The sequence below is a fragment of the Vidua chalybeata genome, chromosome 8, assembly GCF_026979565.1.
Source record: "Vidua chalybeata isolate OUT-0048 chromosome 8, bVidCha1 merged haplotype, whole genome shotgun sequence".
NCBI classification, from domain to species: domain Eukaryota; kingdom Metazoa; phylum Chordata; class Aves; order Passeriformes; family Viduidae; genus Vidua; species Vidua chalybeata.
Genome location: NC_071537.1, coordinates 6,863,963 through 7,001,431, shown reverse-complemented (window position 1 = coordinate 7,001,431; position 137,469 = coordinate 6,863,963). Strand labels below are relative to the sequence as shown.

General features: G+C 40.7%; 2 protein-coding genes across 4 annotated transcripts; one reads left to right on the top strand and one right to left on the bottom strand.

Annotated features, from left to right (window-relative positions):
* The first annotated feature begins 41,399 nt into the window (after positions 1-41,399).
* On the top strand, positions 41,400-60,252 carry ENO4 (enolase 4). The gene is given in 16 exon segments (XM_053949369.1): positions 41,400-41,993; positions 43,210-43,338; positions 44,543-44,733; positions 45,597-45,659; positions 45,661-45,752; positions 47,341-47,510; positions 47,722-47,853; positions 49,238-49,303; positions 50,144-50,191; positions 52,027-52,194; positions 53,458-53,583; positions 55,832-56,027; positions 56,958-57,025; positions 57,582-57,699; positions 59,644-59,724; positions 59,727-60,252. Coding segments are annotated over 16 exon segments (1,857 nt in total). The 5' UTR covers positions 41,400-41,858; the 3' UTR covers positions 59,801-60,252.
* A 99-nt stretch (positions 60,253-60,351) lies between these two features.
* Positions 60,352-115,377, bottom strand: SHTN1 (shootin 1). 3 transcript variants are annotated; one of them, XM_053949366.1, is made up of 17 exons: positions 115,246-115,377; positions 108,435-108,487; positions 101,898-101,958; positions 97,912-98,006; positions 95,670-95,838; positions 93,070-93,167; positions 92,032-92,113; positions 90,303-90,397; positions 81,407-81,553; positions 79,947-80,100; positions 78,793-78,898; positions 76,955-77,037; positions 73,924-74,036; positions 73,238-73,291; positions 70,395-70,515; positions 69,345-69,528; positions 60,352-62,277 (listed from the first exon to the last, which is right to left on the bottom strand). In XM_053949366.1, the coding sequence occupies exons 1-17, from the start codon at positions 115,301-115,303 to the stop codon at positions 62,067-62,069; spliced, it is 1,884 nt and encodes a 627-aa protein (XP_053805341.1). In that variant the 5' UTR covers positions 115,304-115,377; the 3' UTR covers positions 60,352-62,066. The 3 variants fall into 3 exon arrangements, with proteins under 3 accessions (XP_053805341.1, XP_053805342.1, XP_053805343.1); XM_053949367.1 differs by having other exon boundaries at positions 73,924-74,033; XM_053949368.1 differs by lacking the exons at positions 101,898-101,958; positions 115,246-115,377 and having other exon boundaries at positions 108,435-108,470.
* Between the last annotated feature and the right edge of the window lie 22,092 nt (positions 115,378-137,469).

Sequence of the window (137,469 nt, the reverse complement as noted above, 5' to 3'; positions counted from 1 at the left end):
GGTCCCCCCGCGGTGCGGCACCGGCTCCCCGGGGACCGCACGTGGAGGAGCGGCGGCGCTGCCCGGCGGGCGGGGGATCCGCACCGAGCCGCCGCCTCCCGCCGCCGCGGCCGGCCCTGCCCGCGGGGCATCCCCCGAGCCGGGCTCCGCGGGGCCGGCGGCCCGGCCCTGCCCTGCCCCGCCCCGCCTGCGCGGCCACAGCCGGGACATTGTCTGCAGCCTCCCGCCTCCCCCTGCTCCGGACGGGGCTCCCTCCGGCTCCAGACCGTTCTCCCCCACGAGCCGTGGCCGCCCCGCCGGGCCGCGCCGCGCCCGCCGCCGGCAGCGCTCCTGCATTGCGGCGGGGCCCCCTCACCTGCGGCACCGCTCTCCGCCTCCGACATGGCCCGGTCCCGCGCCGCGCTCGCCGGGGCACGGGCCGGCGGCGGAGCTGCGCTGCCCACCCCGGGGGAGGCTCCGCTGCTCGCTCCAGTCCCCGCCCCGCTGCGCCTTCCTGCGGCCGGTGCGGAGCCGAGGGGAAGAGGCTGCGCGCCCGGCCCGGCGCTGACGGGCTTCCCGCGCCGGCTGCGGGGCTGCGCCGCCCCTCCCCGCCCGCTCCGCAGCCGCACAAGGAAGGCACCGGCGGGGGCGGGGGGGGCGCCTGCGAGGGCCGGCCCGGCCCGGCCCCAGATGCGGATTTCACGGCCACTGAAGCGGAAACCCCTCCGCGGTGACAGCCATAGAAAGAGACCCCTGTCTGTGGCCGGAGGTGACACCCCGGCTCAGCCCCGTGCGCCGGGAAAGGGTGCTGGAGTCCTGCAGAGACGGAGCGTGAGAAGGCTGCGAAGGTTACCCCAGCTGTTCCCCGCTTATCGGGGGAGCGTAGGTACAGCTTACCCGGACAGGCAGAAATCATGGACGGGTCCCCTGGCATCACGTATTACAGGGCAGCTTGTACGGCGTGGGATTCTTTATATTTGTCTTCGGAGTGAACTCTCACACATGGTTCTGCAGTGCTGTCAGGCCAAGAACTTCTTGTTTCATGTGATTTGTCTCCAGGACCTGGGAGAGAGACACCCCTACTGTCACTTGATCCATGGTGAAGTTTAAGAGTTTTACAAACTAAGTAAGAAGCCATTACTAACACAAGAGGGCAAAAATAAGGCTGGTATCCTCCCATGAACAATCTTGAAGCCAGAAAAGGTTTTTCCTCTTGTCCTTCCGTGCTTCTTGGTGTAATTCTCCTTTACTTTCCAGCCTCAGCAGCCATTCATCTTTTGAAAGCAGTGCTGATATTTCATGTGAAATAAGGAGGGCATTCACTGCAAGCACAGCCTCAGTTCCTTGCTGACTCCTGTGCTCAGGAGGTCACTGATATTCAGGACAGTGTAAAATCCACCCAAAGTTCTCCCAAGACCCCTCACCAAAGCTGTTGCTCACACAAGATGGGATCCCTGTGAAACCCCTGGGGACCAGGGAATTTTGAAGCAAAGCCCCCAGCACTGCAGGTGCTTACTCAGCACCTCCATTTGTTCCCTGGTTTCTTGCTCTCATGGCATTTGCTCTGTTCCCTGTGAGCTTTATTGCCTCTGAGGACTGAAGATGTGGCACAAAAATTAAAGCAATAAACATCTTCACATCTACACACCTGACTCATCTCAAAAGCCCTCACCTACCCTGCACACACTTAAAAGACTGTCTCATCCTGAAATCCATTGTCTCATCCAGGGAAAATGCAGAACTCATTTCTCCCACCTCCCAAAATCAGCTGCACAAAGGGATTTTCTAAACAGTTGTGGAGGAGAAAGGGCAGAAGCACACTGGGATGGGGACAGCAGCTCATTCCTGGGTAACCTTCTGCTCTTGGGGACACTCAGTAACGTGGGGATCCCTCACACAATTTCCAAAGCCAAGGACAGCGTGCAGTGGGACAGCGGGCACTGGAATTGCGGCTTCCTGCTCTTCCCTCAGCTCCACACCAGGCAACAAAGGGGAACATCTGGCCAAGAGTCGGCTTTAATTACCTATTCAGAGTCAGGCTGAATATTTATGCTGTCATTAAACAGCCTCGGAAATAAGAAACCAAACAACTCTAATACTTTGTTTCCTGACAAGAGACTTAAATAGCAGAAACTTTTGCTTCAGATTAAATGCACTACAATAGCAATTAATGGTAGGCTTTAAACTTGTATTGAGGTAATTAACAAGGGCAGAGAAAAGAAAAGAAGCAACCAAGAAACTCGTAAACACATATCCAAATCATATACTTTCTGGGGGAAAAAAAATGTAGTACTCAGGCTAGTGTTTTGTGATCCCTCAAGCAACAAGACAACACACAAAAATAGCATTTACTGGGTACAGACATCTTCCCGAATGTCATGGCAGTGACTACATTAGTCAATATCAAGCCAGGTTGCCTAAGTTACACACTCAGCTGTAGGTGTTTTGAATAATGCAGAAGGAGAATATTTGAAGGCATGTGACTGACTGCTAGTTTCAGAAATTAGACCCTTTTCCAGAGAGCTTAGTATGTCCTTTTAAAACCTAATGAGAGGAACTACATTAAAAAAGAAAAAAGCATTTGAAGTAAAATTAGATTCTCAATCTTAAATATAAAATTAAGCACTAAACCCCATTACATTTAATTTTGTTTTATAAAGGCAAAAAAATAGTTGAAAAATAAATTATAGAACAATAAAATACATTTTTTTTTCTCTTGTCATGTCTCTCTCCCTTGGAAATGAAAAAAAGGCACATTTCATGTGAAAGAAAAACACATTTTGAAAAGGTCACTGTCTCAAGTGAGTCTGCCCTGGGGCTGATGAGGTTTTATTTTTGTTACTTACTCCATAGGAAGTTTGTCATTCTTATGGTCATTTTGCAAGGTTGTTTGGAATCTGTGGTTTTTAAGGTTATCTTACAAGCATAACAGAAAATTAGTCAAAATACAGTGATCAAAATGTAAAAATGGATGGTCAAATTTTGAAAAGGATGCCACGAGTAGTCATCTTCATCCTCTGAACACCTGTTCTTACAAACACCTTAGCTTGTCCCTTGCACAAGAGTCAATTTTAGTGTGGGTCTGGAAAGAGTTTCTTTCCTTCTCAGGGAACTGACATCAGCTGGCTTAGTACACTTCAGAGGAGTAGCAGCAGAAAGGAAGAACCTTTTTTTGACCCTGAAACATCAAAGTGGTTTTTTGTCAGACAACCAAGGCACCCATCAGTGTTCAACTCAAGCACCAACTCAATTGTTACGGTGTTACTCTGACCATGGAGAAAAGCAAGGTTTCTGCAGAAGCTTGGGGCAGTTAATTCCCCCTTGTATCTGCTTGGGAATGAACACCTCTCAGGAGCAATCAAGTGATTTCATACACTGTACTCTTTGTCTGCACCCTAGGAGATCCCCAGAAAGCTGCAGCCTCAATCCATTCCATTCATCTCACAAAGGGTTCAGACACACTGGCATAAACTGACAGTACAAGACAAATAGCTGCTTAACCTAGCCCTGATTTCAGCAGAGCTACCACATGATGTTATCCATTAGCATCAATAAAAATTTCATGAGAGAATTGGAGATCAGCACAGTGTCCTCTCAGGGCCATTCCCACACATGGTAAGAGCTGCACAAGACCGTGTCTGGTCAGTGAAAAGAGCTACGTGCTTCTCACTCCTGAGTACAAGAGTCTAAATGAGGCACTGATGGGGCAGCACTGAAAATCAGTGAGCTGGAAACACCAGGCACAGAGATCTGGAAGAAATACAGTTATTTGAATATTGTTTTCAATGCACCTGGCAACAAGATGTCCAGACATCACAGGCACAGAAAGCAGTGAGCCACTGAAGCCAACACCCAGTTCAGTACTGGCCCCAGGGAGAGCTGAATCTTTAAATAAACTACACCACATTTAAAACAAATGAATAGAAGGCAGGTAAGCATGCCTTGCATCTTGGCAGCTCAGGAACCCCTCATCAAGCCCTGTGTTCATCTGCTCAATTAAAATTCCTAGAGTAACGGTTTCTGGCTTCAAAATTTCCTCCTATGTAGTTTCTGGAGTATCACTAAACATACAATACCTGGGTTTTGTTTGTCACCTGTATAACTGTTATTGCAGTCTCCTCCTTCATTCCAGCTGTTCAATTTTTCACTTTTACAGCACTTTAACCTCTCCAGTTCTGCTTATTCCTGGGATAAAAACTTAGAAATTATTTTTGTTACAGAACCAACTGGCAATCTGTTTCCCTAGATGCAATTTTATCTTCCCCCTCCCTAAAACCAGCCTTTTATTTTAATACTCAAGAAATCTCTATAAAGATAAGAAGAACGAAAAACTGTTCATCACTGCCACAGCCTTTCAATAAAGAAGCTTATTGTGCACTGAGGAACATGAAGGGTTTCTTCAAAAGGAACAGCTTATATAATTTTCACCTGTCTTTTATACATTTTTCATTCCCAGTATCCCAACATCTGTTGGAAGTGTATCACTCTGGAAACACTGCCTGCAAAGAATTCTCCTGCATTTCTCAGCAGGATGGTTTTTCAGGAAAACTACTGGGCTGGAGACACTGAAAGTGTGTCGTGCTCACAGATCTCTGGCTCACTTACTTATCTCAAGAGTACTTTCAAGTGTGACAGTTCTCACACTCTCTGGGTGTGACCAGCACTCCCAAAATATAAATGTTTTATAGTCTTCTCCTGGACCCAGTGGTCTGTGGTAGCTGCTGTGTGCACAGAACTAAAATATTAATTCAGTCCCAAAAATCTCCACTCATACTGAGTGTCCTGAACACCATTTTTTCCTTAAATTCATTGCCATTCCCTCTGTGTTGGCTGTATTAAAGCCAAAAAAAAAAAAAAAAAAGTCAAAAAAACAACAACAAAAAAACCCAAACCCACACAAATCTCAAACAAACAAACAAAATACCAGATGAAACAGATTTATTATATAACAACGTTGTCACCCCATCATTACTCTCCAAACATGCTCCCATCCATATACAGTAAAAAATGCTGTTCTGTCAAGGCATTTTTAAAATATCAGCCAGATTGTGCATCCATATTGGCTTGTTTCACTACTCATTTCTCATCACTCTAAAAGAAGCAAAGCTCTAAATGCATCAAACAATTAATTTAGTTTTGTGACATGGCTCTTTTGAACGTGTACATTGCTCAAGTAAGTGATGAGCATGTTGGCTCCCACTGAAGTCAGTAAAGGTGGCAGATGGCTCAGCCACCTCTAAAACCAAGGAACTACAGTTGAGTAGGACAAAATTCTGCAACATCATCTGCTTACTTCATGTCTTATTTCTCTGTTTCAGAGAAAGCTGTACCCCTCAGGAGGCAAGTTTAGGTATTGTTCACACCCTTGCTTTGCAGACTGCTTCACTGAATTATACAGCATTAGTAAAATTGCAGGGTTATTTTGCAGTGTAGGGAAGGGTTCTGTCCCTTAAAAATATCCTGCAGCAAGCAGCTCAAGGATACAAAATTTACTAATGTAAAGGGGAAAGGACTCAGAAAATTATCAGACTCATGAGGTGACATGGGAGTCCATTCTCTCACTGTGCACCTGTGACAGATAAAAATGTCATCACAGAAATACACAGAACATATGAGAGCTACCAGGCTCCTTCCTGAAGCTGCTGAAAGAAAAGGCAGCATGCTGAAAAACAAGCAACACATGATTGACATGATACCCAAAACAAATTGAATCCAAGGGGAAAATCTGAATCTAGAATTATATGTAGTCTCCACAGATTGTTTGCTCATAAACAGACATTTAGGTTTTATGTAGGGAAATACCAGCTTAATGGTTTTGGGGATTTTTCCCTAAGGTGTTTGAGAAACTGTGTGGAGAATATCCAAACCTAATAAAAATGTCACCCAGATCCTCCAGATTAGAACAGAATAAACTGGAAAAGTGGGAACTGGGATGCACATCATATTTCACCCATCTCACCCTCTGTCTAGGGAGTAGAAGAGATTCCTCTGAGACACATGGACAGAGGAATGAAAGAACTTTAAAGGCCAACTGCAGAAATAGAGGTGAGCAAGTCATGGAGTAAATGAGAAATAACACCAGAAACTACTTGCACTATGCACAGGAATCTGTAGCTCTACCTAAGGCTGGACAAACTGATTACTTACTGGAGTAAATCCTAAGGAATTCCATTGACCTCCAGCTTCCATCTGACATTTAAATGCAGCAGGGACATTTTAGATTTTGCAGGGAAATTAAAAATAAGCAAGAAACCTCTGACACTCTTAAGAAGTGCCTGGTAAATAATGATTATTTTCCCCTAATCATTAAAAATACATTTTGATAGGTTTTGCAATCTATAACATTTCATATATATAAACATAATCTATATGAGTATTATATGGTTTGAATTTTACTTCTAAGAATATTATTCAAAAATAAAAGGCTAAGTTCTTGCGACAGATGTTTTACAAAATATGTCTTAGGAATGCTCATGAAATATAAATCAGCAGATATAAGTGATGTTGGATATTTTCAGAGCATAACTTATTTTAAAAAAATATTTGCTAGAAAAATAAATTTAGAACATCAAATGGTACTATTTATTCAGTCATGGGCAGAAATAGCACAGTAAATCACACACAGGAAGGAAAAATAGAAATGCTTCTAGACATAGTAGAGATAGATATTTTAACATGAATCTACTGGTTGAAGTATGGTTTTACAGAACATTTGAGAAAGTTCTGGTAACTAACACCTCTGTAGAAATTAAAAGGCTAAATCATCAGTCAGTCACCACTGTGAGCCATTTATTTACTCTTGGTAAGAAGGTCTGAAATGAATGATGTCATGAGTATCACCGACATTTTCTCAAAATCTTGATGTGCTGCTCCTCTCTGCACATTCTCTTTTCATGCCACATAGTTCTATTTTTGGAATCTTTAATGAGGGCACACAGATATAAATGGAATATATCCCAAATCTCCCAAATGAACCCAGTGAGGTTTTCCACTCAATGTCTAATTTATCTCACCACAGGTTGCACAGACCTATGATAATTTCATTCCTCCCTAATCACTAAAGGCAAGGAAATTCTGTAAGATTATACCATTCTATCACTTGTTTTAAAATCTTCCTGGGGAAAGACATCAGTACCATTTTTTTTACAATTTCTAAGCATGGAGTCTAGTATGCTAAAATAAAGTCTATGAATCAATAAGTTGTGTTATTCCTGAAAAGATGAGGGAATGCCATGAGTAGTAGCAAGTGAGTAAAAAGTCAAATTATATAATAAGTAACAATCCAACAGTCATCTAACAAAGACATGACTATTTTTAAGAAAAGTAATTCATCTTACAAGATTAGCATCACTGAAATAGCCAATGTATCTAGCTTCTATAAATGAATACTGAATTAATTACAACAGCTATATAAAAAATGGAAGTAAAAATAAGCCATTGCCTGTATTTACACAAATGTAACGGAGAATACAATTTGTCTATGACTTCAGAATTCAGTAATTAAAAAAAAAAAAAAGATAGCAGAGCTCTACTGCCTTAAAATGGCCTTGTAATCAGAAACCATGATTCAAATCTTGCTTTGGTGAAGCATAAATCTGTGAGTTGGAGAATTCCTTTATTTTTTTATTCTCATTTAGTTACAACAAACTGCACCAAAATCTTTAAACTGGCACATACAATGCAAGAAACATCCTTCCTCTTTTAATCTGTTGGATTTGCTTGAGGTATTTTCAATAATGATTTATTATTTTAGTCTTCTTTTCCAGCAGAAAAAAATGTTGTTGACATTCCTCTAAGTGTTTAACCTAAATTATTACTAAACTGCTCAGGTCTGGTAATTCAATAAACCAAGAATTTGTTCAGGAGAAACACCAATACTTGTTTAAATGTTGTCACTTTCTTAAACTTAACTACCAGAAAAATTATGCTTTAATTCCTTGAAGAAACATAATGAAATCCTATTAATTTGCTTTTTCATTGATGGAAGAAAAAACCCATAACATTAACCCCATTAGTTGCAATAAAAGATCTGTTTTTTATTTCTTGGTGAAGATTACCATTTAGAAAAAGACACAGGTTATTATTTTACTACTCTGTGTATGCATGTGTGCCATATAAAGCCAGGATTTTCACTGAGCACAGGAATACTGCAGGCCTTTTTGTACTTGAGACATGAGGGCAAAACTTGGTTACAGCTTCTTCCTCTGGATCCGAAGTCTTTTTAAGTCAATGGAAAATCTCCCAGTGATTTTTTTTTTTTTTTTTTGACATTAATAATTTCAAATCAGGTTAGGTGATAGCTGCCTTGGTGCTGGGAACTCTATAATAGAGGGTGTAATATATGCTGATGTTTTGAATGCAGATATTCTATAGCCAGCACATCCCTCACCTGTGCTGTTACACAGGAACTGAGTGTACATGTCACAGAATTTGGATTCAGGCTTTTTAAGAAGGCTCTTACATGTCAGGAATTTGGATTTTAAAACACAGGGACAGGTCATGCTGAAAAGGAGACTGGATTGCTTTCAGAATCCTGCAACACCAGCAGATCTCAGGAAGAACCTTTGGAAACCCAGACAGAGGAAATGCACCGAGATCAATGCATTCACACCTCAGGTCATCTTTGTCCATCCAAGATCTCCTGGCTTTGAAACAAAGGGCAATGAAAGTAAATGTAGGGGCTTCTTTAAATCAGTTCTGAAAAAAGTATCTGTCATATGGGCAGAGTGCAGGCAAAATAAAAATCCATCACCACAGGAACCTGCACTTGACTGGTTTAGAATGGCAGCATAACATTTCTTATAAAAAGAAATGCTTGACAGTGTTTATAAATAGTGAAATATGTGTAAAAATACTCTTCAAATCTATTTGACATCTCTCTTCCAAAGGACTGTATTTTTGGCTGAGTTGTATATTCAATCTTTTGCCTTAAGCTTGCATATGACTGCTCTGTTATTTAGAAAGTAATGACCTTCTTTTATTAATACAAAGAATGGGCAATTTTAAATTGAAATGTACAAAACTACTGCCATTAAATTATAATTTAGTGCAGTGCTCAATGCAGAAGCAGTCCTCCTCCTGGAATAGCCTTTCCAAAGAAACAGGCAGAGATGACAAGTTTAAATCATATCAAGTGGTTCACTGACATAATTCTGGTGCTAGCATAAAAGTAGGCCTTCAGATTGCATGACTTAAACAAAAATGGGTAGTAAACAAAAAATAACTATGAAAGTACTGCTGAAGAAACAGAAGGAGCACATGGTGAGGAATTTACAGCGTGGAGTCATGGCCTGGAGAAGAAAAAGCATGAGGAGATAAGAATAGTATTTTTGAAAACAAGGTCATTGCAGAAAAGGTTTCAGATTCCAGACTATGTTTATAGCCTTTGGTGTCAAGCTGCCTAAAAACAGATTCAGAAGGACTGACTTTGTAAAAGTAAATTTTCTCTGTCATCCTTTTTCTCACCCGAGGTGCTATCTGTCAAGGCCTATAAACCTCGCTGTAGATAGATTATGTTAATAAGACATGAAATAATGTATATGGCTACAGGGAAAAATAGGGTGCTTGTATCAAATACATTTTCCTGTTCACTGATGCAAGATCTGAGGGGGGCCCTTTCTGCAGATAAATAGGCCTGGAATTATGTTAATTTAAAACTGTGTTCCCAGTTATAAACAGATCATGCAGACAATAGACGTGTAAGCAATCTGAACATGGCCATAAATAACTTTATAGTTCCCTTTCCTTCTTGGAGCTATTCAATACTGGATATCTAATCTATACAAGAGCAGTACACTGATCTCTCATCTCGGTTTTGTACTTGAGGTAACTTAAACAAGGGCTTATAAAGTCAGTTTTTCACAGGAATCTCTAACTCATTTTCAATAGCACTGCATGGGAGCTGCGAGGGTTCTGTATCCCCCAAGACTTAAGGCTGGGGCAACAATAGTTCAGAAGTGCTCACTACTTCTGAATGGTTACTTTTGGGTTTTCAAAGAGTCAAACTTACTGCTGCTTCCTCTGAGCTGCAGCTGCTGAACATCAGAAAGAGCATTTAGAGTCCTTGGATATAGCTAGATGCCTGTCTTGATGCCTGTCAGAGGCACCTAATCCTTTGTGAAAATCACAGGAGATAATTGTAAAATTGCTTTTCAAAGCCAGCTGAAAAGTCATCTCCATTTCCAGGTCCTTTGACAACTTTACTGGCTCAAGTGTCTTTCCCTGTAATAGATATTTCTGTGTACTCATGTGTTTGCAAGATTTTAGAGTCTGTTAGCAATTACAAGGATTTTTGCTGGAAAGAAAATTAAGTTTGCCTTGAGGTAGCACTCTTAAATGTGTGACTTCCTACAGGCATTTGCAATTTTAAGGACCTTGAATAGCTGGATACAAGCAGTTATCCCAGGCAAAGAACGGAAGCAGTTGTACTTACATATGAAATCTTGTGTTTTATGTGGACACATACCATAATTTCCTGTCAATGTGGTAAAGTTTATAGGAAAAAATACAATTTCAGATGAGTAATTACAATCATTATTCCCTTCAATCCACTGCTAAGTCTCCTCTTTAGTTTGTAATATTTCTTTATGTGTGGCTGGCCTTTCTCAACCTGTACAGCTGAGCAGGAGCACCAGATAAGAGTGATGGACTGGCCTCTTTCTGGGTCCCTTTGTTCACCAGTCAGGGACCACTGCTCTCACCAAGTGCTACTGCAGCATATTTCTGAGTCTGTAGGTACCTGAATTACTGCCAGCTGGCAGCTGCTGATACTCCTGCACAGCTAATAAGCTGCCTGCAGCTTCAGCTCCAGCTGAGGCCTCAGAACAGGAGCAGGATTTTGAAAGTGTGACTTTCTGTGTTTTCATTGCCTGTGCTTTCTGATCCTTTTAGATGCTCTCAGCACACCTAAGCCAAAAGCTGTCCAGATGTACGTGGTGGGAGAGAGAGGTGCCTGTCACGCAGGTGTTCTAACACTGAGACTTGAACTTGCTCTTGCTATCAAGATATGCAGGTTCAGGACCTTTCCAATCATGCTGAGGAAATACCAGCATTCTGCAGGCATTTCTGCCACTTCCCCAAGGGCTCCTGTTCATACACTCACGGTGTGTTCACACAATATGATTCTATGATTCAGACGTAGCCCTGATCCTAGAAAATCCCCACATGTTGAGGAATCCAAATGGAAGTGTCTGCTTGCTCCAAGACCATCTCAGTTCTCATCTCAGTTCCTGATGTTCCTGTTTTGTTCAGTCAGATTTTCTCTGCATGCAGCTGACGTATGTGGGGCTACTCTGGGTTACCCAGCCCTTCCCTGTAAAGTGCTTGAGGGAATTCTGGAGCTGAGGGCTTGGTTTAGCTACAAGGCTCACTGGAGACATGGAGAAAGGCAGTGCCAGAGACTGAAGTATTCAAATACCTTTAAAGGGAAGCCAGCTGGATTTCTTTTTATCCCAGCAAGAGGTCTTTTAAATACCTTCATGTAAGTAATGTCACTTGTCACAACAAAAAAATCACAACAATAAGCCTGGAAAGCATTTTAAATTTTAAATCTTTAAGGGAAAGATCACCTAAACTCTCTCTAAAATAAAAAAATCTAATGAGAACTCAGAAGAGTTTGTTAGTGTCGATGTGAGACACCCACCCTGAACATGAAAAGAGATGCAATACTCTGAATCCATTGAGGGATGAATTTCTGCTCAGTATCTTTGTTTGCAGGTAACCAACAGGTAGACTCCAGCTTCAGACTCTTTTGCCTGACAGCCATCCCCACAAACCAGCAGGCATTCCACCTCCATTGAACTAAAAGCCTACAAAACTCAGCTAAAAAGGCCCAAATTAAATTCTTTGCAGAGTTTCCCCAGTAGAGGTTCCTTGTTCCTTCCTACTGAAAACAATCATTTCTGCAGGAAAATCCATGAGAACAGAAAAATATTATGCTCAATATCAAAAGCTGCACATCATGCAAGTTAAACACATTCCCATTGGCTCAAAGTTCCCTAAATCCTTGTATCCAACTTCCTCAAGGTTTAAAGTAGGGAAAGGATGCACATGAGCCTCTAAGCCTGTACTCTTACTATAACATCAGCTTCTGCAGCTCAAAGTCATCCAGACAGATGACTTCAAAATCATGCTGGATCCAAATCCTTCAGCAGTTTGAACACTTGAATCATTCTCCTTAAATAAGGCAGCAACCACTTTCCACAGCAGCCAAAGTTCCCAATGACTGCAGTGTGTTACTCCAGATACCATGTACTCCCCATATCTCCTCAGGAGGTGGTGGAGGCACAGAAAACCCTTTAAGGCCAACCTCTGAAAGGAAAGGTTGCAGACTCTTGGGCAAACAGGGATGATAAAAGCATTCCTGGCAGCTGTTGCTATCTAAGCATTCTGGAACAGTCAAGGACATCTTCAGAATGGCACAATATCATCTTCAGAAACCACTCCCATTATCTGTTTTGATTGTGCAGCGCTTGTTTTGCCCCTCAGCACCCTTGAATGACCCTCTTTAAAGCTAATGGATGTTAAACATACTCAGGCAAGAACAAAATGGAAATCAACTCCTTGCAAAACATACATACATAATCTTTGGGTTGACAGGCAAACCTGAATCCAGTAACATTTCTGGATAAACATCACTTTGATTTGCCCCTCCAGAGAATCAAAACCACAATTGCTAACATATTGGCAATGAACTGAACATATGCTAAAAACAGAAACAAAACCACACACAAAATCCAAATTCAAGATCAACAAAAATCTGAACAAATCTGAGAGGGCATAAGTTTGAGACCATGTCCTGACATTTCACAAAAGCCACAATGCTCAGACCAAACCCTCTTTGTCCCAAAGCCTGAATTTTACAATAAATTTGTATCCTTAGGTTACCTTTTCTTCTCAGGCCTAAATGAAGCAGCCTGGAGGTTTCCTTCAGTTCTCTCTACAAAGCCTGTAAGTACTCAACCACTGACAAAAATACTCATGCCTTTTCAGTGTTATTTTCACTGTATCTGCTTTTGGGCATCCCCATGCATGGCATTAAACATGCCCAAAAAAGTGTTATGACAGGAGCTCCAGAAACACAGAGCCAGGGCTTTCTTAATAGCCAGTGACACTGCTCCAGCTGTGCCCTAAAAAGTGATCTTTTTCTTTCAGCCAAGTCGATATGCAAGCTTAACTTCGTGGAGGAAATCAGTCAAGTTCTGCTTACAGTTCCAGCAGTGTAAGCCTGAAGCCAGTTCACTGTTCCATTCCCAGTGTTACATTTTAGACCTTCAGCACTGTGAAAGGTGGTGCATATCTAGAATCAGGCACTGGTTATGCAGAAAGATTACATTTCAGATAAGCAACAACGTCCCAGTGGTGCACAAGGAAAATAATGCAAGGAAGATTCAGGAGAAATAATTTGAATATCCTGTACATAGAGTAAATTCCAAATGAAAGGTGTTGAAGTCTTCTACCACCTGCAAACTCTGAGCAGTCAATGAGCAAGTTGTTCTCAAACAATGTAGTGAACAGCTTCCAGCTGCGCATCACTGGGACAAGTCTGACCTTTCCTTTCCCAAACTGACCCAAAAGATCTCATGTATCTAATACATAAATATGTGCATAAACACATGTATCTAATATATAAATATGTGCATAAACACACACCATTTAAGAACTGCATTGATTGCTCCTTGTTGTCTTTTCACATAGAAAAGATTTTCAGAAGCAAAAGGACAGAGGAGCCTCAAATTCTCACCTTCTTTTGGAAAATCTCTGCTGAAATATCATCACTGGAAAGTCCATACTTTTATCACTTATTTGTTTTGCATATCTTGTTAACTATCCCATAGATTTAGCTTGTTGAAAATTCTCAATGTCATTTTGGTGCTATGAAACACATTAGCACTAGTGTTTTCTCTGGATGGCTCCTTTAATCCTTTCCTAGTGGCCCTTCAGTTTTATTTTTCTAAAGAAGTTACAGCTTATTCAGAATCATGCTGCTCTTTTAATCTCTTGCTGAACTTGCTGTTCTCTTTGTGATAACTATGTTATGTCTTGAGCTACATTAAGATGACTTGGAAATTGAGAAACAGGATTAAATCTTTGTTGTTAATCTTTATGACTGTAACAAAGCCTAATGGGAAATTGGAAGGGATTCAGAGAAGAGTGAAAATTATGAAGGTGCTTGGGTAGTACATATTTAATTACCTTCAGAAGGCAGCAGCTCACTAATGTGGGTGTAACCAGTGTTACCCAACCTTCAACATGAATCCAAGGAATATGGGGTCAGACTTGCAGTAATGGGAGATCATTTTTTACTGTTTAAAAAAAAAATAAAACTGTAATGGGATAAAAGGATGAAAATTGTTTATACTAAATCCCAGAAAGTATTTTAAAACTTTAAATCAGATGTTATGAACAGATGATGTCACCTAGGAAATAGTTTGAAGATAGAAGTGGGTGGCTGCTGTCAACTGCCCACCCAGGCTGCAGCCTGTCCCCAAGGCACTCTCAAAAAAGGCACAGCCCAAGCAGCTCCTGGACTTTGTGACCTGCTCTGCTGCACAGCTGGTATCCCACTGCCTGGAAATCAGCCCTCTGCTCGCTGTAAGGTGCTGCACATACTGGCTGCACCTGTGCAAGCTCTTCTTAATGGCTGTGTTTGCATAATTGCCTGTAAACCCACAGAGCTGGAATTTTTCTACAGCTCCTAAAAAAGCTGGGCTACACAACCCAGCAGAGTTTAAAGCCCAAACATTTTGCCCACCTTTGAAAACCTGAGCCAAAATGACCAGTTTGGTTTCCTCAGATAACAGCCCCTCTCAGCACTCTGTGTAACAGTGAGGATTCATCAGGCCTCAAGCTGCAACACTTCTCCATTCAGAACTGTCTAGGGGAAGGGAAGGAGTCTTAATTCTGGAGTTTGTTTTGCCTCTAATCTAGCAGAACTCAACTATCAAACCACACTGTGACACTCCTTCATTACACATTGGAAGAAAGTTAAATTTCAACAAATGTGAGAGGAGGGAAGGATGGGTTGTTCCCCACTGAAAACCCTGCCACACTTTTTTCATACTCTATTTTGCAATTGTTTTAAAACTATGCTGAGGATTATGGATAAGAGTTTTTTAGGCCAAATAAATAAATGGGACAGAGCAATTTTGCAGTGTCATTCTCCCCACTCTCCTTTTTCTGTGCTTTGAACAGCTCAGCCCATTGCAGAGAGTATTTGACTTGGCAGTTAATCACCAAGGCAAAAGGTCATGTACAAAATCTTAGCTTCCAAGAAACACTCAGTTTAGCAGTTGCCACTAATTGACACCAAGAAAAGATCAGACTCCAAGCACTCAGACACTCCATTTCTCCCCATCAGTAAGTTAATTGCTGCCTCTTTCTCCACCTCAGGAGTGGCACTGGCCTCTGAAACCAGAGTGCCCAGCTTTTGGAAGGAGTCACACACATTGACCCAGACTTTTGCAAATGGCCCTTCAAAAGCCATTCTCTGGTGCTTCTTACAAAACACATTAAAATTGTGATCTTTCTTTGCTGTCCCTAATTATAAGGCTAATCTAATGCTCAGTAACTGTTACAAAAGTTTTAATATTGGCCCCAGCAGGAGCGGAAACACGGAGTTATATTTAGCATCCAAAGATGATCTAGTGTTCACAAGGTCACAGAGTCTGGAACCGAGAAGAAGCTGCCACTTCTTGAAGTTTCTCTCATGCTTTAGGGTTTATTGGGAAGAAGTTTCTGCTGTTCTTCAAAGAGCTTCTGTGTGGATATATTTAACCAGATCCCTGGGAAAGTCTTCCTAGTGCTAAAATTAGGATTCGATAAGCCTTAAAGACAAAAGTTTCAGTAACCCTAGGTATAAGTGCATTCAGCAAAGTTGGTGTTGAGCCCAGTTTAGCAGTCCTCGTCTTTAGCCAACAGCACAGTGCCATCGTGTGGTTCAGGCTGTCACCGGCAACTGGTGGAATATCGGGATGTTTTCACCAGAGCTTTCCTAGTTTTAATTTCTATTATGTTAATAACGTACCAACTTTATACTTTCAGGGAATTTACTGAAAGATTTTTTTGAATTAAGCAATTAATGTGATTCCCTCTTCAGGCTAGAAGAATGTTCAGTAACATTATTCAAAGTGAACTGTATTTTGTTTGCTTTACTTTAATAGTGGGCTATTTCTAATGTCTTCTAATGGAAGACCACTGCCATCCTTCCTTTTCCTTTAATTGATCCAAAATTTGCGGGTATTTAAATAATTACATTACTTTTTATATATGTGTCTTCATGCACATAACGTTACTGATCTCTTCAGCTGCTCCTCTAAACTGAGAATGAACTTTCTAATCATTCCCTTAATCTATTTGGATCAGTCTTCTAATAACAACTTGCCACTCCTCTCCCAATTTATATTCGTGCCTGGTTTTACTCCATCCTGGGAGTCCTGGGATTGTTAAATTTCATCCCATTCATTATTGCCCAATGCTCCAATCTATCAGGATCCCTCTGCAGGGTGTCTGGTCCCTCAGGAGACTCAATGGCACTTCCCAGTTTGGTATCAGCAAATCTGCTCATGGTGCATTCCACTCTTACATCCAGATCACTGGTGAGTATATTGAACAGAAATGGCCCTAAAAATGAGCTCTGAGGAACACTGATAATATTCTGGTGTGGTATTTTTTAGGAATTTGACTTTGAGAGGGAGGGCTGTCAGCAGTTGTCACTCATAGCTGTCACTGCACAGGGAACAAGCAACTGCTCACTCTAAAAAGCTGGCTTTATTTTTATTCACAAAGATTGCAGCAGCACCTCCAAGGGACACTCAGTTGTTACTATCAAATAAAAAAGTTGCTTGAAATAGATAGCATTCAAAGCCCATACCAGGTATTTGTTATTGCATGTCCATGGAAAAAGGTCTTCCTGACTGAGTCCCTACCACGTTTACATGACATCCTGGATATTTTTTTGAGCTGAAGTGAATAAAAAGTCAAATTTGCTTTCCTCCTGGCACTTCTATATTCAAATATTTAAATTTTGGTTATGTGAATACAGTTATGTATATATAAATATACACATTTATATTACCTTTATATATTAAGTTTCCTTTTTTTTATTGTGTAGCCCTTAGCTGTTGTACTGGGAGGACAGATACACTGGAATATCCCACAGGTTGTTCAGTATGTTATGCCATACATTGTATGACATCATTTTCCATTATGTTCCAGAAAAGAGAGTTTATAAAGAAATCTTTCACAGACCCTTGTCGGTTTCTTGTCTTATTTCTATTCAAACTCCACACCCATAATCCCAGTTCTGTCATTCAATTTTGGAAGCCTTCTCCACGGCCTCAGGTCAAATGTAGTGCTCTCCTCAGGGTCTGCGCCTTTGAGCACAGAAAGCCCAAAGCTCTCAGTGTCCAGGGCTCCAACAGAGCCTCGCCCTTCCCGCGCCGCTGCGATGTCTCCGCTGCCGGTGTGTGCCCGACGCGCCGCTGGACACGGCGATCCAGAGGAGGGCGTCCTGTGGCTTTGGAAAGTGACCGTGTCCTGGAGGCCAGCCCGGCCCGGCACACTGCAGGGCAAACAGCCCGGAGCCAGCAGCGGGAGGCAGGACAGTGCATTCCCCGCTCCCGGGCACACCGAGTGCTCTCTGTTCCCCGGCTCTGCGGGATGCTGCCCTCCCGCATCCCTGCGCTCCCCGGCGCCTGGCAGCTCTCCCGCCGCCCGCACGCCCAGCCTTTCCCTTGCTCTTCCTCGGATTTCTCCAAGCGAATCATCACACAACGACCCTCAGATTTCAAGTTTTGTAGCGTGGGAGGTCTGGAGTGAAAGGTGAAGTTTTAAAACCTGATTAGTTGTCTGAGATGCTAAACACCAACGGCTTCTCAGAATTTTAGGCTGACCTCGCTGAAAACACATATTTAATATTGAACCTGAGCTCTTTTCCTACCAGAAAAGAGCTGCCATATTCCTTTATGAGAAAGACTGTTCAAGACTGGACACTTAGCATGTGATACAATCATTAAAAATATCTCATTTGTAAACAGATAGCAGAAGGGACACCCCAAAGACGAGCTCATGTGGTCAGAGCAGGGTGCTGATAACACCAAGGTTGTGGTTCAATCCCTGTAGGGGCCATTCACTTAAGAGTTGGACTTGATGATCCTTGTTTTACTTGATGATCCTTGGGTTACTTCCAACTCTGAATATTTTCTGTAAAATATTATGAAATTTTGGGACAGGAACCAACATAAAAAGCTTATCAGAGGATTTGGATCTCTGAATTCCAAAGGAAATACCTGCACACTCTGCCCTCCCCAACAATTTATGAGATTTACTTTATCAATCCTATGGCTTTGGAAACCCTTAAGAATCATGAAAGAAAGAAATCCTGCCTTTGAATAAAAGTTCTCTTTTAAGTTTAACATCTTTCCTATAGTAAAAGAATATTTTTAAATGGGAGAAGTTTAGACTTGTTAAAAAAGCTTCACTAACAGCTGGCAGAAGCCTTTTTGCTTAAAACAGCAAATATATTTCAAACCATTCAGTAATGAAAATAAAAGAAAACATAGGAATGTATATTCAAAGAAAATTATAGTGTAGATGAATGCTGCATTTTTTTAAAGTATGAAGTATTTTTAACTTCCATATAACTCTATTATGCAGAAATAACTATTATAGGCATTTTTAACATTAAAATTCTATTGCTTTTCAATTATTTGATTTGGTAAGGATTTCTATTAAGTAAAAGCTAGGATAGCTTTCATGTGTTCGAATGCATTCTGTTGTTGTATTACTGAAGTCAAGGGCAGCTTTTCCATGGACTTGAGTAAGAATTGAACTTTACAGTTCCAGTCAGAGGGAGGGATCTTAGTTCATCTTGATGAAAGGTGGATATTTTGAATTGCTAAACATAGTTTTTTATAAGTTTTGGACAAATGAATATTTTGAGGCAAGACTCAAAAGACTAGACTTATTAAGACTAGACAATGTCATACTCTGCTGCCCTGAAAATAGGCACTTTTAATTTTTCAAGGTCTTTTAAACCTGAATTTCCTGTCTTGACCTGTGAACTCTTATGATACACAGTTAAACAGTTACAACAGTTTATTTCTGTGATGTTTTGTTCCACAAGACCTGCATTTCAACACCTCACATGCTGGTGCTGTGTCAGCAGGACAGTTTGCAAAATGCTCTGAGGTCCTTTCAAATGAAATACAGTGTGGATTTAAGATGGTCAAGCTGACCCCTGTAACACACCACAGAGCTGGCACAGTCCCTGGTATCCTCATTCTTTCCACAATATTCAGCAGATCCTACAATTTTTCTCTCAACAGGAGACAAAATGTTAGGTTACAGAACCCTTAAAATTCCCTGCTGGATCTCACAGAATCTGCAAGTCCCACCCCGCGGAGAATGCCACTTTGTGGCAGTCTCTGCACATTCCCTGAAAGAGTTCAAATTCTTTACACCAATTGAACGCATTTCTGTCTCGTTTGAATGGCAGAGTGAATGGAGACACTTGAGAGTTCTTGGTCGCAGACATTCTAATTGATCTCTTGGCTGCAGTATACTGTAATTTGTATGGAAATATGCATTTCTCTCTGGAGCCTGTCCTGCAGTGGACTAAGCATAGCCATGTCACCTAACAAGAGCACTTTATGAACCATAATTTTCTCTGTTCAAATTATATCTCTCAACTTAGGACGTGCATGAAGAACCTTTCCATATACACACACACACACAGGAGAGAACCTGTCAAAACACGTAGCTTTGATAACATTGACTCAAAACCTGAATGCTTAACAAGAGCCCTCTATGAAATAAATGGAGAAGAGGCTAAAAATCATGTTCTCTTAGGCTAAACTGCTTTCCACACTATCCACAGGAGAGCCTCAGCTGTGGTGTCCATGGGGCAAATCTCATTAGATAGGCTGGTACGTTTTGCATGCAGAAACAGACTTCTGAGGATTGCTCTGCCAAGAGGGGGAATCGGCAGCACACAGAGCACTTCCCTTCCCACTCCCTGTGCTGTGGGATCTGGTGAATCCCCAGCTGTTCTCTAAGGCAGACCTGTCAGGTCCCATGCACTGACTCACTCTTTGTATCACACTCTGTCACCTCCAGCATTGCACATTTCTGCACGGCCGTACCGCGGCTTCGCTCCCACTTTTGGATCCCACACATCACATGCAGGTGGTCAGTGTGCTCGGTGATTATCTGACCAGCTGCATCTGCTGGCAGGGTCAAGGAGCAGAAGAAAGGTCACAGTCCTGGCGCTGCAGCTGGGGAATGTGCTCTTTAGCAGGACCCAGTGCTGACAGGAGCCCTGCTAGAAGGCGTGCTCCCCTCTCAGGGCTGTGTGCTGCAGGATTTGGCTCCTTAATGACTGGGCAGATGCTTACCACCTAACCTTGCACTGGAATCTGTGCCCCAGCACATGGAATCTCAAGCCTGAAGACCAGAGACTTAAGAGGTTTGTTTCATGAAATTTCTGCAAGAGACACAAAGAGACCTCAGAGATCTGGCTGGTATTTCCACAAGAAACCTTTTGTTGACCTTACCCTTGTGCTATCTGATCAGCTATTGGAGACACAGAAACAACAACATGAATTCTGATTTTTAAATTTTTTCTTTTTATTTACAGAATAAAAAGGCAATAAAGAAGTACTTACTGTGAAGGTAACTGTTGTGGACTGATTTATGCTTACTTCTGAGTCTCTCTTGGTGGCAATCAAAAATTACATTTCATAAATACATGTTTGTTATACAGTTACTTAAAATGAAAAAGGCAAGTTTTTCATTCCTGAGATTTTAAATGTCATCCACCCAAAAAAAGAACTGTTAACATTTTAGCTGCCCTCAGTAGAGGAGGCCAGTGACTGACATATTAAAAGCCTCAAGGCTATAGTTATTTACAAATTTTGATTTTCCAGATTCTTCCACATGTTTAATTCTGCTCCTCACCATAAACCTTCCCACTGTATTTCATCGATGGGCATTTTAACAATAATTTAATTTATTCCTAACATTTCTTTTTCTGGCCTGACTTTTCATCTCCTTAAATACTATGCCAAAAAAGAACAAGAACTGGGAAACACCTTTATGCATAAAACTTCCATTTGGTCTTGTGTACCATTTCTTCCACACTGATGGATGCAGAAGGTTTTCACTGCTGCACATGCCCCTCTGTGGTATTTCCATAAAAACAGGAGTAACACTGCCTAAACAGAGTCATAATAAATTAGCAAAATTTAACAATTTTCCTCACAAATGTAGCCCCAAAACCCAGTAAAATAAGACTGAGGGAAAAAATTACATAAGCTGTGCTTTACATTAATTAGAATATTATGGTTTGTCAGAGGAACTTCCTGTGGCACCGACTCCACTGACAACCACATTTGTTTAAGGTATCATATATGTTGGAACATAGATATCTGTTCTTTAAGGCATTAAATCTTTCATTATAGATAAAAACCACAATCCTCACATGTAAGGAGAACTTCTGATCTTAAAGATTTATAATTTCTATTACATTTCCTGAATCTCAATTAGTAGTGTGCAACTGCATTTATTTTTATGCACTGAGCCCTAAACATCTGCAAGGCTGGAAAATCTTAGTGCATTCTAAAAATTTCATTTCATCTAGAGGTACAAACACCAAAAAACCCTATAAGAAACAATAAACAGGCCACCCTATCCAAATAATCAAATCCAATTAAAATAATAATATTATTTGGTATGGGACCGTGGATAAATCGCAAACAGACAATCTGTTTAAAACTTAAAAATGGTAATTCATGGTAAAAGAAACTTTTAAATAGAACATGAAAGTTTGCTATCCATCTTATAAGGTAATAAACAGTGGCAAAGCAACATAGAAAAATATAAAAACTAAGTGTCAAAGACTTCAAGAATTTAGAGTAAATTTGAAAGGCAGGTGTATTAATAATCCCTCAGTGTGTAAGAAATCTGTATCTGTATTCAGAAGAGTCATTAATTAAGCTTAGCCTTCAATAGCAGTCTGTCCACAATACTATTGTGCAGAACTTAACGTGTATCTGCTTTCTCTAAGCATTTTCCTCCTAGTTGTAGCATTTTCAGCTACCACTGTTGACTGCTATATCTGATCACAGTGAAATAAATATTAGGCCCTGCAGATATCGTTCACCCTCCTTTTTCCTATGGTCAAGTGAATCCAGATATTCAGGAGGAAAACCAGCAGTCAGAATTCCACACAAGATCTAAACCCTCAGTTGTTGGGTTCCACCCAAGAACTTCAACCTTCCTGTTCCCATACCTTTATTTGCCATATTTTAGATTATTATATTAGATTCCACTTGCTGTCTTTCCATGTGCTACCACCAGCTACAAGTGGGTTTGCTATTGTCATTTCACTAACCTGGAAAAAATTAATTCTGTCTTCAAAGTCATTGTACGGGTGGAGTCTGAGGCACCTCCCACAGTGTGGCTTCAGTAAAACAAAGCAGAAGCAGATGGGAAATTGCTGGGCATTTTTTCTGTGGCTAAAGTTGTAACCTGCATGCAAGAAGATCTCAAGAAACTTTAAATTCTTCAGAGCCAAGCACCCCTTCTAAAAACATTCCTACCAGTTCACTTCTTCCTCAGTTTTGCTCACAGTTCTAACAAATCTTACACATCTACGTTAACACCAGTGGAAGAAAGAATGGGACCTACATTTCCTGGGCACTATTCAGCTTTTTGTAATGCATCCCCATGCCTCCACTTAGAAAGAAAAATGTTACTGGAAAGGTTTGGCAGATGAGCCACCTTGTGCAAAAGTCAAAGTTTTAAATATCTGGTTGCCTTTTAAATATCTGTTTGTGCCTTTAAATATCTGGTTTTGCCTTTAAATATCTGGTTCCCTGCACTTCCTAGTGAGTTAATCAGTTTTGCCACACCTGCACAAAGGGCAGCTTTAAAAAAAATGTCATTATTACACCATGCAGTACATTACAATGGTGATAAAACGGGCGTCTCTATTTAGCCTTACTTGGCTTCTAGATTTCTGTCAAAAAAGGCTTAATTATAAGGATGACTTTTGCTACCTTCTCATTATTACATAAGATTCAGATATTACATTTCTGTCTTTATTAACTGATAATCTATGTTGCTCTGCATGTCCAGTACTTTACTTATTTAGTTTCCTGAAGAGAGAATAAACAATTTAACTCCTGAAAGCTTTCTGATTTTTCCCTCCCCAGTTTTTTTTTGTTTGTTTGTTTGTTTTTGTTTTTGTTTCATTCTGCTATTGAAAGTAAAACAGATGAACAAGAAAATACAAGAATGGAAAGAGTGTTCTAATGGACAGGATTAACTAATCAAAGAAAGATGAGAACAATGTTTCCTACTGGCAGGTTTGCAACTCTGTATTTTGCTTCAGTGAATCCTTAGCAAAATCTAGACTTAAACACAGGACAAGGAAATGCAAAGAATGCAGAAGCTGCTCTGTGTTTGGGATTGATTCTACTTCCTCCAAGTCATTTCCTCCACTCTTTGAAAATAAAGAAAGAAAAGATACACACCCCATGACTTTATATTTATTTCCAGTTAAAAGACAATTCGGGTTTTTTTTTTAGATACTGTAAAGGCTGAACACTCAGCTAACCCCCGTGTTTAGGTTTCCCTGAGTGCTTCACAGGGATTTGTTAAAGATATAAAATAGCACACCAAACAGTGAAAGAGCTTGTTTCCCCAAGCATTTCTGTTGAAAGCTACTTTGTATTTGTTCCTATGCAACAAAAATTAACTTTATGTGTAGGTGTTCCATGTTTTTACAAACTCTACACTCCTTAGTTGTTATAAGATTAAAACAATTTTCTCCCTCAGTAAATGCTTCCCTTGAAAACCACTGGAAGCACATAATTCATCTGTCCATTTATAGCTTCTATTTTCTTCTAGGCACTGAGAAACTGCTGATTGTGATTGTTGTTTTCCTTTTTAAGAAGGTGATGTTGAACAAGGACAGATAAGACAATTTAATGTTTTGGTGACCATACAGATCGATTTTTCATTTATTCTGAAGTTTAAAAGACAAAAAAGACAAGCAACTAAGGTATGATTGCAGAGATTTTGTTTAGCAAATTACTCTTCTATACCCAGAAAATTTAACAAGGCACTCTCATTAAACCTGCAGGGAGTTTTAAGGTAGCTTTAGTACCAATATTTTTCTCCTGAACCATTTTCTTCTCTATGGAATCTATCAGAACAGTTTGGAGATACAGTACGAGTCTTTAGGTGTGAATAATAGAAAAAGAAGAAGAAAAAAAAAAAAAGAAATTTATTACCACAGGCTGCAGAAGGTCTCAATAAAAAGATAAGTGAAAAGGGAACATTGTGGGGTTTCTGAATTGGACAGAGAAATGGAAAAACCATACTAATTTGGGGAAAGTGTTTGTATGGAAAAGGTAAGGATTGGATCACACTTTGCATGAAGACACTAAACACTGCTGAAATCTGCTGTTCTGCATGAAGAAATCCTTCTGGGGAGAGCAGGGGCCCTTGGGTATCTGATCTGGCTGTCCTCAAGAAGTTTAAGGATGAAGAACACCTAAGTCAAAATCTTCTTCTTTCCATTTGTTCTTCAGGAGTCTAAACTTGGATGCCAGAACTGTTTATCTGTACCCAGTCCTGATGTCAGGTAAGGTGGCACTTACAGAAATTTTTGCAGTTTTCATGATATTACACAAAAATAAAAACTAAGATGACTAATCAACTCTGAGTAGTCAACAGAGACATTTAAATTGCTTTCAGTAATATCCTAAATAGCTTTCAGTCATATTTCAGTAATATCCACTGTTTTCAGCTTACTGGATATTTGCGAGAAATTTAAAAATTATGTCAAGGATTTGACAGTGATATCCCAAGCAATCCTAGAAATGTTCTGGAGATACTGTGTTGTTTTATCGTCACAATTCTTATTGCCCTCGCAGTGTTAAACATCACAGAATCACTATAAAAACCCCATAATTTTAGATTCAGAAACCTCATAAGTAATCCTAGAGATAAGCCTGCTTCCATCTATCTATAGATAGAGAGATATAAAAAGCATGAAGTTCCTAAAAATAGCAGAAAATTCCCATCTTTGTTCTTATGAAGCAATTTTTTCCTGCCTGTTCATTTTACTGGTGGGAAGTAGAATTTTACACTCCAGGGATATCTGTGAGAATAATTTAGAACATGTGTCTATAGATCGTAACTTTGCACAAGTATACACTATGAGATTTTTCCATGGGCTTAACCGTTACTCTCAGTGTTAAAAATACTGCAAATCTTAAGCCATATTAATGAACAGGTTTTCTATGCAAGTCTTGCAGTACAATAGAATTACATCACTATCAGTATCCTAAAAATAACCACTGGCTCTACTAAATGCTAGAAGCAGATTTTATTGCCTCATATACTACTCTTGACCACTTAATTAACTACCACAAAAGCTAATTAATTAGACATCACAGTCTCTAATCATTCTGGAATTTGCTCTATTATGTTCAGCTGGAATATCCTCTTTCCTCAACAGACCCCCTAAAGTTTAGATGAACACAATAAAGCACTATGGGGTTTTTATTTTCATCTTTCCAGATACTCGAGATCAGGATTGAATATTTAGACTGATTCTTTTTTTTTAAGATTTTCCCTATTTAACTCTTTCTTTATTACAGTGGATGTTTTTGCGTGCTTGAAAGCTTCAGCCCGTTTTGATGTTAGTGTTCTAGCATTTTAACCTAACATTGCCAAAAAATCATTCTTGAGAAGGCAAGAATTTCATCAGCTTAACTCAATGACTGCCTACTGCTGCTCTATCACAACATGCATGTCACATGCACAGGTATTTTAACAAGTGACTTATCAATTAAACTCAAAAGCTGCACCTCCACTACTGTAAACTGTTTTGTCAACAAGATGCAGCCGCTCTGTAAAGTCAGCCAGTGTATCGTGGTGGAATGAAAGTACCAATGAGAAACAAGCTGATAAATTGGTTTGACTAATCATTAAAACCCATCCAGTATAATCGTTTTAGCTGATCTTGTTTAAGTCATTCCGTGGAGCTGCCAAGAGAGTTCAGGGACAGGTCGATCTTCTATTCGCATCATGCCAGGATCAGGCAGATAAAATCCGATCAGTTACCTGACCATTCTTGCATTTATATGTAATTATTCCCTGTTGTTTTAAAGCTTCCATCTGGAGGAAAGAAATCTGCTCTGCTCCTGACCTTTTCAGACCTCATGTCACTGTATTTAGCTTTAACAGATGGATTCTACTGATCTGATATGAAAATAGAAATAAAAGATTGAAAACATGAAAAGAGCGGGAAAATATAGAATCATTAAAGCCCTGATTCACTGCTAAATGCAGGTCAGTGGGTGAATCTTCACTGGATTCATGGGTCATTGGTCAGGCCTCACAGCTTGTTCCTGCCCTAAACTGCAAAAGAATTAAAGAGACTCTATTAAGAAGGTGACTGGCACTACCTTCCTCTGAGTGGGAGAGAGCAGGAAGGACTGCTAGCACACACTGTATCCCCAAGGTCATGACTACTCCTAACACACAGCTCCAGTCTAAAGTGCCAGCTCTGAACAACACTCAGATCTACCTTGTGGCAGCGAGAAAATTGCCCTGAGCACAGCAGATTTCTGCTCAAGAGTAAATTCTTCCTGCCTGTGCATGTCTTTTTGTCAATGTCTTCAATTTCTTATTCAATTTTGCTGAATGCAACAGAAGAGTATTTGTTGTCTCCAGAGTGGAATGTTTTTTGAGTTGTCTCTTGGATCAGAGATAAGGGCAAACAAAATAAATAAGTTAAAAAAAAAAAAAAAAAAAAAAAAAAAAAAAAAAAAAAAGAAAAGGAAGCATTTAGCATCATTAATAAGAAGGGATGCAACTGTTTCCTATTTTAGTCTTCCTGGTGTTCCATTCTATCATTACAATATGGTTACAACTATCAAGTGATATAATTTCCTTTATTGTTTCCTGCCCTTAATATTATTGAGTATTATTAACCAGTTGTCTGTTATTCTCCAGCTGCTGCCTTTTACTGCAGCAGTGGTTTCATTCCATAGAGGCCAGAGCAATTCCTGCACGTAGTGACTTTATGTAAATGGAGAATGGTTAAATTCATCAGCCTAAATTTAGGAGTAACAAGTCTTGGTTGTAAATTCTATAAACCAGACATTTTTCAGGAAATTATATTCACCTTACGTTAAAGAAATCCAGTAAATTATTTCACCCTTCATCAGGCTAATGCTTCGTGCCATTTCTGGGTAAACAAGTTTGAAAATCCTGACTTACTTTTACAATGGTCAGCGATGTGTTTATGTTTTAAGGGCTATTTTCTCAGTTAAAAACAGTTATAAACTAGCTAACTCAGCTGAAGTCAACGTGCTATTGACTAACTGAGTGAAGATTTATGTTTTAAAAAGCCAGTTCTCCAATAAGTTTGTGATCCAATTTTCAAGACTCCTAAAAGTGGCCAACTGTTCCAAAGCATGTGGCCACATATGAAGACAGTCAGTATGCCACTAAGAAACAGGTTTCTTAGTATGCCACTAAGAAACAGGTGAGGTCAAAGGAAAACTTTATTTATTCTATTTTTCTTGCTATTTTCAAGAAACTATTTTTTACAGTAGTGATGAAATAAAATTTTAAACATGTTCTAGGCTTTTGATTGTGACTGCAGAAGCATTTTATGTTTTTAAGTGTTACTCAGAGTGTTTATTTAATATACATTAATAATAAGGAATAGGTTTGCAACAAAGAAGTAGGAGGGATAATATTTATGCAAGAATCTACATTTACTCCTTTTCCTTTCCATATCTGGACTGCCCAGTGCCTGGCTTCTGGAACCTGTGCTGTTTCTGCACCAGTGCCTAAGGTTTATTTGGGGAGGGGAGGGAAAAGGGCAGCTAATGATCTCCCAGAGATAAATGAAATTGCTGATTTAGTCAAGCTCATTCTTGACCTTGACACAAGATGGGACAGGCAAAGGGAAGAGCTCAAAATAGAGCAAGTGTAAGAAAGGAAGATCAAACGAATGCTCAGGTCTGGCCAAGACCCCCCCCTACATTCAGCTAACACCTGGCTGAGTTAGAAAACATGACCAGCCCAACCTTCCTGTAGGAGCCGATTGAAGCTGTCAGCTCCCGGCTTGTCACCCACTGCATCAGGAGGCCCCTGGGCTGCCACAAGAGCCCTAATTAGGCAGAAATGGCACTTCGGCAACTGACCCGCCAGGACCTTTGGCAAAGCATTTAACATCATTAGTTAACATTTTTATTAAAAAAAGTGTGAATGTAAATGAACAGCCAATGCATTTCAATAGGGTTTGTCGGTGGCATTGCACGCCCCCCCACTCTCCCAACCACACACACACTTTTTTGCATGAATAGTTCACTTGTTTTCTCTAAAGGGGGATGGGGAAGTAGAGACTGTTTTTCAAAGGGAACAAGACATGTTCAAAGCAGAAACAAGGTCTTAAACAATCAGACACAAACTCTTGCCTTTTGGGAAGCGTGTTGGGGAGTGAACAAACAGCCAAATGCAATCCTACCTGCAACATGCCTAAGGGGATGTCTGAAAGGGAAGGCAGGCATAAGCCACACCTGAGCACAGACATACAAAATCACATGTTCATCTGATTGTTCCAAGGGTATTCATTGTGCTCTTGTTCTTTTCTGTTACATCCAAGAATAGGTGCCTAATCCAGTAAGCCTGCAACCCTTTGCCACAGCTATCAAATACTACAGCAGTAGAAAAGAATGAACATCTAAGAATATACTGTCCTCCTCTTTCTTTGTAATTCCTTTATTCATAGCACATTACCTTTGACAGAAGATTACCAAAAAATACCACTCAAGCAAATTAGCAACCTACCTTAATTAAGTCCCCACTGGCAGCAGTTTATCTGTGGAAAGTTATTTATTCATACAGAAGAGCATGCAGCCTTGAAGCTGTTTATTAGTACTCCATTTTTTCTGCAGGTTATTTAACTGAAGAGTTTCCATAATTTATCAATACCTGCCCAAAATCCTGGGACAGATTTTGGAAATAAGAGACAGATGAATATTAAATTTTACAAATATACATCCTAATAAAGAACAGGACAGCACTTAGAAACGTGTACTGCCCTGTGATATTTTATGTCTGCTTCCTATGAACATCCCCCAGTCCAGGTAACTTTTATTTTCTTTGAACCCATTATCTCCTTCTTCCTCCAATGAAAGCTACAGAATTCAGCACTAGGGCTGATTCCTTAAGCCAGATAAAGTCCATATTACCCCAGATTTTGGAATTTCCTCCCTCAGTCTATAACAGCCATATGGTACCAGCAACACTTTTTGCCCACCAAAGATTTTTTCATTCCATTACATTCTACGTACATTCCATTACATTCTATCTACATGGCCTATCACTTATGCTTTCTAAATAAAGTACAAATGTAAGAAGAAATTAAAATAGATCTCCCACAATTTGGGACTCAGGTAATGAGATATTAGTTCAAAACCCAACTCATCAGTCTTGCTCTGAAGCCCATGGAAGTTTATCCTTTTTCTTAGAACCACGTTTTAAAAAATAAAACAAATAAGTGCTTGTATTCTCTTTTTAAACAAGTGTGTGTAGCCTTTGAAACAACGTGGAATTCCAGATATACATTTTTAAAGCATGACACTAAGTTTAGAAATCCATCTAAGAAGCCTGGCTTGATCTTTTGACACAGCTGTTGACAGCAAGCGAGCAGGTAATTTTGGCAGCACTGAAATAATTTTTACCAGTGAAGTAACAAAAACAAAATCCACGTCTTTCTTTCTAGAGCAGAAATAAGATGAGATAGATATTTTAAAAATTTATTTGCTAATGATACTCATCTGGTGACTTGTCTATCCCCATGATGCAGGTTTTGGCTTGAAAGCAGTATTAGAAAAAAAAAAAAAAAAAATCCTTGGGAATTGCCCAAAAAGCAGAATCATACAAGGCTCAGAAAGTTAGTAACTGTAAAGAGTCTATATGTGACCCCTTTTCCCATCACATGACTATTTTCCAGTCTAGTTCTTCAGTATGGCTGCTCCTCTCCCGCTGGGAACTCGAGGGGTGGGTGAAGGGAGAGAGAGGTGACAGCTCATTGAAAAGCCAGTGCTCCCTGCCTAGTTTTGGCACATTTTCTGCAGGTGCCTCGCACTATAGCCACAATAGACTCTGGAAGAGAGGATTCAGACCTGTCAACAGCTACAGGAGGCAACTGCACAGCTTTGTTTTACAGGCTAACTTCATTGTCTGCTGCTCTGAACCCTGCAGCACAGGCACCCGTTAATGAGATGAGCCCCTTTTCCCTCCATTTGTTCCTCCCTCTGTTTCTCTTGCCTTTCTGTAATGATTTCACTTGATCGCATTGGTTGCTTTCTAGTGGGGATTGCTCCAACAATCAGATAAGATAATTGCCTGTAGAATACTGCTCAGCAACAACTATTACTTCCTTCGCTGAAAATGTCAGAGCAATTGAAAGCTCTTAGTGAAGTTCAAGAACAAGGAGGCAAAGAAGAGGCAGCTCCTCTATAGGTACCTATCTGTGTATATTTAGCAAGCTTGCAGTGGCCAGCTCTCCTGGGTGAGAGCTTTATAAGCAACATTTCGGGCATACTTTATATTTTCATTACTTTTAAAACAACTTAAACAATGTAAACATACACACCAAGTATTTCTCACATTACTTCAGTTTTGGAAGACAATATTATAGAATTGCCTGGTTTGCATTTCTTCGAATTCCTATTCCATTTCTAGAGACCAAAGTAACGCAATTTCTTTTAAATCTTAAAATGTAATCTTAAAATATTGTCTTCATACAAAAGTTTCTGAGGTGAAACGACAGCTGATAGAAAAGTGACATACCAAGAGAAGGTAATTTAAATATTGGACTCCAAATGTAAGTACAATTAAAATACCAGAAATAGTTTGGGCCAGTCTTAAATTCACTTCTTCACCTGAAACACACATTGCCACTTCCAAAACCCACGTGACGTTACGCCCTGTTGAACAATTCAAGAGCAAACCCACAGACATAATGCTTTTTATCACTAAAGTATACAGGCTCTAGAGATTTTGTATGACATCAAGATCTCCATTTATTTGACTGACAGGACAAATAAGCAAGAAAAAAACCACACATGCAAAAATTTACTCAGAGCACAATTGGAAAAACTGCACAAAACCTCATCCTTTATCCTTTTCCATTTCCCATTTTCCTATACTGTATATGCACTGTCAACAATAATACACCACCACATAGCCATAGCCATCAATTCTTTTTACTGTGAATTTCATAAAGAATAAATAGCTTTTGAAAAAAAGCTTCTTCGAGTTCTGTGAAAAGAGCAGAGAGCTGAATCAGCAGCTGGATCATTACAGGCTATTCATATGCTGAGTTACTGAGGAACCAACATAGGGAAATTCCTTATTCTTTGGAGAGGAACTCCAACATAGGCAACTATATGACAGATGATTTCTGTAGCATCATGGGATTACAGCACCCAAATCAGTGATGGATATCTGGAGAGATACAGGCCCCTGTCTTGCAATATTATTATTCAACCAAACTTAAACTAGTTTAACTATGTAGAGAACCAGATGTACAACTTGTTTATACACTGGATGTTTCAGAAACGGAACACTATTTTAGAGTTAATTTCATGGTTATGTTTTGCTATATAAAGCTACATGCAGTAGGACTTGCTCCTCAAAAACCTGCATTAATTATAGTGTGGGTATCCAATTAAACCAAGCACTGATTTCTGAAGTCCATTGTATAACTTATTCTGAACTATTACTTAGAGGCTTTTGCTGGATGACAAGTTCTGCAGCACTGAAGTAAAAGGATTTTGTAGACATACGAAATATAATTTCCACTTATTCTTTTCATGAGTATAGTTTGAAAACTTGATCATTGCAAGAGGCATATTTTTTTAAAAATATTGCCATAACTTGTTTGTCAAAATTCTGCCTAAAACTTCAACATGAGGAACTGGCATACAGGAAACTGAGAGTAAATGATCTTTCTTTGTGTCTGAAGCTCAGGCTAGCAGTGCGACTCTGGAGCCCTTGACAAAAACTCACACTTCTGGAGAAAAGCTGGAAGTGGTAATTGCTACTGATGCTTGTCCTGAAACAACTTGGCCTTTGAATGAACTCCCATTACAGGGCAACTGGTGCAGGAGCTTCGCAAACACTTCATGACAGTCCTGAAAAAATGACCCTTTAGAAGCAGGAAACACAAAAGAAAAGCTCTGCTATCCTCTGACAAGAAGCCAGGGAATTTAAGATGTTCCTGTGCTCTTTTTCTTGATTCTTATCCTCACAGAATGTGGGTAGAATTAAAACAAAATTGAGAGCCATGCTGTTTATGAAGATGTTTTGCTGCAAGCAGGCAGTAATCCATCTCAGATTTAAGCCTAAAAGCCTTTCAACTTGTAGCTCATATTCTTGATACACACATGAGGTGAGGAAGAGATGATCCAACAGCCCTTTGTGGATTTCAGCTTGTAAGTGCCAGGATACCATTTAACTTTTAAAATAGAGCAATAGAAAGTACTTCTCAAAATAATTTCATTGTGTCACCTACTTATACACAGAATGTTCTAGTCTGTGTGTGATGCCCTGCTTCTCTCCTCATGCACGAAGCAGGTAACTGAGAATTAAAAAACTGGCACAGTCAAAAAACCTGAAGGTTTTACATTCTGACAAAGTCAACTGTGTACATTTGGTGCTACTCTTGGCTTAATCACTAAACATCAACAAGTGACAAAAAATATATCCTCTTTCTTTGCTGAGGAACATGATGAATTTTATGATGGATATTTGGGCACATTAGCTGTAGTGATTGCTTTCTGGTTGAAGCCTGCTGAGTTTTACACAGAGTCCTTCTCATGCTTTAGGTGCATTTCACAAAACATACAAATGCAAATTTACTATCTTCTTCCTGTTCTACAGAGTCTTCTGTCAAAAACCTCTTTTTCTCACTCCTCCCCTCATGTTGTTACATTAGCTATTTGTAAGAAATAGAGATTAGAATAAAGTTAAAGGTACATTCCTATCAGTGCAACAGACAGCAAGTAGACAATATTTTCAGTGGATAACAAGCATATTTTCTAATAAATAAATAATAAATCTAATAAATAAATCTAAATAATAAATCTAATAAATCCTGACAGAAATCTGACACTGAATTCTATTCTTCAGCACAATTCCAGTCATGCTCCATTGAACCATAACTTTTCTTACACTAACATAATGAAATACACCATATCAATACACCATAATCAAACAGGGTTGTGCAATTCCATCAGTGCAATTAATGCAAGAAAGAGAAGGACTTACTGGAGTGAGTCCTGTGCAGGGCACAAGGAGGATTAAAGGGCTGCAGTGTCTTTCATAATGGGAGGCAGCTGGAACTCAAGTCAGGTAAAAAGAAGGCTCAGGGGCTCTCATCAGTGTGTATAAATATTTGATGGGAGGGAATGAAGAGGACTCCTCTCAGCAGATCCCACTGGCAAAATGAGAAGCAATAGGCACAAATTTAAAAATAGCAAATTCAGTGTAAGACAAGAATATAATTTTTGCCATGAGTGCAGTCAAACACTGGAGCAGGTGGCCCAGAGAGGTTATGGAATCTCCCTCTGGGGACATTCCAAACCTGACTGCACATGGTCCTGGGCAACCTGCTTGAGTGGACCCTGCCTGAGCAGGTGGGATGGATGAGATGATTTCAGAAGGACTCTTCCAACCTAAATTATTGTGAGTCTGTAATTTACATCATAGGATAGCTTCAGGAAAGAAAGATCAAATTTTGTAAAAATTCATTTGAAAGCTGTACCCTTGTGCTCTAGGAATCTGAAATGCTGTGTTAATATTAAACAGAATTTTCTTCTAAAAGTCATCGTATTAATTACCCTATTTATTTAATAAAATTTTCAATTGTTCAGTTGAGCCAAAAATATTTTCCCAAACCAAGCCACATTCAGAAGTAGAATATTTCTACATTGGTACATATGTGTTTGAATTTTGAAGCATTTTTATCAGTGTCTGAAGATAATGAATGCAGGTTTTGTATTAGAAACAGTCACTATCTCTATGTTTATAACAGCCACTGCTTAATTTTAGAAAACAGATATTTGAAATCTGAACTAATCCCTTCTGTGCAAATGCACCATGCCTGGTTATTGCTCCAAAAGTCACATCTCTTCCAAAACACTACAAACCCAGCAGACTGACCTCATGGTCATGGAACTCTTTAATTTCCAGCCCTTCTGTCAGAAATGCTATGCATTTACAAGTGTCATCGATTTTCAGTGGAAGTCAAAGGTGCACAGGCTCACTCAAAATCTTCTGCTTTGAGACAAGCCACACAACAAGCTTCTAATGGGATTCTCTCAGTACAAAAAATTTATAAAAATAGTATTTCATGGATGAGTACACCCCCAAGCACTAATGCCAGTCAAAGGATTCTTTTCCTACAAAATAAGGTATATTTCATTCCATAAGCTGGATGTCATTCAAACATGTCTGAGTGTCTTATATGGAGCTGTTAATATTATGTATCCTTCAAAAGTCAGACTTTGAGAAGCTTTTCAGTTTACAATCACAACTCACTTCAAAAATGTGCATAGAGTATGCAAGATCATTATTTCCTCTTCTTTCTTTTTTTCATTAACTAAATGAGTCTTGAAGTGAAGAAAACAATTAAAGATAACAATAGAACATCGGGAATTTTGCCTCCACACCTCACACAGCATTTCCCTAGCCCCAGGGGAACTATTTAAAACTTGTTTGTAGCAAAAAATGGATCAAAATGTCACGACTTTCATAAAAGATCTGAAAATTTTGCAGAGTTGTGTAAAAATACTACAACAGGAAGCAAGTTTTCTGAAAAAAAAAACAGACCATATTTTTGAATTAAAGAAACCTAAATTAGTGAAATGGAAGAAATGAAGTCAGTTATAAATTCATATGATCTTATGGGCTTATCACTAAATGATAGTCAAGCTTTTGCTCCAGATGGTGCAATAGTGCTTGTGACATCCACTTTGAACTGCAATCTAGTTATGTGTCAGGCAGGAGAGTCCATTATTCACTGCATCAGTGCTGGGGAACGAAGGTTAAAAGTTCAAGACATGCCCCAAGTGATTAAGGTTGTAAAAATCAGGAGATATACCATGGGGAAAAAAATGCCACTCTTCCTTTTCTTCCATACTCAGTTTGTTCCCCCAAAAAAATGTGTTTAAGAAAAAAAAAAATCCAAACAAAACGCCAAAACCCTGAAACAACAACAACAACAAAAACAAACAAACAAACAAAACAGGATGCAGGAATACCACAATTCCCTACAGTAATGTACAAATTATCTTTTCATTTGAACTCCTTAGACCCTTCTGCTACCAGCTTCATTTTACCTAGAAAGAAACACAAAAGCTTCTCTTAAAATCTGTCCACAAGTTACAGGACTTTAGAACTCAGTTAACACTTTCTCACTCATTGTGATATTCTTCTCAGCTATTACAGACTTGTAACTAACTCAGATTTCAAACTTTATTTTTCATGTTCCCCACAGATCACCAGTTCATCTGCACTAGTCAGGCTTCACTTCTCAGCCACGTAAACCTTTGCTCTGCTGATCAGTAACATAACCTACAAATTGCTTCCCACCACCCCAAAAGTTTCTACATTTGGAACTGCAAGTGCCTCTTCTCCAATACTTAAGCAAATTTACATTTCTAATTCAATATAAAAAGAAGAAGATGCAAAACCTGAAAGGTGAAGCTAAAAACATTTCAATCAAAAAATATCTTCTGCAAAATTCTTCATAGTGAGAGTAATGAATGGAAAGTATTAGGAAAAAAAAAAGGGCTTTAGTGCTCAGAACCTTTGAAAAGGTATGAAGTAATTATTTTCAGGAAGGTCTCTTCTTTCAACAAACAGGTAGAAAAGAGTAATTCCATTGTAATAAATTTTCTGTCTGCCATTTTCTAACTCTCTGTTTATCTCTGAGCTTGATTGCACATTTGTATAATTGTATTATGAATTATGTACTATAAGTGTATTATGGCCATGCTGCCACATCCTCTTTGAAATCCTTATATGCAGTAACTGATGTATTAGCTCACATTTCATGCAAAGCAAAATACTGAATATGAATTTCACAAAGCCTGATGATAACATTCAGACTCTGTATATATTTGTAAGTGTGGTAACATTTCAGAGTAGCATATTGACAATGCAGACAAAAATCCTTGTAATCCATCACATCAGGGTCCTTGAGCTACATAGGATTTATGCCCTAAAGTTCACAACAGTTATTTCAAAATGCACACACAAAGAAATCCTGTAGCTAACTCCTGATATCCAAGACTAAATCTAGCACTCATGTGTATTACATGAAAAAACCTACACACTACAAAACCATACCTAAATTTGAGGACAACCCTCTGTAAACTCAAAACTCAGCTCAAAAACTTGTCTTTAAATACTGTGTGTTCCAAATCACCTCTGGAGTTAGGATGATAAATCAAAGCCTGTGAGCTCTCAGCCTGCAGTTCAGCAGGCTCCTGTGGACAAGGCCAGGCTCACCCTCGCACAGCAGGAGCTGAGCAGACCCACAGGAAGGATCCTCAAAGTTTAGAAAGAAATTAGTACTAAAGCCCACTCAACTTGAAGTAACCACTGGAGCGGAGAATGATTACTCAAGGCAAATGAACTCACATAGGAGTACTGGGGAAATTAAAATAATAGTGCTGGGGGAGTTGGGGGAAGTCTTAAATAATTATTTGAAATTTCCAAACATGCCATATATATATTCTTTAAGTCCTTGCAAGTTTTTATCTAGACTAAAAGTCTAATCTAAATGTTGTGTTCAGCCATGTCCAAGGACAGAATCAATTGTTTAATCTTATACATAAAGTTATATTTAGCTTTGTTACTGGAGTTTTTTTCTTTAGAGGATATAGAATATTAAGAATAAAAAGAAACACTACAAAAGCATTTTAGATATAAAAAGAAAAATCATTAAAAACATTTTTTAAAAAATAATTAAAATGCTTCAAAAGCAGTTAATACATCTGTAGAAGAGAATTGTATCACCAAGCTAAAATGACAATCCTGATTTTATTGGAAATGCATTTTTTATGTACTGAGAGCTGACTTTAAAAAAGCCCTTGTAGGTGGAATGAGCACATACTACTCTGTGAAATCCTACAAGAACACAGATGGCAGTGAGACCATGATCTTAATTGATTTAAGGGTCAAGTTTATATCTTTAAAGAGGCATTTTAAAACAGCAAAAAGCAAATCCTTCATGCAACCCTTAAGCGTGTGTTATTATACCTGGGTTTAGAGCATTAGCACCACGTATTTATACCCAAAGGAGATGCACGTGACAAAGGGAACACACACAACACAGTATCATAAATGAGGAAAAGCTGATTGTCATTTCTTTCCTGGCACAAGAGTTATAATAAAGGCTTGAGGTGAGATAAAACTCTGTACGGTTGCTCTCAAAAGAAACTCGACCCATTTCTCTCTGAAACCAAAATAAGAGGCAATCTATAGAAGATTTGGGGCAAAATCTACTGAGAAGACATCAAAATATGATGTTACCCCTAGGAATGTCATGATTGAAATTATACAGATGGGGTTTTAATGGACATGTTGATATAAGTGAAGTATCTTCCCTGTTTAAAAACAAAACAAAAAAAAAAAAAAAAACTACTACAGGGTGTCGTTTGTACCCAGTCATTTTTCAAAGGCCAGAGTTACACCAAGCACAGGCTTTTCCTCACTGGGTTTGTTCCTTGGCTCTTGTTACATATACTTTGATTAGAGAGTTTTTAATTATACTTTAGCCTGTTAGCACCATGGGGCCAATAAAACTAAGAGAAATAGAACTAAATTCTTTTCATTCAACACAACTGGTAACTAAACACCAATTAATTACACCCACACAAGCCTAATGAAGATAATGGGGTTGCAGAGAGTTCACGGATGGTATGAAGTGGCTTGTGGTATCCTAACCTTAATCAGTTAACTACTTTGTAATAGGGAGGATCACAGGATAAGCCACCCTCTTTCTATATGCTTACAATTACTATTACTGTTAATGGAAATTACATGGCCATACAGATAATTCATGTAACATTCACTTGATCAGGAAAATAAAATGATAAATACTTGAGGGACTCCCTACTAGTATTTCCAAAAGTTTATTGAAAACAAGAGTGCAGGGTTATTAAATTAGTATCATTCTGCTTCATCTCATTGTTTCACTTAAGGCAAACCTGACAGATTTCTTCTTTTCCAGGGAGTGGGCATCCACAGCATCTCTGTGCCAATGCCTCACCAGCCTCACAACAAAGCATTTCTTCCTAATATTTAATCTGTATCTGCTTCAGTTTGAGGCCATTGTCCTTTCTTCTATCACTGAATACCCTTGTAAAAAAGTCTCTCCCCATCATTCTTGTAGGGGGACTTTTCAGGTACTGTCAGGGCTCTAAAGTTCCCCTGGAGTCTTCTCTCTCCCTTCCCTTCCCCTTCCCCTTCCCCTTCCCCTTCCCCTCTCCCCTCTCTTCTCCACAATGCCAACACCCTCGGCCTGTCTCCAAAGCAGAGGTTCTCCAAGCCTCTGAGGATCTCAGCTGCTCTCCTCTGAACTCATTCTAACAGCCCCACACCGTTCTCATGCTGTGCCCCCAGGCACAGCTGCAGTGCTCCAGGGGGGACTCAAACAATGGACTAGAGAGCCACAATCACCTCCCCTGAGCTGCTGCTCCTCACTCCTTTCCTGCAGCCCAGCCCAAGGGTGGCTTTCTGGGCTGGCAGCACAGATTGCTGACTCAGGCTCAGCTTCTCCTCCATCCACACCCCAAGTGCTTCTCCTCAGCCCCTGCCCTGCTCACCTTCCTGTCCCCTGCAAACTCCATGCTCAGCGTCACTCTGTGTCACTGACAGCCATTCAAGAGCCCTGGGGCCAAGGGCAGAGCCCTGAGGGACACCCTTCATCTCTGGCCTCCGCCTGGACATGGAGCCACTGACCACAGCTCCCTGGCTGCATCCATCTGGCCAATTCCTCATGCCCTGCACAGCCCACCTTCCAAAGCCAGGGCTCTGCAGTGCAGGGCTCGGGGTGTCTCTCATGTGGCACTGTGTCCAAAGCCTCACAGGGCCTCTGGGCACATCAACAGTGTCAGAGACTGAAATATTATGGGTAATGATTTAAACACTGTTATGAAGGAGCTTTGCCCATTATGGCAAAAGAGGCTGAGACCACCCAAGCCGACCCCTCCTCCTCCTGCTGTGACTTTGGGCTGTGACTTAAGCTGCCTAACAGAACTTCAGATACGATACTATTGTTCAATTACCTCTAGTCTAGGGACAAGGAAACACGACTAAGGGAGAAGAATGTATCTACCAGAAGGCCAAACCCAGGAGATGTCCTGAAAATCAGCTTGGGCCAGGCTCAGCCTGGGGGAGGCCATAGCCCACAGGCTCATCTGCTGAGGCCACGTTTGCACATGCTCCTCCAAAACCAAGAAGGGAGGAGGATAAGGGTAAGGGTCAGCATAAGGATAAGGAAAGAAATAAAAAGAATAAATGATAAATATAAGTTGATGTAGAAGAAAAAAATAGTAGTAGAAGTAAATGCTAAGAAGAAGAAGAATAGGGATAACAATAATCAGATGAAGATTAAAAAGTAGTAGTAGAAAATTTTTATTATTATTATTATAACAATACTATCAAGTTAAAATACATATCCACACATGCTACAGGTAGCATCACAGAATGGTTTCGTTTGGGAAGAACCTGAGAGATCATCTAGTTCTAACAGTTTCTTCTGCTCTTTTTCTCTCTCTCTCGACCTCTTTCCTATTTCTTTCTATCTCTCTCTCACATATTTCTAGCTTAATAAAATATATGTTAAATAAAATCTGTGTGTTGTCATCATATGGTCTCATTGGTAGCTTCATTTGGGCAGAGACATCTCTCCCTAATCTGGTCCTAACATATTCTCCGTCCAGCCTGTGTTTGTGCTTGGGATTGCCCCAACCCACGTGCAGGACCCTGCACTTGCCTTTTGGAACTTCACAAGGTTGACATGGATCCACTTCCCAAGCATGTCCAGGACCCTCTGGAGGATGCCCCTTCCCTCCAGCACACTGACTGCACCAGTCATCTCAGGGTCATTGGCAAACTTGAGTTTGAGACTTGAGTGTGTCTCAGTCCCACTGTCAGTGTCACCAACAAAGATGGGTAAGAGCCCCAGTCCCAGCACGGACCCCTGAGGACGACTCTTGTCACTGGACATCGGACAATGCCCTCCCCTTGGTCATTGAGCCACTGACCACAAACCTTTCCATGTGACCATCCTGCCAATTCTTTATCTACCAAATGGTCCATCCATCAAATCCATCTCTCCAGTTTAGAGAAAAGGATGTCGTGCTGGCAATGTCAAATGCTTTGCACAGGTACAGGCAGATGGCACCAGTTACTCTTCCCTCAGGTACCAACACTGTTACCCCTTTGGTCTCTCAGTCCTTTACCAGTGTGGTGCAGCTGCAGCACTTGGAGTGAACAGAGGCACAACAGCCACTGAGTGTATCAGCTTTCCTCATAATCCTAGGCAATCAGTTTTCCCACTCCCTTCCAGAGAAGTCTGACATTTTCCCTAGTCTCCCTTTTATCCCCAACATGTTCCTTCATGGTGCATTTTGTTTAGAGCCTGTGAAAGGGCAGAAGGTGGGAAACTGATAGAGAGATGCACTTAAACATATCAGAAGGCACAGGTCTCACACTGGGTAGTATTTCACAGCGTAAGATCGTGCTCAGAGACCACCACACCAGCACCACTTACCTCCAGAAGCCTGTTCTTCCAGGACCATTTAATTAAACTGGAGCTTTCTGGAGCAAGCCTGTGCATGTGACAAATATCTGGCACTGTTTGACTACTGCCACCCTGGCCTCTGACTGCACAAGCCCCTCCTGAGGCAGTTGTGTGCCCTAAGGAGCAGCCACGCACCACATCAGCTCCTCCTGAAGTAAGAAAATCTAATGAGGCATTCGCTACCCACTGTCCTCAAGGAACAGGTAGTGTCACTTTAGAAACTTCTTCAGAGGAAACAGCTTTAAAAAAAAAGAGGGTTTAAATCTCTGGAGAGGTACCATAGTATTTCTAAAGGATGTGAAAGGAAAAGAAAATTATTCCTTAGGGATTTTTCTTCATTATCACCCCACCTGGAGAAGTGAGCACACAATGAGCAAAGGTCCACACATATTGATTTTAGAGCTGGGGAAGTGTGCAGCTAACAGCTTTTAAGTATCTCCATTTTCAGTTACTTCAACAAAATTACCAGTGAACAGTGTAAGAAAGTGAAAGTTTTTGTAGGAAATTGCGGGCTAAAAATGATCATTTAGGTCGCGAAATGTTTCCTTTCATTGAAAATGGAGGGCTTTCAAACGTAGGAGTTACTGCGGGCGCTTTGCAGCGTTGTCTCCACCAGACATTTACCAAACCACAGCCTGTCCCTCTTTCAGGACCATAATCTTACAGTTTTGTTGCTCGAAGGCTTTTAAAACCGAGGAACGCTTGGTCGGGGCGTCCCGACTCGGAAGGCGGTGAGCGGGCTCTGAGCGAAGTGCGGGCACCGCGGGGCACTGAGGAACCAAAGCGGGCCAAACCGAACCAGCTCTGCCCCCACCCCGGGCTGCTCCCCGAGGGAGCAGAGCCTGGGGAACGCCAGCAGAGCGCCCTGAGGCGCCGCTGGCCCGCCCTGGGGCTGGCGGGGAGCGGGGGAAGGGGCGGGCGCTCCCTCGCCCCGTTGCCCGGCAGCGGCCGCGGCCCCGCGATGGAGGCGAGCGAGCGGCGGCGGCTGCGGCGGGAGGCGGCTGAGTATTACCGAGGGCACCGGGTGGCGGAGCGGATGGAGGACGCGCTGAACGCCCTGTTCCCGCTGCACCCCGAGGATCTCTACGGGGAGCTGGTAGCGCGGGGCGGGGAAGCAGCCGGGAGGGGCCGGAGCGGCCTCTCCTGGCCCCGCGTCCCGCGGGGGGCACCGCGGAGGGGCCGTGTGGGTGCCCGCCGTGCCCGTGCCCGCTCCCGGCCCTTGCCCTCAGCCAGGCGGTGCAGCGGGGAGCTCAGTGTCTCTGTGGTGGCAGTTCAGTGGTTTGTCCCCTGGCCCGGGCAAGCATTGCCATGGTTCTGTGTTTGTGGCCCGTGGCAGCTGGGTGCTGTGCCGGTACATGTCCGCAGCAGCCGGGCTCCTTGTCGTCTGCTGCTTGCTCGTCTCGACACAAAAACAAAGTATTGCACAGATGGACTGCTGTTTGTCCCTAACAAAAGTGCTGCTCAGCAGTGATGAGTCCCGGGCCAGCGGCGACAGGAGAGTGGGTGCTGTTCACACTGCAGCTGCTCATGAAAGGCAAATGGGCCCCACTGGAAGGGTCAAGAATCAGATCAATTTTATCTGTTCCCACTTGGCAAAGTATTGTTGACAGTAGTCAGAATGAAACTTCATTAGGGGCGATACGGAATTGCCGATACTAGAAATAGCGAGCAGCTCTTGAAAAGAAAAAAGATTTCTAGTATGGTCTTAGATGGGAGAGTGGCTGTGGAATGGAAATATTTCATTCCATCTTACACTGATTCCCATCTCCCAAGTGTTTTGCCATCATCAGTGGAAGGGACTGGAACTGGTAACACCTTTCCTTGCTTTGCTTGGTAGTTGGCATGTTCTTCTTTGTAGCCCTAAGTGTTCGGTACATCCCCCATTTGATAACCTGTGGTTTGGTGACTCTCCAATTACCAGATTAAATAATGAAACTAGTAATGAAGTGTGTAGAAACCTCAGGTAAAAACATAATCCTTTTTCTAAATCAACATTAGATCATTAAATCACTGTTTATTAACTATGAACACAAACCCAAATATATTGAGTTATGATAGTTCATCAGGCCCAATAAAGACCATGTTGGAAGAAGAATGAGGACTCTGCCTACCAGAAGTCATGGTTTCCACTTTCTCACAGGGCTCAAAGCTTGCTGGAACACATAAATCATAGAATAATAGAATATCCTGGGTTGGAAGAGACCCGTAATGGATTTGTTTAGTGGTGGACTTGATTGTAAGGTATTTCATGGAATAAAAGCCTCATTGCCTGGAAATTGACTTTTAATTGAGTTCTTTCTCTTTCATTTAAGGCTAACTACTTTTCTAAATTTTCAAAAGCCCCAGTAATATGCAAATTAGTTGGAAGAAAAGTTCTTGATGGAGTTGGTCAGCCAACATTAGAAGTGGAAGTATACTGTACAGTTAAAAACTATGAGAAGGTATGAACTGCTTCTTTTGTTTTATTTATTTTACTACGACAATATCCGGGAGAAGAACTATTCTTCTTACATCCGAAGGAATGTTTTATTTTACATCTTTATGACAAGACATAAATCCCAGTTGAGTGTTGTAACTTGGAAAAAAAAGTGTTGTGAAAAGTTAGACAGTGGCAGCAGCTATGAAAGCTTTATTTTCCAGGAATCAGACAGTATTTTGAGAGTGGGATCTGATAGTGTATCTCTGTATATTAATTTTTTTTTTCTATCTTGATGATCATGTAGGTTTTCCTTATACTCCATACTAACCTTATATGTTCAGTTTCATTTCACCTTTTTCTTTAATTTTCAGATCTTTATATTTCTTTTTGTGTGACACTTTCAGAAAAATACAGTACAGCTGAAAAACAGTATAGATAGAGGCACTTCTTTTACACTGAGCTAATAGGGTGACAGTAAAGTCAAATATACTCATTTAGTACCTGCAGTGTAGAATTGATGGCTCATCTCTTCCCCAGCCTGAAATATTCAAACTACATCTTTGCAGCTCTAGCTATTGTGGAGTAATTATTTCTACTTTCCCTCAGTTGAACTCTGGTTCACTTAATTCTTGAATTACATGTAACCTCATAGATATTCACAGGATATAAAGTTAATACTGTTAGTGCAGGCAACTGTGGGAAATTTATAAATTATGTCTTCCTTAAGTGAATTTTCTTAATATCATTTGTTGTTAATCAGTACAGAAAGATAGGTCTGAATTATCTAAGACAAAAGTAATTGATCATGAGGGATGGCATTAAGCATGAATGCTGATGAATCATGGTACAACAGGCTACCAACAGCTGCAATAAAAGGTGTCCTAATGACTGTATGGTCCTTAAAATAACTGCATTCTGTTCTGATAGCATAATATGTGTATAAAGCAGACCTGTCAGAGGGGTTTTGCCTATGTAGTTATAATTTTAGGTCAAAAAGCTTGAATAATGTCTGCAATTGCCAAAGTATAAGAGCCTAAAAAGAAGGTGCTGGATGAGAAAAGACAAGTGGAGCAAATAGGTTTGGAGATATGTACTTGTAGAGTTGGTAAGGACATACCTCTTAGTCTTTCAGATGACATTTCCAAGTTAGAAATTAAATAGTATTTTAAACCTTTTACATTGTTTTGGTTTTGGTGGGTTTTTTTTTGTTGATTTTCTTTTTCCAGAGGATTTGTTCCACTGTAATGGCTACTCATTCTCAAATACCTGAAAATGCTTTACCTGAAACAATTGAAGCTGATGAGAAAGAAAGAAATGACTCTGTTCATACTGCTGTGGAATGGGTCAATGAAGCACTGAACACAATGTTAAGGGACTTGGACCCTGCTGACCAGTGTCAAGCTGATAAGATGCTTGGGTAGGTCTTGCATGTTATAAAAATGATTTCATTTGAATATTTGAAATATTCACCATTAATTTGTATTGTAATGAAAGACATATCTAATATTAATTGTTTTCTACTTTATAAAAAGCTGTTTTTAGGATATAATATCTGTCTAAGACCCATTTCACTACATTATTGCCAGCTTTTCATAATTATGATATAAAAAGCATGCTGTTTTGGGCTGCAACACTGAACACAGGCTGTAGCAAACAGGCCTAATTGCCTTCCACATGGATTTGGGAAAACATTGATAATGGGAATAAGAACTCAGTTGGAAGTGGATCTAAGTAAGATTTTAATGCATTGTTTAGACTACTTTATGTATCTCACATACTCAGTTTGCCTGAATTGGCTTTCTGTGTTCCATGGGTGAAGATTTCCCTTCATGCATGTAATTGAAAGTCAGCCACCTCTGAGTTTGCAGCCACACAATAGCCAGTGTTCAACTCACCTACTGTCTTAACCCAGGCCAGGCTGATGGAGGTCATGAAGTTATGACAGGATCTGTTAGTGCCCATGCAAAGGAAATAAATCCTTCATGCTCAGACTGTCTGCTCAGAGCTGACCTTCAAACCAGAGTGGTTTACAAAGCTTGTACCAAGGTTTGAGGTCGTTGTGGTCCTTTTTGTTTACTACATGCTGCAGATGACTACCAAAAAAGAATGATGTGATAAATGTATGGACTTCTCCAGCTTCACACAGGGAACATATGGCAGAAGCACAAACACAAGCACTTTATCTACTTCCTAGCATGTTCTTTAGCCTGCATCACATCTGTCTATTTATCACATGTCTAACAAAATTTTGACCCAGTAATTTTATGCATCCTCCCTCAGTGAATATTTTGCAAACAAGATAGAAGAAAAAAAGGAAATTGAAAAGCAAAAAGAAAAAAAAAAAAAGGGAAGAAGAAGAAGCAGCAAAATTCACTCGTGGCCCTCCTTCGTACTATTCAGCCTCAACACCTAAGCAAAAAAACAGAGGAAAATCAGGTTTTACTTCATTTAATTTTAGTATTTTCTGCAATACAGATATTGATAAAGGTCCTAAAAGACACCCTGTCTCATGTTCAAAAGGTTTGGTTACTCTCTCCTGACCTTTTTGATCACAGCAGTTTCTGCAGTAAAATGAGGGAGGGGAAAATAGAGTTTCCTCATCATTCACATGCATTGGTTGAACAGTTTCTGCCTTTGTTTTACAGTTGGTTTAGACAGGAGGTTATTATTCTTCATAGTGAGGAATAAGAATGGAGGAGGATGCAAATGAAGAATGAAAATGATTAGGAAAGAAAAGGAAATCACAGAACTGAGTAGTAAAAAGGAAATAGAATTAAGATAGAAGGTGAAAACAATTGAAAGAGGAAGGAAAGTTTCCTTCTAACACTGAGAAAAGGAGGAAATACAGAGAAAGGCAAAAGAGAAAGAAAGAAAAGGGTGAGATGGGAGTGAGGGGTAGCACAGAGCAAAAGGAAGTAAGCAAACATCTTACTAGAGGAAAAAGGAAAAAATGGTGTGAGACTAGAAAAACAAGGTAAGAATACACAGCCAAAACCAAACAAAGCAAAGAAAAAACCACCATATGCTATCTCCATCTATACATTAAACTGAGACGACAAAGGGTTGTTGTAATTTGTTGGACAGGCAGAAAATTTTGGCAGATTATTATTTCTTATCAGTTTAGTTGCAACTATCATATACTGTCAGTAAAACACCTCCCACTTCATATGTTGGATGTGTGCACAGTAAGTTCACCTTTCACCTGAAATTTAACTTCTGCAGTTGTCAGGTCCATCCAGATATCATCGTGGTGTATTTGATATTTGAGTCAAGCTTTTGCTGATACATTTATTATGTGTTTTCAGTAATTGTGGCATTGACTATAATATTATTGTTAGACTCAGTGCCTGACTATTTGGAGCCAGTATCAAACAGTCCCCAGTGCAGTGGTTCTTGGGAATCAGATCAATTATTGCAGCTTCAGCAGGTGCTCCCTGTAAGTGTTCATGTAAGCACTATAGGCAATAAATATGGTACTGGGAACTGTTATTGTATCTGAAAGGGAAAGAAATTATTATAAAAATTTAATGTGTAATATTTAAAAGACCTGTTTTCTCTTTGGGAATTCCAATTGTAATAGGCTTGAATTTTTTTCTCACAGCCATTACTAGAAGAAATCAAATATTTGTACTCCCAATCAGGTTATAATGTTATCTTTCATTTTTTTATACAAAATCTGAGCATTTGAGGAGCACAATAAAGGAAACATGCTTTTGAAAGGAGCCTGAAAAAATGATAAAATTCAAACACAGATAAATAAAAATACATATTTCAGTGACTGAAAGATCTCCAAAAGAAACAGACTTGAAATGCATTTGAAACCAGAGTGAGGACAGGTACTCTTCTTACTTGTAAGGTCATTTCATATAAAACAGCTGACAAAATTAAGTTTTAAAAAATAAATTATTTTTAGTGCATTGAGTACACACTGAAATGACAATACCATATTTACTCATGTAACTCTGATCCACAAGCATATATTTAGAAGCAAGAAAATGTTTAGCTACTACTCTCTGTGTTGTAGGCAAGAAGGTGTCAGTGGAAGTGAATCCCTCCCCACCTGCAGAACCTGCTGAACCAGTGCTGCGTGGCAGCTTGGCCATTGGGGGAACATCACTGGCCATAGCAAAGGCTGGGGCCACCATCAGCCATGTCTCACTGTACTTGCATACTGCACTGCTGAAACACAATCAGGTACATGTGGCTTTTGTCACTTGGTTTATTTCATCCCATTACCATCATTATTGCAGCCAGTTGTGACAGTTTTATTAAATTTGCCTCATGGAATACACCTTAACACCATTGCCTGTGTTCACTATTTTTGAACCCTGTACAATAACAAAAATATATAAGAAATTACTCTGATTTTTACATTCTTATTTTCACCTGGCACTCTCAATTACAGGGGTCACCTAAAGAAATGACTCTACCACTCCCAATGGTTACTGTGTTGAACTGTGAAAAAAATTCACCTACAAAACTGAAATTAGTCAAAGAAGTTATGCTTATACCACCAGTTGAGTTATCACGCCAGCAGGTACTGTTTCCTTTTTTTTAAATAAATGTATTCTCTAGACATCACACTAACTACATATGTACATAAGTATATAGTCCTTACAAACTGATATTTTTTACCTTTTGTTAGCTTACAAGGCCAAAGTTTTAACAGCTATTAGTGCAGAATTATAACACCAATAATATTATATTAAGTAAAAAGATGATTTAAAAGAAGAATCATGAAGACTTAAGTTAAAAATGGATGTTTGTATAGAGGAAAAATCAGTGCATTGATGAAGATGTCAAGGAATTGTGTTACACAATAATAGATCTTGCATGAGTAGATTATAGATATTACCAGTTGTTTGATATAGCATACAAAACAACAAAACCCATAACAAATTCACAGGAAAGCAGGAAATATTTGGGAGTAAGTTGCTTTTAAATGAAATTGTGACACTAGAAGGGAATACAAAGAGCAAGAAGGATGGGTGAGACAGATGGGATCAGCCCTCTCTCTTTTTGTTTAGCCATGTGTTGCATTAAAGAATGTATCTGCACAAGATGCCTCCATTAGGGCTGTGATTTCTACTTTGTGTGCTGCTGACCTGAACAAATAGCTGAGCTCGATTCTCTTTCTTTTTGCTTTTCCTTTAACTTTTCTGGATTGTCCCCCAGAGCTGTTAACAAGGTCACTAATTCTGCCCCATTCAAAGCCAGGATGCCTCCCAGTGCCCGTGGGAGAGGAGGAAGGTGTTTGCTGCAGTGCAGAGCTCGAAGCTGTTTGTCCTGTGTTGTTGCCAGCTGTGACTGACTTCTGCCCCCTTCAGTGTTCCTTTACTGGCACAATTTGAGAAAATCTGAAATGTCCTTTACAATGTTGACACTCAGCATTTATTAGCTCTACTGAAGAGGAAAAAGAGCCTTGCATTAAAAGCAATTAATTCATTTAATGGGAGTGTTCCCCAATGTTTAAAATCAAGGCAGTGATTTTTTTTTTCCCCTGCTCCTTGGAAGTATTCTGAAGGTAAATGCACTCAGTCTTGTCAGAGTTTAGGAAGTCTTAGGCAGAGTCACAATTGGGAACAGGGATTATCACCTTCCCACTTCTTAGATATAAATGCAGACCCAGATATTTTTTACTTGTTAGATGTCTGAAGGGCTACTTCTGGGGAGGAGACTGCTTTCCTTGACATCCCATAATCAAATATTCCTCCCCATTCCACTGCTACTAACCCTTTATAGTTGGACATGACTGCATTTTATGGATGGTGAGATTGTGTTAAGGAGTCTGTAATGGTTTGGGCTTTTTTGAAGACTTTATATTTAAATTTGCATTTCAAATAAGTGTCTCTCTTCTGATTCAAGCTGCTAAAATGAATTAATATAACTTTCTTGTGAAGCTGACTGTTGTTTAATTTCAGGGCATAGAAAGAGTTCTGGATATTCAGAAAGAAATGACAAGAATGCTGGAGTTTCCAGGCAAAAGGGTACAATAAAAAAATGTGTTCTTACAGTGAGATGTACTTCATTTGATCTTTTTACTACTCTTATCATTTCAAACATCCACATGGAACACTTAGCCTGTTACAAGTTCATGACACAGAACAGAGGATGTGTTTCTCTGACAGATGAATAAAACACTGGTCATTTGGTGATACTAAATTAGAAAATTTAGAACAAATCATTGTTCTAAGCATAAGGCTTTCTGTTTACCTGAAGAAAGATACTGGGAGTGAATGGTATCAGAGGCCACGTACAATACATTTTCTGACCTTGCTACACCTCTCACATAGAGAGTACTTTATTCCAGGTACTACTGCTGTAGCAGCAAGTCAGTCTTGGTGTGTGCATGTGCTTTCTGGAAAGCAATGTTGGTGTGTTTCTCCAAGTAGAGAGTCTAGATTATCATTTTTGAGATCCACTGTATTTTTGATGGGCTGGAGAATGTCTTGAAAAACAAATGATGGTTGGACAGATGTCCACATAGAAATAAACATTTTAAATTAGTGACCACCACAAAATTATTAAGCTATTAAATAAAGCTATTCCCTAACTGAAATATTTGGTCTCTTTTGACCAAAATTCAGTAAATCTTTTTTCTTTTCTCTTTTCTTTTCTTTTCTTTTCTTTTCTTTTCTTTTCTTTTCTTTTCTTTTCTTTTCTTTTCTTTTCTTTTCTTTTCTTTTCTTTTCTTTTCTTTTCTTTTCTTTTCTTTTCTTTTCTTTTCTTTTCTTTTCTTTTCTTTTCTTTTTTCTTTCTCTTTTCTCTTTTCTCTTTTCTTTGTATTTTTCCATGGAATTGATTTCTATCTTCTTTCACTCCAACAGCCTGGTTCACAAGCAGACAGTAGGAAAGGAAAAGCACAAAAAACTCCGGTAAGAAAAGAGATTTTAACTCTAAGCCTTCAACAAGGTATTAAGAGCAGCAGGGAACTTAAAATGTTCTTAAGAAAGGAAGCATTAATCTACATCACCATTTTGGAAAGGTCAAGGCAAGACTTAAATATTCCAAATGCTCATATGCTGCATAATAATTTAAATTCTTCTGACTATACCCTCCCTTCGGGGGCAGTAGAGGAAACAGAGGGAAATTTCTGGGATCTGATCATTTTTCTCATATAGAAATCCTGGTAATTTATCCAAATGAGCATTTTACAGGCCTGTAGCACCAGCAGAGAACTTTTGATCATGCAGACCATAAAACTGTTACCTGTTAGATTTGTGGATTGTGCTGTTTCCTAATCCTGGGAGCATAACTCCTCTCTTTGTCCTGCTGCTTTCAGTGCCCAGGTCCAGTCTGAGGTTATTGATAATGGCAGATACAAACCAGTAGCTAAAGGGCAGAACTTACAATATTGCACAGGACATTATTTTGTATGGCTCAAATGATCTTTTTTATCCCTTAAAAACTGGTAGTTTGTTGGTGAGTTTTCCAAATAGTGGGATGGAAATGCCATGCAGGTTTTGCTCTTCATTCTGAGATGATTTAAATATTACCAGGTGAGAATCATTACTGTTGTGAAGTATAAAAAAGAAAGGATCAACAAAAGCTTTCCTATTTTATTGTTGCTAAAACAACAAAAAACTCATCATCATTAAGATGCTGGCCAATGTTTTCCTGGTGGGTAGTTTCCATATAAGTACCACAATATGTACTGCAATCAGAAGGTAGAACATTTCTGTAAGATACACACAAGGAAACAATGCATTAGATTCTCTGAAAAAAAAGTTCCATTTATTTCAGTAGGAGAAAACTAAAGGAGAAAGTAGTGAAACTGAATTTAAAACTGATAAAGGCACCATGTTAGTTTGAACTTTTTTGTGAGGGGGAAAAAAAGGAGAAATTACAAAGTAGGCAGTGAAGAAGAACTTACTTAGTTTAAAGAAGGGAAAACTAGACAGAGAAAAGTGTTTATATACAGATAAACAATGCTTTTAATAGAATGTAACAGGGCACAGCATATGGACATCTTGAAAAGCACATGAAACTGCAGATTTAACCTCTATCTGAAGTGCAGAAAGACTGCAGCCTCTTTTGCTGTCTGTTGGTGCATCTTTATAATCCAAAATTCCCAGAGTTCACAGTTAAAAATCGGTGTTTGGAAAACCTACAGAAAAACTGACAACAGAAGGAAATACATGAAATATTTGCTCAATACTTGCAAACGTGGCTGATGTCCAGCAGTACTGTCCCTGAAGCAGACACTGCGTGCAGCTGGGCTGGAGGTATTTCCCCTCTATTAAATTTGTTCCTTCTAGAAGTCTTGGGAGATTCTTGAGGTTTCTTGAACCCCACCTCTCCCCCCCAGAGTCAATATCAATGTCGTAGTTGAGGATTAATGAGTAAAAGCTATTTAGAAGTGGAGGATATGTTTTTGTGGAAAAGGGCTGGTCCATAGTACCACAGCATTTATGGCAACCCAGTGGTTGTTAAGAGTGCCTTTAATACCATTTTTTAAACCAGTGCTAGCCATACAAGACTGAGATCTGCATGACTAGACTTACTTCCAAGGACTATTGCTCTCTACTCATTAGCACTTTCCTAATCCCTCTTTCCTAGAGAATTGTCCTTACAGCTGCTAAGGAGATTTCTAAGAACAAATCTGTAATTTGATGACTAAATGCAGACTGAAATGACAATGAAAGAGACCTTATAAATATGTATAATATATATGTGTGTAAATAAAGTGATTATTTTGTTTTGCTTTCAGCCACCACCCTTAAAAAGAATATCACACTTAGGCTGCCTGACAATAGGATATGATAGTCTAGAACAACTGCTACTCCAATTGCAAAGAGCTTGCAACAACATAGGTCTGGAGCTGGGAACAGACATGTACTTAGCAATAAATTGTGCTGCTCATGAATTAATGGATTACGTAAGTTATTTTTCAATTTCGATTTTCTTGGCTTTTAAAATAAATGTAGCTGTTTGTTAACATTATTATTATGTTGCAAACTCACCTACAAGCTCCTAACTCCCTTTTTAAAGGGAGTTCTGTTTGATTGCAATCAAGCAAGCAGAAAGAATTATCTCTGCATTTATAAATCCTGGCTGAATCCAATTGTTTTTCCATTATATTAAGCTACATCTCTTGTTTTCTTCAAACTATCCTAACATATGCTTGTATTTTTACTATGGTATCTTTATATACCCATTAGTGCCCATCTCACTGTGAATCAACATTAATTTTTTAACTTCATGTTTTTAATGTTTTTATTTGACAAAATCAATCAATCTATCTATCTATCTATCTATCTATCTAATCTCCTGACAAAGTCTTACAGTTCTTGCCTCTTATTCCAAGATCAATCAGGTTTTTCTCTAAGCAGAAAAAGAAACTTCCAATTCCATTTAGTACCTCATGAGCTTTTGTGTGTTTGGGTGTTCTGTAGTGCCAGAGCTTCCATTACCAGTATCTTTTATGAAAGCAGTTGCTCTCCTGGCTGTGATATCTGTATCCTAAACCAGAATGTGCAAAATCTATTGAATTACCAGTAATTCTGTAACTTACTGTTAAATCCACTAAATCCACTAAAACAGTGAATATCCTGGCACAGTCTCACAGTGTGCTCTTAAAATTCCTCCCAGGCTGCAGTTTGTGCTTCCCAGAATGATGAGACTGGTTTTAAATGAGTCTATTTTTTTTTTTTTTTTTTTTTGAAAGGGGAAAGAAGCAGGGAAAGGCAGTATCTTGCTTTTGGGCACTGAAGGTGCACTCCTTGCCCCAGAAATATTTTCTTTATGAAAATGAGCAAAAAAAAAAAATCACCTTTCCTTTGGAAGAGAAAAATGAGATTTTTTTTCACATGAGATTCGATAAAAATGTCAAATATTGCTAACTTCATGCTGTAATTGTGTCAAACTGGCAGCGTTGCCTAGAAAATGCTGAAATAGATCTCTCTTCCTTTGGCAGTGGCATTGTTCAGAGACTTTGGCAGGAGCCCACTGGAACCCACAGTGTCATTTTAGGCAGAGTTTTCTGTAACAATGTGCCGACAACTCAGACACAGAGTGAGGCAGATGAGTGAATGCCTCCTGATTGAAGCACACACAGCCCACTGCCTTTACAGAGATGTGTACACTCTGCTTTTCAGGGTCCTGCTTTCCCTGTATTTCATGCTTTTACTTTGCTTCCTAGGGTAAAGGAAAATACGAAATACTCACTGGAACATTCAAAAGTCCTGATGAAATGGTTGCCATGTATGTGGAAATGATTAATAATTTTCCTTTTATTATTGCATTAATAGATCCCTTAAGAAAAGAGGTAAGATACCACAGTGCAGTCCTTTAAAAACTGGTGGTACTGTTCAGTGGCATATCACTGACCTTTTCTCATTTTTACAAAACATGTAAAATACAAAGCTTCTGATTTTCAAGTTTTTAAGCACAAAAATATCACTAGAAAATGCATCTGACAATTTCTTTGAATATATTTTATTGGCAATATCCAAATTTTTCAGTATTTTTTACATACTTTCTGATGGAAAATCCTGGCATTAACTGAATATGGTCAGTACACATACCTTAAAGAATTACAAGAATTTGCTTTTTTTTTATCTGGTTCTACTTGCTAAACCACTGTTATTTTGATTACATTTTCCTCTTTATGTACACTATTCAAATTTTAAAGTGAAATTGTAAAATTCAAGTGTATTACAAAAAATTGATGTGTAATGCAATATTATATTAAGCTGGAGAAGCAAACATTTGAACATTGTTGTATATTCAGCCAAAAAAATCACCAGAATATGTTATTGCTGCAGTTCTTTGTGATGGATATTTATAACCAAAGTCCTGCCACTGGTAGAAATGCTCGGCAGAATTTTTCAAGTGGGAGTAAGACACCCTGCATTTACCTCTGTTATCAAAGTTAGAGGAGTTAATTAGTGTGGCCAATCAACTACAAACATTAAGCATGTTATCAAGCTATAGATGGAAAAAAGAGATTGTATAACCTTAAATATTCACATTTATACATGAGGTTGAATTTCCATGTGTTAAAAAAAGAATAAAAACTCAATTGCTGCAGAACCTACGGTTGTAGACTGAGATTCTGCAGTTGCACAACTTAATACAAAATTTGCTTTTGGTGTCAAATTTCACTTTATCTTCTTAAAAATAAATACAGGGAGTTCATTTTCATGAACAAAACACAAAGACTGTGATTGAAAGGAGAAGCAAAGTGATGTTGGCTCTGTGAGTCTGGCCAGTGCCTGCATGAATAATTCTAAAAAACCGATGAACTGCAAAATCCATCTCATTTTGTCCTTAACTGGAACTTTAAAAGTTCATTTTTTGCATAACTGTGTTTAGTATTACCTCATTCTGGTTAGCCTTGCCTCCCTGTGTTGTTTCAGTCTGACTCTCTGAATTACCATGTTCCAAAACACCAGGTCATTCCCCACTCCTGCCCGGGCTGCAAACTTCCTTGTGAATTCTTAGGAAGGAAAATATGTGCAAGATGAGAATCAGCAGGAGAATTACAGCACACAGTGAAGTGCAGTTGGGAGCAGAGTACAGAGTTAAGGGAAATGCATCTCCTCCTCCTCCTCCTCCTCCTCCTCCTCCCAAATCTCCAAGGTTTAGCCATGCCACATCTTTGCCCCTGATAATTAGATCCTTGAAGATTAGTTCTGGTGCCAATTTAATAATTCGTTGCCAGACACCAGACCACTTTGGTGCTTAAATTTTAACATTTGTTCTGGTGTCAAAAACTTCATTTTCTCTCATGCACAGGCTTGAAATCCATACAGGAATGGCACCTAATGTTGATTGCAAGTAAATAAATACAAAAAAATGATCCACAGACTAAGAATAACCACTGGCAGAATGATGAAGTAGACATGTTTTTAATGTGAGAACTTTGCATTCTGTGGCTACAAAGCAAGAAAATTAATTAGTAAATTTCTTCTTTAAAATTCTTTACATATCCTTGTCCTTTATTTAGCCTGGACCATGTACCTTGTGGACAATGCATTAAAAAAAAAAGAAACAAAGACCCTGAAAAATGGAGCTTTGCTAGAAAAGAGACCATTGTATTATTCTGTTCCCTATGGGTCCTGCCATTGAGTCTATGTCTCCCATTCATTATTTTATGTTCAAACAACTATGACACTTGAAATATTAAAACAAAAATGAGTCATTTGAATAAAACAATAAAAAATATTTGATATTCCATCAAAATGAAGTAAATTTCAAGAGGGAAATCAAAATAGCAGACCCCTACACTTCATTAAATTTAAATATTTTAACTATATTTTTTGCAGATAGTGGATTAATTTCAGATTAAAATTTATGTTTTCTAGCAAAATCTTAAAACTCAAGGAAAATCCAAGTGGCATGTTTTTCTTAGGCAGGCAGATTTAAAATACAGTATAAAATGTAATATGTTTATATGAGGGGCATATTTAGGATTAAACCCAGATTATTATTTAATTTTTGCTTCCTCAGTTAGAGTTTTCATTCAGTTGAGTTTTTTAAATTCCAGTTGTTTGCTCAAATTGTTTGTGCAGGACAGCGAACAGTGGAGTAGCATCTGTTGTGCCCTTGGTTCCAAATGTTACCTGATTGCTGAAGATGCTGCCACGCAAATTTCCAAACTCAAAACCGACCAAAGCATAAACATAGCAATGTGCAGTGGTGTTGTCCTAAAATACATTAACCAAACCAAGGTGTCAGACCTCATAGAACTTACTGGAATTCTGGATGGTGAGTAGAGGGGGAAAAGGCTGAAACCAAACCCTGCAAGCCACACCTGTAAATATGACATGTTTTCATTTAATTATTCTAATTAAGTGAATTCTAATTTAGAAAGCACTTGTCAGAAGAAACCGAAATTCAAGTTTTGATTCACAAATCCCTGTCAAGGGCCTTAAAACAGCAGTCAAGGCTTCAGCTGCTGTCAGTTAATACATTGTGGATGTTTTGAACGTGGGTGCCCTTTGACACTGCAGCTGAGTGTCATGCAGTTAGATATCAGAATTAAAGAAAATACGAGAGATGTGATCAATTCATCTCGATTTTGAATAATACTAGCATTAATAATTTAAAAATTCAGACACGTGCAAACTGTTTAAAATTGCATTTATATAGATTATTGACTACATATTATTGAGCCTTTGTGGTAAATATTAAGAACCTGTGCAGCTTCATATGTTAGATTTGTCTTTGTCTATCAGATTTTCTTTATTCATTTTTATACCTAAGGAATAGATGGACAAATTTAATATAGGTTAGTTTTTTTCTTGTTCCTTAAAAACACCCAGAATCGCCGTATCGAAGAGAGTAAATAGCAACTAAAAGATTCCATTCAGGCAGGATGGTAAATTCTTTTTTGAATAGAAAAAAATAATTGCTATAGTGAGGAATACATTTAAAATAAATAGCACAGCCTGATCAGACAGTGAGAGGCAGAGACCAGGACAGGATGTTAGATGTTCCCTTATCCATCTGAAAATAAAACAGAATGCTAATGTAGCAGACTAAAACAGTTTACATTTTTATCAGGTGGGGTTTACTCCTGTTTGTATTTAAGCTTGGATAGCCCAAGGATAAAAAAGGAATGAGACATCCAAACAATTTCTGGGTCAAATATATAAAATATACTCTAATGAAGGGGTTCCCTCCCATTATATATAGGTCAAAGACGTGTTACCATATTAGGAAGTTCAGAGAGAGAATCTTCAGATGAGAGCCTCGTGGATCTGGTAAGTATTGAAAGCTGTTCAATTGCAGAATTGCAAAAATACTGCTTTTAACATGTGCTATTTTTTAAGGAGAAAGCCTTTTTGTGCTTGAGAAAGAAACAGCATTTTTACAAAATGGGCTTTTTCTAGGGGAATGTTTTTTTTTTTTTTTTTCCCCCACAGAGAGTGTTTATTCTTTTGAGTTTAAAGAGAGCACAGAGGAAATTTGCCAAAGCAGGGAGTATATTCAAAAGTGTGTATGATCCATTTGCTTGCATTAGTTTATAAAAAACTGTGAGTTACTTATAACATTCCTGCATAGTAACAACATTTTAAACAAATCTCCTTAACAGTACTATATTTAATATTTTGCAAATAAAATTTCACTTCATATGCCAGCGAAAATTACTGTTTGCATCCAGCAAATCTTTCACGGAGAGGTTTTATTTCCCCGTTTTTCTCTGCGGAGGGACGAGGGTGCTAAATCAGCCTTAGGACACCGTGTTTCATTTTTGGGAATGAGTTCACTTGGCCGAGTGAGGAGTTTGATTTTACCACGGGCCCTCTCTCGTTGCAGGCTGTGGGCCTGGGTGCCAGGTTCCTCAAGTTGGGAGGTCTCTGCCGCGGAGAAAGGGTGGCCAAATACAACCGGCTGCTGGCTATAGAGGAGGAACTGGCCGCGAATGGAGCGCTGCGTACGAGCTTCTTTCTTACTTTGTTTTCAGCCTGCCATGAATACGGGCACAAAGATTGGAGGGAGAATGATTGAAACTGCACCCCAGGAGGGAAGCGGAATCAAAAGGCTATAAATAAGGGCTGACAAAAAAAGCCTAGGATAGCACTTGCCACAATGTATATTGTTGTCCTAATGGATTATCTGTTTACTGAATGTTAAAATAGACCCCTTCTTGAGGAGTAGCCTACATTAAGCTTTTTTTTTCCCAGAATTAATTGGTTGGAGTCTTGAAGCCCACGGTGCAAAAGGAACAAAACAAAAAACCGTGCATATAATGTGTCGAAAAGCTGCCAAAATGGAATTTTAGGCCAAATACCCCACCTCCCTCGAGGCCAGAAACATATATTGCTAACAAAACTTCATTTCACAACCCTCTTTTGTATGTTAGATTTCCAGCAAAATGTGTTTGGGAAGCTACAATTGCGTGGGTAAGCCTTAAATAAAATCCAAGAAAACCCCAAGTTGACGATGCACATTCAGCCTTAGCCACTTGTATGCATCTGCCTGCCTGTTTCAGGATCTGCATCTTCTTTTTACACTGTACCAAGGCACTGTTAAATGCTTAACAGTTCATTAAAGCCACTTCTCACTTGCTCAGGTATCAATCAAGCCAGAATAAAGACATGCAGTCTAAAGGGGAGGCACAGAGACAAGGAGAGGAAGAAAGGAAGGAAAGGATTTGCAGGAATTGCATTATGCCTAAGAAAAGGAAACACGAAGCAGAATTAAGTCATTTTACCCTCTTGTTTGTAATAATTTCCAGTGTTCTACACATAGGGTAGCAGCACTTGACATGCACACTATAGAACAAAGTTTTTAGTTGAAATTTATTTTTAATCGAAAATATGTTGAGCTTTTTGAAATCTTCCCCTTGCTCATAAATAACCATTGTAAAACACAGAAACATAGAAATTCTTTTTTTTTTTCTGCTAATAGTTTCGCAGAATGCACTTTTCAAAAATAAGATAGATAATTATAGAACTATGAATTTTAACTGCCTCAGCAGTATTAATATATTGCCTCCTCAAATAATATAGTCTAAGCAAAGGCTCTCGAGTCTGACAAATATTTAGACCTATATCTGATGAAATGAAACAGCAACAATCCCCGAGACCGTTAATCACTTGGCAGAAATAAGATCCAGTAGCTAAATCAACAGCAGGGCAGCAGTGAGAGCAGGTCTGAGCTGCATACCAAGCTCCTCATTTGCTGGGCTGGAGCTGGGAATACCCGGGAGAGCCCGAGCCAGGGCACTCCAAGTGGCTCATGGCTGAGAGGTGACTCTGGGCCATCAGGAGTCCCCCGAGTGTGTGAGGGGCCAGCTCCGGGCTCAGGAGCATCGAACCTGGGCTCTGCCATTGCCGGGCCCCTCTCCTGGGGCGTTCAGAGCAGCCCCGGGGCTGCCCCGGCTGCGGCGCACACACAGCCCGGGACACCGGGCTGGGCACTCGGTGCCGTGGGCACCGTGCGTGGGGCAAAACAGGAGCTGGTGCTGAGGGCAGGGCTGGGGAAGGAGTCACAGAGCTGGGGAAAGCCAGAGAGCTGTTGGTGGCAGTAACAGTGAGCTGCTCGTTACGGGATCAGCTCTGGGACAGGGGCTTTAGGAGCAGTCAGCTGATGGGAACCTGGCAAGAGTACCAGTGCAGTGGGAAGACAGAAGGCAGCAAGGTGAGATGATCAGTGGAGAAAGGAATGCAGTAAATATCCCAGCTCAGGCTGCAGTGCACCATGTCCTGGTCCTGTAATCACAGTGTTCCTTCCTTTCTAGGGAAGGACCTGACTTTAGAAAGTGTGTCCAGTCTTGTAATCATCATGTGGCATTTTCAAAACATCTCTGTGCACCAGAAAATAACAAACCCCATTACAGCAAACATGAGCTGGTATTTTTATTCTTCTATTTCAGGTGAAGAAAAACTTGAATTTGTTGATTTTGCTGAAGAATCACAGCCAGGACAACTTCCTGATGTGCTTCCTGCACCAGTTGCCTCCAGAGCTCTCAGCCAGCCCTGCAGATTCACAGCCTGCCTGCCCAGCTCCCAGAAAACAGCACATTAACCTAGGCTGTCATCATTACTTTGGGATAAATTTCTAAGAAAAAACATTTTACTAAGAAACTCACATATTAGCTATTCCTAAATCCATTTTCAAGCAGTTCAGCCAAATATCTATAAGGGCTTCTCTTTTCCCAGGGCCCATTGCCTTCAGCTGAAACCAAATTAACTGAGCAGTGACTATAGTCTGAAAATACAAAAAAATCTGTGCTGCATTTACAAACACTGCTGTGTTAAGTCCAAAACTAAATGTTTTGAGAAAATTAGAATCTCCCTCCATACAAAGAGCAAGCTGTTGACAAACAGTAAAAAAAACCAAACACAAACAGAACACCACATTTTACAAAAAAAAAACAAAACAAAGAGCTTGAGTGTTATGCTGCTCCATCCCCCCACCCCCTCAGTGCTGCTCTGAGATCCAGCCTGCAAAGGAGATTTTGCTCCACTTGTAGCCCTCAAGACAACTGCAAACCCCAAATGTTGGGCACAGAGCTGTGACTGGCATCAATAGGAAGCCTGCTCCAGCTGGCAGCAGTGAGTAACAAGTCAATTCCACAAGGTCTGGGAAACTTGTCAGGAGTCTTTTTAATAAGCAACAATGAAAAGTTGAAGAAATAATTTATGTTCTAGGTAACAAAACAGTTTAAGTAAAAGAAATGCTTCTTGAAAAACTTCTGGGTTTTGCATAATTTGCAAATCTGAACATATAATACAGCAGCAATAATTTGAGGAAAAAATACATATATGAAATTTTGCATTTTAAGTTCAGTGTAACAGACAACTAAATAAAAAATTAACAACCAGAACCAACTGCCCCCAAGAATTGAAAATATCAATGAGAGACAAATTTCCGCAAGTTTATGAACTGTATGTAATTCAGTCATTAGATCAAGTCCAAGCTTTTCGTAGCAAACATGCAAAAACCACCAAAGTAGATGTGAAACCACCACACTCATTACTATCATTTATTTTTAGGAAAAGCACCAGACAGTTGCATGCAGAGCCAAACCAACAAACTCAGAACATTCATCCTTCAATACTATCACTGTTTCAAATAATTAAATAAAAAAGAATCCAAGTGCATTCAAGTACGTGCCCACCCAATTTCAGTTACACCAATCTTTAGGTAAATCCCTGATTCCATTTGTTCATTATAAAAGAATGAGAAACTGTGTTGAATTTAAAGAGACTACAATGGAATGTGAATTGGCAGTGGAGCAAATCAATGATGTTCCTATCTCACCACTGTCATAGGAAATAAGGGCTGAGGGAAACTGGGATTTGTGTTATCAAATACAGACACCTGAAGTGTCACCTAATAAAGAAATGAATGCCACCAGTGTGTGCCAGGTTCAAAGCAAGGGCTCGTTTGTTAGCACTGTGAGCTTTCAGCTGGGAGTTCTCAGGATGTCGATGATGCCCAATAACTTGCAGTCCTCGAACGAATCCCAAATGCAGCCCATACCCACTAGAGCCTAAGGCAAGGTATTTTTGTGCAGCAGTAAAAGCAGACTCCAACTGCAGCAATTCCAAAAGCTGCTGTGTAACATTAAAACAAAAGCCAGGAGCAAGTCCTCCTTTGCAAAGCTTTTAACCCAGATGAGAGCACCAGTCCCAGCCCACAAACCCCTGACTCTGGCTATCACTGCCAAAAATCTTGGTACCAGAATGAGATGCTGCACTGCCTCTGCATTTCAGTCTCTGTCCCCTGACAATCTGAGACAGAAGGGTTGTGCTTGTGCTTTTCATTTCTTCCCTGTGTGGGGACAGCAGGCAGGGGACCAACAAGATCTTGGTTTAAGCGGGTATCAAAACATTTTTAGAGCAATGTGTCTAAACACATTTTTATTAATAATTAGTAACACCCCCATACTGAAGCTGGTGAGGGTGTAATCACTTACAGGGTCTAACCCAAACCTGTCCAGCTCAAGAGGGATGCAAGATGCTTCTGGCAAGCTTTGGAACAGACCTTCAACAAGGCATCTTCTCAATAAAAGAAGAGTTAAAAAAGCCTCTTTAAATCCATTTTTAAAGGTAACTGACACTATCTAAGAAATTAATAACCAAACCTGCAAAATTAAAATGGGAAAGGGATTTTGAGTGACACACAGTTATTTTAACACTTCAGTGCATGTAACAAAAGCTGCATACAAAAGACCATTTAAATCTGTAATATTTCTGTCTGGAGTACAGACCGTGGCCCCTAGTAACACACCTAAGCAATTCACATGTCCAGATAATGATTCCCAAAAGTTACAGCCTTGCAGAGTAACAATTAACAGCTAGAACTATCTGTTTCTTTTATTTTCCCAACATTAGTTTCTTTATGCAGTGGCTTGCTTTTTTCTTCTTTCACTTTATTCTGGTTCAGGGCATTTTCAGACATTTGATCCCCACTGGTGGACACAGGATCTAAAACTACCACAGATTCTGTCTCTTTTTCGCTGCTAGAAGCTTTTCTTGTCAATTCTGTGTGACTAGTTGATCTAGAAGAAAAAGAATAAATATATAAATACAAATGACAGTTCACATATGCAGAAGAGCATAAAAACACAGAAAAGCATTTCTATTAGTAGCACATATGACCAAGACAGGTCTGCTAAGCTAATAAATAGATTTATGGATTTAACAGCTGTTATGTACAGATAGCAGTGCACAAAATGCAACAGTCACATTCCAAACCCCTTCTGGATCATTTGTTAAGCCAGGCATGGAAGATGAAAAATGAACTCACAAGGCACTGAAAAATGGCTTCTCCACACCTCCATCCCAGAGCCACCTGCCTGGGGGCTGCACTGCATGACTGAGACACAGCGTAACCAAGTGTTCCCTTGGCTGCTGCTGGTCTCCCTGGGAGCAAGCGCTGATGATTTCTGGAAATTCACCTACTGGCTTTGCTGAACTATCAAGGGTGTTTGACCCACGCTCTGTGCTGCAGAAATGGAGTTACGCCACCATAGTTTGCAGTGCAGGGATTCGTGTGGATAAAAAGCCTCTGACCAGGGAGGAAGGAAAGGTCAGAGACACCTGGGTTATTTGTCAAAGCTGGCATCAGCCTATAAACACTAAAAGCACTTGTGTGTATTCAGAAGCTTTGTACTGGTGTTGAAAACACGCAGGCAAATCCTTAGATTAGCTGGAATGCACCAGCAGAGAACATGGCAAACACCGGGACTGCTCGACCTGAACAAGTGGCACATTGGGGTGTTCCCACTGCCACCTTAACCCTGCTGGGTGGGCACACAGAGAGCCTGAGAGCACAGGCTTGTGCCTCCTGCACCCTGCATTCCAGAGCCTGAGTCCCAGAGCCTGATCCTTCCAGAGCCCGAGCTCCTCAGAGCCTGATCGCCCAGAGATTGAGCTCCCAAAGCCTCATCCCCCAGAGCCTGAGCCCCCTGAGCCCCCTGAGCCTTTGCCTTCCAGAGGGCGAGCCCCCCAGAGCCTGAGCCCCCAAAGCCTGAGCCCCCCAGAGCCTGAACCCCCCAGAGCCTGAGCCCCCAAAGCCTGAACCCCCCAAAGCCTGAGCCCCCAAAGCCTGAGCCCCCAAAGCCTGAGCCCCCAAAGCCTGAGCCCCCCAGAGCCTGAGCCCCCAAAGCCTGAGCCCCCAAAGCCTGAGCCCCCAAAGCCTGAGCCCCCCAGAGCCTGAGCCCCCAGAGCCTGAGCCCCCCACAGCCTGAGCCCCCCACAGCCTGAGCCCCCAAAGCCTGAGCCCCCCAGAGCCTGAGCCCAGAGCTTGAGCCCCCCTGAGTTTGAGCTCCCCAGAGCTACCAGCCCAGGGGCTGTGGGCTCGGAGCTGGGCAGGCTCAGGGATGGCAGCTGCACTGCACTGGCCCATCCTTAGGCTCGGCCTTACAGGCCACTATGGATGCACAGCCCACACCCAGAGTCCAAACTGGGCAGGTGATGAAATCCCTCAAGCTGGCAAGGTCCTACATGCACTGTAGGCTTGTCCAGAGCCTTTTTTTTTCTCTCTGCTTTTCCTTTTTATTCCTCTAAATTTTCATGATTATTTTTAAGGAACAATCTTCCATTCTGGTAAGGTAACACCCTTGAGAGGAAAAGGTAGAATAACTGGAGGCCAGAGAAGAAATTCAGCTACAGGATCCATTTGCCATGAACTGCCCTTTATTGTGACAGTCTTTGTCCTAAAGAAAATGACAAAGAAGAAAGAGGTCACCCCACTCAACAATTAGAACACTGGGTGGGGACTGCACCAGCTCCCACCTGATGGGGAGAGAGTAAATGAACAGGTTAAAACCAAAAAATAATCACAGAAACAACAGTTGCTGCACTTTCCATTTCAGAAAAAATTTACTCAGCTTGCTGCTGCAGCACTGGATAGAACAAATGAAATTCCCTGTTCAAGCTTTAATTACAAGAATTGTCTCTAACATTAGAATTTTGGTATAAGTTAATTAATGCAGAAATTGGCACTAATAGATACAGTTTCAGACTCATTTGATTATCATCAGAAGCTAGTGATTTCAAAAGGAAAATAATGCTTATTTTATGCAAAAGTTGTCAATCATTCCAGAAAAATACAAGGTGGGGTATTTTGAACGTTACAGCAAATTAAACTTTTTAAAGCAGTGTAACCAGAAGAGGGTTATTTTAAAAAGTGCTACTTTTGAAAAGCTGATTGCCCAACACTATAAAAATGGTCAAAGCCATAAATGCCAAGTTCATTTTTATTTCACTTTGGAGGTAACTATCTTTCAAATCCCAACAGCTGGACTATTTAATACAATCTGGTGAATCAAAGTATAATTCTTCACTGGGCTCACAGTGGGGAGTCTGCATTAGTGTATGGCAGCATTCCAACAACTGATGCACAGCCAAACGCTCTGAAGTCTGTTTCATTTATAACAAAAATGGATAAAATGGCAATCATATTTACCACCTTCAAAGGACAGAAAAATGAAAGATGTCGATATAAAGTAGTTTAATGGAGAAAACCGGTGATTAAATCAGTGTTTGCAGCATAAAAATAAGAATTACTATCCGACTTTGTTGTACCAGTATTGCCTTCTTCAAATCCTTCACACTGGTGCAGCAGCAGCCTGACAATGCTGCTGTTACAGCTGAGGCATTGTTAAAAATTATTAACCCTATTTATCAGTTATTCACAGCTTACTTTCAACAGTTTGCCAAGAGCAGAATGTTTCAGTGTGAAGAATGAACATAATTTTGGTGCTCCTTTTCAAAAACAGCATCTACTCGTACAAATAAAGCTGGGAAAAGCAACGAGCAAAGACAGAGTTTGCCACAGTTCTGGAAAACTCAATTTTGTCCAGTCAAGGTATTTGCATTTCGTTCTGTGCAAAGCTCTTCCTTCAATGAGATTGTTAATGCTGTTACCAATATTCTTGTTATTTGTCCAGCTATATATTTAAACCAGAAATTGAGACCCTAGCTCTATTGTACTCATTCACACACAGTTGCTCACAATTCTGCATGCATTTTTTTATGATTAAACACATCAAATATGCACCGTGAAATATGGATTTAGATGATAAATGCATTTGAGATTAATTCTATGGGATATGCAACATTCCATGCTTTGTTATGTAAGATTATCAGAAGCAATCTGTTCTGTTTATACAGTTACAGAACCTACAGAAGGTGTAAATACTAAAGGGTTACTAAAGCCTGTGATGTAGCACTGCTGTGACCTTTGCATAAAATTTACAGTAGGAGTACAAAAGGACAAACTAAGGATCAGATTGTCAACTGAGACTTGGATTTTCTTTGTTTCCTTTGGTAATATTAGACTCTTGGTAATATTAGAATTATTTAACCTGGGTTGGTGTTCTATTCATGAAATCATTGTAAAATCATTGTAATATGTATCCATTAGAAAACAGAATTTTATGTCAGTATTCATTGAGAATAAAAGCAAAAACTGCATATATGTCTATTATTTCAGAATTCTTAACAAGGTAGGAGAATAAACCAGAAGAGCACAGGCTAATACTGAGCAACAGTAAAAACACACCAATTCCAAGTTTTGAAAGGCTGAGATGAACAAAGAGTTCCATCACAGCACTACCAGTATTTGTCCAGCAGTGAGTACAGGGAATATAAACAGAGACACTGGTGAATTAGCCCTCTGTTCCCTACTGAAGTACCAGTGCTACCTGCAAGACCAGACATCTGTGAAGGAAGTGCAAAAAACCTTCTCCATTTCAGAACCCCCCTGCTAAACCCAGCTGAGTACAAAGGTGGTCAGCATAGCAGCCAGCAGGACAGAACTGCAGACAATCTTTAGCATGGAGATTGTTCCCTCTTTCTGGTGCTTCTTTTGGAAAAGCTCAAAAAGATCAGAAAATTTACTTAAAGGAACAATCTTGGAGAGCTTCTGCCTGCACTGAGAGGGCACACAAAGAGTACAAGCTAAGAAAAATGCCTCAGTAGCTTTTAAAACAGTTAAAACTGAGGAGACCTCCAACTTCCAGAACATCCCATTGTTTTCTTCATCTGTTGTTTAAACTAAATTTCCCATGTTCAAGCTGCACTGGAAAACCTTTGCAGTTCATTCCAGCTGAGGCTGAGCTGCTCCCTGCAGAGCTGGTAGATGATTTGGGGTACTAAGATTACAGCTGGGAGAGGGAGGACAAATCCTTTAATTGTATAAAATCATCAGATTAAGACTAACCCTCTCTATAGTGCACTCTGTCAGCAGAGAACTCTGCACCCCAGAAACACAATGTTTACCAGTGCTGGAAAAAAAACCTCACCAAACAACCAAAAACCCAGGGGCAGAGCCAGACACACCTTTCCCTTCTGTGCCTACACACTGCAGGGGGTCACGGAAACTCGCTTTGCTGCCAAGAAAAGTGAATTGTCACCTCTTCTATGCAATTGCCCCAGAATTACACTCATGCTGGGTTAAATACTGTGGAAGAGATCTGCAGAGGAAGTTACCTGCACACTGAGGTGAGGCCTCAGTTTCTCTACAGGACACACATTACTGACGTCTCCCTTCTAAGCACCACCTCAGCAAAATTTCACACATTCCAAACCATCTCCTTGCACTGAAATAACACCTCACCTAGGGGTTCTAAACTCAGGTTTTCTATAGCACGCTCTACATTAAAATCTAGGTGAAGAAAAAAGAATAAACCCTGCCCTGCAAGAGACACCTGGCAATTATGAGGCATGCAGTGCTCCCCTGTGATGGGAAAGGTTTGCTCAGCTGCTGCAAACAGATTAAGAAGTCACACCTTGGTTAGATTTCAAGGAATTGCAAATGATTCCATCCTTCAACCTCAGGTGGGAATAAGGAGAAGAGGATTTCTCATGCAGGGTAGCCAGTCCAGGCAGGGCACTGTTTGTCCAGTTAACACAGGCTCCTTCAGGGAATGGAGTGGTGCAACAGGAGCAGAGTGTGGAGGGAAGCAGCCCCTGCTGCAGAGCTCAGGGTGATTCACTGTGTGGCCCCCCAGGACATCCAAAACCATGGATGGATCACATGCCCTGGTTTAGCTTCACTCATGCAATGAATCCAGGATGCACTAAGGGCACTCCAGATTACAAATCAAAGCATAGCAAATGCAGACAATAGTGAGATTTGCTTCAGAAGTGTTCTGCTGATCCAAAGCTGCTTGCAGGGCAGCCCAGAAAAGTGCCTAATTACAGAGCTGAATTGTCAGACCTGCTGGCCAGATGAACTCCCCTCTGCTGCCTGCTCCCAAGGAGCCCTGCTTCCAACAGTGCTTTCACACCTCAGAGTCTGGAGGCTGCTTCTACCAACCTCTGCTGTACACAGCACCCAGGAGAGAGAAGAAAAAGAAAAGCAAAGCAAAGCAATTGCTCTGTAACGTGGTGTGAGGCCTGCAGGTTATCCCTGCTCCTCCTGCCAGCCTGGCCACACAAGGGTAGGAGAGCCCCAGCACCTCCTCTCTCGCTGGAAATCCATCCCCAAGGATGAGTGTTCCCAATTAAGCAGGTTTACACCAGTGACTCAGTGCAAGGAAGCCCTGCAGCACTAAGGACTCTGGCCCACCACATTTGTTTTAATGCTTTAAACAGATAAATTAAAGTGAAATGTGTCTTTCGGGATGTCACTGAATAGGCAAGCTGAGAAATAAATTGAGCTTCACATATGCTTTTATAACACATAACAACTGTGACTGTCAACACAAGATCCTTTCCACAGTCAATTCACCACGCATTCTGCAAGACCTTGGGGCCTGCAATTATTTCATTTCCTTTCTTGTAAATGCAATTTCCACTTAGTTTGGTGGAATAAAGGTATACAAAAGGTGGCAGGAGTTGCTTGTATTTTCTGGTTTGTTCAAAATCACAGAAATCCACAAACTACAAACACAATTTTCAGGAACAACCTCACCTTTCTGTCAAGGGTAGGCGTTCAAGAAAATGCAATGGCATTATTCATACCTAAACAACTGCAGAAAATATCGTCATCTTTCTGATTAAATTAAAATGAAGATAATTTTTCTTCTAAGGATACTTAAAAGAAATAAAAGGGGAAAATATATATGATTGAAAATGGCATTCTGCTTTTAATTCTCTGTGGGAATTAAATACAACTGTAGAGCACAAAAGGAAATTGGGTTCTTTATCCACTCAAAAATAAATGATGAAAGTACCTGCATAAGAGTGAAGTATCAGTTCATAAAAAACAGATGCAAACTGAATATTCAGCTCATTTGTCATGACTTCCTCCTCTGAACAAAGCAATGGAGACTTGCTAGAATTGGTACTGGTGGTATTTTCTAACTGACAGAGCAGGAAATCAGAAGTTTAATTAGCCATAACTACATTGTTTTGCCAATCTGATTTGTCTCATGTCTCTCCTTTTCTTGAAATGACAAACTGACAAGCAACCTGGCAAAGCAACAGAAGTAAGTGCACAGCCTTATTGCAAAAGGAGCCTGGTATTGCTGGAGAACAAACCAATCCTCCAGGGAATCTGAAATAAATATTGCTGAAGTAGGTTTAACTCTGATGCTGGTTTCAGGTCTTCAATTTGCTGTAATGAAAGATTCTGCTGCCCATCTGTGCAAACACAGCACTTTTTTTTAAAAAAAACTTGAGATTTCAAGGTAATTCAAAATTTTTACCAACAAATTTTTAAGAGTAATAGTCAGGAGTTGTTTTGGTTCAACAGAAACTGCCCTGCACACCAGCATATAGACCAAAATGACTCACATGATTGTGTTTTTTAAAGTATTTGCCAGAACTACTTTTAATCAAGAGTTAACAATATAACTATCATCCCTCTTCAGGATATGGAAAAAACTCTTAACCTTGTTATTCTTCAAAATCTCTTGAGGGTTTTTTTTTTGGCAGAGAAAATGAACGTTTTTTTTTAAGAATGTTCACAGGTATTAGAGGAGAAGAACTTTACTGAAGAGAATTTAATTTCTCCTTTCACGTGAGATTGCAAATTATTTGGGGAGTCAGTGGTAAACAGCTGCAGACTGTACATGTATCTTGTTAACCAAAACTGATATTAAATCACTTTCCAAACACCCCAGCTAAACGCATCTTGTACTACAATATATCTAGAAATCCATATTCTACTTACTGTAAAGTAGGCTTGGAGCCTGTAGCACCCTTAGGCTGGTTGGGGACAGGACCTGAGTTGGGTACTTTGGAAGTGAAATCTGTCTCCACATCTTTCTTGTTCAGTGCTGCCTGTGGGGCGCTGGCTCCTGAACCCAGCACAGGCAGAGACTTTGATTCTGATGTGGCCAAGATTCCAGTGGGACCTAAAATCCAAAGAAAGTTTAATGCTTCTGTTGCCCAGATTGGCCTAGAAACAACACAAGAGCAGAGCAGAATTCAAGCTAACTGCAGAAATCAAAATGGAATTTTAACGAACAGCATCCAGTGCAAGAGAATATAAAAATACTGCATTTGCAGCTCCTGCTCTCCCCACTGAGGTTTTTCCTTTCTTGTGCCACAGGCAGCACTTGCTGTGTTGATCCTCCTGCCTTCTGGAGGGGGTAAGTCCTGCTGCCCACACAGCCCTACGCAGGCACAGCTTTGTGCTCTCCCAGCCTGACTGCAGAGAAACCTGCTCTTAATCCTGAGGAGTCAGGGAGCTGTCTGCAAAGTCCAAGACAAAACTACAGTGACATTCAAACCAGCCACACCTGCACCAACTATGGCATGGACTTACACTTGCACAAATTGTGTTTGTAGCCAAGTAGAACATCAACAGTTTCTTACAGAAGATGACAGAAAAGAACAGCGTAAAAACTGGAGACGCCTGGTCTGCAGAGGAGGTTAATTCAAATCACCTGTCCTAAATCTCATTTCTCTGGCTAGGACTACTTTCAAGAGTATTTTCACAAGAGGTTCAAGCAGTAACTCCAGCAATAACATCTGAGCTCTCCAGGATGGAAAGAGCAATCTGAGTGTATGTGTCTGTGTGTGCAGAAAATCCTGACAGCAGCATCTCTTGGCAAAAATGGGATGAAAAGCAATAGGTGAGACAGGGAAGGGAGTTACTGTAGAAGAAGGTCAAGTTCTTCATAATGGCTGCAATGGCAGTGGTCTGGAAGAGAATGTAAAGCTTCAGGAGTCCCTTAATGCAGGGAGAGGAAGAGGACTCCTGAAGTGCAGCACTTACTGCCGCTGTCCTGGTCAGTGGTCACTTTCCGGCGCCGCAGGACTCGTTCCAGCTCTGTTTCACCACTGTCTGTCTCAAGGGACTTCAAGCTTCGGGAACTGGTGGATTTATTCAGTGTTTCCTACAGCAAGAGAAAGGCACGTGAAACTCTCTGAGGACAGATTATGCCAAGCAGCTCATGTGCACAACTTCAGAATCTTCCACACTGCAGTTCCAGAGCAGCGTGCCAAGCTCTCCCATGGGTACAACAGGAGCAGCTGGGATCCACTCACCATCCCACTCGTACCTGGATTCATGATGTAGGGATAAACCACACTCACTACACATTGGGAGGTTGGGATCAGGCTGAAAAGAGATGCCCTGGCCCTGCCACTGATGAACAAATTCTGATGTTTGAGGGAAACTCCCAACTTCCTCCATCTTAACATGTGAAGGATCTTAAGAAACTGCTAGGGAGTTACTATGCCCGTAATTAACCTCTTTTAACAAAAAGCAAAAGATTCATCTTTTACTGCTCCAGTGGGTTTTATATTTTAGCATGGTCCTGCGTTGTGCATCCTGGTGTATACATGTACCTGCAGAAGTCAGTATTTATCAGCTACAACTGCAGCATATTATATCCTATAATGTAGCTGATCTGCCATTAACCTGACCCTATGTCTTTATACTTCAAGGTTTCTCTTTTACACAGAGTTAGATCTCAAGCTGAAACAGTTTTTTATACATATAGAACATAAATAAATGCTATTACTGCCTTATGCCAAGGCTAGCATGTGGTATCGGTGAAGCTGCAAGTCCAGGAGCACTTTTCTTAAAGTGGGAGAAAAAGAGACTTTAAGCCATGCCTGAAACCTCACAAACTTGCCTACGGATATTTAAACATGCATTTAGTGCTTACTGCATGCATTTCCCAACTCACAACAATCAGTTGTTGGATCACAACCTACTTGATTGTAAAATTTGCCCAAAATGCTTATAATGCAACTGGAAATTTGGTACCCATATACTATTTCATTCTCCCTCTGAGTCTTCCCATAAATCTTGTTTATTCAGCCTTCCTAAACATGTCAGACTCATACAGCATTTTTCCAGACCATAAATAACAATCTCTTGACATATTTTGTTCATAAACACATAACTTTTGACCAGAAATACCCAAGGAAAAAGGAAATAGGCCTGCAAGTTGCAAAAGCTGTGCTATTTTCAGGAGCCCTGCAAAGAAGCTCTTAATTCTTCACTCCTGCCTAAAAGTTAAAAAATTTTCTTTCAAAACAATTTGGAATTTAACTGAGCAGGTTATTCATTAGTAGTATGCTCCAGATCTGTACAAATGTATGTGTACAAAAGCAACTTAAAAAAGGGAGTCACTCAAACTCTGGAATTTGCACCACATATATGTGTTTTGTTTGTAACAATTATATGGAGGTCTACACAAAATGCATAATTAGCATGGTAACAACAAATGTTTACTCCATCACATTCCACCCCCATGTTTGTTGTCTGACTGTGCATAATCACTGCTCTCAAGAATAGACTGGAGCTGCATTTTATGCAGTTTGTCTTGCACTGCAAATACCCTGAAAGGCTCAAAATCAACGAGCCTGACACAGGAGTGCAGTGCCTGCAGTTTCTCCCTGCTCCCTCTGAGTGCACAGTCAAGTGTCCCCTGATGTCAGTGACACAGTGCTGAAGAAATAAAAACAGCTATTAAAAAATGAAAGGACCCTGGGCAGGATAGCCCTGTCCAACCCTCACTGCTGCAAACAGAACACCACATCCCACTATTCCTGTAATCATGGAATCCTGCTTAAAGCACAGTCTTAGTGTTTAATTTTACTTCTTTCCTATTTACTGATACATTTAATTAAGTGTCCCTCTAATTAGGGCTCAGCATTTGGGTCTGGTGACTCTCTAGACCATTTCTTCCCTTCTTCCCCTGCTTTCACATGACTGGAGAACAGCAACTTTAACACATCACTGGTGATTTTAAATCACAGCATAGGCTGTGGCTACAGTCTGCTGTACTGTCTTGCAACCCCAAAACACCACTGAACTGGTTTTTGCACAGGCTGTTTCACCACAGGATGATGAGAATGATTAGTTTCACCTTCTGTAGAGTGGAAGTGAAGCATTTTGCTTCAATACTGGCAGAATTTCATCTGATATGCCAAAGTGGCACTTCAAAAGTTTCAGGGTTATAGAAGTCAGGGAGCAAGAACTACAGCTCCTTCTGACTGATACAATTTTAGCTCTTGGGCAAAAGCAGCAATGAGCAATGCCTTGAGTAAAGGACACAACAGGAGCACATTGCTCTCAGCTGGGCCAAACTTGCCTAATGTTTTTATTTTGTGATAAGGGGTTACATGGACAGCTATTCAGAATCCATTTTTTCCACATGTAAATGCAGACAGAGCAGAGCTATTGCTTTATGTAAACTTCACCTATGCTAACAAGAAATCTGCTGCCACAGTAAAGAGACCAGTTGATGGGGACAACTCTCCATCCACTGTATGTGCAGTCCAGGGGCTTTACTTTGGACTAGGTACAGATACTCAGCTGCCTCTCCATCCCTAAGCATCCCCACTGTGAGCATTTGGAAAGTTTCCAAAGAATCTATGGCAGACACAGACCACAAAATCCCCTCTAGTGGCAGGAGCACACAAACCCAGAGAAGAGTGCAAAAACAAATTCTCCTAGCTTACATCCTTAAGTCAAACCAAAGTCAAAGGTGGAACTGGGGAATTTGCTTCTATGGCTTCAACCCAAAATGCAGAAGTTTACACAGAAGGCCCTGTCAGCACAATGAGAAGAAAATGAAATATAATATGAAAGTTTCCTCTTACCAGAATCCCTTTTAGTTCTTTCATTGCACTTTCAGAGGGCTTTGGTGTTTCTGGCTGTAAGCAAACACAACACACAAATGTTAAAAGTCACATGAAATGGCCCAGGACAGACTCTGTAGCTGCAGACAGACCTCACACAGGGGCTGCTGCCCAGGCCTGTGGCTGTGTGACATTCCTCTGTCCCCTCCTCCTGTGGCACAGGGCTAACATTCCATCTATTTCCTTACTCAGATGAAGAGAAGAGCCTCAGCTCCCAGCACTGTGAATCACAGACTACAAATAAAGATTATTCTTTTGTGAAGGAGGTAAGCAATGTTCTACAGTAGCCACATTCAGGTATTAGGTGTAAGTGTTGCATAAAAGAAAAAAAAGTGTTAATGCAGTCTACTTGTTGATTATCCCCTTTAACCACTTCAGGTATTCTCTCTGTGCTTTTTGTTTCTTAGCAGCTGTTTGTTTACAAGCTTCTTTTCTGTGTCAATGAAACTGGCCTTTATTTACTTACTGCTGCCTTCATTTTTTTTCTGTTCTTCAGGTATATGCTGCTCTAATTCATTTTATCCAACATCAAGCAAAGTAAATGAGGGGAGGAAAATGTATTCTTCTCAATATCTAACAGAAAAGTTTATTTTCAGTGTAAATTACTGTACTTAGCTAAAATTATTGGTCTGCTACTCATTCCAAACCTTTGTTTTAGGCCTGCTTGACTGGTTGACTGGTCTCAGGTGAACACCCTTTTTAATCCTGTCCATCATTTCTTCCACAGCTTGCCTTTTCAGATCTGTAACTTCTTCACCTGCTAAAAAAGTCAAAGAACAGATCACATTTCAGACAGGAACTGCAGAGAAATGGCATAAAGTAAAAAACATGTTCTCCTTCTGGATACAGGGACCTCTGCTATCAGCTCAGCTGTCCCCAGCTCCTCAAGGATAAAATGCCACTCTGCACTGAGGATCCTGACTTTGCAAATGCCCAACTGCAGAAGTTTGGACAGAAGAGGGCCCTCATCCTGAAAAACACAAAGGTCCAGGAACTGTTTGGGAATTGCAAAAGCTCAGTGTTCTAGGCTGAAGCACCAGGGACTGAAAGAACAGAGCTCTGCTTCCACTGCGGCTCAGCAGAAATTTCCACAGCTGCACTGACACAGGAGAAGCTGATAATGCCCCATGACAGGGACTCCCAGGCACATCTCCCATTTCTCATGGGTTTGAGGACCTGGCAGGAACAGCACACCAACACCTCAGCCTGAACTAAACCCACCCCTTCAAAAAACACTGCATCAAGTTAAAGGGAAAAACTGAAATACCATGAAAGGAAATGGCTGCTTTTTCAAGAGATTTGGGATCAGGACTGGAAAATATTCAGATGACATGGGAAGCCCTGTGATGAACCTAAATAATACCTGTTAACTTATCAACATTCTGGATAATAAAAGAAAAGACCCTTAACATACCAGAAAGGGGAGGGGGGAAGAGCACTTAAAGCAAATACTTAGAGAAATAGGGTTGTTGCTATTCAAAGCTGCAACCTTGTACCTTATGTAATAGGAATTTTAAAAAGACTTCTGCTCTCTCACTTGTCAGGATACTACTGATGATTCATAGAAATGTGGTTTCTGTATTCTAAGCTGATTTAATGTCAGGCTTTAATTTCACAAACAGGCTGTTTCAAATATAAAAGCTTAATTGGTGGCATGGGATAGAAACCACTCATTCTAAGTCCTTAACAGGGGTTAAAACAAGCCTCAAGGTTGATATAATAACTAGATCAAGAAAGAACTTTCTCCCTTTTTTTAATTTTTATTTTAAGAACAGCTCAACTATTAAGAGGAAAAGCAGTTTATATGTAATTGAAGAAAGGTCAGAACTGTTAGTTTACTAATAAATAATGAAAGAATGGGGAGTAGAGAACTTGAGAGTGAATTTCACAGTATTTCCTGCAATCACTGCTTGTGACAGTCTCAACAAAAAGGTGTAATCAAAACATCTAGGATGCTTCAAGATAAGGAACCCTGACAAATCAAGACACCATAATTGGACTTCCACTGAAAGGTAAGATTGACTTTCATCAGAGATCTCAGACAAGGTCATCTCTCCAACTATTCTATCCAGACCAACAACCTTGTTTCTCTCAGACTGGTAACCAGTTCCCAGAAATTCCCCCAGGGATCTGCCCAAGTCACTCCATTCTTCAGTTCCTCACCTGAAAATGGGAGGAGTAATACTCTCTTTCCCCCACTTCCTGCCTGTTGGTTCCTTGCAACAATCCAGCCTGACTTACATACCATTAGTCTGCTAACAGCAGGGGTTTTCTTAACAGTTATATCCTATAATTTCAGCCAGGTTCCCTTCTTTGTTTAAGTGGCAGCAAATGAGTTAAGCAATTCACTAAAAACAAACTCCTGCTGTTTCAGAAGGAAGAGAGAAACAGCAAGAAAACCCTTGGTTATTTAACTGGCAATGCCTGTCTAACTAGCTCTGACTCCTCAGGCACTCACAGTCATTTGCAAATCTGTACTTAACTCCTGTTCTCAACCTACTAAGTTTCCAGCTTCCATTAACAACAATAAAATGCAATTTCAGCTGTTACTTTGCATGCAGAGCCACCTTAATGCAAGACTGTTTTGTTTTAGGTTTTCAGTGTTATTAAAGGATTAGAATTACAGTCAACTCCGAGTGGTAATTTCACAAGATATGAATTGAGGGACGAAAACTGAAGTATTTAACAAACAAGCTCTGTGGAGAGGCTCTGGACAGAAGAAATTGACATGCAGAAGTTCAGAAATTTCCCTGTATTATGCTGAATATAACCTGCTCTCTGTTTAATGCTCGTAGGTTTGTTCTTCTGCCTCTTCTAGGTAACCTGTGGAAGCACAAAGCCCTGCACATGCTGCAGCTCAAGCAGAAGATTAGAACTTTTCTCCAGTTACAGCAAGTGCTAGGTGTTCCCTTGGGGTTTGTGACCTGCAGCCTCAAAGACTGTTCATACTCAAATCCTTTTGGAAAAAGTAAATTGGATGCTGATGACCAGCTCAGTTGTGGAGGCAGAGGTGCCTATGAGTGCCACACAAATTCACTTGGGATCTCAAGGAAGTTTGCAGTAGAATAGAACAAAATGTTTCAGCTGGAAGGGACCTGCAGTGACCATCTGGTCTGACAGCCTGACCACTTCAGGGCTGACCAAAAGTTAGAGCATGTTCTTAAGGGCCTCAAAAACCTATGAACTTGGGGCACCAGCTACCTCTCTGGGAAGCCTTTTCTAGCATCTGATCATTTTCACCCTAAATAAATTCTTCCTTCCAAGGAATGTCTAAGCATTCCTTGATGCAGTTTTAAACACTCTCATGTGTTCTGTCTCTGGATCCCAGGGAGGAGAGCTCAGCACCTCTCTCTCCCTGTCCCTTCCTCAGGAGCTGTAGGGAGCAATGAAGTCACTCCTCAGCCTCCTTTTCTCTGAACCAGACAAGCCCAGAGCCCTCAGCCACCCCTCCTAGGAATACCAAATCTGTAGTACCAAAGATGCCACTTCACGTCTTGGTGCAGATATTCCTGGGCTGCAATCCCATTTCTGGACTGCGAGGCAGAGGAATGTGCTGGACATGGAGAGCTGTAGTTAATGCTGACAATCAAAAGCATCTGAACCACCACCTTCATCCCCAGCTCCTTTCCTGCAGTCCCAGTGGATAACCCACATGACCTGAGAAGGGAAGAGCCATACCTGACTCCTGCTGAGGAGGCTTCTCCTTCTTGCTCACGTTGGTGTTGGAGTGAGATCTCTTGCGAATCATTGACATGAGAGACCTTGGGGGAAATGAAACTGCACATTGTCATTCTGTCCTGGGTCCCCACTGTCATTCTGTCCTGGGTCCCCACTGTCATTCTGTCCTGGGTCCCCACTGTCATTCTGTCCTGGGTCCCCACTGTCATTCCGTCCTGGGTCCCCACTGTCAGAATGAGCCTGAACATGACACACTACCAGCCTGCTTATACCTGATTATACAGCCACTTACAAAAGACTCATTTAATGGTTCTTGAATGCAGATGCACTGAATTACCCCCCACAATGCCTCCCATCAAAATGCACCAGAGAAATTTATTTCTTTTTAACAGACATTAGGCACAAATCAAAACACTCCAGATTTGAATATTAAAAGCCAGGGTCTCGTTGTGACACACGACAAACAGAAGCTGCTCTGGCATAATAAACAGAAAGAATTGTAGATGTTGAAGTATTGTTCTTCAGAGGACACTTAAATATGGTGATCAGTATCTCCTCACCATTTCCAAGTTTGTAATCTCTTACAGTGTCAAATAATTATCCCCTCACTATATTCACAATGTAAAAGTCCACATCAGCAAATGATTCATCTTCAAGAACAAGTACAAGCTCCTGTGCCCATCTCATGTGTCAGTAAGGCCAGTCACTCCCTACTGAACATCATCCCTTACACAGCAGAGTGACATCCCTGCCTAAAATGTCCAAACTCTGTCCCAGAAAAATGCAGCATCCAGTGCCTATGTCCTAAAACAACTTCTATCCACATACACATCACAGTGCATGAGGAAATAGCCTGACTTTGCTACGACAGGGCTCAAAATTAGTAGTTTCACCTATTCCAAACAGTAAAGGGCACAAATTTAAACAAAAAATCCCACAACACCCCTACACAATTAATTCATACTATCCATCAGTGAGAAAGGAGCAAACAGGCCAAATGAGTTAATGGACATAAAAGAAGCAAAAGGCCAAACACAATCTTTCTGAACATGTTTCGTTTCTAAAAACAATGCAAGATGCACAAAGGGATGAATTTTCCCCAATAATCACATCTATTCATATGTTTAACACAGTAGTTAACAAGACTCCTGGATGTCATTTCTATTACAGAAGGTTGCAAACTGTCATCAAAGTCCATTAATTTTTAAAACCAAGCAGACAACATGAAGATTAGCTGAGTTTTTAAAATTAGCTAAGCATCCTTTAGCGTTCAGTTAATTCATTTGGGCCTAATGCCTGATACATCAGCATAGATTGGTCATCCTCTTTCATAGTCCTTTGCAGAAATCAAGACAGATTTTGATAATTTTGCCCAGAAATGCTTGATGACTGGGTGGTGATTTTCGTTTGTTATTTTTTTTTTCTCCTTTTTAACTTATGAAGTCTGCATTTTCATCATCAGTATCTGACATGAAGGGACACACAATAATCTAACATATCCTTTGGTTCAAAGGAGTTTTCTTGGCAATAGAAAGCATTTCACAAGTCTATAATTACAGCTATCAGGTGAATAGGAAAAAAAATAATCTCCTAAATGTAGAGGAGACAGGTATCCCTCCTCCTCCCAAGTCACAGTCTAGACAATCTCTTAGGCTTGGCAAGGCAGGCAGTGCTCAGAATCGCTCAGGGTGTTAAGTCTGGGGGCAGGTGGGGCACTGAGCGTGTCCTGCAGCTCAGGAGCCCCAGACAGGTGGAGAAAGCCTTTTCTCCTTTGAACACACTCTTCCTGCTGGGATGCCAGTGATGTAAGGAGCTCTGCCCTGGCTGCCAGCACTCACCGAATGGGGTTGGGAGGAGGAGGAGGAGGGAGAGGCGGCGGCGGAGGCGGCGGAGGAGGCGGGGCAGGATTTTCGGACTGCTGGATTCGCTTCTGAAGTTCATCAACTGCACAGGAGCAACAAAACAAACCACAGTCAGCTCTTGGGCTCTCTCATCCCCTCTAAAAACCACCTTCAATGGTTTGACAAAAAAAACTCTACTAATTAACTAAAGAATGACAAGACTAAACCACACAACTGCTACAAGTCCATTTTTGGACATTTTTTACCAAGAACAATGCACAGGATTCCCATTAAAACAGCTACCTCCAACATGAGTTACTACTGAAATTCTCCCTCACACAGGATTCTTCATATAAAATGACAGAGCAGGGAAAACTTGATCCCATTTCTGCAACGGTTTATCTGAGGTTGTATTTGAGAACGAACTAACAAGAGATGAAAAATTGACAATTACAACCTCCAGACCTATCTCTGTCTTGCTGATGTTGTGGGCTTTCCCCATAAAAATGGTTGAAATTCAGTCGTGGCAGAATGGATTTTTTTCTCTCCTGTTTTCATCTCAGATTTAAAATGTGGAAACTGCTTTTCTACACTTGAAATGCTGTCAAATATAATTAATTGGGGAGGGGCAGAAGCAGAGAAAAAAAAAAAGTCCTGAATTTCTTTTAGTTACAAAAATCCTTAGCAACTGTTTTGTGTGCAGTAGATTATGGCAGAGGTAAGAATATGATTTCCAAAGTGGATACGGTTCTTTGTTCTTGGAATGATGGATTCAAATTAAAATTACAGTATTTTAAACTTGCTTTTAAATTTTAAAAGGTAAAAAAAATTAAAAATCAACGGAGTGACTTTAAAGTCCAGGTATCATCTTTTGTGTCTTTCCCACAGGCACCTATTCCCATATATTTAACCATCTGTTAGACTCAGGGCAAACTAACCACAGGATTTTTGTTCCTTACAGAAGTTTTATTCCTTGACACATATTTTGGACACAGTTTTTCTGCAGCTGAAGGCAGTTGCTGTACTTTGTTTAGTGAAGCAAAGGTCTGGATCACTGTGACACAAAAGCTTCTAGAGTGTCAAATGTAGATGTGCACCAACCATCCCCCACACACACTTCACCCCTAAAATGAGTCATTACACAATTTTACCTGAATGCTTTAGGTCTCTAGCTTTTTCTTCTGCATGCTGACACTTCAGCTCCAGTTCTTTTTTATCTTCTTCCAAAAGTTCTAGTTGCTGTTTAAGGCGACTAATCTCCTTATGCAGTGACTGATTCTCTAGCTGCTCTTCTAATTCTTTAATCTGCAGTTGGCAAACGAGCATTTGTCACAATAAGAGGCATTTTCTGTCCCTCCCGTTGGCAAATAACCCACTAGGCACAGTTATGCCTGAAAAAATCATGTTATAGTACAGGAGTGAAGCACAAATCCCAGAAAAAGGAAAATTTTTGAATGAGAGCTGGAAAGATTCTTCTGAGAGATGTCAGAATGTTCTATTATGATCCCAACTTGCTTTATCTCTTCTTTAAAATATGTCTTTAGCTCCAAAGTACTTAAGCTTTATGTGTTCCCTTTTCTTTTTATAGAGTTTTTATTACATAATTAATTTCAGAACATTTCCTCATTTAAAGCACAAGAACATTGACATTTTTGTTCCCTTACTGCTTCCACTGACAGGTTCATTATTTAAACTCCCTTGTCTCAACTCATGCAGATACCAGTGGGGAAATTATGGAATATCTGAATCAGAGGCAGCATTCAGATGCAGAGTAGCAGTAACTTCACAGCTCTCTAAATATATACATTTTGTTCTAGACTTCAAAGTAGCCAAAGATGCAGAGGTTTTCTATGAACTGGAAATGATTCTTCCAAAATACTCATTCAGAGCACCTGAGATTGCATAGTCTTAGTATTGCTGCATTGATGAAAGGACAGGAATTGTTTACCTATCCCTAGTATTACTCTACTGACAGTTTTAGGAACAGGCCTCAGGGCTAAAGCAAAGCTCATTTTCAGGCTTTCCTGGGAAGCAATGGTGATTTCTCCCAGTAAAGAGATTGATCTAGTCTAGTTTCAGAGAATGAATTTGTTTATATCTTATCAGTTTAGATCCTCTCACAGCACTTTGAAGATTCACCTTACCCCTCCCTGCTCCAGTGTGTCTGTCTGGCCTTCCCCCATCCACGTGTCCAGCAAGACCCAAACCACTAATGTGCACTGCCTACCTCTCACCTCCTTCCTGTTCTTTCCTTAAACCCCCAAGACACCCTTTGTATTGCTCAATGTCCAAAATGTTCTCTTGCCAAATCTTCACTTAATGGAACCTGACTCACTGCTTGTAACTGCACTTCACTGGCACCCAGAATAAAATATTTGCCTAAACCAGAGCCTTCAGGCTCAGGAGCCTTTGAGCTCTGTACTCATATCTGAACAGTGACTCAGAAGAGGGGAATCACAACCTCCTCTGAAATGTTCTGAGTTCTTAAACTCGAAGTTCTTACAGGGGATATGATCTTAAGTAATTCTGAGGGTAATTAAGACACAGCACTCCTTAAATTCAGGAGTTTTTCAAAGTCTTACAGACGAGATTAAAAGAAATTCTGTTTTACCTTTTGCTGGTGTTGAAGCCTCTCTTCTTCTAATGTGTGGGTTAGCTTAGCATTGTCATCCAAAGCCTTCAAAAGCTGTTGATCAGGAGCAAAATTTTGCAGAAGCAACTGACTCTGCCTTTTCATCTTGTTTTGTTCAATAAACATCTGCCAAAACAAGCCCACACCCAACAAAAACAACAGTCAGGCAAGCACAGTCTAACGCTAAGATGGCAATTGGAAAGAAAATGAGATACTAACATTGTGTTAATGTGGTAGAGATAAAGAGGAAGAAGCTGAGAAGGAAGGGGAAAGGAAGAGGAAAGGAAGTTTGAGAGCAAAATTCACAAGAGCTAAGCTCACACTGAAAGGAATCAGGTGTTTGCTCAGAACCACCCACTGCTACACCTCAATTACCCACATGTTGGCAGCATTCAGAATTTAAACACATCTCTCAATTCTGTTTCCTGGAAACGGAAACAATCTGAGCCCCATTCTGGGAGCTCTAGAAGGACTAAAAGAACTCTAGGTGGAAGATAAAATATCTATGAATTGACAGGCTATCTCATCAAACATATCTACAAGCCTTGGCATAAAGCCATTCACTTGAGGGCTAGGTGGATATGTGAATGATAGAAATTAGTTTCTTCAGAAAACAAATTTCAGTCCATGTCTGTGTAATTAGTGTAGGCACTTGCCCTGAGAAAAGGCCTTTTAGGACAATTTCAGCCTTTTAGTTCTGATCTTTGTGTTCCTTCCTCTTCCCAAGTTGTATTTTTGATGTGGCAAATGAATACATTGCGGGGGCAGGCAAAAATCAAAATGTCTAGAAACCTGACATAGATAAAAAAAATCACACACATCTCTAGGCTTCACTTAAGAGGTGCAGAAGCTGTCAGCATATGCAGTTTCCCTGAGAGATCTGTTCCCCCCAGACTATTTGGGAACTAGGAAAAAAAAAAAAAGATTGCTTCCCAACAAAAAAAAAAAAAAATTCCTGGTGAATTTGTTCTGCAGCTTGACATCTCTTTCAGGTAGATGTTTGCCCCCAGGCAACAAGGGCTTCCACTCGACAAACTCAGCTGTGCCTGTTCTTAGAGCAGAAACAGGGACTGGGTCATGCTGAGGTTTCACGTGAGTGTGCACAGGTCAGCAGAGCCACTTCTGGCAGCAGAACAGAGAACAGCCTGAGAATGCAGGTACTCCCTCAGACTGCAAAAACACTGTTGTAGAGCTCAGCAAAAGCAAGGAGATATTTTAAGAATAAAGTATTAGAAGTACAAAAGTGCCATGCCATCTTTTCAGATTTCCATCCTGTTTATGCAAAACCAGAATTAGGGATACGACATGTGGTTTCTTCCCCTCTGGTGCCACTGCAATGCTCTGTGATTTATTTCTTTTAATACAATTAGATATTAAGTATGAGCTGATGCTTGTGGCAAGCATTCTTTGCACAGACACTTCAGCTGAGCCTTCCCAGCAAGCAGCTCTGTGCAGACAGACCGAGAAAACCACTGACCGTGCTGAACTTTTCCCTCCCCTGGCAGCCTGTGTGACCTGCATGCCAGGAGGAGTCAACTGATGCAGCCCTAACACCAATAAAACCTGCAGTGAACACTCCACTGGGCAAAGCTCTGCCATGGGGGCAGGCAGCAAAGGACTGGAAGCATTTGATGGAAATGATGAACGTGGGCACTTTGTTATACAGCAAACGGGAACAAACTGCTGACAGTGCAGAGTCAAATGTGCACTGGACATCAGCTCTCTGTCCCCAAATTCTGCCAGTCAAACCAATTTATGCTTAGGTTATCTTTTACTAGTAGGGTTGTGGCAAAAACAATTCAAGGGGAAGAGAACTTCAGAATCAAAGCTACCCACAACAATCCATAAAGGTTTGCCTTTGTACTGCAACTGATTCATTTAACACTTCATATTCTTAAAAAAACAGCATCTTTGAACATTGTACTTGAGAAAGTACAATCTAAATCACTGCAAAACAACTCAACACTGTCTCAAAGTTTTCTGTGTTCCTGTCAAGTCACTCACAGAAGTTATTTAACCCTGACAGAAAACAACCTCTCTCAGAAGCGAACATTAGCAAACATCAGTTTACCCACTGTGAACTTTCAAAGCAAAGTGAAAACCTGGATTTTTTTTTTGAATCTGAAAAACAGTTAAAGGTGACCAATTCCAGATTTTTATTCAACAAGTTTCTGCCACTAAATCCAACCAGAGTTGTTCCAGCCTGAGGGAGCAGAAAGCTGCCAAAACAAGAAGAAATCAAGTAGAGCAACTTGATTTCTTCAACTTGAGCAGATACTTCACCAAGTGTAGAAAATTCATATTCACTTTGTTTCATGTTCTTCTGCAACAAAATGATAAAATTACTTTTGAAGACCTGGATGAAAACTTTTTCATTCAGAAGCTTTCATATCAAGTCCTGCATTTTCAACTAGCTTTATAAATTGCTTTAGTGATATTGCAAATATTTTCCTGCTCACAAATATGAAAGCATCTTCAACATCACAGAAGAATAATTTTGATTATAAGGTAATGCTGCAATCAGACATATGGGAACCAAATGTTCACGAGGAGTCCAAACCATCTCAGAAGTTACTTACATAATTTCTCTAAGTGCCAACATATTCTAAGAGGAAGGGACAAATCCAGACAGGACAGTTGTGTCAAGCAAGCTGCTGGTACTGATTCCAAGTTCTTGAGAGGCTGCACTGTTTGACATAGGACACAAAAGACCCTTGCAAATTAATTCTAACTTAAAATTTAAAAAATCAATTCCTGCTTCAGCAGAGTGGAAACCTGACTGTCTGCACAACCCTGAATATTAATTAAAGTGACTGCTGAAAGGGCAAAACAGCTACTAACAAGATTATTTGGACTAGGTGGAATTTAACCAATTGATGGATTAGTTCCGACTTTGCCACCTGCTAGACAATTATCTGCAGAGCATCCCAATCAATGCTGGAAACACAAGTCAATAGTGCAGGAATCTACTGAAAACCATGCCAGCAGCTGAAGGCAGACCACAAAGAAAAACAGTTTGCTTACACCTATCAGTCTCATTTTAAAAACACCCATTGTTGTGCAAAGCAGTTATGTATCTTCCTCTCCCTGAGTTCAGAAAGAGAAGCTGCAAAGTACAGGAAATCTGGGAGCTGGCCATTTTCCATCAGCAGAGTTTTCACAAGAACTGGGGAGGTGGAAAGAAGGGGGTGAAAATAACAGAAGGTTTTCCCTCGATCTCAGTGAGGCCATAGCGCATTCTCAGCCCCTTGCTCTAGGCCCTTACCCGACAGAGCGTTCACTGCAGCTGGTTTTTGTTTACAGCAGGGCTGGAAAAGGAATTCTTCCTCATTAAAAAAGTTAGAATGCAACTCTGTTAGTGTCAAATCCCTGGGAACACCAACCCTTGTTCAAGTAAGGTTCAGGATAAAAGTGGATACTTTTCAACCAACCCTTCTCCCAGGAGCAAAACAATGACAGAGGAAATTCTTTAATGTCCATGTGAGGCTGCACTTCCATCTATACATTCTTGGGTATTTGAGCAATAACCTTTTTGTCTTAGTTACAGTTTAAGGGAGAAAAATGTCCCAGTACAGCAGGTGTTGTTCTAATAAGGTAATCAGTGGTTGCATAAAGTAAAATAAAAACCAGTGGCATGCTGTCCATTATAAATAGAGTAAAAAAAGGTAAGTAGCAAGGCAGAGTCAAACTTGGGAAATGTCAAACAGAAGAGAACATCACTCAGCTGAGCAGCTGGTCCTTTTTTCAATCCTCAGCAGCACTGCCCCATCCCCTCCACAACCTAGGAGGAATCAGTGAGTCACAGAGGGGTTACCCATTCACATCTGTCACAGTTTACAGGAGCTGATGCCTTTTGCACTATGTGTACCCCAAAGCCTTACAGATTGTGTTCAGACCTCAGCTAAGTCCCAGGAGAGGAAGGACCAAGGTATTTGCATCTCCCCCAAAGAATAGGCTGTTTGAAGGATTTTATTTGATGGGGAGGACAGAGTGATCATGCCTAATTATGGCTTGACAGGGCACTAAAGTGGCTCTAAAATTAGGATTAAAATACAACTCCAGGTACGATTTTTAGTTCAATGGCTAATCAGGAAAAGAAAAGGAACTCTTCTAGTGGAGTCAAAGTCTAATCTAGTTGTATTAAGTGAGCAGTGTGACCATGAAAAAGGACATAGGCATAATATGGACAGCCAAGAGTCACTCATAGATGGTTCATAGTATTTCTGACCAATAAAGATAAAATCTAGTTGATTTTAGTTACCTGGCTAATTGCCAGGCAGCTTCTGAAGGGATTGTTTCAAAACAGCTACAAGCTGCAACATTTTTAAGTTTTGTGGCTCAAAAGAAGAGGTCTAATCCAGTCAGAATGGGAGAACTGGAGTAGATGAGTTAAGCCTATTTTTTTCACCACAGAGGTGCTTGGAGCATGTACTTCTGAGTGTGAGCAGACTGTACTCCCACCAACAATGTGACTTCCTTGAAAACAGAGCATTATTTATTTTACCAGCCTGTTCTGTACAAAAGGGTTTCTCAAACTACAGCACTCATTCTTCACTTATGAGGCATAACTGCATGAAATACAGGGGAAATATAATCTCTATTGTTACTTATTTCTTCATTTCCTGCAGTTTTCTTTTTGTCATGGTAGAAGCATAGTGATACATTCTATAATGCTCACAGCCTTACAGCATTTAGACACCATCTAATAGATTCAGAAGTAGATCATACACCACATGAAAAAGAAGCAAACATCATTTTTCCCCCCATAGACTAATTGCCTGAACAAAAAGAGATTGAGGGTAAAGAGAAAGAGACCAAAGAGTTTCCTAGAGCATACATCTGTTACCATTCCCCAAGCCTCTTCCCAGGAAAAAGCTTGATGAAACAAATTAGCATTACATCATGCTTCAAAAGTGGTAACATCCAAGCTCAGGAGAATTCAAGTACTAACTACTTATGTCTCTTTAATTATTAAATCCAGTTCAGTCAGCTGGACTGCAAATTAATTATCTTCAGATACCAGCTGCAGTTGAACTATCCTGGGTAAAGCACACAGTGTGGCACTTGCAAGCACGGAGTTGCTTTGCCAGTGCTGGTTTTGCAGTATCCACTCACAGATGTACTAAGTTAATGCAAAAGTCCTCACAGATTAACCCAAAAGGTCACAAATGCATCTCAGGAAGAGGTCTTTGGGAGCTCATGTCATCAAGATAACCAAAGGTTATCCACTGCATGCAACCTCATGAGTAGTGCAGACACCTGCTAAGAGTGACAATGATTTTCCCCAAATTGACAGCCACCTTTTATCCCTCAATATGAGAAGATTCAGTCCCAGAGTAAGTAAAGTCAGCTGTGCACTGGCCCAGGTATGGGGTGCAGGTATTTTGAGGAAAAACAAGTTAAATACACACATTCTGTTGTGCAGTAGTTACTTAAAAGCACAAACAGCTGTAGGATGGAGTAAGCATTGAGGAGGGAATGTCAATGAAAAGATGAAAGATGCACATTAGAGATTCGCTGAATTGTTTTAATTCATCTCAGTCATATTTCCTCTGAATGCAGCCTTTCAACTTTGTAACTGTAACCTGTTTTACAGGCTACCATAAACACTTGGGAAACTTTTCTTTTCTTTTTCCAATTGTGAATTTTGAGCAAAAAGCCTGCACCAGCCTCAGAAGTGAAAGGAACCCCAACAAATTGCTCAGCAGTTTGACACTTAATATCTATTTGTCCAAGATACAGACGGCAGGGAAAAAAATCAGCTCAATGTCAACTTTGAGAGCACACTGCTTCTTCTCCATGAGGTTTCCAGAGCACTTCAGGTGCAGGGATTCTCTCTCCACCAGCATACACTGATAATAAACCATTAACTTCTGCTGGTTTTGGCTGAAGAGTTAATTTTCTTCACAGTAGCTGGTAGGGGGCTGTGTTTTGGATCTGTGCTGAAAACAGCATTGATAACAGAAAGATACTTTCATTATTGTTGAGCAGTGCTTGTATGGAGTCAAGGCCTTTTCTGCTCCTCACCCCACAGTGAGGGAGCTGGGGGTGCACAAGAAGCTGGGAGGGGACACAGCCAGGACAGCTGACTCCAGCTGCCCACAGGGACAGTCCAGACCACCTGGCATCATGCTCTGCCTGTAAAGCAGGGGGAAGAAGAAGGAAGAGGGGGACACTCAGAGTGATGGTGTTTGCCTTCCCAAGTGGCTGTTGTACCTAATGGAGCCCAGCTTTCCTGGAGAAGGCTGAGCGAGCATCTGTCTGCCCATGGGAAGCAGTGCATGAATTTCTTGTTTTGCTTTGCTTTTGGGTGCAGCTTTAGCTTTACTTAGGAAACTGTCCTTATCACAACCCATGAGTTATCTCATTTTTAACTTCCAATCTGCTCCCCATCCTGTCGGGGGAAGGTGAGCAAGCAGCTGTGTGGGGCTGAGTTGCCAAGCTGGGCTTAAACCCCAACACCCTTTACAAAATATTGTTGCAGGGCAGGATGTATTTAATAAACCACTTATGCAAGACTATTTTGTTAAACTCATGAGATTTTTGCATGACTAAGAGTTTCAATTTGCTTCTCACACTGTGTTCTTCTGCTTTTGGCTTACTTTGGCTACATGTACTGTATTTTGCTCCTCTTTGTGGGAGAGTGCTTTTCAGGGCTACCTCTATATTATTGCAATGGCCTTCAAGATACTCTCTGCCTTCCTTTGTTTTCTTATAAACTGCTTCACAAACAGCTGAGAGATCTTCAAGTTTCTCTTAAAACCTGACACTAGAATTCTGGTTAAGCCTGCCAAGATTCCTGTGTTAACAACCCTGTTTTATTCAGGTAGGTACAGATTTTTCCATGTCTCCGCCCCTTACACACTCTATTTATTTAGTTCTTTTATGCAGATTCCTGTACCTTTCACAATGGATTGTGACTCGCTTCAAAACCTCTCTCCTTTTCCTTCCCCCTCTCCACACCACAGCTGACAATATTTACTCAGTTTCTTTAGAACCTCTAAAGAGCATGAATTCTAATGTTTGAAGTTGGATCACTTTTGATTAATTAAATATATATTATGGTGGTGCCAGCAGCATGACTATAATTAAAGCTGTATTGGGCTTTTTTTTTTTTAATTTTAAATCAAAAGCTCTGATTTTCAAGTGTTCCCTGACTCCTATATGTGCCTGCTCCCTCCCTCTCTTGCTCCATGTCTCTCCTCTCCCCCATCTGTTCTCACTTCTGCACGCACGCTCACCTGCCCTTCCCTCTCACACCTGCACTCCCAGTGCTCCTGTTCTGTGCAGAATCCTCCTCACCTGTCAGAAGGGCAGGAGGCCAAGGGCACCCCTTCAAAAGCAGCTCCCACCAGCCACTCCCCTGGTCCCTCCCAGGGCAGCCAAAATGCCAAGCCAGAAGATGAAGCCATGCCATTGGGAAAGGGAAAGGGCTGAGTCTGAGTGCATGGGCTAACCACACCATGAAGGCAAACTGAATGTGCTGCAGCCCCTTGGACAGACAACGTGCCCAGCACCACACAGGCACCTCCACAGGCTGTAGTTCTGAATTTTACTGAGCTGAAACACACATTTGGCTGTTTGAGATATCACAAACACTAATACAAAACACTAAGATGTGCCATTTTTCAGCTGCAGTGACAGCCACATTACTTGGAGCCTTTTTCCTTTCTCCAAATGCTCCAAACAAATCAAGAGCAAAGCACTGCACATGCAGTGTTGCCCTTTATTCAAAGCTCTTCCTTCTGTTGACACTGCACAGCTTATCACAACCAACTACTGTGGCTTTTGCAAAATCCAAGTGAAAATCCAGCAGAAATTCTGAGGTTTAAAAGAAACATTTTATAGAGACAGAGAAAACAGGCTAATGAAAGGAGGCAGAAAATCCCTGAACATCCTTAGCATAATCCAAACACAGCTACTGTAAGCACATCCTAGAAAACTTAGCTCTCCAAACACAGCTGTGACCTTGCAGCACGATCCCTGTGAGAGGAAGCTGACACAGCCTCACTCGAGCAGAAAGCTGTGCTGCTGTGGAGGCAGTTGTGGCCAGAGCCTGTCTCAGGTCACTCAAGGGACACCATCAGTGTGAAACTAGGCCAATGATAACAGGTTTTTAAAGTAATTTTAAGTATTGGTTCCCCAAACGTGAATCAGCAATGTCTTTGTTGTCACATGGTTATATATTTTAAGAACTGTTCTAAAAATCTTTCTGAGCAGCACAATACCACAGGAAGACAAGCAACTACAGAAAGGGAAGAATAATGCAGGCCTTAAGTTCACTGTTGTAGTGATTCCATTTTGGATAAGAGAACTTTATGGAATTAAAACCTTCAAGTGAACAGCTACTCTGACAGTGTGCACCAACAGGAGCCCATATTCTGGAAGAGGCAAAAACTAAATAATGACAAATCCCAAGAAATAGTTGTTTACAAATAATCAGCATTTCTTTGGCATTGTATGTAAGTTGCCTGTCAGCTCGTTAGTCAATTACAGAAAGTACTTTCAATATAATCTTTCAAAATGGGTCCCTCAATGATAAAAAAATAGTCCTTGGTATTGTATCACTAGAAAGACAGCAAATCCCTCCCAGTTCCAACCACTATATATTCCACATTGGGATGTTGTAGCAAACTAAGCCCATGATAAATTTAAAGCCTTGCCTTGAAAGGGGGCATGGGTAAGACAGTATGAATAATTCCAAAGTGCTTTATAAATGCTTGTTGAAACAGTAAACTCGTTTTTATGGATGAAATACAGATGTTACCTACGTAGTCTCTGGGGCTGGACAACAGCTGGAAACTGAAATCAAGTCATCCAAGCTGGTAAGGTTTTGCCCACTTGCAATGTCTTAATTTTTCCCTTGACTACTCACCTCTTGTGCAAATGACTCTGCCTTCTTCCGCAGGTTCTTTTCCAGCTCAAAGTTTTCATGAAGCTCTTCATATTCCTCTACTGCCAGCACAGACACTGTTGATATGAATTAAACAAGATCAGAAGGAGAAGTGGAACAGATCAAAAGATGAAGCACTGTTTGATTTACCCAGATAAGCTGCTATTCCCTAGTACCATGGATCCCTGACTGACAGCATGACCTAGTTTTACATTTCCATATGCAATCTTCTTTGCAGTATTTGTCCTAAACCTCACCACATATACGCACAATTACTAATCTTCTAAATAGAGTAATACTCCTCCTCTTCTGACTCAAAATCTCCAGTAATGGGCATCAAGTACCACAGACCAGATTTTGCTTCTCTTTGCCTCAAAAGAGCTTTGCTGAATTTATCAAAGATTATGTTATTCTTGAGAAATTTATATTTCTTTACTTGGTTTGGAGATGAGCACAACATTTTTTAAAGGCAGGTACAGTAAGTGGTACACACGTCCATAGTGGGACACACATCCCAGCATACCTGACTCTCAAAGTGATGCTAACTTAAAAAAGCAAATAAACAAAAACCAAGCACACACACAAAAAATACCCAACAACCAACCCCACAGTGCCACATAAACACAGGACACAGGAGCTATTGAATACTTTGGTAGCTTACTTCATGCATACAAAAAAAATCTTGTTTTAATTTAACTCTTCCTTCCAGGGAAACAGGCAAATGTAAAACTAAGGGTGGATCTTTCTATAATGCTTAGAAAAAAGAAAAATTTTCAGAAAAATTTCATCTGCCATACTATCCCATCAAAATCTTCAAGCTAATCTGTTTAACCAACTGTTCCAAAGTTTGGTGTTGTAAGAGCCTTCAAGTACTGCCTGTCATAGGTTAAGAAATGCAGACACATGGAAGGGTTAAGAGATGAACACCTGGAGAAAGCTTACAGGATATGCCCTAGTATATCTCAGCCACTTCAGGAAAATGGGAAACACCCAATGAGATTTTTTACCAAACAATTTTTAATTTCTTAAGGCTTAGTAAGCAACAAGAGGAAAGGACAGAGTAATCGAAAAACTAAAAACTTTTCCCTCCCCTCTAAACTTCTTTGGGATCAACTATTACTCATGTAAAAGCACTCACCTTCATTAAGCAAAAGCTTTCCTTTTTTGAGCCATGTCTCTTTTTAGTCTTTCCCTGCCCTGGTTTTACCTCTCTTCTTTTCCAGTAAAGGAAAATCCATTATTTTCTTCCATAAGAAATCTTATTTCTCACATTCTAGCACTCCTGCCTTTTTCTCATCATCCTCTTAACATAAAAAAAGTTGCTCCTAAGACCTTAGACATTCAAAATTAGAAGCTGCATCCCAACAAAAAGCAAGACTTGTGTAATGATTTAGGAAGGCAGGAGATTAAGGTTCAAACCCCATCTCTGAGAAGGACTGTGCCCCTGCCCTGCTTTCCCACTTGTGGCACACAGGAAAAGGTTTCCATATGCTCACATAACACCTGCTATTCACATTGTCACATTTTCCTGGAGCACAGAGAATCTGGAACAGTCCATGAGTTGATGGAGCGCCTGCAGCCATCAGGTCGAGTGTCAGATCTGGACCACAGTCACTGTGCTGTAACCTACTCTTTGTACTACAACAGAAAAACTCTGCACCTTCTGCAAAGGATGCAGCAAACTCTGAGAGAACCTGCTGAGACTACACACCTCTGTTACATTTCTCCAACAGTTTTTGCTGCTTATTAACTTCGGTCGTCAAAACAGCCTTTTCTTCTTTCAACTTATTTACCTAGAAAATGATAAAAGGACATATCAGAACCAAGAGCATTTCAGTTAATGGCACAAGGCACACAGCACATAGATAATTCAAGCAGTATTTTGCTGCCAGTAGCTCTGTTTCCTAGGTTTGGCTTGATGCTGGGGTTTCCAGTGGGATGGAAAGCATTTTTACTCCACCTTACCGATGTTGTAACAGATGTCATAAAAGGGTTATGAACTACTCCTCCCATGGCACGTTCCAGTCACAGCTGCAAATACATGATCTTTGGAACCTTTCAGGATCAGGTGCCATAGCACCTGGTTGGAAAGTTACTTGACTGTTTGCATTTTAATATAGTCAGACCCCTGTTTGGTTGGTTTTTTTCCCTGGGCTCTGTTTATTGTCCAAGTGCTGTCAGCTGTGTCTTTCTGAATGCAAGTGTTGCATAGACAGGAAGAGCCACTAAGTCCTGATTTGCATCAGTACATGGCTTATCCAGTTTTCAAGCAGGAATGAAACTCTGCTGGCTTGAAAAGCCAATTTACTGGTCTAATTATCATGACACGGCACTGCCAATGGCTGAACTTAAGGATATACTCAATGAAGTAGCACCAGTGATTAAACTACATGTCCTACAAAAGTATTTCTTACACATCTGTGGGTTTAAGGAAATCCAAAAAAAACCCTGCAGGCTGTGATGGGTGAGGGGCTGTCAGGAAAGGGAGGTGACAGTTGGTAATATGGGCTTTAGAATAGATCAAACAGGTAAGGAGAAGTCATGTGCCAGCTACAGTGGCAGACTGGACTGTGACGTAGAAGGTCCCTTCCAGGGACATGCCCTAAGTGATCCATCACTGGCAGGACTTGAGATTAGACAGTATTCAATTAACTTCACAACTGAGTGTTTTTAGCAAAATAAGCTAAAAGTTACAGAAAGGACAGACTCCACGCTAACATGGTCTCGCCTTCCATGGTACAATACATACTTCTTCAATTACTTCTGCAAGTTTGCACCTCAGGTTTTCCAGTTCAATGGCCAAGGTCTTCTTTTCCTCATGAACAGATACGATTTGATCTCGCAGCTCTACAGTTTGAGGAAGGAAATGAAGAATATATTTTATTCGAAAAACAACAACAAAGGAAATGTCACAGCAATGCCAGTACAGCTGAGTATGAAACACCTGAACTACGTATCAAGCATCAGTTGTAATCAAGGAACATCCTCAATAATTTATGAGTTTTGCATAAGTGTCAAGTAACAGATCTGTAACTGGGCCACAGTTTCAGATTTACTCTCTTGAGGTAAGCTCCTTGTTCAGTCCTGCTGTCTTTATTTGCATTTTGAATGATTCATTTCCTGCTACAACAGGGCAAATCCTGCCACCACAGAGGGTCCTCAGTCCTGCTCTTGAGACTGTCACATCACAGAGACTCTGGTATGGAGGCAGCAGAAGGCAATTTTTGAGAAGCATCCTTTGAAACAAATTAATGCACTTCAATTCTTTTTGGATCGTGAGTTCTTGTCACAAGGGAAATAAACAAAACAACAGGCAGTTAATACTTGGGAGGTTTTCACAGAAGAAATTGTCCTGAACAGCTGCCAATTTATAGCCTTTGTAACATTATGTGAACAGAGTCAGAATATAACCTTTACTGATGGAAGAGCTAATGCTTGTAATTTTCCCCTCAGAATTTTTGTTCCTTAATTATTAAAATATGAAATAAATTAAATTCACAATGGAATAAAACATTTGATTATAATCACTTCTTAACAGGAGATCAGTTTGCATACATAATATATCAAGGTTTAGGTTAACATAAAATCACCACAAAATTCAAAATTTATTGATATATATTAGCTTTAGTAAGTGCTCTCATTCCCCACCTGCTTCCAGTATTTCACAGCACTGCTGTTCATTGAATACCAGCCACGAGCTGAGAAAATTGTGGCTAATCAACTGCAGATGATGATGACATGTTGGATGTCATTCTGGTAGGTTTCACATCTTAAAAATGTCCATTCTACACCTCCCTCCCAGTTCTGGAGCCTCAGATTTATTGTCCTCTAAATTAAAAGCATACACTTACTCAAATAAATAAAAATACTTGTTTTTTCCCAGAAGATTCTTGATACACCTTGTCCATTTTATGGATTTGTGCTCTCCAGAGAAATTAATGGCAAAAAAAGGTCTCACTGAAATTTATGGGACTTGGATTAATTCTGGTTTTACAATACATATATCAACCTCACTATGCAGAGAAGAAAGCATATCCACAGACCACAGAGAGCCTCAGGTTTTACTACCTTATTTGTGTATCCTTACAGAAAAGTGATGGGAGGGAAGAAATCATTCCAAGAAACATCCAATACTTTCTTCAATGGTGAGAAGGCTGAAGGACCTGAAGATCCCCAAAATACCACTTTTCATGCTTTAACGAATTGCTCATCAAGACAGAAAGCAGATACATCAAAACCTTTCTTCAATACTTCTCTAATTTGACCCTGCTACCCTCCCATCTGATCTGCAGCCGGTGTTTATTCTCTAAATTTATTCTTGACACCTTTCTCCAGTAAAGGCAGGTGGTATTCCAGAGTCTCATTTCCTATTCAGATGGGTTGCATGGTGTGCATCACACCATTTGCTGCCTTTTCCTACATCTAGAGGATGGAAAACTGGTAACAGAAGGGTACTATGACACCCTATTTCTTCAGTGGGATTGTTTCACAAGCATTTTTACAACACACACCATTCTTCCTCAGTGATACTTTGTACCACTCCACTGCTGCCACTGCATTCAAAAAGTCAACAATTAACAAGGTCAAACTGAAAGTTCAAAGAAGTTGTACTTAAACATCATGGGCTGCTCCAAGTTACAATCAAATAAAAAGTGAAAGCCTTTTTTCTAAAGAAGTTAAGCACTTAATCTTGTCACAAATATGACACAACAATATTGAAAATCACAATGACTTCATCACAGAGATGAGAAATAAGGCTGATTTTGGACAATGGAAATATTAAGTGCCTTTCAAAAAAGAACCAGAAATTTCTGAAAAAAAAAGCACAGATCTGTCTTATCAATATATTTCCATATTCTCCAGCTTTGCTGTTTTACCCAGTACAACAGTCCCTCTTCAGGCTGCTTGTTTGGTAATAGCTCTGGAACATGAATGAAGTTTGTGCATACAAAGCTACATAATGGAAACAGAAATGGAGAGTTCTGTCTGACAAGCTCTGAAATAATGACATTGCAGTTGAAGGTGACCTTGTCCTTCTACTTCACTTTTATTTTTTTAAGGGTTTTAGGAAATGTTTCTTTTACTGATTCAGTAGCATTGAACTCACTTAGCTGGGTAGATCTCATTTTCCTACGGCATTTAACTTTCTCTGCAGGCTATATATCCCCCACCATTTATGTTACACACTACCAGCCCACCATGCTCTTAGTCATTCCTGGAAATCCTTTGATTCTGACCACTCCCAGAAGCATGACTTGGAACACGACCAGTCTCTGGTCCAAACCAACACTGCTGTTCTTCAGACAACTTCTGCCTTGCAGGTGGTGTAGGATCAGCAACAATGCTCACCTTTTATTTGCTGCTGACAGTGCACAGAATTGCATGATCCAGAGGTAGCTTCTGTATCCGTGGATGACTCATCCTCATCAATGTTAATCTCTTCAGTGATAATTTCTGGGCCCAGTTTGGCCATACAAAGCATACTAATTCTTTTCAAGGTTTTATTTTCTTTGTTCAGCTGAAAGGTGAGAAGTACAAACAGTAAGAAGTTAGTTAGTCTGTCTTTCAGCTGCTGGGCAAGAAAAAAAAAGTCTACTATTTTTTGTCCTTTATCGTTAAAAGATCTCTCAAACAAAGACAAAGTAACATTAGATTAAGTTCCGTTCAACATTAGAATGGTCTGAAGATGGGGTGCTTATCCACTTTTTCCTCTGAGAGGCTTGAATTCAACATGATGCTTTATCCATGTCTTTTTTTCCCTTTTTTTCCTCTCTGGTACTTCTGTTTAGTAAATACTGTGTAGGTTTAAATCAATCAAATCAACTACATCAAGCTGACTTAATGCTACACAGGCTTTGTGATAGCTGCTTCAGCTCCTCACCTTTAAATGTGTACCAGGAGTCCCAACTGAATGACCTGAAGAAGAGTTTGTGCCCCTGAAAGCTCATCTGGTTTTCCAAGTTGGATCAATTGGTTAAATAAAAATCCTTACCTTCTCCTACGCCCTATTTTGCTTATAAACTACAAATACTACCAGTACTGTATTCCTAGTCACAACAGAATTATCTCAAAATTCTTTTGAGTTATTACTGTAGAGTCAATATATACAAGATGAGAGCCATCTCATGAACCAATTGTTTATGGGTCAGACCACAAGTGAGAAACCACTTTGGGCTGGATGCCTGAACACGACTGGTTGGTGGATGGGACAGAAGGGATTCTACAAGGCATCTCTGTCTTGATCAAGAAAAACTGAACAGGAGTCCCCGCAAATGTTTAATTCTCATAATTTCTTTCACTGTCCTGCATCCAGACACCCCAGGGGTGTTCAGGTAAATGTCAGGAGACTGCCCACCCACCAGCCCTGTGCTTAGGTTTAAGAATGAAAATCAATTTTCTACTAATGACACACCACATACCAAAGTCAACATGGACTTCAGAACTCCAATATGCATCTTCAAAGAAAACATACACTGCACAGTTCATCTGACCCTGAATTTTTACCTAAGCATTCATCTCTGACCTCCCTTATCCTCAGCCCTTCAACCATGGGAGATTTATTCAAGAATTTCTTATCTCCTTCCCAAAGAATGAAAGTAAGAAAGTGGGGAGAATGGTGTGAGGAGCCCTACATGGTGCAGTCAGCTCACAGACAAACAGCCCCACGGAGCAGAAGCGAGTCTTTGAACTGCCCTTGTCCCTGCATTACAGGGAAAGTGCAGAGAAGAAGACAAGTTGCATAAATGTGTTCATTTTCTTACTTATATGCTGATTGTCTATCTTATGAATTCTAATATAGTGTCATTATGCAAACAATTAAGTAAATACCTCCAGAAAGTACATTGCTAATGCATCTAAATTAAAGTGATTTCTTGCTGGTGTGATTTTTACCATATCTAAGGATGTACTTTGGGCAGGGAATGGGGAGGGAGGGGAAAAAAAAAGAAAAAAAAAAAAAGGCAGTCAGCATTGCTAATGAAATTTGGTTCAAAATTGCTGTAATCCATTTTCTGATGAAGTGGCTCAGATGCATTTTACACAACCAAAAATATATAAGAGAGATAAAAACATTCTTTAATAATAATGCACTTCTGATGAGATGGAATATAGAAAATTACACACTTGCTAAATTCATCAGACTAGACGCAATCAACAGAGCAGTGGAGGTCACCTTTCCCCTGCCCTTGCTTTGCTTTCATAAACAATCACCTGAAATGTAATGCAGTGGTTGACTTTTTCCATTTGATTTAGACACTGAAATGCTCATTATTGTTTTCATACAGAGCAGTTCTAAAACTTATTTTCCATTTAACCTAAATGCATATAAAAACTAGAGATCAGGATGCTGGTCCATGAAAATAGAAACAACATTAAAATGTTTTTTTTTTTTTTTTTTCTTAAAAGGCAGGAATGGTATCTTGCATCTGGCTGTTAAGTTTTTTGCCACTTCCAAACTATTTAACAGCTCCACAAGATTATACAGAAACATATAAGGGTCATGCATACCATCTCAAGTTTTAAATAAATAAATAGATAAACAGGTGAATAAATAGATCCAAAAAAACCCCAGCATCACTATAATTCTTCTCACCTTAGAAGCCAAAGCCTCAGCACTTTCACGGCATGTCTTCTCAATTTCAAGATGGTTCTGAATACAGTTCACTTCCTCAATAACCATGTGAGAAACTAAGGGAAGAGTTCAAAAATTAGTCAGTATTTTCCTGAGATTGACACATGCCTCCCATGATCAGAAATAGCCTATCTTCTTTTGCTAACTTCCATTGTGAGCATTTCAAACACAGGGAAGTACATACTTAGATAATTTCCACAGATAGGAACTGTTCTGAGCATTGAATATTTGGGTTGTTCCTTTAAGCAATTCTCTCAAGCCATGTCTGCAGCTTTAGAGGGGCAGCTGTAGAACTGAGCATAAATTTACAGAGGCAGAAGACCAGCAGGAGCCTCCTTGACAAACCTCACTCATCATCATCGTTTCACTAACACTTGAGGAATCAGAATGACACCTTTAGGATAATCCCTCAAGAGATGTCTTACTAAGTTCCTTTCCACTTTCTGGTCTGTTTCTCATTCAGTCTCTCTGTGCTTGGGCAGGCCCTAAAATGAGCACCATGGTCTCATCTACCTCCACTCCACCTCAGAATACGAATCTCAACACACTCACAAAATCTTCCCTGAAACCAAGAATGGGCTTACTGCAGCTGGAATGCATGGCTGTACATTTGATGTCACAGCTGGAGGAGCAAGTGACACATCTGCAATCCCTATTACCATTGTGGGTACACATCACTCTAACAGGCAAAAGCGTGACCAAAAAGTTCTGGAACAAATCTCATTTTGTAACATAGGAGACCAATGTGAATCAGGAAGAATTTAAAAGTACAGATACATTTTATCTTGCAATTCCACTCATTTTCCAGCAGTACATACGAACTGTAGTAGTGTTCAAAGTCTAAGGGACAGGTTTAAGGCTGCCCCGGGGGAGCAAAGCAGAAAACCCAAGAATAGTTTTCCATTTCTCAGGCTCATTGATGCAATTCCCCCTTGGCTTTGGCACCCTCATCCAATCCCAAACAGCAGCCTGGACCCTAATTCTGCAAATCATTGCATGGCACAAACTCCTCAGCCCAGTGTCAGGATTTCAACGCACAGAAGGGAACTACTTGCAACTGAACAACACTTTGGAGCAGGAGCAAGGCTGGAAAATAGAAAAGCCCCCTTGCCCTCTTCCAAGAGTTTTGACCAAAGATTGAAGAGAGATATTTAAGCCATCTTTGATATACAGAGGTCATCTTAATAACTAGAATATAGGACTTCATTATAGGAAAAAGAAGGTCATTAACAAATGTTATTTATGCAGCTTCATATTTAGTATCAACTGAAGTTTTCATTATTGAAGTTTTGTTGTTACCAGAGGAAACTAGCAACACATTGGTTTGCTGAGTAGCTGTACAAAAGACCCAAAATCTACAAAAAAGAAAAGGCAGGGCAGCGTTCTGGTAAATCTTGGTCTAAAAACTATATTCACATGAAGTCTTCTACCACCAGTGCAACCAGACTTCTTTCTTGGATTGTCTTTTTATTTCCACTTAACCTGACTATGGAGAAATTATCTGCTCCAAACGTGTTGTACCAGCTGCTACATACAATACATACAATTTGAGAGAGGAAAAGTTTCAGGCAGTACATCTCCCTGTATCTTCTGGTTTTATTCCACTGAGCCCTGGGAGCTTTGAGCAATGAGATGCTTTGGGCTTGATAAGGGAGCAATGGAGATCCAGAGCTGCTCCCATTTTACAGACAGGAATCTAAGGGCCTCAAGCAAGGCTAAAGTTAGGAAACAAGGATCGGGCTCTCATGGCAGAACTAGGGATTACTCTTGGTTCATTTAAACTTAATTAACCTGCAATTATGATTAACTCAGGGGAAAAAAGTCTTTCCAAATTAAATACAAAAAATATATTATTTCCTAAGTCTGTCCAAAGTTCTTATTATGTTAATATTAATATTCATAAAGAAGCACTAAGTGGCCTGAAACATCTCTAACCTTGACAGTTTTTTTCAGGGGTAATAATAATCCACAGCAAATGCAGGCCAACCAAAAACCACTTAACTAATTAGTAGTTGCAGTCACCGAGAAAACATGAATCAACACTGTTATTACAAGTGGCACATTTGAGTGGCATCTAATTATGACTTGATGAGCACGATACTTGCATTATCAACATTACTACTGCATCCCATCAGGGACTAAAAGCCGCTGATGGCATTGACTGCGAGAAACTCCCCCTCAATGGTACCGCAGCACCCAACAATCTCCTTGGCAGGGGCACCCTCACTAAATGACATGTTAAGCATAATTACTGGTAGACATTGTAAATAAACAGGATTGGAAGTGAAAATTGTACCAAGTGCATAAGACACAATCTGACACATTGGAAGTGGCAGCCTTAATTGAGAGTTTCTTTGACTGCTCAAGATCATTTCAACTGCATTTCTCGGAGGACAGTGATTATAACTGTGGAGACAGACGGCATAATGGTATCAGCACTGCTGACAGAGCAGTGAATTAAATTGTATCTGCTGTTGTGTGAAAGCCTTGATGAGAGGTACAGATCCTTAGTGGTCTTATCATTATAACACAATGGTCATGTTGTCATCAACCTTGCTGGCTCCAATTGAAAAGAAATGATTGTGTGTTGAAGCTTTCCCCCCCACCACCACCTTCTATCTCTTGTGCTCAATAGAACCAATTTTCAGAGAGCTATGAAATCACGCAATAGGGCCTAAAATGCAGCTGCTTGGCATACAAACGGGGCCCCATTAAACTGGAATCACACACAATATGTGTTTATGCCAGGAGAACAAATAGAAGCTGAGTACAGGCCAAGTTTATTCACAGACACAAAGCCAATGTAGCTCTTCATCAATATAATTGCCTTTTATATTGTCGTTTAAATAATAGGCTCTATTATTGCTTTAAAATCCTAATATTCCTGGCATTTTATCACTATGTTTACAAGGTATGTCCTTTAAAAATGTGAAAGGAAGATAAAAGAAACCTATAAAATCTTACAACATCAAATATTGCCTCAAATTTTAAGTCTTAGCTACTTGACATTTTCTGCCACACTCCAGTATTCCTCATATCATATCAAAAACAAAACAGGCAGCCGTTTGTCCAGAGGAATTGTGCTTCTTAGAAAACATTCTTGGTTACCTAAGAGCATTCAAGGTAGTAGACAATTCCTGTTGATTTCAGATTATCTTCCATAATTGTATCACACAAACTATTATAAAACAGAAGTGAGCAAATTCCTCTTTAACACAGTCACACAAAAGTACAGACCATGTGATTTCCTTCTCCTGCATTAACTTCATCCTCATGTCTGATGCTTCATCGTGCAGTTCACTGTACTGGCACAAAGCAGATGTAACAGACCACAATCCCATTGTAATTGTCTCTTCTAAGGAGCTATTCCACCAGGATACTTCCACTCCCATTAGATGTGCTTTGTTGCTTCCAGACACCATACGGTTTCAATAGAACCATTACCATAAAAGTGCAAACCTGAATATTGACATTCTCACAGCCCAGACAAGAGAGAACTTGCTCTAAAAATTAGCACATGAGAGCAGTTAGTCCTAAAAACCTCTCCTGGTGTGTCTATGCTTAAAGTAGTATTACTCCTACATGAAAAGAATTGCCATTATTATTATTATTATTATGAATCTCAGCTACAGCATCAAATCCCACTCACTTCAAGCATACATCATTCCAAAAGTCACTTGCAGAATCCAGGTGAGATAGAGCCACCACTGTATTTTCACCACTTTGCACCCTGAGAATGACTACCCTTGCCAGAGAGTAGAAATGCTGTAACAGCATTTATTCTGACTGTGGGCAAAGTCTCACTGGATTAGCTCCTTAAACTCAGCTTTCAAGGAGAAACAGCAGGTGGACCTGAATCTCAGCATTCTTAACACTGCTGTAGAGTGTGCAGAACTATGTTTGTAATTGTCTACATCAAGAAAATCCCACTGACATTGTCAGCTTACTTTTCTGAAACTCCTCCAGCTTTTTGACAGCCTCATCTCGTTCTTGCTTGATTTTGTCACACTGTAGAAGAGAAAATTGAAATGAAACACTGATCCAGTTATTTAATTAGCAGTCAGTCACAACATGCAAAACCAACCAAGATCAACTGCCAGCACAATAATGTACAGAAGCCTATCAAAGCATTTCTTTTTCCTTCCAGCCATGTAAGATCAATGGAAAATATGCATAAAAAATTCATTACTCAGGGTACTTCTTAGCCAAACTGGCACACTGTACTTGATTTAGCTTCTGATTCAGAGCTACTCTGAAAATATTTTAAAGAGACACATAATCCAAAACTGATATAAGCAGTTATCCATGTTACACCAACAGGAGAACCACTACTTTGCATGTCAAAAATAGGCTTTAAGTCTAGTTTCTTTAACACAAATAGTCAGCAAAGAGGTACTTCTGTACCCACCCTGTGCAGGGAAAACCTCAAAGCCAATCATCAGGGACATGCTGTTTGATTTCATTACATCATGAGCAAAGTTTCAGCTTGGTAGAGAGAAAGGCACTCATGTTCATGCTTTAAGGAGTTCCCATCACCTAGTTTTATTAATTTTGTGGTTATTGCTAACACTACACAGGCTTCCAATCACTGATCTTATGATGAAACGGTTTCTTCAAAAAGAAAGAATAAAACAGATGTTAAATAGAGTTCTCTAAGAAAACCCATTCTGTAAGTAAATGAAAGAACTCAAAGAAATGAGTAAAATTCACAAGAGACACAGTGATTAACCACAGTGTGAAAAGCACATGACCCAGGGTGAAGTATGACTGGCACACAAGGCGCCTTACACACACATCCTTCCTCACATGCGGCTGGGCATGTTCACAGCAATAAATCAACCTAAGACCATGAGTTAACTTCTGGAAGAGATCTGTGTGACTGAGCTTCTTACAGTGCAACTCCAATTACAAGGATGCTGGCCACTGGAACAGAACTAGGTAAAAAAAGAAAAAAAAAAAAACAAGAAAAACAACCCTGAAATGATTTTGCTCGATTTTCAGTTTTTCCACATGAGGAGCCACTTTGAGTTAGCTGGGAAAGGAGCCTGCTGTTAAGCAACAAGAAAGGGGAGAGTCTGATTCAAAGGCAGCCAAATTCAAGAGAACTCTTCTATCAGCTACAGAGGACCTTGGATGAGACCCAAAGAAGGATCTGCTCTTGGACAAGGCGAGGATGCCACTGGTGCTGGCTCAGGGGCAGCTGACGGCTATCTGTGGGAGCAAAAGGAGTTGCACTCAACAAGAATTCTCTCTTCTCATGGCCCTGGGGTGATGAGGCTTCAAGGGACAGGGGCTGAGTAGGAGGACAGGTCAGTCACCAGCTGCTGTAAGGACTGTGAAACAGGGCAGAGCTGCAGAAAGAGCAAAGACGTGCTGAGCAAGCAGCGCCGGACAAGGACTCACCATTTCCTGGGGCCCTGTTAACAAAGAACCTGTGAAGAGAATCTTGCAGAGGAGAGGTGGGGAAGGGAAATCTCTGCATGAATCTTGCTGCTTGCTGTCCTCCCACTGTTTCCTCAGCAAAAATTTGTGTTACCTTCGTGGCAGAAGTGCAGCCTAAGAGCAGAAGGCAGTGAAAGATGCAGAAGGTGTTTGTGGCTGTTCTGCAGAGCACAGTTCCGCCACAGAAGGGGAACTGGTGGGAGCTGCTGCCTCCTTGGATTTTCCAAGAAAGACCCTGGAGCCACACTGACATATTTCACCCACACATGATTTTTCTGCACACTGCAAGCTTTCAGCCCACTGCACATTAAGTGAGCAATTTAAAACCCAGGAACATTAGCATTTTAAGAATCTGTTGCCTGTGGAAGTCAACAACTTTCCTACTGATGGAAGCCTTGATGTAGAGGACATAGCACACTCCCTTATCCCAATGACAGGGAAAACTCCTTTTAGAATCCTCCAGGCATCACGCTGTAAGGCAAAGCAGCTTTCCCTGTGCAGTGAAAGGGGAAGTTAAATGACCTATTCCACTTCACCTCGAGTGCTATTTGCAGAGAGAGCTCCATTTGGACCACGGCAAGCTGACTATTCTCCTCATAACCGTGACATTTCTCTGCACAATCAGGGTCTCTAGGCTTGGGTCTCTGCAGAGCAATTCCTGCTCCCAGTCGCAGTTTTCTCAATACCTTCCTTTTGCTGCTACTGTGCTTCAGAATGAAAGAAGAAGAAGAAAAGGAGAGGGGGAGATTGCTGCCCTTGCTGAAATGATCAATGGAAAGCACTTTGCCTTCTGTCTTGCAATCAGAGCCATGTAAGCAGAGCTGTTACAGGGCCTTCCAAAAAATACCCCAGTTTATCTTCTAAGAATTAGAAAAATTTGAAATTTTCTTTAACTACTTGAACTGCTTCAAATTTGAAATATACACAAAAATAAAAAGCCTATAAACTATGTTTCATAATAAAAAATACTGTCACCCTTCAAAATAAATTGACCTTACCTTTAAAACTGAAAAGTTTAAAGATCAAAATTTAGACATATGAGCTGCTCATAAAATGTCCCACAGAAGTCTTAAAAGTTCATAACCATCTCACTTTTCAAAAAGGCAATTTGAGGCATACACAATAGAATCATAAATGGACACAAGTATCACTCTTCCTAAATATTAAAAGGCAAATAGCATAACATTACTATCAAATCTACTGTTCACTTTCCACATTCAAGCACATGCAACTGCTGAGGAGAAACAGTTTCCATGTATTTACTAAGCTTCCCCTTTTCACTGTTAAGGGATAGCTCCAAACTGAAGAATACCCTTGAATAAAAATTTAAAAGTTTGTAGCTCCTGGATTGCCAGACAATTTTCTGTTTTTAATTTAATGAAGAGTTCCAGCTTCTCTGCAAAGTAAAATAAGCATTTATTCTATTTTATTTAATATATCTAGTAGTAGTTATCTAATATTTATACCACCATTATCTCACTTATAAAAACCCCAACAATGTACACAGACAATATTGCAGTCCTGAACTGGCTACAGGGCTCAGTGATAATCTCCTAGCAGCAAAAATACATTGCACCTGTATTTTTAAAAATTAACAGTCCAGTTGCCAAAATTAATTTTGTGAATAACTCCATATATTATTCATCTTTGCAGGCGCAAATTCAGAAGATTTGTCGATCACACTCCTTCCAGATTTTAGCCTTCTAGCTAGCCAATACACAAGGCAATACTTTAATTTCTCATTTCTTGTTTATGCTCTACTAACAGGCTTCTTTTTTGCCAACTACTTTGTACATAAGCTCCTACATACTTCAATAAAAGGCCTTCGAAGGGCAAAAACAACAGGGAGATTGTTCAGTCCAGATATTAAGATGCAAGAAGTTCACATAGTAGTCATATAGTCAATTAAACCATTGCTAAGCAACACAAGACACAATTCTTTCCCATTTGCACAGATTGTGAAATGTATGCAGATTTAATGCTCATTCTAAAATTGTGAGTTTGGTGCACTGCTCAAAAGTATCCAGTGACATTTGCAGTACTCTACTTAGAGAAACAATGAGGATGTCATCAAGGCAGAATCCCCTCCCCATTCCCACTTGGTGACTAAACATATAATCCACTCCATCCATGTGCTTTAGCAGAGCAAACACCATGAATGATGTATCAGAGATACAGTATTACACCTACTGTTTTGGATAGCTGTCTTGCTTTTTTTTTACCCCTACTGGCAGCATGACAAAACACTGTCAAAACCAGCGTTCAGAGTCATTTCTGTCTGATTAGCAAGTAGTCAAATATTTATTCATGATCTGACTCTGAATATGTCAGAACTGCATATTAAGTTACCCACATTTGTCTGCAGCTGAACATTAGTTATCCATTTTTGGGGGGCTCATATGAATGTTTTGTTGGCTACGTCAATAAAAAAGGTGACCTAAGAGATGTAATCTGCCAATATAATTTTGGCTCCATTGTTCCTAAAAGTATTTAAACACACTAACAAAAAATGTCTGGGGAAATGTTGTCAGAGACTCCACCAGTGGTCTCCAAATTGGCAGTTTTGCAAGGCAATGAGGAAGAGACATTGTGGATGAAAGATCTTGTCTTTTGCTCCTGAATTTCCATGGTTATTAGCATCCCTTTCAAAGCAGCGTATCTTTGAAATGAAGTACAAAGTAACCCACATAAAAGTCAATTTACTTCCTAATTTTAAGAAAAAACATGGAACAAGGAGTATAAATTTTAAAGAATTAAAATTATATCTTAAGTTAGCTGCCCATTATCCACTATGTTCCATGTGTCTAATGGAAACTAGGACAATTTCTGCATGCACAGCTCATCTTTCAGAGCCATACAAGCACAGCAGTGACTTAGGAAAGTATTCCACCAAGTGTACCAAAAGCACATACACACAGACTGCTATTTCATTGCTCTGTGGCAATTTCTACACACAGTCTGCAAGTCACCTGCTAAAATAATTAACATCTCATTCTCCTGTTGATGCAATTATGTGACCACAATTGATACAGTGGAAGCCATTTGCTGACATTCACAGTGACAGACAGAGGCAGAAAAAGGAACAGAAGTTCCCAGACCCACAGGTAGAGAAAGCCTGTGCTACATTTTTCCAGCAGCAGGTTTGATCCTGCAAAACACAAACTAAGATACAAAGCAAGAGATGCTAAGGACCTTTAGGATTAGGATTACTCCGCCCTGCCATAACACAAGGAATAGTTTCTTCCAGTATTGGCTCTGGAAGCAAATATAACCATGATCTCTGCATCAGTAGAATTTTTTTTGTTGTTGTTGGTTTTTTTTTGGTTTTTTTGGGGTTTTTTTTTTTGTGGAAGAAATGCACTTAGAGCCTCACACTTAACCACTTGAGTCCAAGCACTTGAACAATGACTGCTTACACAAGCACACCAATTTGCAGGATGGAGTTTTTGGAAGGAGAAAACTTGCGTAACAGCTGAAAATCCAGCTCTGAGCACGTGTTTAACTGTTTTGCTCAGCTGGGAATGTAATCCCCATACGCTCAGGCTCGGGGGATTTTTGGGTGTTATGCAAGAATTCCAAAAAAGTTCAAAGCAGCCTCCAGATGAAACACACAAGAGTAGCTAGAGATATGCAGCTGTAGGAAAGAAGCCGTGTGAGAAAGAGGAGCAAGGAGGCAAGAAGAGCAGAATGGAAAAAACAACCTCAGAACATCTCATTCTATCTCAATTTCAAAAATAAAATTTTTCATTGACATTCCCTCTGAAGAAAAAAAAAAATTAAATAAAAATGTAGCTCAAGGGAGGTCTCCCCATTCTTCCCTTTCTAAGCTAAACAAAGCTGTGCTGAAGAAACACCAAAGCTGGTATGACTTGGGTTCAGGGCAAAGCTGGGGAGCCTTTTTTTCATGGGGTGTACACATGTCCTGGCATGGCATTCTCCACGTGTGACAGAAGCCAACAGCCAGCACGGGACAAACTAAAGGAACAGAGCAGTGCAGGGCAGGACACTGAAACCACTCCCAGGCTGCAAATGGTTTGGAGACTGCAAGAGAAACCTGCCCAGTGTTAAACACGCTCCTACACGCCTCCCTTTCTGCTGTCAGACACCGCATTCTGGGCTGGATGGAGTCTTGGTCTGAGTCAGCTTTATTCTCATTTTCTTCTGAGCATTTCTTCCAAACAGCAAAGAGAGAGAGGACAGATTTCCCAGGATATCTGGGACATTGGTGAAGGACAGCAGAACAGGAATGCAGCAACAACCAAAGTGAAAAGGACAAGGAGGTCAGAGGATAGGAGGGAATGAAGCACGATATGCTGACCTTGTAGAAATACACATAATCTTTGCCGAATCATAAGTGAACCTAAGTATCAAATTTTCTTCAACAATAAGAAGAGAGTTAAGGACAAGGTCTTCTCAATACAGCCTTGAATTGAAACATTTGTAACTAAAAATGACCATTCCAAAGTTATTTCAGAAGAAGCTGAATTAAATCTATGTGTCTTGGCAGCTCACAGGGATTTTAAATCTAACAGATTTCTTACATCTTCATCTCACTCATACTGGAGAAAGGAGAATTTTGCTTACAATACAGTGTAGCACTGACTCCTCTGCATTCCTCCCTACCTTCAGAAAGCATATTCCTATATTATGAATGTTCAGAAGCTGAGGGAAGTTGTTATCTTTTTTTTCTTTCCAGTAAATAAGTCCCCTGTGCAAATGAAGTCATAATAAAACAAGACTTAGATCAAAGAGAAACAATTTTATCTTGAACACGTGACTTGGTCTATGCTCCCAACTGTTTTCACAGGCAAACCTGGTAAAGCAGCAATCACTTATAATATATTTACAGGAACTTTTCTGGAGTGGGACAGCCACAATAGTTGTAAGAGTTGCATTCATTGCTCCATAAAACACATAGGTACAAGTAATATTATTATTAAGTAACAGTGAACTCAAAAAAACAGTCAACCATCTGCCACAGTCCACAAGGTATTCTGGTATTTAGCATTTTAGTATTAAATGAATAATTGATTCATACAAACCTCTTCCTTTGTTTTCTTATTTTCTGCTCTAAGCTCTTCATATTCGCCAATAGCTACACAAGGGGAAAAAAAGAAAAAAAGTTAATATAGCAGTACCGCTTCCCAAATTAGCTCTGCATTTGATTAAATTCAAAACTCTTGTTTGTCTATGCAGACTTCTTAATTAACATGGGTCATAAACTTCATTAATAGCCTATTAATATCCTATGAACTGGATAGCCTTCTAGAATTGAAGCAATTAGGAAGTGTCTGAAAAAGGTGGTAGCTCCCAAAACAATCAATTACTGATCAATGTAGAGTTAAACAACCTTATTGATTGAGTTCAAGAATTACCAGGTGAATACACTGGTTTGCAGTGACCATTTTAAACCCACACTGGCTCAGGTTACAGACCAATCCTAGAAAGAATGGTTGGTGTGATATATGGGTACCTGCAGAGTAGCTGATCCGTGCACCAGTAAAACCAAGGTCTCCCATCAATCCCTTTACTTTGTCCCCACTTCTTATTTACCCAAAATTCCTACCCACCACCCATGCCCAAGAAGCAGAAAAAAAAAAACCAACAGGTAGGTGAACAAACAAAAAAAAATCACAGTGGTGAAACAATGTATTTCCTATACAGGAGCACAAAGGCTGTGCCTCTTAAGAGGTCACTGCTCCACTGCCAAGCTATTCCCTGTTCCCCTCAGGAAAATATGGGAAGAACCTTCTACCATCCAGATGCAAGAAAAGGAATGCAAACTGTACCAACAGATGCAATTCAGGTTTCTTCACACTTGAAAATGGCTCATGTTTGCTCGCCTTTAAGGCAAAGTTATTCTTGACATTCAGTACTTTACAAATGACTGAAAAATGTAAATACAGATTTGCTCCACCCTCGACAGCTCTCTTCATATGCCTCATGAACAGAGAACTCTGACTCATTAGCCCTGAAGGAGAAAATAACAGAATATTCTGGGCTATAGCTCTGAACCCAGCCAAAATGCCTTCTCAGCCAACCCCTCTCTTTCTTACAGTAAAAGAGTAAAACCCCAAAACAGCCAATATGAGTGAACACAGCATGTTCCTTCACAACAGTGGCCTCATTTATTCACCAGCTACTGACTCCAAAGCTCAGCTGGCCAGAAGGGACTGTCCTGGAAACATATCAGTGCCCTTAACCAGCATTAAATTGAGCAGGCAACTTTGTATGCAGAAGCTCCTTTAATTATAACTTAGTCTTTTGATCTTCAGTTGGGAACCTGTGTCTCCTGAACCTGAATTTGCTAACAAAATGTAAGTATTACCTAAATTAGATATTTTATATATTACATACTTACTGTGGCTGAATAGGACTTATTACTAAAACAAGTACTTATTACTAAAAAAGTATATAATGACTGTAATTCACAATGAACAACAGTAAAGACACCTTTATTTACACAGAGTGTGGTGGTGACTCTTCCTACTCTTTTTATTAAAAAATTAATCAACCCCTTTCCTAAAGCTGCATATTAAAAAACACAAATTAAAGAAAAAAACACCAAACTTTAAAAATGCTACACGCATATACTTCAATATTTATACTGCAAACCAGGGCAGCCTTCCAGTCGATTGAGAGCCATTCCATGCCAAATCAATAAGTAATGCAACTTCAGGATTTAAAATCTACTTATTTAGTCAAAAAATAAGTAGAGCTGCCCAAGGAAGCAAGTGTCACTCCACTGTTTTTGCTTCCATACCATGGACCAGGCATGTCTTTACTGGTACAGGCAGGAGAAAGAGCTGACAGTGCAAGAAGTCCTCTGCTCCAGATGAAACAAGCTAGCCCAATTAAGTCATATTTTGTTGGTAGAAGTAAACTAACACCTGGCTTTTTGGATGTATCATTAGAGACAGAATTACCCCTGTCAGCACCAGAAGCTTTAATGGAATTGCTGCCACCACATTGTTCCTCCCGGTGTACACGAAATAGGAAGAATCAGGCCAAGAATGCTGTGAAAACTCTTGAACAACAGTGGCCTCCTACATGTACAGCATGCACAAGACTGTGAAGTGCTGTCAAAAGGACAAAAAAAAAAAAGCCAAAAGGGATAATTTTTTCCCTTGTTCACCATTCTAGGCTCAAAGATCCCTTCTGCTAAATCCAACTTATCAGTATTTCAACAGTAAGGCACCAGCAGCACCAGCCAGGTGCAAACTACTTTCAAATAATGCCTGGGTGGCATTTTTAGCCCCTCCTTCTGTTAAGGGGAATCTATAGGACAGCATTACACTCAGCACCTTACAATGACTCCAAATCTTGACTCACAGTACACAAACCTATTATCAGGCCTAAAGCTTACATGGGCAAACCAAGCTTTTGGTCAGGTATCAGTTGCATTTGCTGAAACCAGCACAGCTCAATTACCTTACAGTTCTTTAAAAAAAAAAAAAAAAATCACCTGGATAAGTACACAAAGATAAGTGTTAGGTACAAATACTGTAAGTCAGTTCCTGCATCTGTGCTCCCATATGCCTTGATTTTACTCAAACCTGTGAAAGTGTGTACAAGTCAATTTAATTAAACCCCGAATTTGCATCTTGCAGTCTTACAGCTTCCTTGAAAAAACAGGGCAGGAAAACTAAACACACCACTGCCTGATAAAGACCAACCACTAAGTTCACACCAAAAGATTTGCCTTCACAAGTTTCTGAAAAAATATAGGGTACAACAGAAGAAACTGAAGTGGGAAAAACATCTGAACTCTAATACATTCAAGCAGGATGGGTTCTGCTGGGGAATGATGGCTGCTGTGTATTAAGATCTACACACAGGTACATGGGGAACAAATAAATTATAGAGCAGGTAACTATAGAAGGGAAGACAGCAGCCAAGAAGGTGTCCTAAGAAATTCCTCTGGCCATAAAAATTACCCATCTGCCACAAAGTAGAATGAATTTGTCCGACCACATTAGGAGCTAGTCAATAGCATACATTTAAAAGGTACTGCTCTGAGATATTGCTGTCAGATTAGCAGACCAGTCTGTTCCTAAGAAGATACATATAAGATGTTCCCTTATTCAAAGGTGCTGACATTATAAGAAAAAGTTTTAAGACATCAAGTAGATCATAATTAAAAAAAAAAAAAAGTATACAGAGCCATAGTGCTTGGGACTAGAGACTGGAAATCATCACACTTCATCAAATCCAGCCAACAAACACAGAGCAAAGTTAGACCTTTTGAAAATGAAGAAAAAAATCCAGGCAATATAAATGCCTTTAGTATATGCGTGATTAGCAGCAGTTGTTAACCACTGTAATTTAAGAGTGACCAGAAATGTGGCTATGACAGCGGCTGTGCTGAAGAGTAATTTTACCTAGTTTATAACTCCAGACACTTTGATCACTGACTCCTGTTTTCAGCGGAACAAAAAAGAGACTATTGCAGAAGATGACTGTCTTTAAGGGCAAGGTACCAGCAGTGCCAATAAAACCAAAGACAAACAAGGCAATCTTCCAGTCAGGTAATCAACTACTGTTATGATTCAGCTGTTAGTCAAGTTTGCTACCATTCCTCAGGTTCTACAACCAACCACTAATAACACAAAGTTTTGCCAATCTGCTTTTTTTTTGTTTGTTTGTTTGTTTTAAGTCTTACCCATAGGAATATAAGGGCCAATTGAATAGAAGCATGCATCACTGGAAACATCACTTAAAATACAGTGAGGCAATAGTAATATTTATAGAGAGACAGCTTTATTAAACCATGTCATTTCAGAAAACTATTTGAGGATTAAAACTCAAACAACACTTTTAAGTCCAAAATATCATCAATACAGAGATCTTGTTTCTTCATGATGCTCACCTTAAACTTAGTAATGGAGCAAGCTGAAGAATGATCAGTATCAGGTATCTGAGTCTAACACACAGGACTTGGAAAATTCAGCATGGGTGAAAGATAAGAGTATCTTGCACACAGATGGCTTCAGTGTCCTTTTTGCTGCTCAGAGCTTTGCCAAACAGCCAAGCAAATTTGCCCAAGCCCCAGAGAGCTTTAGAGCTGCCACTGAGAGTTGAGTGGGCAGCTACAAAACACCTGCCTCAGGTTCAATCTCCGGACCTTGGTGAGGAGAAGTTAAAGCAGCAGTTGGAACGTGAGAGCAGTCAGCCACAGACGCTGCTGCCCGCCTTCCCCCCCACCTACGGCACCACTTCTCAGACACTGCATTTACCTGGAGCCAGGCAAGCCTCTCAAGACTAGAAAAACATATCCTGAAAAAGAAACCAAGCCAACGGCTACTGAATGAGTCTTTTCTGAAACCTTTCCAAACCCATTTGAATTTTTCAGAAATCTGACTACACATCAGAATGTTACAAAAACCTGAAGCCGTACACCGCTCTGAACAAAATAAAGATAGGACAAGGCTGTGTTCCCATTACCCCAAATATTCAGATCCAGCAGATCCTTCCACCAACTGCATTTATTTCCAAGATAATACTGTTATCTGCATTTGGAAGCAATAAACAAGAAAATTAAGAGACTCTGTTCAACAGACCATCCTAAAATTACTTGAGGGAAGTTGGTAGTATCTAAAATAGTCTTGTTTTGCTACCAATAAGAACGGAGGGGACACTATCTATTCCAAATTACAGTATATAAAGAGTTAGCAAATTTACTTATCTACAGTAACAATATCTTTTATTTTACAATTAGAATAATTTCATTTATCTCATTATCTTTTCACTGCTTGAGTTTTTCACTCTAGGAACCAGACTCATCAGTCAACACAACTACTGCTTTAACTATGTGTGCTACCATATTTTTTGCATAGTTTTAGATGTAAAACAGAAGAGTATTTTAATTTTTTTTCCACTTTGTAACTTTTTGCGTACATAAAACAACTTTCTCACCAGCTACATCATCACATGTTAGCCTAACAACACCCCACTAAAACTCCTGTGTTTAAGGATGAGCATCCACCAAGAACAGAGCCTTACAGGACTGGGTCTGCCAAGTACAGCTTCTATTTCAACAGCTCAGGTGGATCTGGGACAGCCAGTCCTCAAGTTACAGTAACTTTCCCTTGAACTAATTCCTCTAGTCCTGTAAAATTTCCTGAGACATTAAAGGATACCCAGCACACTGGAGGAGAAGACTTTCGGAGAGCAGAACTGAAGCCCTGCTCTAAACAATTTCAACAGGCTCAGTTTTCTCTAAAGAATACCACAAGCTTGTCTTTTTTGCAACTGATCATTGTTATTTTAACAAATGCTCTCTTGGAGGCAACCATACTAGAGGGAAGCAGTCAGTCAGCATGAGAATAAGATTTTGAGCCTTATTTTTTGGTCTCGATTACCAAACACTCAGCTGAAAGATTATTGTTCTACATCTAATGCATCCTTCCAAAGCAGAATCTATCTTGAGCTGATGGTAATCGTGAACTTCCAAAGCTGAGCATACAGGAAAAACCCAAAAAGTGACAAAGCAGGTCATAAATAGTCCATTAATACTCAAATGAAACTTGGTTAGGAAAAGCTTCTGCTATACAGCAAAAGTGATGGAGCACATTTATGGTCAGAATGAATGACAGAAAAATGGGCACTGATCACACCCCTGTAATTTCACTCTTTTACACAACTTTGCCCAATAGTTCCTCTCCAAATTGCCCCTCCCTGGCTCCCGGGAGACCAGGAGAGCTCAGTTGTGGGAATTAAGAGACGTGAATTCCAGCGTGGTTCCTTCACACCTCACGCACATGCGGCTGTGGCACAGGAGGCAACACCGACTGCTTGGTGCACTGGAAGATGTTCACAATTCAAACAGATCTTCAAACGTTTGAATGTGCCCACCTGACTAATTAAGGCTGCAGCTTTGCTGGATCAACCTGGCTCAGGGACAGACTGACCACAGGGGAGTTAAAAATGGCTTATGAGCACCCCAGCTCTGTTCCATGTGTCTTCTTGCAGAGGATTAAATATTACAGCGTTCTGGTTTCTCAGACTATGCACTCACGAAACTGAACATGCTGAAATTCTGGCCTTTCCTACTAAAGCACCGAAAGTGACTCACACACGCACCAAACCAGCCCAGCATGGAACGACTAAAGTGCTACAGAAACCGATAGCGTATCAGGACAGCCCTGAGCTATCAGCGGGAAGTTTGCTCGCTCATGGGGACTGGGACGGCAGGAGCTCGATGGGTCGGGTCAGGATGGGACCCTGCAGCACGGAGCGGGAGATGGGACACCCTGACAGGTTAGGCACGGCCTGGCTCAGCTCCACGTCAGGCTAAGCTCCTCGGACGGACAGCGAGGCGGACAGACTGTCACCCCTGGAGCTGTCCGGTGCTGCGGGCTCTGAGCTCCCCGCCAGGGCAGCACCGAGCGGGCAGCGCCGGGCCGAGGCACCCACGGCCCATGTGCGGCACCGCCGCCGCCCGCCACCGCCATCGGCCCCCGCGACGGCCGCGCTCGCAGAGCCGCTCCATCAGCTGGGCTGGAAAAGCCCTCTGAGGTCATCGAGTCCAACCCATCGTCAGCCACAGCGGGCACCTGCGGGGAGGCGAGGCAGCCGCGGCGGGCGCTCACATGGGGAAGAGCCAACACGTTCCACTGCCCTGCATTATTTCATTAAGGTTTTTATTATTTCCCTCTGCATGGGCAGAGCAAGGGCCCTGGGAGCGGGGCCGGGGGACGCCCAGGCCGCGCCCGCCCCGCCGCGCCCCGTCCCCCCCGCGGGCGCGGAGCCCTCGCCCCGCGGCGGCCGCGCTCCCGCCGGCCGAGCCGGGCCCGCGGCGGAGCGGGGGGAGCCGCTTTCTCCAGCGCCGGAGGCGGCGCCGCCCGCCCCTACCTTGGTCCTTCAGGCTGGCCAGGAGCTCCAGCTGCTTCTCCTCGTCGGAGCTGTTCATCCTGCCCCGCCGCCGCCGCCGCCACGGGCCGGCGGCTGCCCCGCTGCGCTCCGCCCCGGCGAGCGCGGCTTCACCTGGCAGCGGGCGGGCGGCGGCGGCCGCAGCCCCGGGGCGCGGCGGGCGCGGCGAGCGGCCCGGCCCGCTCCGCTCTGCACATGCCCAGACTCCCGCGGCGCCCCAGTGAGCATGTGCGGGTGCGGGCGCGGCGGCCCCGGCCCCTGGCAGCTGCGCCGGGCGGGACGCGCTCGGAGCGGGGCTCCCGGCTGCGAAGGGAGTCGCAGATCAGTTGGGCTGGAATCGGCTTCTGAGGTCATCGAGCCCAGCCTGTGACCGAACGCATCCATGTCAACCACACCATGGCACCAAGCGCCACGTTCGGACTTTCTTTGAACACCTCCAGGGATGGTGACTCCACCACGTCCCTGGGCAGCCCATTCGAATGTGTAATGACCCTTTCTGTGAAGAATTCTGTCCAACCTAAGCCTCCCCTGCCGTAAGACTGTGCCCCCTTGTCCTGTCGCTGGTTTCCTGGGAGCAGAACCTGACCCCTATCAGTCTCCAACCTCTTTTCAGGGAATTGTACAGTGAGAAGCTCTCCCCAGAGCATCCTCCAGGCTGAATACCCCCGCTCCCTCAACTTCTCCTCATAGGACATGTACTCCTGACCCTCCACTAGCTTCATTGCCTTTCCCTGGACTCGCTCCATCACCTCAGTGTCCTTCCTGAATTGAGGGGCTCAGAACTAGACACAGCACTTACGGTGTGGCCTCACCAGTGCCGAGCACAGGGGAAGCATCACTTCCCTGGGCCTGCTGCCGTGCTATTCCTGACATAGCCCGGGATGCGTTCTTGGCTGTAGACCAGCACCCCCAGGTCCATTTCCACTGGGCCGCTTGCCAGCTGCTCTCCCGCAGCATGAACCCCAGCAGGGCTTGGTGTGGCCAAAGTGCAGCACGCTGCCCTCGGCCTTGCTGAACCTCATGCTGTTGCTCTTGGCCCATCGATCCAGCCTGTCCAGGTCCCGCTGCAGACCCCAGGCAGGGTCTCCCACATCGTCAGCCCCCCATGAGCTGGGATTAAGCCCTCCTGCTCCACTCCCACACAGCTGCTGATGTGTTGCTGCATTTTTAATGTGCCCTTTTGCACAGCTCGCATAGCACAGCTTTCCACTGAGGAGCCCTTGCCCAGAGAGTGGTGGGACATAAAATGGCTTTTGAGTGCCTTGGTATGAAGAAAGCTAAAAGGTTTTAAAAAACCCCCGGAAGCTTTTTGTTTGTGAGGATCCAAGGGAAAACAGCTGCATGCCATGCCCAGCACTTGAAGGAAACTTTGGTACAACATTAGGGCAGAGGGCTTTGACAGAGACCTGCTGTGTTCACCTCAGAAGAACACATTTCTCTGGATTCTGATGATCCATTTCTGAAAAAGGAGGAGATCCAGTGATAATCTCTGTATTGAAATTGTTACCTTACCCAGCTTACCCCAAGGCTGACAGTAAGTGCAATGCAGAGTTTGTTTCTGTTTATACATTTTGCTGAGCTCCAGCAGCAGTCAGCTGAGCAGCAGCTATCTCCAGACTGGCATGGGCAAAGGTACAGTTCATATGCCTCCCTCCCTCCCTCTTTGGCAAACACTCATCAACCCCTGTGGCAGGCAGGTCAGAACACACAGATGTGGCAACATTAGTTAGAAATATCAGAGTGAAAGGAAAAAGACCCTACTACAAATAGTTGCTCAGTCCTCCTGCCTTATTCCTCCCTTACAGTATCCTCTAGTTTTCCCATTTTTATCTAGCAAACCTTTAAAACATGAAGAGACTCTGTATGGATGATTTGCAGTGCTTTCTGTCCCACAGGTAGTTAATGACACGTGTAACATCCTGGAGAGAAGCCATAAGAACCATGTGAGCTGTGCTGATGTCTCAGAAGCATGGTATGCCTCATGTAAGGCAAAGGAGGCAAGTTCATAAAAAAATAAGTCAGCTTATTTTGAATTAGTCAGCACAAAACACCTTTAACTGTACTAAATGCAAAGTTATGAATTTGTGCTCCTAGTCATTTGCAAAGAATGGGAAATGACCCTGGAAAACGAAGGCTCTGTAGTGGAAGTGGGAGGCAAAGTGCAAGCAATTATGTAAGTGCTGTTAGAAAGTTACTGCTGCAAAAGAATGGGGGTATGCGGACAGCAGGCTAAAAAGTTTCTTCTGTAACACACTGACAGGACCAAAATTAATTTGTGGTATCAAGGTCTTCAAAAAAAGAAAATTTTATACAATTAATTAATTAATTAGGTACAAAAAATTTAAAGAGAAAGCACAAGAGAAAAAAAATTACCTAAGGTTTGAGGAGAGTGCTTTGCAACGAGAGACCTCAAACCCTTGATCTTTTTAATTGAGCAAAATGGAAACAAATTATTTGGTTATGACAATTTCAATATTTGAGGGCTTTTAAGCCTAGTGGAAAAGAGTCAACCAGAATCTGTGTCTGTAACCAGAAGCTGAACGTAAAAGCTACAAATAAAGCCACACATCAATAAATGCCTCCATTTGAAGGAACACAGAGGTCCTATTTAGGTCCTTGGAGTTCTGGGATGACCTTGGTCTTGAATAGCCCCCACTTTAAGTCAGAGCTGTTTTGCCAGTGTTTTAGTTTTTAGTGTCCTTTCTTGGGCTGCCTTGTTGGCTTCCCTTCAGCCACAGGTCTCCTTCCAAGTCCCTCTTCCCTCTGCTGATATCATTCCCTTTCATTTCCAAACCAATTTCCTTTATGCAGTGTAATAGCAGGATTTGCAAAAGAGTCATTGTAGGGTTGCTTATCCCTGCACGGTGCCAAGGCACCAGACATTTTCATCCTCCAACAATGTTCTGTCTGTTGTATGCAGCCAGAACAGGGCATAAAATCCCTTTGACATCTGCAAAGGCTGCAAGTTCATTCTTCCATTATTTTATTTATTTACTCAAGTTAAAGTAATGTGTCCACATCAAAAGGATTCACTTCCATAATTTCTATATTAGGGCTTCATAATTTTTCTTTTTGTTTTTATTCACTTATGTTTACATCCAGTTACAATGCCTTGAAAAGTCAGCATTTAAAATAAGGATTTCCTTGTTTCAGACCATGCTGGTTGCAAGAATAGGATGGGTGTCACTGCAATAGTATTATCTATTATTACTATAGTAGCAGTAGCATTAGTAGTAGTAGTAGTAGTAATTATAATATAATATAATATAATATAATATAATATAATATAATATAATATAATATAATATAATATAATATAATGTAATATAAATCAATTGTTGCTAATATTTTTCTAAGTTAGGAGATAGCTGAAAAGTTAACTCTATTACTAATAATCATGTTCTTTGGGAAACCAAAATTCAGATGGATTCATCCAACTCATGGCAGCAATGGATGAGAATCTGTCTGGTATTCTAAATTACATAGCAGCCATCAATCATATAAAGTAGGACAATTACAGGGAAAAAAAAGAAAGAAAATAAAAAATATTGGAAGTTGTAACTTTGTCTTACTTAGGGATAGATCTTAATGAGATGTTGGACCCCTCCTGTTATTCTGACTAATACTTGAACCTGATGCAAATGATCAGTTCCCAACAGGTGTGTGCAACTCAGGCTGTTGTACCTGCTTGCATATAATTTTTTCAACTTTTTTCATGGTTCACCTCTTGGATGGGACTTTGATGAGTAGTCAAATGATGGACTTTGGCAAGTTGAAAATATTGCATAATGACAAACTGGAGTAGGTTGCAGTTGATTAGTTACATACTCCTAAATTCATGGGGTCTAGAGTGAAGACCTAGGAATTCATAACATAATAGAGTTTTTGAATTTTGAACTTTGAAATTTTGAATAATAAAATTTGAAACAATTATTATGTGTATGAACAATTTTGTCCTGGGACCACCTAGAGACAATAAAATGTGAACTTTATCTATAAATCCTTAGAATTTTTTTTTTCTCATGTATTAGCTATTTAGCATAACAACACTCAAAACTGGGCATACAGAAGTAAAGATTTTGGTACCCTATCAAATAGGTACAACAGTCAGGAATTTGATGTGGTTGTTATTTATCTATCATCTATCTATCTATCTATCTATCTATCTATATATTATCTATCTATCTATCTATCTATCTATCTATCTATCTGTCTATCTGTCTGTCTATCTGTCTATCTATCTGTATATCTATCTGAAATATGCATATTCCCATTCCTCATTTTGGGATAAAATTTACTCAGACCCTCTAATGGATACCAAAGCAGCTTTACCTCTCCCTCATAAATGAAGCCCCAACATCTCCAACAACAAAGAGCAAGGAAGGGAGCAGTGGACCCCTCTGGCTGGGAGAGAAAGGCATTCCCTTCGGAAGCAGTGCAGTCCATCAGTCCCTGCAAAGCCTGAACTGACTCCTGAGGGTTCATCACCCTCCTGCTGAGGAGAGCTACCTGGTGGAAAGAGCCGTGACTGCAGGCTGAGCATACCCTCAGGGCTCGACCACAGCCATATGTTTACTACTTTCAGAACAGACAGATTTTATTAGGAGTGGGGGGACAAGATAAAATAAACTACATAATCACTGCACAGATCAACAACTATCAATAAACTGAAAAAAAAAAAAGAAATTGCAGTAACTATTTGAGCATCTAATTAACAGGATGAATAAGACTAAGCAGCTTGTCTTGCTGAGGAAATATACATTTTTCCATCAAACCAATCAGTGCTGAATAATGACCGGCATAATATATCAGGGTAAATATAAGCACTTCTTGTCTCCCTAGGACAGAAACTAACTAATCAGCACACATTCAAACTGGAGTATAAGTATGATTAAAGATAAAAAACCCTCAGATAATACAGATTCATTTGAAAAACTTTAACCATTTGATTAGAGACACTAGCACGATCTTTGCTAGTCATCTCCATCTAGGATGGCAAACATGTCTGTCTCTGCACAGCAAAAAGGCACAAATTGATTGGGAGATAAATCAGAGGAAGATTAAGTATTTATCATGGCATTTTAAAATGCTCTAATTGTACCATAATTGACAACCCTGGAAATTAAATTTGCAACTGTAAACTATAACTAGGCAAATTAAATCTACTCACCCTTCCTAGCAGTTCATTGTACTTTATGGATGCTCACCTCATATAATTTGGTTGAAATGGGTGCATCCTCTATCTTCAAGCACAGACAGGTGGTGGATTTCACCCACTGAGGTGTGAACATCTGCCAACACCTGCATGGACACATACTTAGAGATAACAAATAGCTCACTAGTGAGATCTCCCACGTTTCCAGCCTGTCAGAGACAAATACCATGCTTTTGGAGAAATTAGAAATTGAGTCACTTTTCAGACCCCTTTCCCGAAGCGGGGGACCCTGTTGCACCAGTATCACTGGGGAGGCTGTTGTTGCAGTGGCTTTTATGAGCTCCTCTGGGGTTCTTTGCTTTGTTCTGCAGCAATTTGGATAATTGGGCTGCCAGAGCAAAGAAGAAGAGAGGTTGTATAGGAATCTTTAAACCACTAGGTGTTATGTGATGGTAAATGACAACAGCAAAGAAGTAATTTTTTCTTTCCTAGGAGGAAGGTATGATCTATTAAAAAAAAAGAAAAAAAAACCACCTTAACCATACAGGATCAAATATGTCTGTGCTGATAATTTCATGGTGAAACATGGACTTAATCTGATTTTGGTGTGGACAGATGTTTATGATGGGAGAAATCTTAGGGAAACAGCACACTGCAATCTGATGAAGTGTCACTGAACACAAAAACTTATTCCTTAGTAAGTTATTAGTAAGTATACTTATCCTTAGTAAGTTATTCCTGGAGCTTGCAGTGCTATTTCATACATTGTTCTTCGATAAACAACTAACATCATGTCAAACTAAATAATAAAATCAGCTAGTTAGGAACTTAAATACATTACTATACAACAGTCAAGGTCTTTTGGTACTGATCATAAGCATCTTAAAAGACCATTCATTATGCATAGATTTTGAATTCAATGCCACTGTTATTTTGCATACATCTTTATTATGCTGATCTGCAAAGTTGCCATCATAATTAATTTCTACAGAAAGGGCAAATCATTTCACTTTTATTAAGCAATTTTGCAGCTTATGAAAAATAACCCATTGCCCTGCTTCCTCAACACACTTTCCATCTAGTATTTATGTGCAACTGGAGCCACTTTGTCTGTCTCTCTCTCCCTCTCAGTTGAACTTTGCATACAGCTCAACAGCAGTTGATGCTTTTGTTCCTGTTGCAGACTTGTCCCTTTTCTGGTGCTTGCACTACCTCCATTTTTCTACATAATTAGGGTCAGATGCTAGTTCCCTGAATTAAAAGGCATTTGGGCTCTCCTTCCAGCAAGCCTTTCTACTCCCTTCTTGCAAAACAAAGCTGTCACATGCATTCTTTAGCTGGTGTTGGATTACATTACACCACTTGACCACACTTATTACACTAAGATAATTATGCCAGGTATTTTGCTGATAAAAATCACCATGGCGTTATTGTGTGCTGTGGAACTCTATCAGTTCATGTCAGCAGAAAATTGGGTTCTTTGTAACAATTTAGGGACAAACCTCAAAGTTGCCATAAGGATTCTCACCAGCTTAACCAGCATTTCTGGAAGTCCTTCAACAACGCAGAAGTAAAGGAGCCAAGGATTAAGCAAATTTATTTCCATAAAAACACCCCACAAACTTTCTGCCACTTGCCCAGCTGTACATCATCAGGTAGCAGACAAATACATCCTTTGCAACACTTGATTTTGCTGATTTGCAGTGCCACAGGCCGGCTCCTACAGCTCCCACAAGCACTGCTCCTGGCCGTGCTATAAACAGAAATGAAGAAATTCTGTAATGAACCTTGAACTAGAAAGTCTGAGAAGCTTATAAAGGGCTGCTCAAGAAGGATTAAAAAACTGCTCTCAGTGGAGTTTTACTGGTACTAAACTTGACCCAAAATGTTAAAATTTAAAAGTGCTCCTTGCTCTTGGAGCCCATGCAGGACAATTAATTTGTGTGAGGTTGAGCCCTGGGTCAGCTGGAGCTGGGGTTTGCCCTGTGGCTTCTCAGCATGGAATGGCCTTTCAAAAAGCTGCAAGTTCCCACCAGAGTTTGAAACCAAGAATCACAGACAGTGAAAATGGAATACAGTGTGCCCACAGAGCCTTTTGGTCAACAGGACACTCCAGTGTGTCTTCTGTATCAAAGCAGGTCATACAATACCTCCTGAGAGTGACATTGAGGGGAAAAATCCTGCTTGTCATGTTGGTTCCCATTCTGAGTTTAAAATTATTCCCAGTTTGCCCCATTTTAACAAAACAAATTCCTTGGATGAGAGGATATACTACTTCTATCGCCAGAAGTAGTATATATGATATTCTCACTCTGACAGTGCTTTTGATTTGTATTATTTTTCTATGTTAAGGTTTTTTAATTAAAATAGATGACAAATCGGGCAATAGCCACATCTCTGGATCTGATCAGACAGTTATGTGCTGGCTTAATTGCATTACTTTTAACTGACTTGCTTCACATTCCAAATATCAAGCATATCATTACTCATATATAATAAATATACAATAAATATAGAATAAGTATAATAAAATACTCAAAAGCTATGTGAAAATACTGTTTGTATGCAAAAAAAATGGAGGTAGTCTCAGAGAAGAAAGCTATTTCCCACATTGTACAAAACTAGTGCAATAAAACAATCTAATAAGTCAGAGTGTTCTCACAAGGTGAGTTGTTTTGTCAGTTGAGTACTTGAAATGCTATCTAATGTCTCTGTGGAAATGGCTGAAAGAAACAACAGATGTCTCAGATTTTTGCCTTTCATGTCTTATTAAAATCAAGAAAATATGGAAAGGCAAACAAAGGGTTACTCATAATTTTTCTCTCCCTGGAAGAAGTTCCTATGAACACCACCTACGAGAAGAGGCAGTGATAACTGAAAGCCAAAAAGCAATTTAGATAATGATGAACATTTATGAAAGAAAAGATTCATTAAAAACACTGTTCTCAAGGATAAAAGGTGGAAAGGAGACAAGAAATTCTGCAAGCAGCTCATGTGAATAATGTGGCAGTGCCACTGCAGCCTTCAGCAGAGCCATCTTGTTTTGTTCCCTGCCACTCGCATTCAGCAGAGAGCCCTGAATGAGAGGCTCGTGATCTGATTTGTGCTGGATATTTTCGATTTCACTCCCTCATTCAGACTTGCAGCTCTGGCCTCTGAGCCACATCCCTGCTCTGCAGGGACTGAGAAGCTCTTACCTAAGTAAGGCTCAGTGATTTGGAGCATCTCACTGGATGTTTGCATCAGGCTGTTCCACTGATGTCCCCAACTCCTGCTTTCAGCCGCTCCCCACGCCGCCTTACATGTGAAGCAGCAATGTTTGCCGTTGTTGATTATCTGCTGAACTACAAGAAATATTAAAATCTTCTTCACATTGCTATGGTAGCCACTTACACTTTGCACTAGAAGCCAAAGTAAACACCCAATCCCACATTCTGTTATTTTCTCCTTCTGTTTCTGCAGGAAGAGGAGTATGTAATTTGCATTGGCTATACCAAGCATCTCCTGATAAGATGAAAATCTTATCAGGCTATCTTAGAGAAAATGCATATGCAAAATGTGACCCAAGCAGTATTTCTGACCCACGTTTCAGCACAGCCTGAGGAGCCCATGTCCAACCACCACGCTGTGTGTGTGTGTCACTGTGTGCTGGGTGTCACACAGCCCACCAGGATGGCTGGAGGTCCTGAATTCCCTGAGGACACCTCTCCTGCCACTCCCACACCTCCACAGGCAAAGTTCTGAATCCATCCAGGCTTGATTAGCAGCACTTGATGAAGCTTTAGAGAAGAGGTGCCACAGAAGAGATCAGACTGTTCTGCAGTAAAAGCCACTTATAGGAGATGTGCAGAAATCCAGCCAAAATAATTTTAAAAAATAAAATAATAATCCTGTTTTTACATTCCTGAGCCAAAATACTGCAGAGGCGTTCACACAGAATAGCTTGGCTTTGATCTTAACATTTTTACTCTTCAAATAAGGAAACTGAAGAGATGGTGTTACTTTCCCTAGTTATTTTCATTTAAGACCTGATCCCAAGGTGTTGATACCAATGGGGTGTGCTGAAGCTAAGTGCCACTGAAAATTGACAAAAACCAGTTTTCAAACCATTCAGTGAATGATCTCATACATAATGCCAAAGGCCTCGGGCACTGGAAAAGATTGGGCTGGTGGGTGGTATATGTGAACTTGTCTTTAGAGAAGGCTGTCCTCAATTAGAGAACCATAGAACAATTTTTAAAAACTCAAAACCTGTAATTAACTGATTTTTGGACACTCCCAACCAAGATTCAGACCTTTTCTTTATACACAGATACATGAGAATCAAAACACTTCTGTACCTACTGTAAAAGTTTTTAGACTAACAGTAAAGCTGTGTCACATACATGTCTTTATAAGGTTTAATTTTGTTTATAGAATTGCCAACATTTAATGATGTGGACTAAAGCATTCAGTGGCAAGTTTCTGAGTAAAACCAAATTTTGGGTTTGTTTCAGTGGTTACACTGCCATTAATTTTTCATTCCTTAAGGAAAAAAAAAATCAAACCTAAACCGAAACAAATTATTGCTGCTTGGTTGGGCAAGCTGTAGCACCTCACCACCTTGTGGCAGCTCTAAAAACCCAGCCAGGGATCCCTGTGGTGGCCAGGAGACTTCTTGGCCACACAGTTTGGTTTGGTCAAGGCAGAGCCCTGGGAGAGATGGGGCAGGGGCATACTGGAGAGCACAGCCTCTGCCCTGCCTGAGTCAGAGCAACCCATAAAGGGGCTCTGGAAAATCCATCCTAAATGATCACTCGTGTTGAGGGGAAGCTGAAGACTATCCCTACCTGCCTCCTGTCCTTCCCCTCCCTAGGTTTTAATATGCTATTAAATTAGGAAATACCTCTAGGTGATGTTATAAGACAAACCCCAAACAACTACCCTTTTGAAGATGACCTGTCAGGTGTTCCACTTTCCAAGGAAAAGATTTGGGCATGTGTGCCCTAAACAAAGGTTCTAATCTTGACAATTCTTCACTGGAGCAGGAATTTACAGCTGCAGGTGCAGGATGAAGGAAGGGAAAAGGGAATGCTGTGAAGGGGCCACTAACCCCTCTATTAGGCCAGGCTGCTGTAACACACATTCCTGTCTCAGGACAGGATTACAGCTGCAAGTCCAAGCAGCTGCATCCCCTCCGGAGAGGGGAAGATACAGAGCCATTTCACTCTCTGCTGTTATTGAAATCAAGTCTCCCATGCCTATGGCACTGCTCATGCGAGACAAGAGATTCATCCCTACACTTTGTGCAACACCACCAGCTCCAAGATGTTTCCAGACCAGCTGTTGAAATAGGTATAGAATGGCTTTGTAGCAAAAATGTCACATCAATGCACTTCCACCCTGGCTTTGGATCCTCGCCCTAAATGAACTGACCTACGGCCACAGCAGCATTTGAAGAAACCCTCCCTTCCACCAAAAACATCCACAGGCCTCCAGGCCACTCCAGAGGCATCAGAAGAGCCAAAACCATGCAGTCTATATTGAACACCAGATTTCTCTGGAACAAATGCTTGGCAAAAAACTGCTTTTACATTTTTGCTTCCTGCAGTGCCTCAGAATGGTGTCTGTTTAACTAGCATGTGCTTATTAATCTGGTAAGGAAGGCATTCTGGTGTGGTTAGTGAAAAACACAGGCAATTGTGTTTTGTGTGGGAGACAGTCCAGCTTGCCAAGCTTGTCTCAACAACCTGTTCTGCCCTATCATTTATGAATAACAATTTCACTTCTCTGAAGGAACCGGCTCCATTTTATGGAAGTAAGGGTGATCCTCTGACCAAAGCCATTGGTAGAAAGGGTCTGCAATTGAAGGCAACCTGCAGAAGTGAGAATTGCTGCCCATCTGGGGAGAGCTGGCACTGTGGGTCTATGAGATCTCCAGCCCTGGCCCTGGTGCCAGCGTCAGAGTCAGTAATGAGTCTCAGGCCCATCCAGATCTCATAAAGTCCTTGGCAAGCACCAATGGCGATTTAGTCTCCGTTCTTTCTGCTGAAGAACAACAGACTGCAGTCAAAAAACACTCTAAATTGTCCCACTCACCAGTCATTCATACAATTTACTAGTGCTGGCAGATGCTAATACCTTTCTGTCCCTTTCTAGAAGTTAGATTTATTTTATCAACAAATAAATCTTGAGCCAGTCTGAGTTGGCAACCTAAAGATGAACAGTTTGAATTTCAATTTCCTCTCTTATGCAGTCTCACCAGAGCACATTCCTGTGTGTCCAGAACTACTGAAAGCCAGCCACACTTTCAGTAAAGATAAATTTTCTAACTCTGTTGTTTCTAATGCTCTACTGTCTTTGTCTCTGGTCTCTTAGTATCTCAGCAATACTTTTGAAATATGTCTTATCCTTGAGTTCCAGGTTAAGAACCAACTGGATTTTATCAAACAATGGAAAATCATCCTCCTGTCAGGAGCTCAGGAGGAAATATCTTGAAAATACCAACTGCTTTCCAGTTCTCTGATGTGTGGGAGGAAGCCAGCTGCCTCAGTGGAGCTGCAGCAAGTACGAGGTGTGTACAAATGGTCAAGTAATGCAAGTTGGACAGAAATGTATGAAAAAGAGAGTAGCAGGGGAAATATCAAACAAACAAAGACTAGGTCAAATCCCAGTAGGAATGAGAGTACAGTGAGGTGGGGAGTATTTAGCATGGGAGATCAACTTTCTGGTGTGTACTTTGTCTTTCTCTGCATTTCTGCCCTCTTCATTCCTTTCAGCTGCTCAGCCAAAGGAAAACATTGCACAGGTCAGGTGTGCAGACCTTCAGGTTCCAGTTTCCCTCTGCTCATAAAGCCCACCACCCACCCTTTGGAGCTGTGGGATTACATACTTAGACTTGCTCAGGGTTGTATTCAGTCTGTTTGCACCACAATGGCACCTGACCAACCCTAGCTGAACCCTGTGCTCATCATCCTAACTGATATAAAAACTCTTGCAGACACTGCACCAGCTAAACCTCTCCACCCTAATCCCCGCCCCCCAAAAATAGTCAGCTTCAGTAGCTCATGCAGAGACTGGTATAAAGGAAGCAATACCAGTGCTGTCATTAGACTGCCTCTGTTGCTGTTTTTTCCATTTCCTTTTGCCTGTCAGCAGACCTTGAGCTCATGACTCTGGCCCTTTTGTCCTTGCTTTGGCACATTCAACATGTGGGACTCATCACCCTCATAAGGGTAGCATCTGCTTTTAACTATGCAGGAATTCTATAAAGCATTGTTGTCATTGGTCCAAGAGAGGAGAGCTATCAGCACAAATATCACAGATGAACTGAAATAAGATTTTCAGGATATATAGGTCTGAAATAATTCTGACAGGTCAGCTAAAAGATGCATTAAGGCAGAATATATCACACATCAATCTCAAGAAATGCTTTTCTTTCCTTGACTTCTACCCATTGGAGCAAATCCTGAGCCTCTGAGTTAGCTTGTTGACATACTGGGGCAGAAATGACTGAAAAACACTTGTAAAAAAACATTGCAAAAGCTCTGTAATAAACCTCTGTATCTTAACTCAACATTATTGGTATATACAGCAGTCATTCTTCATAGTTTGCTCAGTGTCCTGGGCAGCCAGGAACCACACTCATTTTAGATTATTAAAGTACAAGTGCATCTCTATTGACATAAACTTGGAGAAATATATCAAAGGAGCAAAAGTCAGGTTTGCCTCCCATGAGATTAAATCAAGAGAGATTAGTGCAGTAAAGGACAGTGACAGAGAGCCTGCCATTGAAATACTGGTGTTATAACCAGCTCGATTGCCTTCCCACTTCATTTTGTCAGGAGAGAATCTAACACTGGGTTTTCAAGCGGTTAGTGGACACCTTGGAGGAACCACCAGGAAGTCCAACACAGCCAGCAGTAGTGGAGGAGCTGTTCACAGCTCCTGGCCATTGTGTGGCTCAGGAAGGTTTGGGCTCTCAGCCCTCAGCCCCTGAGCTGCAGGGCTGCCTAAAGAGGCTGAAGCAAAACAGCCCCAGGAGAGGCTTTTGGTCTGGTGGAGTCTTGCTGGACTGGAGTCAGGTTTGTGGTCTGATTCATTAACTAAAGGGCATCTTTATGTCTGTAGGCCAGCAGGGGTGTCTGAGTGGGAAATCTTCCTACCTGGGAATAGGGAATGACCCAAAAATGCCTTAAATAAGACAAATGTGTCTTGGCAACTCAGAGCTCAGAGCAGGAGCCACCTCTTAGCAGGTGTCTCTAGGTGGGCAGGGACACTGCAGTGCTCCATCCTCCCTTTGCTCAGAGGCAGACCACAGTGAGGTTCTCAGTACTTCAGCTGCCCTAAATACCATTTATCCCATGCAGCTGAGTTTACTGTTATGGAATTAAGGAATTATGGAACCCTGGACACTTACAAATATGAAGACTGCATTGACTAATGCAGTCTTAGCCAATATTACATGAATATTGTTTAAAGTTAATTGTATTACTGATTCATACTGAAGGATAGTGTAACCTATCCCAGGGATAAATGTAAGTTCTGCATAAACTCACTTAGCTGCCAAATACGAACTGGAATAAGGCTTTTTTCTTATATGAATAAAATACCAACTATCTCCCATGATGGTAAACAGGAACAATATTTAAAGGACCAAAAGTACATGATGAGCAGTCTCAACTATTCTACAAAAGCAAATGTAATAATAGAGGAAAAAAGGGGTCTTATAAAAATATTATAATGAAAATGGCATTCAGAAATCCATTAGCTGTGCTTCATCACAGCACCAGGAAAGTATTTCAAATGTAAGCAAGGATCTTTGCTTTTAAAATCCTTAATGAAGATGTAAAGTACTAAAAGCCACTGGGAAATCTTAAAAAATGAAAGCAAGACCATGCAGCAAAGCGAACACCTTGGTTCATAATGGATTACAAGTCGATACTGTTGTGCTTGCATACATTACTGCAGACTACCATTATCTGAGTGAATGAAACTGCAAAACTCACCTACTTTTTTTTCCTTGGCCTCCTTATTTCTGCTAAGATTTGCTTCATTTATTGATCTCTCTGATGGGTACCATAGCAATGGATGAAACAGGGCCATTTATTGAAGCTTCCTTTTATTAAGTTAAACAAAATGCATTCATGTGAAAATTGAATGGAAAGATAAAATAGGCACTGAAAACAAGTAAGGGGAGTACTTGTGGAGGATTGAGTTTTGAAACACAGTTTATAATTTGTTCTTTTGGTAGGAAATTCAGTGTAATCTGTACATTGCAAAGATCTCAATAGGTTTTTAAGGAGAACATTAGGATTTATTAGGTGCAGAAGCTCCTAGTTTCTGTATCCTGCAGCAACATCTAGAGATCAGATCCTCCCAAAGCAGATGGTGAAGACACTGCTAAAGACTTCTTCAAAATGTCCTGCACTAATAGGGACCTTTTTCCTGTAGATGTACACTTCAGACAAAACCTGTGATTTTTTTTTATGACCACGTTTTTCCCAAGTGCTCACCCCCTGTCATTTTGTTGTCAGGTATGGCTACAGCAGGGTGTGTTGTGCAGCCACTGAATGTCTCTGAGGAGTGCAAGGGTAGTTTATAAAGGCATAATTTCACTTCAAACAAGTCATTCAGTAGAACATTGCTTACTCTGCCACGACAAGGAAGAGAAAATGCCCTGGAAGTTGCAAAGCCCTAGAGTTTATCCTTTGCTAGCAAATGAATTGAGGAAAACCAAGCTGATACCTCATATTTGTTAATGTAAACCACAATTAAAGGAATCCTGGCTTCCAAGGCAGGTGGTATCTGAGAAAAAGATAATTGAAATGTCTTCTGCAGCAAGAACAAATGTTGTGCCTGGGCTAGTAATGCTGGGTAGCTCTGCTCAGTGAGCTGGTGCCCACTGCTGTGCTTTAAGCAGTGCATTTGTGCTGCAGGCCCTGCTTATCCCGTGTTTGCTGTGCCACACAGGGAGCACTGGGGATGTCCCATGGTTGGCCAGCAAGGCACATCCCTCCACATGGGCCAGTACTTCTGCTGTATGACAAGTTCCAATGCTCAGTAGTTCCAACTGCAACAAACTTATCAATGGGAGCTTTGTGTTCACTGACAGATGCAGGGGCACAGCCTCAGCTCCCCTGGACACTCTGGGTTTGCTTTCAGGCACGCTCACCCTGACATTACACTGCTGGGTATGTAGAGAAAAGCATTATGCAGCCAATAACTGAAAATTAACTGCTTGGCTGGGATTGAACCCCAGCACATTTATAATGATTTAAAAAAAAACCAAATCCCTGAATATAATCAGTTGTAGAATTGTCCCCAGGGTCTCACCTGTGGCTGTCATTCCATCAGAAGTCAAACAAACCCTGGACTCACTGGTCACTTTCTGCTACAGGCAGCATCTGCTCCTGGTTTGCACTTTCTGAGTAGCTCTGTGAGTAGCACAGCCTCCTTGCACCCTCTTTGCAGTGCAGGAAAGGTTAGTTCAACCCTAGATTGAAAGAATCTGGCTTTGAGCTCCCAATCATCTCAAATACAACCAAGTACACTTTTTTTAAAGAAAGATGCTGTAAGAGCACACAGCTGCATAAAGGATGAATGATTCTCTTCCTTATGCCTGATGGAAAAGAGAAGTCAATATCTTAAGTGTAATAAAGTTGATGAATTATGGGTTTTAGGAGGCAGATCTTGCATTGGAATAAAGAGAATGCAGCAGGCAATCAGTGTTGTGAAACTGCTGTTTATGCACTTCACAGCTTAACAAATAACATAACAATATATAGAGATTGATTTTATAATATAACATAATGATTTCATGCACAGTAGCTATTATAAAGTGATGTATTGTTTATTTGTTCTGTCAATGCCCAGCAGTAACTGGTTATTTGTTTGCCTGTGCAAGAAGGGAGTTGGCAGAATCTTACCTTGAAGTCAGTGCTGGTTTCTAATGGTCGACCATTCAGAAGGTGTTACACAGGCTGAATCTATGCTGATAAACAAAGGAAGTCCAGGAATAAATCACTGTCCCCAGGGTCAACAGGCTCAGTCTGGCTTATGACCATGCTGCTCGGGGCTAGGTCGTCTTGATGAGCCATGGAGGTGGCCCTTGATATTTCTTAGGTACACTGTGGCTTGAGACAGAAATAATTGCAGTTTTAGGGCTTCTCTAACTTTCAAAATATGTGAAATGACATAAGGGCTGTGGTGTATCTCACTACTTTAGTGGTTTTGGGGTTTTATTTGGTTTGGTTTTTTAAAATTAGTGTAAACCAGCCTATGTGTTGGGCAGTGGGATTGAGACAAGGGTGTCACTCAGCTATCACCAGCCCCCTGCTCTTTTAAGCACTGAGATTTTAGGCACTCAGTATTACTTTGCTGACACAGGTTTTTCAAGTGGCTGTGCCTGATGATTTGGGACCAGAAGTGAGAAAGAAGCTTGTCCCTGCAAAATCAGGGTGGGCACCAAGGGACAGCAGATTGGGAAAGCAAAGCAAAGCCCATTCTGAGCACGAGAGCCTGGACATGCACCTTTTGAATCCTTCACAGGGAATTACCACATTGCCATGTGTTCAGGCCTGGTGAGGTAGCTGCTTGTTTCTCCTGGGTCATGGGTATCAGACCCAGTTCTCTCCTGAGCTGGCTTCTGCAAGATCCCAGCATGTGGTGAAAGCTGTGCAGCTTTCTGAGGATAATGGCTGTGTGGTGGGACAAAGACAAGGGAGAGATGTTAAGAAAACAAACATCCAGAGAACAACATGGCTTGTGCAGACTGACACAGTGAGCATGTGTGTGCAGGTGTGTGCAGCACCTCCGTGGGCACATGCATCACTTGGGTTCTCTCTGTTGCATTTGGTAGTTTGGATCATACCTGTCAAACCCCAGGCCTGAACCTCCTTCTTTCTTTGGACAATCTATTTCCTTTTTCTTTTAATTTTGCAAAAACTCCCTACTAGTCCTGGACAGTGGCAGAGAGGACTCACTGTTCCAAAGCATCTTTATTTGTATGATTTACTCTATTTCACATCAAGCTGCCTACTCTTGTGGGCACTGGTAGAATCAGAGCTGTGTCTGTGCTTCTTCTGGAGGATTTCTATGTAAAATCTCAGTGCCAAAAGGCTTTTAGCCATGCTGGTACCAGTGGAGATATTGAATCTTTGGTCTGATATTATTGGGTCAGCAAAGAGTTTGATGTTGCGTCCTCAATGGACCCTTTTTATTCTCATTATTTTTTCTGCGAGAAAATAAAGCTTTGAAACTACTCAAATGTTGTTGGCCTTGCCTTATTGCATGTAATTTTGAAGCATTTGTTCCAGGCACACTACAATTTTTGCCATTTAGTGATTACCTTTAAATTCCACAAAGCCTTTTCTCATGTGCCCTTGTGCAGTGCTTTGGGAGATTGTCTGATGTGAAAGGCACTATTACACATTGAACTGATTATTGTTGTTTGTTGCTGTTAACACAGACAAGAAACCCTCCTGGCAGGGAAACAACTTCTTTGCTAATAAGTATTCATAATTTGTATCTCAGCAAAAGATGTAAACATATATTATCATTAAATAGGCTGTAATTTTAATTGCCTATAAATGTTATTAATTCTGATTGTGATTATTCAATAGGTAATAAAGATAAAGGCTGTCAAAATTAATTAAGTACATATTCATTAAATTCAAGGTAGCTTCAGTTTCTTTATTGCACAAATACAATTAACACTTAATCTGAATCTCAGTAAGTTACATAATCATGTGACTCAAAATAAAGGGAGGATACAACCTTGGCCTTTTACTTTTTACATGGGAAAACATTAATGATGCTGACATTGGAGACAATTAGACAGTGTCGGCCAATTGTTTTTAGTCAGCTTTCTCTCACATCTGTGGTGTCTACAAGCAAGAAGGGCCATTGTTTCTGCAGGCCTCCGTCGCGCTTTGGCTCTTTGTGCTAACCGTCAATCTCTTGCTGAATATCAAAGCTGTGAGGAAATTAGAACAGACCAGCTCTACTGCACCACACTAAAGCTTAGCAGGGTGCATCCACTATGCTACTAATTAGGCAGTGGCCAACAAAATAACCTGTCAATGTGTGCTTGCCATTTCCCACACACCTGCATTTCATACACTAATAAGCGTACAGCCGTGGAGAGAAAGGAATAACTGCTGAAGTGTGAAAAATGAACAAAATATAACAATGTTTCTCTCCCCACCTATACTACTGCCAATTACCATTTAACATTAGGTAGAATCAACATGTCGGAAGAAATACAATACAGTATCTGAAACTAAAGAGGGGGTAGGAAGGAGCAAAGCCACACATAGCGAGTGTATTAATGTTTGCTGCAGAACATCGCGCTAAGTGGAATCTCCTTTTATTTGTATAAACCAGGAGGTTGAAAATGATCGTGATTAGGGCTTTTCTATTCACGTCAGCCCGGAGAGAAATCCATATTTTTGTTGCTTACCAAAAAATATGTGAATAAAAGCAGTGGCAAATGACTGCTCCAGTGTTGCTCTAGCAGACTGAATCCTTCATGTGCAGCAGTGCAGCCAAGCCAGCGCAGGCTGACTGAAGTTCTCATCTCCCTCTGATTTACTTTCAGCCAGTCAGTTGCAAGCCTCTCTAAAGCTTCTGTGCACCATCCTTCCACCTTACAATTCCTTCATTTGAAATCATATCAATCAGGATGTCAGTACCCACTTGCCCGCTGAACTTATTACATTTGTGCTGTTATTTCCTGTCATGAATCTTTCCCCTACACACACAGTTAGAAAACTCCTAGAAATTACTTTTCTCTCCGAGTGATAAACGTACACAGAAGTGTCCTGTTATTACTGTTATGAAAGTGGGAGGAGGAATGCTTATGCAGTGATTAGAAATGTTGTGTTTGGAAGCGGCTCATCCTCAGAACACAGAAATCAGTTTTATTACAAGCATCATGGCATCGCTGCAAGCTCGCACAACTCCCACTTACGAGCCCTTGTAAATTGCTAGGTTTCGTACCACAGTAATTCTCACACCATATATTTCTTTCCCTTTCCCTTTCTTTAATGCCTGATCAGATTGCAGGAGTGATGATTTAGAAGTGATGTGCACTGAAAACAAAGCAGAGCAGAAGTAAAGACATTAAGTCAGGTGCAAAGCACCCCGGGCCAAGCTGCTAAGGCCATTACCTTTGCCAAGGGTCTGACTCAGCTGAATTCAGCACTTCAGACTTGGAGCTCTTTATTTTTTTTCTGTCTTTGCACAAACCCAAGGGTTATAAATGCAAATTTCCTCATATGAAACACTGTGATTCCCTGTAGAACTCCCTCCCCCTCCATCCTGATGCATATACTTAAATTCTCTCTTTTTTTTTTTTTCTTCCATGGACTTGAGCTTTGGTGGATGAGGTAAATGAAGGGCAGAATTCCCTTCTAAAACAGATTTATGGAAATACATCACTCCTGAGTAGCCATCCTACCAGGCGTCTTCAATCTAAAGCTGAATTTAAAACATGAAATGAAAACCAGAAGGGCCGACACTACGTGTGGATGAAGCTGTTTTCCTCTACAAGAAAAATCACTTCATCTCAATATGTAGGAGAAATGAGTATATTGTTATGCTATCCTTGATGGAAATCATACAATAAAGGCCAATATTCAAATGGTATTTGTTAGATACTTTTGAACACCACTCTGCCTTTCATTAGACTTTATCCAGGAGCAGCATTTTCAATTATAAATAAAAACTTTCTCCGCCTCTTCCCACTTGAGCTCAAGTACAGAAGGCCCCTATTTAAAATGCAGCTCCCGAGCAGGCCACCAGGCCGCCTGTTCAGCTGCCAGTGGCTTTTGTGTACAAAGATGTTAATTGGTCCTAATCCCCTCCTAGAAGCTGTTTTGGTAGCCTGACCTGGCACCCCAAAGGACACCTTGGTGTGAAAAACTAAAGGGCCCATTGAAAAGAGAGTGAAAAGCAGCACTGAGCATTCCAACACATTTTAATTTCAGGAATTAAAAAAAAAAAAAAAAAAAAAGAAAAAAAAAAAAAAAGAAAGGGGAGGGGAGGGTGTAGCCAGAGGGGTTAGGGCAGAGGGGGGGATGGCACACATCATCTTGCTGATTCTGAATTGGTCATACAAAGCTTTAGTAACCATGAAGTAAGCTCCACAAACACCCTTTACACACACACACATCCAAAACGGAAAAAAAAAAGCCAAGATATTCTTTTATTTCATCTTCAGGTTTGGATCTTTCTTCCATTTTGTTGTTCCCAATGCACAGACGCTGTTTCGGAGAGCTGAAGGAACCCAAATGCAACCAAGGGTCTGACATCCCTTTTTCTGTCCTCCTCGGGAGGAGCTGGGTAAATCCAGCCCAAAGTTAGTTTTCCTGTGGATTCTGCTGGCCCATTATGTGGCACAAATAAGCATCCAGGACCTGAAGTAGAGAGGACATTTTTTATTAGGTACTTCCAGAGCAACCAGGGCGGGGGCAGGGGCGGAGGGGGAGGACGGGAAGGACAGGGAAAGGGAAAAAAGGCAGCTATTATGGCAAACTTATAATCAAATGTACACAAGAAATGTTAGATATAAACACTCCCCCTTAGGAAGTTGTAAAATGCTATCTGTTCAGCATGCCATTGTGCAAAATGTACATTTACAGCTTGGGTGGTAAATTATGCTAATAGAATGCACAAACCTCAACCGTGAGGTTTTGAATTTTTTGACACAGTTCACAGATCAACTTCATAGGTCAAAGGAGTTTGCCTCCCACAGCCTGATAAAGTAGAGAGATATACAGTCTGTGTGTATTATTATAATCTTGCTGAATGCAGGTTTTTGGGTAGGATATATTTGGTATATTTTTGTCTCCGAATTTGTTCATAATGATTATTTTTCATTAGACACTGCTCTAGGCAAGGACAAAACACTTAGGAGACTCTTTTCATGGAAATGTTTCAAGGTGTTGAATGCAAAAACCCAGTAATAAAAGCTTCCATAGCACACCAATGTACACAGAAAAAAAGCTACAGTAGCAATTCTTTCACCAAAGAACAACTACTCAGATGTACTTTTTCATGAGCTTTTGCAGTACAAGGGGGAAAAAAGGGCATATAAAATGTTGGGTTCCTTAATCAGCAGAGATTTTCTGCTCAAAGAACAGGGGCCCATGGTTAGAGTTGGAAGGTAAGACAAAGACACGATTCTTGCACAATTATTGTAAAACAAACAAACCAACCCCCCGAACACAAAGCGCCTAAGAAATGTGGAGTATCCATTTGGAGAGAACAGCAAAAAGTGCTGCATTCTCCTGCCGACCTCCTAAAGCACTTCTGGGCATCTAAAGTTTGCAAATCACGCTGCTAGCATTTTCCAGACTCATATAAAAATATAAGTATATTTTAATGCCAGATTAGGAAAGGGTAGCTATCAGAATTTAATCTTGGTCAGTTATCTCGAGGTCCCTTTTTGATTTGAATGCCTGATTCACTGCTCTCATCATGACAAAATTACTCTGTCCCTGGCATGGCATTTTCTGGATCAGCTGCTCAAAAATGTTGTAGTAAGGTATCTTCTAGAAATAAGGTGGGACCACAGAAGCACTTTAAAAATGGATGAAAATGAAGATAATCAAGCTAAAAATAATTCCCTTGGAAGCTGAAAAGTTAAATGAATGGAAATGTTAAATCCTCAATGCATAGTAAAAAGGCTGATAACCTTCCTTTTCCCAAAATGTATTTGTCTTTTTAAAGTATACAGACATATTTTAATCATTTTGGATATTTTATGGGTTTATTTCTGTTTCAAATAACTTCTTTGTAATGAAAGCAAAGACAGGAAAGAACTCAAAGGGATGCAGGGAGACAGGGCTGGGGTCACCCCCTAAGATGTGCACCCCCTAAGATGTGCTGGAGGAGCTGCTGAGCAAGCACAGATAATCTGCTGGTTGAAGAGGTGGCATGTTTGAAGAGTTTTAATTTAAAAAATCAGAATCAGAATCCGACCTAGACATCAGTCTGTGAGTGATCTGCAGGTGAATCATGCTCTGTCTCCTGAACTGAACTGATTATTCACATGAGTAAGGTGAGCG

What these genes read in the sequence shown, in the direction of transcription:
- SHTN1 (XM_053949366.1), bottom strand. Translation starts at nt 115,303, where the DNA reads ATGAACAGCTCCGACGAGGAGAAGCAGCTGGAGCTCCTGGCCAGCCTG. An exon ending in TAGAGACCTAAAGCATTCAG is followed by an intron (nt 78,899 to 79,946) that starts GTAAAATTGTGT and finishes GCTCCTGTGCAG; the next exon opens with TTGATGAACTTCAGAAGCGA. An exon ending in CACTGACCAGGACAGCGGCA is followed by an intron (nt 69,529 to 70,394) that starts GTAAGTGCTGCA and finishes TTTGGATTTTAG; the next exon opens with GTCCCACTGGAATCTTGGCC.